We start from the raw sequence: 114,954 nt of genomic DNA on the forward strand, positions 1-114,954 counted from the left end.
AGAGCTTATCACTGAATTGACATCTTTTAAACTCTGAGAATTTGAAAATGCATAATAATTGTTTCAGAAGTAATATTTGGGTGTATATTTTTGGTTAGATTGAATGCTACCAGACTTTGATGTTTAAACCATTATACACTTTTAGTGCTCTTCACTCAAGACTTTAAAGGTGATGTGAGTGTTCAAACCTTATTAGAGTAATAAGACTCTTTATATTATTGTATCATTAATAAATTTTTATGATGGGCTTTGAGGTCCTCTCTTTCAAGCCTGAAACAAAATCTGAGAAGTATTATTCCTTAGCTAATCCACACAAGGACTCATAATATAGAGGAAAAATTATGTGAGTGAAAAACTAGACGAATGGCCATAGGTATTTCCCTTAAGATCAGTTTGGTTTTAATCCTGTTGCTCACCATCTGGGAATTTTCTCAAAGGTGTTAAAATTCAGCACATTGTGTGCAAGTAAGAGTCATTAAAGAACAATAAAGAATACCTTTGTCATTAGGCACATAGACTTTGAGAAAATTATCCAAGTTTTTTATTGTATCAACTCCTTTGCTCTCCCCCTGGAGCTACTTGGGATCCTGCAGGACACAGCAGAGGAAAGCAGTAAGAATGAGAGTTGTGTAATTAAAGTTTCATAGTGCTGAGACAGAAATAGTGGAGGAACCAGTGGGAAGATACCGGCATTCAAGTTCAGTGTGGGAACCAGTCCAAATGTCCACACAGTATGGGAAAAGATGTAGGTTTATTTTTTTCCCCCCCGAATGTTTTACACTTATGTTCTCTTTACTTAAGAATTACTTGCATACAAATTTTCTAGACGAGGGTAAAATATAGTTTAGAGATAAGATAGTATATGCCCCCTTTTAGGTTGTGGCTTGAGGCAGCAAAAAAGTATGAAAGATGGGAAATCCATAGGTATGAAACTGAGTAGAGTCTTTACTTAAATATTGGTTTCTATGAGCGTATTTTCTAAACAAATAATACAAAGGACTGCAATGCATGCACAAGCATATAGTGCCCTGTTGACAGAATTGGTATGACTGAAGTAATCAGTTATTCGCTCAGATCTATGAGGGATCACTGATTTCACTCTGATGTACATCAAAGAATGGCTTCATTCTTGGTGGCAGGAAGGCAACTTTCTATAATGCAAACGGACATGTAGCCTAAAGAGTACAGCAATGAATTTCAGGAGGATGAAATATCCCATTAAGTGGCCTATGTACAACAACAGCATGTCCTGAAAGGTACATTTTGTGTTGCTTGTTGTGAATGAAGAAGCTTGGAGAACTACTCTCTGCCATAAGCCCCTAAATCTAGGCTTGCTGATTTAAAAGAAGAAAAGCAAGCAGTGTCCTGGCACTAGCCATCTTCAGACAGCATGGCATCATGCTGTGTTTGTGCATGATGTTGAAGCCTTTACTAAATCATTAGCGTTAGAGCTCCTGAAGAATGTGAACATAAATTTGAAAGCCATGTTTGTACTTTAAGACTGAAGAAATTGGTACAATAACTATGCATATGGATGTTTATGAATGTATGAGACAATTGAGACATCCTTTTTTGCATGAGTTAGTTCCCACACATATTTTTGCAGTTGGAACCTTTTCTTGATAATGAAATTGTTTTGCTTTTGTTTTCCAGTCTGCGTTCAGCCTGGCATTGCATGAGAAGCATACTCTACCCATAAAAAAATCTTTCATCTTCACAAATTATGGGTACTTTTAATTTATGGTACTTTTATACTGACTGTGAGTGTCAACATGAAATTACTGCATGCTCAGTCTAATAAAGACTTTTTTCCAGCTCCTCAGCAATTTGTTAGCTTGTGGGTGTCTCAGGAGCACAATCTAAGATTACATTCAAGACATTTTCTAAAACTCTTTGTGTGCAATTTCCTGTCTGACCCACTTAAGAACAATTGCCGGTTAACTTGTTCACCATCTTTTAAAAAAATCTCTGAGGAGATCTCCAAGGAGGACTTCAAGCCTCTTGGATGAGTTCTTTGAGGCAGTCAGACTAATCTGGAGCTGAGCCATGGTCAGGAGACAGTTCAGGAGTCTTTTTGGAAATACTGCAGTGATCTCTGATGAGTTTGTTTTTAAAATACGAGGTACTATACCAGATAGAAGCTCTCATGTTAATAAAAGGAAGCAGAAGTGTTGAAAACTGTGGCTATTGTTACAAGTGTACAGGAAAATAAATTCCCCAGGTTGCCAGCAAGCACCTGATGCTACAGAAGAATTTGTATTTCAAAAATGTACATGTTTACATGTTTATGGGTTGGTAGCACTGTTTAGGTCTGGAAAGGAAGGGAAATACTTCAGAGTGTACATGGGTTCCTTTAGATAATTTTATTGAAGTATGAAAATCTGTGTAAAACTTTATAAAAGGCTGATTTTTATTTTTGTTTTTAAATTGTTCAAGGCTGGTTTCCATAGTCTGTTAAAATACAAATGGCTTCACTTTGTGAATGTATAAACCTATGTGTGGGCTTACAGATGGCAAAGAATGATCTTGGTTCAGAGGTTTTAGAGACATCCCATCGGGTGGATGATGAGGGCATTAAAACCTCGTTATATATCATGAACAGTTTGATAACTTAATTCTGTGAATCAGCACATTGTTAATGAAAATTGTGAAGGACTTTAATGCCTTTCTTCTTTAGGAAACTAAGACAAGAACTTTTGTTTCCCAGATCTCTATGAATCCTCATGCACACTATTTAATACCTCTTCTCCAAGGAGAAGTTCAAACCCTGCAGCTTGTACAGGAGAGAGACTGCACAGTGAAGTTAAAAAACATATTAAAATTTTGTATATATATTCCACTTACCCAATGAACTTCCATCAGTCTGCAGTGTAAATGAGGGAAGCAAGGGAAAAAAATACAATGGCAAATAGCCCTTTGTGTGGTTTTTTCCTCCAATGACTCCACACTTAAGCTTGTGCAAGGGCAATACCTCAAAATAGTTTAAAATCCGTGTGTTTCCTCAAGATGACGTGTGAAGTGCTATTCATGTTTGTGGTCTGAGATGGTACAGAAGGGAGTTACAGGTTCCCTTTGTAAAAGAACTGATAATTCACATTTCACTGTCCTTGTGTGCTAGCAGCTGTGCCTCAGCCTGTGTTACTGCAGTAGTAGTGTGCTACTATCCAAATCTGGTATGATAGAATACTTTTTTTTTTTTCTCAATTTCACAAAGGGCTGTAATTCTCTCTCATCAGATTCAGTAGGATTTCAGGTGTGCACATGCTCGGGTTTTTTTTGCAGGGCCTTCACAAAACACAGGAGTTCAGTCTAGATTGTTCTTATGCTTGGCTGGAATCACAACTTTGTAAACACTGGTGGAGACCGGAATTTACTAAGGATTTACACTCAAATTTTTAATAAAAGAACAACTTTGAATGATGAATTGTATATTGTATACATTCTTCTTAGTATTTTTCCTAATGACTAAAGTGAAACATACACTGGAGCATAAATTTTTTTGTGACTGAAAGGTGGCACTGAAATAAATTTGGTCCATAATACCAGAAGATGAGAGCAACTTGTATGACGGAATATGTCTGTCAGGAGATAAGGAAATCAAAACAAAGTAATAAACAGTGAGGAAAAGACATTTAATCAGTTGGAAGCATTTTGCATTCAGGACATACTCGTTGGTAAATAATTTCATGCACAAAGGATGTCTGTGGTCCTCAGGCCATCTGAGATGCAGTATAAAAGCTAACTCAACTCAAGGTCCTTCCTACCACTTCTCTTACCTTTTTCCTCTTTTGTGAACAAGGTTAGTTCGAATCTACTTCTCTTTTTCTATTTGCTGTATTCTTGCCTTCGTACAATTTGATTGCTGTTCTTTTTCCTCCACAGTGTTCTCTAGTTGCTGGATTGTTCTGGGGGAAGAATTTTTCTTTTTAAAAAGTAGATTTTTTGCTGTTAGAATTGCAGGTATTTCTGGAGTCCTGAGTTGGCTATATAGATCCTTGAAATGGTGATATAAATTTATTCAAATGTGGGCTTTCAGACATGCTAAGTGACTTAGCAAATCCTAATAACAATAAAGATTTACAAAGTGAATGAGTAGAATACCTGTGCAAGGGGGCTGGAACTAGGTGATTTTTAAAGGTCCCTTCTAACTCAAACCATTCTATGATTCTGTTATTAGAGATTTATGTGCTCAGTCATCTTTCAAGTAGCAATGTGCATTTTATATCTTTAAGGGTCTTATCCATCACCTGTAATGCCTGAAATTTCAGCTGGTTTGATATGAAAACAACAGTGTTTGTAAAGGATGTGGATGCATTTATCTTCAGAAATGTCATCTAGAAAAATTTCTTTGTTGTTTCTTTCATGGGAAGCTTCTCCAGTGTTCCCATTTTTGTTATGATGAATCTATTACTGGGCACAGTGGGGAAGAAAAGGGTAAAATGAACCAGATTCTAAAGAAACAGCTGGAGAGCAAGGAAGCTAGGAAGGTTCAAAGCAGAGGTTTGTGGGTTTTAAATATCAATTATGTCGTACCATAAGTTTATGAGCTCTAACTACCACATTCCAAACAAAGAGAAAACAAAGCTGAGCACTGAGTTTAGAAGGAATAGTCATACTGAGTTCAGCAAGGATATTGGCTCTAATCACTTATCCTCAACGTCCTTCTGCTATAGTAATCAATGTGGACTTCAATATGATAGACGTCATCAAAAAGTTCTGCTGGGTATCTAATAGTTGCTGAATTTTGAAATTATGTTATAGAGTGCAAGGATATCTCCTGCAGGTTTAGAGAAGTGGTTTCAGAGACTGAGGACAAGGGGAAAGAACACCAAAACCAGAGGAGAGCTGAGCGTCTATCCAACTGAGATGGGCATAGCAAACAGTGAACTTGGTTTTTATTGGTGTGTTGGAAGCAGACACAGGGAATATGCAGGGAACTCCTGGCTTTCTCATAGATGGCACATCTGTGGACAGCTTGTCTGGGAAAGATTTCCAAAGACCTCAACTTCAAGTATGCTTAATTGTATTGAAATTTGTACCTCTTCATAGGTGACCATGGTAGCTGGAAAATAATTAATTTCATTTTCCAGCTGTCTGTTGAACTCCATCCATAAGTACATTTGTGGCTATGTATTACTCATAATTACTACTTCTACAATGCTCTGAATACCTGGAACTGGATCTCAGTAGTGTTTTTCCAGACATACAGCCAATCAAAAGACTAAAATTAAAGGAATGATACAGGTATGCATCCTTTTGTTGTGCTGCCAGCTATTCCACTGGATAGCCAAACAGCCAAGAGAGGAGTATTTCAGCCTCCATTTTCTTGGAGCATGTTTCACATTTTGGTTTTCTGCTCAACTCCCTTCCCACTCAACTCCTAAAAGGACTCCTGGAAAGCTCCTGTTGTCCTGTTATCTGAGCTGCATAAATTTAGGTGCAATACAACTAGATTGCATTCACTTCTGATCCTGTATTTCAGACTTATCTCCATCCTGCAGACATGTCCTGCTATGAGCGGTGTCCACCCACCTCCTGTGGCCCAACCCCGCTTGCCAACAGCTGCAACGAGCCCTGCGTCAGGCAGTGCCAGGACTCCCGCGTGGTGATCCAGCCCTCTCCCGTGGTGGTGACCCTGCCCGGACCCATCCTCAGCTCCTTCCCCCAGAACACCGCCGTGGGATCCTCAGCATCTGCAGCTGTTGGGAGCGCTCTCAGTGCTGGAGGGGTCCCCATCTCCTCCGGCAGCTCCTTGGGGTTTGGGAGCTTTGGCTATCCAGGCCTGGGCAGTGGGTACAGCCGACCCTACCGTCGCTACAACACCTACCGCAGTGGCTTCTAGGGGCCATGTTAAAGCATGAGGAGCAAGCAGAAAGAAATGACCAGGAACACTGAAGCATGACCGCATGCAAGACTCAGCTCATGGCCGTGGTTTCCAGATGACACCCACAACTCCACCTGAAGTTAACGGAGCTGTGGGACTTAATGATTCCCTAAAATGAGGCCCCTACTCTTCTTACACTACTTTATATTTCTAATCAAGTATGTAGTTCTGCTGTGCATCACTGTATTTGATACTGCCTGGTGTAAAACTTATAACTTGAACTGTAGATGGGACTTGATTGTCAAGGTGCAATGCTACACTGAAAGATGAACTCTGTCTGGAATACATCACCATGAGATGTGCCATTCTTCCCATACTGAAACCTGTTGCTTTGCGGTATTTTAATCCACTCTTTGGTATTATTAAATATATGCTTTTATTGTGTCTGCAGTCTTCTGTTATTTTTCCTTCCCCTCCTACATCCCTTTGAAACTTGTTCTGGGTGAAATTCATCACTGCGTAGATCTCTACCAGGCAGAGACATGATATGAATACTACTGGGGCCACTAATAAGAGGAGACCACATGCTTATAGCTCAAGATCAAGAAAATATTTAATTTTGCAGCTGAAATGCATGTTGATTCCACACTGACTCATCATAACACTTGGCTTTCTGCATCTCTGCCAAGAAATTATTGTCAAGGCTGGGAGCATTTTATGATCTAACAGAATAACAGGGTATCTAATCTAGCATACAATGATATTTGTTTTAAGGAATCCTGTTGTGATTCGCACTCTCAATAACTTTGGCCTGGAGCTGCAGGGTGCAAAGAAAGATTTACATTCTTTTACCATCAACTCACTGCTTGAACACTTGGGTTTGTGAAGTAAAACATGAACAGCAGCAGAATTCTCGAAGGAGGTATACATAGCTTTTTGTCACAGGGAGCAAAACTGTTTAATCAATTTACTTGCTATTTACTGTATAAACACTGTGTTTTAGGACTCCTTATAAAAACCTAGCTGTCTTGACTGTTCTGGCTGCAGCCCTACAGAATTCCAACAAAAAGCTTATTTCAAAGAATGAAGTGTGCTAACATAAAATAAATGTAGGAAACTTTTAGGCCTTAAAGCCTTTAGAAATCCTTGCAATTGTTTCCCCTAAAGGTAAGGGCCTGAGATTTAAGCAAGATTTGCAACAGCCACTGAAGCTAGATTTTGGGGAAAAATTGAAGAGATTCTCATGTTGTGAAGGGCTGAGGCATTCAAATAATTCTAATTCCATAAATTCAGTTGCAGCTGGTTAAATTGTCCCCAATAGTTAAAGTGTTGCCAGTAGTTAAATTGCTTATGGTTTATGTACCAGTCTAGTCTCATCCTGGCATCAGATGAAAAGCCTTCCTCAAAGCTTCTTTCATCTCAAAGACCTGCGGATCATTTGAATGCCTTGCACTATTACACTCAAGCCTCTGAAGTCAACATAAAGACTATACAAATTTCAATTCACGTACATAATTTGTCAGCTCTTCGGCAATTTGGTAGTTCACCAGCCTGCCATGGGAACACTGTTGTTAGACAAAAGGTTTTAATTGAGTGCGTAGAATGTGAAATTCCATTACCAATCCAGAAGTGAGAGCTGTTACGTCCTGGTTCACCAGCCTTAACAATCCCAAAAAGCGAGATCCAAAGGCTCTCAACCTTTGGGGTGAACTCTAGGTGTTAATTAGACTAAACTGGCAGAATATCAATGAAAACATTTCCAGGCTGTTAATGAGTCTGTTTCTAAAACATGGTATACCCTCCAAGAAATGTTGTTTATATCCCTAGAGGGAAGTGAGGCAAAGCTAGCATTCCTTGGCTATCTTATTTTACAGATGAAAGGTAAGTGATAGCTTTCACCTACTATAAGGAAATAATTTAAAAAAATATATACAAAGACTACACGTAGTATGTTGGATAGTAGAAATTTTAAGGAAAAGGAAGAAAAAGACTCTCTCCGTAGAAAAAGAGAGGAGAATTTTCATGTGGAGAATCATTAAAATATATAGAGTTATAGGATTTTTGCAGAAGATTTGGCTTTATTTTTAAAAATCAATTATGCAAATTTTTAATTAAAAAAAATCCTGAATTCTTGAATTAGTTTGTGAAGTCCTTTGAGTGATCTTGACTCACATGCTTTGAAATTAGCTTATTAGCCCCGTGATGCGAGTGCTGAGATCTTGTCGCGTACCTTGAACATTAGGTAGCATGAAACTTTTCATATTTGAGCCATTAGTGAAAAGCTGTTCTGAACTTTGAAGTCCTTTGTTCTTCTGAAGACCAAGAGTAACCTATGTATAAAGACACTCTTCATTTAGAGTTAATTCATATCTCTTGCTGAGGGATGGTGGTGCTAAGAGGAGAGACCTGATCCCTGCTTTTTGTGTACTTTCCGCCTGTGCTAGTATTTCCAGCAAGCTGGAGTACACAAATCGTGTAATGATAAATATACTGGAGAACTGCTGGGTGTAATGTCTGCTGACGCCGTGGTTTAGCTCAGGCAGAGCGCTGCCTCTAAGAACCAGTGCTTGAAAGCAATCCTTAACATGTACATTCATACTTAATTTGATGCGAAAATTGCAGCACATCGTGGTGACTTACTGGGATTTCAGGTAGGAATAGTGGTGATGATAATCCTCAGATGAGAGACTGCATAGAACTCGTATTGAGAATTAGAGACAGTTAATAAACATTACAAAGTAATAAGATAATCAAGCCCTTTCCTTAAAACTGTGGTTATTTGACTTTGGCATGGAAAATGAAGTTAAAATTTATAATTGGGTAAAGAAATGCATTCTTATATGTGTTTGTATTAGCTGTATTCATACAAACTGGGAAAACTGGGTTAGCCCAAGCAGTTCAAGAACATGTTATATTGTCTCTGGTCAGCAGTTCTCACTGGTCCTAGTTTTCATTAACCTTTACAATACTCATGGAGATTTGGTGCTTTTCTCAGCTGTATGTTTGTGCAGGATTGAAACAGTGCAGAAGTGCAAAATTTGGGAATATCTATTATACATCTTGTCTTGTGGTAAAGCTGAGTCCTTGAAATGGAAATGCTTGTGAATTGAGCCCAGGCTGCCACCTCAGAGCTAAATGATTATTCACCTAAAGGAGTGAAGTCTTGAGTAAGGGCTGTGCATCACATACACTCCCCTTAAGCAGTGTCTTGATGACTAAAATGAAACATGAAATGTACATTGGCCTTAGGAGGCGACATAATTATTGGTGTCATTCAAACGAGTCACCACAGTCTTCCAAGCAATTAAGTGGGTGCACACTGGTGAAGATGAAAGCTTTGTCTGTACTGAAATATGAATGTAATAAGGGGAGGGGAAAAAAACAGAGCAATACTAAAAGAAATTTTGAAAGGAAAAAAAAAGGGGTGATCAGTTTGGTGGATTTTGCATACAAAAGTACAGATCATTAAATAATTTCATGCATAATATATGTCTCTGGTCTGCAGGCCGTCTGGAACATGGTATAAAAGCCTATAGAACACAAGACTCTTCCATCCACTTCTCGTGCCTTATTTGCCCAGGTGAACAGGTAAGTCTGAATCTACCCAGTGTCTTTTTAAATGCTAAACTGTTACTTTGATGACTGCTTTTTTTGTTGTTGTTTTTGTTATTCTTAGTTCTTTATAAATATTGCTAGCTTTTTTCCTTTTGGTAAGGAAAATTAGAAAGGCTTACTTCTATCAAAAAGAAAGACTACTTGCGAAGAAGGGTGTAACGAGACAGGACTCAGATGATACTGGCAATGTTGTCTCTCAAAACAACTTAATGCTCCATTTTAGAGACCAGCACTCAGGGAGTAGCTAGCCAGTGAACCTGGTTGGAAAGACAGTCTCATCTTAAGAAACTGGGACCAACAAAAAAAAAAAAAAAGAAACAAAAAAGAAAAAGAAAAAGAAGCGCTGAGTCCCAGGATCTATCCCCAAGTCCTGTTTTCAACAGGCAGAAAAGCAGGGATCCCAGCAGACTCAAAGACATTGAATTCAAATCAAGGCAGAAATCTCTGATTGAGAAGATAATCCTTCTTCAAACTCCAAGTTTGCCTGTTCTGCTCACATGACATTTGGGAGCAAGGGACACATCTCAAGCACTTTTCTATAGTTCTGCAAATGCTGCTGGCTGGGCTGTAACTGAGTTCTGGCACTAAGGCACTAAACCCAGCTATGCATCAGTGCTCAGCTGAGGGTCCCATTCCATGCCTGATGAGAGCAACTGGAGCTCTCATCTTCTGGTACCACCACAATTGCACCTTCTCTAGAGACACAGTGAAATGGAAACTGACAAAGAAAGGGTTAGGGCGAACTTCAATGTGACCAGCACCACAGCTCAGGGGCCAGCTGCAGAGCAGAGACATCCTCCAGCAGCTATATAAAATAAGAGAAACCTCGATGCTATTTTCAGATGGCTTACTGTGGCTTTTGATCCAATAAGTGATTCTCTCTCCAACCACCTTCCCTAGGAACTTTTGTCTATATTGTCTTAACTGACCTTTCTAAACTTAATACAGCCTTTATATTGTGTTCACTTCTGATCCTGTATTTCAGACTTCCCTCTGTCCTACAGACATGTCTTGCTACGACCTGTGTCCACCCACCTCCTGTGGCCCAACCCCGCTTGCCAACAGCTGCAACGAGCCCTGCGTCAGGCAGTGCCAGGACTCCCGCGTGGTGATCCAGCCCTCTCCCGTGGTGGTGACCCTGCCCGGACCCATCCTCAGCTCCTTCCCCCAGAACACCGCCGTGGGATCCAGCACCTCCGCTGCTGTGGGCAGCATCCTGAGTGAGGAGGGAGTGCCCATCTCCTCCGGCAGCTCCTTGGGGTTTGGGAGCTTTGGCAGTGGGTACAGTCGACCCTACCGTCGCTATAACACCTACCACAGTGGCTTCTAGGGGCCATGCTAAAGCATGAGGAGTGAGCAGAAAGAAATGACCAGGAACGCTGAAGCACGACCCCATGCAAGACTCAGCTCATGGACGTGGTTTCCAGATGTGATGTTAGATACCCACAACCTAGAGTTAACGGAGCTGTGGGAGCTTGGCATCTCCTAAAATCAGGCCTTTGCTTGTCTTATTCTTTGAATACTTCATATTCTGATGAAACTGTTGTTTTTTCTATAACCGTAAATGGGACTTTATTGTCTCGGTTCACATCAGCACTGAGAAAAGAAACCCAGGATCAAAACACATATTATCTGTTGTCTTATTAAATCCTAGAAATGCATACTTATACTTTGTACTTTTTTATTATGCTTTTTGCTCTCATTAAAGTTATGCAGCATCACATTCCAAGTCTCCTGGTGTTTGATTGAAAAACTTTTAGCAGCTCACTTTTTGTAAAATTTCTTACTTTTCCTCTGTTTTATTAATTGAAATTTACTTTTGCATGTTGACTAGGAGAAAGGATTTGGCTCATGACCTTTATGCCAAGAAATACTTTTGTAGCCAGGAAACTTCAGGAACAATTTATATGCCAGGTGGATAATTTGGAATAAAGTAGAAGCTTTTTTCTGGAAATAAATTAGATACATCGTAGCAAAGTGGATACTATATATGGAGTAGATACTTGGACTACAGGTACTATAGATTTCCTACATTTCCTTACCCAACTCTGTTTTGAGATGGCATAAGACCATGCACTTAAACTGCTCATTAAATTCCTCTTGTTCATCAGAAAGCATTTCTTATGGCCATGGTCTGAGCAAAGTGGGACCCCAAAGAGAAAAGATCGTAGGGATTTTGGAGGGGAATGTTCTAAAAGGAACCTGCTCCCTCTGCAAATAATTTTTGCATTCATTTTTATTATTAAATATATTTTTATTAATTATTAAATATAATTTATATTATGTATAATTTTAAAAAAATTGAGTATTTTTCGTAATTAATGCCAACCTCTCTAAGGCTACTTAAATGTAGATTTTTAATGCGTGTTTTAAACAAAGCTCCTGGTGCTTCTGTGGATCTTCATGTGCTGGTGCTAAATCATTTGGGTTTGGCAGAGCTGCTTGCGTGTGCTAACTGGTTGCAGGCATCTGTGGAGTTAAACAGAAGGCCGAATTTTCACCACATGTGAAAGCCTGTAATTTTGAAGTTTATTTTGAGCATTAAAACCTTACTTTTCTTGCTGGGATGGAAAGACTTCAAATGAAGCTGGGTTTCTAGCTCCAAACAAGTAGGCTGTGATCTTTTCCTTCCTAAATGATTAATGGAAATAAATGTAAAAATCAGGGATCTGGCACGTAATTGCAACAAAATGCAGGTGAGGGATATCTCATGCAAACCTTGGCAGAAAGAAACGATGCCTTGTGGAAAGGATTTATGCCAATGGTCGTGGAGCCATCCCTTGCTCTGAGGTGATGGATTGCAAATACACATTCATCAGTCTTGGTAGCACCGAGACATTGTTCTGCAAGGAAGGTGGATCTGACATATAGGGCCGTGGGTAGAGAAATACTAATTGCACTCCTACAATTTGAAGTATAATTAAAGTTTGTGCTTGAAAAGTTATTCAAACATATTTGAAAAATAACTAAAGCCCACCCATTTTGGGTGTGGTGTTTTGCAGAAGTTCTGGTGAGTAAATAATTTCTTCCCTCCAGCGTAAATTAATTTTTGTTGTTGTTCTCTTCTACTGTTCCCCATTGCATTCCAGCATAACGACAGCACTACACCCGGCTCTTTGCAGAAACACTCTGCAGATCTGTATGCAGCAGTTAGTTACATTTATTTTTTGACAAAAAGGGAAATGGTAACTTGAATTGTTTAAGCTTATGAGACCACAGAAAGATGCAAACCCAAACCTCAAACTGCAGTCATTTTAAAGTTCGTCGTAACAGTATTTGAATGGCATTAACAATGAAAATAGCTTTGTTCAGGGATGAACTTTGGGGACTACGTATCTACCTGTATTTGAACACCTTTGCCTTCAGGGGAGCTATTTGAGCAGCAGAAGTTGAAGTTGTGAAGCTCAAGACGGAGGCTCTGCCTACACCAAAAGGCACCCATATGGCAGGTACTAGTCAGCTGCCTGGGCCAAACGACAAATTACATCAGATAATGAGCAGTGGGTTGCAATAGGAACAGCAAGGCCATGCAGAGGCATCCACTCTGAACTAAAAAAACTTAATCCATAGATACGTCTGTTTTAAGCAATAAGCTAGAAATTGCTAATACTGTGAAGGCATTAGCAGAGTTCACTCTCAGTGGCCTGGGACCAGGTGCCCTAGATTATTGCATGAACTTCAGATGGCTGTGTAGGATGTGCAGGCTCTTGCTAATGCTGTCACTAAGCATCTGTATTAGTACAATTAGCTAAGACTGAAGGCTGAGATAAAAGCAAGAACTATAGGAGCTGTTGTGAGCAGTGAGAGAAGGGAATGGCATAGGAGGGCTCTGAGTTGCAAGAACTGTTAAACTGCTCGAAGCCTCTAAGGCATCCATTTCTTTATGATGAGCTAATTAGTTACAATTCAAAATTTATTGCAGATGGCACACTTCTTGCCAGGGAATCTTCCATTTTTCTGTGTGTCTGTTTCTCCATGCGCAGATTTTTTGGGTCACTTTTGTGTCTGAAGCCATTACGTGGGGATTACTGTGAGTAAGCTTCCAGTCCACTTTGATTAAGATTTTTTTTTTCCAGACATTTAGTCACTCACAGGTGTCTCAGGAGGATGTTCACACATTATGCAAGAAGTTTTAATTATAATCTGAATACATAAATCTGTCCTTGATTATAGAAAAAGAACTGTGAACTTCTGATTCATTCACTTTAATTCATCTAAAAGATCATGCCGTTCAGTCATTCTGACTGTACAACAAAGTGGCTGGAGTCAAACAATAATTATTGTAATTATTTTCAGGGAAGGCTGTAGACATCTCTGAAAATGTTGCTAGATCCTTTTTTTTTACGACTCATAGTCTTGTTTTTAAGGTATTTTGTGTTTTTCAAGCAGAGCTTAAATGAAGAAAGAATAAAAAAATTAAGAAAATGAATTATGGAAACTGTTTTGCAAATTAATTCCTCAAATATCTGTTAGATACCAGCTGCTATAGAGGAAATTATTGTTGAAAAAAGCCTGCTAATCCCTTAGAATATAGAGAATTACCGAGGAGTGGACAAGACTGATGAAGCTAAAAAAGGCTAGGGCAATTTATTTGAGAATCTCCTTGAAATATGAGATGCCTTCAATGAAACCTTGAGCTATTTTTTTAATTAAAAATAAAAGATCTGTAATTCCTGCATCCAGGAACAATGACATAAATTTTAAACCAAATGACTGACCTGCACTTCCAAATCTTAATAATGTATTGTTACAGAAGTGATATGAGAATTCAAATATGGGTCACATGTCTTACATTTGCACATAATATGATAATTTGCATGCGTAGCACTTTAATAAACGCTTCTGATAAACTTTGAAGTTCTCAGGAACCTATGACCAAGCCAAACAAGTTTCTGTTCCCAGGAGATCTTTACAAAGACACTCCTAATTTAGGGATGATTTGCATGTCTCAGTAGTTAGAGTGCTAGGAGAGCAAAAACCTCAGTACTAATCTCTGTCTCTAGGATTGCGTATGAGTTTTACCCCTTTACTACTTATCCTGTAAGCCACCCCCCCACCCCCTATAGAATAGGCTCAATTTCATTGTGCAATCCAAAGGCTGTTGTAATGTGACAGAAATATTGACTATGAGTGAAGAGATTATTGATGCTTTATATACTTCTGACACTTCTCCAGCTGGCTACCAGATGGTCTATAACACATCTGTAGCAGACACTGCAGGGACAGCTGGAGAAATGAATTCTGCAATAAGAAAGGAAGAATTCTTGTACATGACAACCTCTGCCTCCATGGTTGAGTTTTGCAAAGCCTCATCTTTTGCAAAACTCTTCCCTGAGAACAGATGTTAGCAAGCAATGCAACTTACTTGTGCATGTGGAAGTTAACCTAAATGCAGTTGCTGATATTTTGAGGTTCTGAGGTAAGAATAAAAGTGGATTTGTGGATTCTGCAGATAACAAATGTCAAAGAGATCAGGCCCAGAATCAGAGAAAGCCAGGAAAGACCTTGGATTAATAAGAATTGTCCTTCAGTGTCTTTCACAGAAGTGCTACCATTTGATATTAGACTGGGCTTCTAATACTCTTTTTTTGTTTCTTCTTCCATGTCAAAGAAGCATCAAAGAAGTGTTTTTCTAGTTACATCACAGCCTTTTTTCACAGCCATAACACTTTCCAGTTCCTTTCTCAGGGCTCTTCCGTGTCCTTCCCTTTTAACAACATTTGTGCTGCTTCTCTTATTTTGGAGGCTGGAGTTGGGTGAAAATTGCATATACATTCCTGGCCATTTTCTGAGAAAATCTGTTTCATTTCTCTTTTCCTTAAAAGCAGCTTGAATCCCCTACTACAGGTTTGAATCACACTACAAATGCTCATGGGTTGGCTCCCAAAAGCTGAAATTCTTAATGATTTCCAACAGTATTTACCTTGCAGAGGAGGGTACAAGGGACTGCATTATGTAAATTATGCTTAATCTCCTTTGATGACAGCATGCAGATCCAAAAGGGTTTTGAAGGCAGAATAAATTCTTCTGAATTAATCATTCTAGTGTTCCCAGAAATTAACTTGGCCCAGAATATTTTAAGATGAAAGAAACTTGTGGTCAGATATACATGCCACAAGATAAGGAAGTGAAGCAGTAATAAACACAAATACTGAGGCAAAAAACCATGTAATCAGTAGTGGCTCATAAATAACTTCATGCACAAAGAATGTCCCAAGTTGCTGGGCAACTTGGGGCTCAGTATAAAAACCTGAGCAACTCAAGGCTCTTCCATCCCTTTCTCTTGCCTTCTTTGCCTTGGAGAATAAGGTAAGTTGGAACCCGTTTGTTCTCTATATGTTGAACTGTTGCCTTGACGATTTTGTAGCTTTTCCCCACTAATGTTGTAGAACATTCAGCTTTTTTCTGAGGGAGGAAGGGGGTTTCATATGAGAGAGGGGTTCTGTTGGTAGTCAGTTATGAAAATCATGGAATGGGGCAGTTAGCCACAGGTTAGCCAGGTAGGACTATCCAACTTTGGTTTCCAACAAGTATTCAGGTCCTGCAGATGAACATAAAATATCTGTAGTGAATTCTTGGATCTGTTCAGAGTAGGGTGCTGGTCTGTGGAAAATTCAGCTAAGGCCAGCAGATCAGAAGAATGTGGGGATATTGGCCAGTACTTGCAGTCCTGGGTGACTAGGTCTCCACATAGAAAGCAATCATCAGTCCATGCCTGCCTTTGAAACTCAATTTGTGGTCCATCCACAGACAAGGAGCTTTAACCAGTTGCTTCTCCATCCTCCAGACAACTGTGGATAGATCTGCACTGTAGCTTCTGAGATCTGCTGATCATTTTAATATTAATAGCAATACACAAAACCAGAAATGTTCCTGAATTCAGCTGCCTGGCCTTCCTTTTTTTATTGAACATATTTTAAGTGCTTAAGCTTCTATTATCCATTTTCTAGAACTGGGAGAAGGGACCTCCAGGATGGAACATGCATGAGAGAAAGTGACAGGAATGAAATGGGAAAGGTTATTTACTGTATTAGCGTTAGGTGGGATTGTTTCTTGTCATCAACTGCTCAGTAAAGAGGCGAGCCTTGGAGCAGGAATAACAAGCCGAGTCTTACCCATTCCAGCAGAGCACCTTTGTCTGAAGGCTACAGTCACCCTCCATTTTTCTAGGACATGGAGAGCCCTAAGAGCTTTCCTGGTGTGCCGCCACAGCTGAAGGGGAAGTGCTGAAAGTGCTTTTCCCCAGGGTAACGTTATGGCCACATGGTTAGGGCACTCTCTGCCATGGGAATGAAGAGGCTTTCAGCACCAGCATGTACCCAGGTTTCTGGGTGAGTTGACAAACCAAGGCTTCAGGGTAAGTTCCTGATTGAGATGCACCTGTGCTACCTTCCTGAGCAATCTCCTTAAAGAAAATGCAAGCTCAATCCTGTTTTCAAAGTACTTCCTCTGGACCTGGTGGAAAATGTCATCTTGCTCCCCATGGAATCTGTTACTTTGTTATATACTCCCCTTACCAGAAAATTTCAGTTGTACAAGAAGAATTTTATTTAAATCCTTGCTTTTTTCTTTTTTCTTTTCTTTTTTTTTTCTTTTTTTTGGTGTTTCAGGTTTACCTCCACTGCACAGCCATGTCCTGCTACGACCTGTGTCCACCCACCTCCTGTGGCCCAACCCCGCTTGCCAACAGCTGCAACGAGCCCTGCGTCAGGCAGTGCCAGGACTCAACGGTGGTGATCCAGCCCTCTCCCGTGGTGGTGACCCTGCCCGGACCCATCCTCAGCTCCTTCCCCCAGAACACCGCCGTGGGATCCTCAGCATCTGCAGCTGTCGGGAGCGCTCTCAGTGCTGGAGGGGTCCCCATCTCCTCCGGCAGCTCCTTGGGGTTTGGGAGCTTTGGCTATCCAGGCCTGGGCAGTGGGTACAGCCGACCCTACCGTCGCTACAACACCTACCGCAGTGGCTTCTAGGGGCCATGTTAAAGCATGAGGAGCAAGCAGAAAGAAATGACCAGGAACGCTGAAGCACGACCCCATGCAAGACTCAGCTCATGGCCGTGGTTTCCAGATGTGATGTTAGATACCCACAACCTAGAGTTGACGGAGCTGTGGGAGCTTGGCATCTCCTAAAATCAGGCCTCTGCTTGTCTTACATTTGTTATGCTTTACTTTATATTTCTGATCAAATGTCTTGTTCTCTTATGCTATTTTGTATTTGACAACAACTAGGTAAAATATGTAATTATTACAAATTGTTCTGCATGGCTGATTTAGTACAGTCCACTTAAACAATGAAGAAGGAAGATCTCATTTTGCTGAGTGTGCCATTGTGAGAGGGATGAGTGCGTACCGTCCTTAGTGGACCATGGAAATGTATTCCTTACGCTTTACGTTGCTTCCTTCCATTCCTCAGCCTCATTAAATTTGTGCTGCATCATACTCAGAGTCTGCCTGTACTTCTTTCTTGTCCCAGCCCCTTTTCCAGCTTGTGTGTGGTGAAACAGATCCCTTTGCAAGTCATCAGTTCCAGAAAACACCATGACATAATTTCATGCCAATTGCCAAGGGAGAACAAGTCAGATTTCAGTTGTGGGAAAAGATTTTCTTTTGTTTATACATGGTAAATCATGCCTGAGACAATTTATCAAAGGCTAGAAAGAGACAATGTTCACCAGCAATGGCTGCGTCTCCTGCCATCGCGTAAGCAAGAAAACTGAAAGTAAAGGAGCTGCTTCTGTTTGGGTTGTAAAGACCCTTTACCTACTGTACCACAGAGATGCAAAAAGGCCCTTTCACTGTTTCAATATTTCTGTTTCATGAGAAAATGTTTTTGTTGAGATGGATGTCTTTGAAGAGGGGTGAGAATGGGACAATAAGCTGATTTGAGAAGGGGGACTTTCAGGGAAAAGCTCAGAAGGGAATACTGTTTCTCCTTATCCTTCCATAGATGTGGTAGACAGGGTTATCTATGTAGGAAAGAAGACAGAAGGATACAGCAGGAAAATCTACAGGGACATGAGGAATACTAGAAATTATAGGGATAAACCTTTTCCTGAAGCACTACATCTGCTCTCAGCTTGCAACCTGGAAGACTGTAGCTTTCTTCACCCTATCTGTGATACTTGGGAAGACCCCTTTAAAAGAAGGGAGAGATTATTCTTTTATTGAGCACAGCTGAGCTTGCTCAGAGCAGAGGCTGTAGGAGAGAGGCAGCAACCTTGGATCGCAGCACCTCTTGGCCGCTGAGATCAAACCCTGGTAAATATTGGAGGGGAGGAAGAGGAGGCTATGTGGTGTTTTTGCCAGGCAATTGGCCTTTGAAATTTGCTGGCCTGGGAAGCATGTCTGGGAGAAAGAGATTAAAAGGTTTGAAGTTCTAACCCTTTCTTACTGCGTCTTTATAAACTGACTCCTATCTGTTGTGTCTAGTAGATCTGATCTTTGTTGGGCATTGCCATTTTCTAGCTTGATTGTCTGTGTTGTAATAAAGGTGGTGATTAGGACTGGGAGCTTCGGTCCCTGAAGGAAGAAGGTTTGAAAAACTCAACCTGAAGGCTCTGGATGATTCAGTTTCCCATCAGCCCATACAGCTCACAGCCTGATATCTGTGAAATTTCTTGCTTGGAGTCTGTGTCTTTACAGAGTGATGTTGAACTGTAATTAAATCCAGGGAAAGATGCTGACAAAGTTATATTGACTACAGTCATTAGTGGAGCTAAATTAAAAGAGGTACATCAGTTCCATGAAAGAATTAATAATTTTAAGGAGTAGGTTTTCTTAACAAACAACAGAAGTGAATGGGAAGTTAATAGTTTGATATTATGATACAGCAGAAGTTTGGTCTGAATTAAATATGTGTTATATTTTTTGCCACCTCAGCTGAAGCTACTGCTTGATCAAAGAACATGCATTCCAAAGAAGTCACCATTCATTTGCAGTTTGTTGCAAAATAGCTTTCTTTTATGGAGGTCAAGCTGTATACGTAACACAGCAGAGAGGTTACAATCCCACAGTACCAATGTGGCTGGGAAAAGTTGTGGCTGAGCCACTACAGTGAAGGTATCTTTAATATATTCAGGTGGGCAGATAATGATGTTTCTTATGACAATGCACATTTTCCTACTCCTGCAATCCCCTTCTGCAATCCTGTTAAGCTTTCTTCTAATCAAGTGCACAAACCTCTCCTCAGAGGTAACTCCTGTGCCCATATGCTCTTTCCAAAGTTGGGATAATTCCTTCAAGCATGCAGAAACTGTAGCAGAAAAGTCTGGTATGCAGTTCACTTCTTCAAAACACGAAGCAAAAACCGTCCTCAAGCTTCGTTTCTCCTCTTCTTTCCTGTCCCAGACTGCCTTCTGTGGGTTAAAACTTATCATAGCAACAAGTATAGCACAGTCCCAAAGTAAAAGGTTTCTCTGGCTTTGTAGTTAATCAGAAAGTGTTCTGTTCACTGCTGAAGAATACGAGCTAGATTATTATGTTACAGAGAAAATTTTCGTGACAAGACAAGCTCAGGCACTACCTCTCAAGTTGTTATTGCATTTGTTTTGGAAACGTCCTGCTGTGTTAGAGTGGGGTCTACATGATCAGGCAATGTGTGTGCAATGACACCTTGTACTTGACAATAGCACAGCAGCATAAAACCCAGTGCATGCCAGAGTACATGTGCACGGAACTGAAGAACTGTCTGCATCTGCTCTTTCTCGGTTTATAAACTTGCGTCTGTTAACATCTATCACTGAATGGCTGGGACAAGTTGGTCCCATGGCCAAAAAGAGTAACATGAGCTGGTTTTGCAAGACACTAAGTATTTGCTAGCGCTGTCAGTGAAAATGTATTTCAATATTAAATTTTGTGAAGCTGAAACTTGAATTGTAGCTTGTACTGTGCATACAGGGATGAGGGAAGAGGCAGGAAGGCTCTGAGGACTAAGAGCTTTTATAGCTTTTTCAGGCTGCCTGAAGGATCTGAGATGTTCTTGCACATTTACTTACTAGTTTCTACTTTTTTCTTTTTTTTTTTCCTTTTTTTTTTTTTTTCATATGGCTGAGCTCCCACTAGTGAAATTGTTTTGTTTACTGTTTATGTTTATTGCCTGGACTTATCCCGGTGCTGAATGAAAAACACAATCCGTGGTCTCTTTCATCTTTTTGGTTTGCATCCATTAAATATGCCTGGCTCCATTATACTGACTCCACCTTCCCAAAATGTGGATGAGTCAAAATTCGGTTTGGTTAGGCATTTTGTCTGCTCTTTAGCATTTTGGTCACACTGGCCCATGGGAGTACCACCTGCTGTCACAGCAAGAGCTTTTAATTTAAGTCCGGAGTGTGCAATTTCATCCCTGATAAGTGACTCTGAGATTTAGGATCACTACTCTTTGTAATATTCCAATAAGCCATATCCCAAAGCTTTCAGCTCCTGGGATGAGACTGTCGAAACAACCTGACTGGCTCATATCATCACCTTCAGGAGAACATTGTGCTTCTTTATATCATCATTATACTTTCTGATGAATTTGTTTTCAAAACCCCATGCTTCTCTTAGAGTCAATAGATGGTTATTGCTATAAAGGAATCTGGTTTTTAACATTTTGATACTGCTGTAGTGTGTCTGCATGTGTGTGTTGGTAAGGTTATTGGAGAAAGACCAGTAAATCTCGGGGACAGGAGAGCTTCAGTCACTGGTGTCACTGATGGGGGTCATCACGTACCTAAGGACATCCAGTGACTGATGACTGGAATTAGGTTTTTAATGTGATTTTGTGCAAATACTGATTTGTATTTGAAGTGAAAAATGGAAGGACTCTGGTTTGCAACACCGTATAATGTGAGGAAGTTTGTGAAATTCATTAGTAATCCTGGTCACAAATTTTAAACACTGGTCATATATCTTCACATTTTCTGATAATGTGTTATTTACATGTCTGAGCTGTTGATGAAAATGTGTTGTGAACTTTGAAGACTTTTGTTCTTCAAAAGTGTACAATCAGCACTTATTTCCCAGGAGATCCTCATGAAGATACTCACAGTTCAGAGACAATTTGCATGTCTCTAGCTACATGATTTAAACATTAGGAGAGGAGAGATTGGAATACTGATCCCTGCCCTAAAGTCTGCTTATGCAGTGTATGCAATTACGTTTTAATCTAGAAATTGTCTTTGAAAAAGAAATTGAATTGTGGCACATTGCAATGTTCTTTAAGGCCATGCAAATCGAAGACAACATTATTTGCTTTCAAAAGAGGAAAAAAGTACAAGAATATTATAAAGTTCTGTAAGTAGCTACCATTAATTTGCAGTATAATTTTGTATAATAGTGCAAGACACAGTAGGGGAAAATAATAATTTGATGGCAAATGTTAAACTGTTTGGCGTCTCTAATGACCCTGTAGGTAAGCTTGTGCAAGACTTTGCGTGCCAGTGTCTCTGACTAGCCCAGAATTCACATGCATCCTCAATCTGATCTGAATTGTTTTCCTGGAGTTTTATGTAGGAAGAAAGTTAAAACTGCAGACTCCTTAGATTAAGGACTTTGGCACTCAGTTCCCAAATTGCAGAGCTGTGTCTCAAATTTCTTTATGGAAGTGCGGTAGTTTAATACTGAATAAATAGATGAGGCTGCTGATACTCTTTCATCCTGCCTCCTGAGTCAAGAAAGTAAAACAGTATGTTCCCTCAGATCATCTATTTCCCAGTAAGTACCTCTGAGACTGGTAATCAGCTCTGCTAAGTGCTTCCTGTAACAATTTTATTTTCTGAATTTGTGTGGCTGGCTGGCTGTTTGAGATGAATTTGGCAAACCTACAGTCCAATTCAGAGTGAGAAATAGTAACTTCTGGCCTTTTCAGAGTGAGATGTGTCAAAAACTTGTGCTCTCCATGAAGGGGGATTTCACAAGAGAGTTCACATGTGTCTTTCCTAATGTATTCATCTGTGTCAAATGACGTACACTGCATATATTTCCCTTAGAATGCAAAATAATTTCTTTAGTAACTCAGATGAATCACTTCTTCTGACCAGGAATTAACTAGGCTCATAAGATTTTAAGATAAAAGAAGCCTCTTTGGTGGAATACATACATTACGGTGAGGAAATTAAATCAAGGCAATAAATACAGTGAGGAAAAAGTAAATCATCAGCTGGGAATATTTTGCATACAAGAAGTCTTTAGCAATTGGCTGGTAAATACCTACATACACAAAGTATGTCTCGGGTCCTCAGGCACTCTAGGACACTATAAAAGCCAGCACGGTGCAAGTTGCTGCCATCCACTACTTCGGCTTTATTCTCCTTGGTGGAAAGGGTAAGTCTGAATCTGCCTGCTATCTTTCAATGTCCTGAATTGTTGCCTTCATCGTATTTTATTTTTACGCTCTCTTGTCTCTAGCAGTCTAAGATTTATGCTTTTCATCAGTGTGTGTGTGAGATCTGTGACTAGCTCTTTCTGTAAAAGACGGTAGCTGTTCTTTGAAGGGTGGCAAGTGCTGGACGCAGGACTCATTTTTCATTTGTTTCGCTGGATCATTCAGTTCCAAGATGCTCAAATCTCTGCATGGGAATTGCTCAGCAGCTAGAAGCAAATGTGAAGAATCTACACAGGGATTTTGGCTTTCTTAGAGCTTTTTCTGTAGATAGATAAGTGGGCTCAAATTTTCAAAAGTGTGGTAAATACTGAAAGTATATCACTTCTTGCACCAGGATACCACGTAAATAATCCTTCTCCATTCCTAAGCACTTTGGGACCAGAAATATTTGAATCATGTCCTCCTAAAATGATGTGAATACTTTGGCACTAGTAACCTGTAACTGAAATATCAATAGTAAAGCTTCTGCCTGTTCTATTTGCTTATCAGATCATTGTGGACCATCAACTTCTGTTTGACCCCCCTTCAGAAACAGGTTGAAAGTTGCTTTCTCTGTAAGACTGATGTAAGATGAAATAAGCACAAAGAGAAGGGGATGATTAAATAAGAATTAGGCAGAATACTTATTATTTGACTGTTTAAGAGACAAGCCCATCTGTGGGGTGGATAACAGCTCCCTTTCACAGGTGTCATGTTATCAGGTTGCGCTCCTCACTTCTACCTGCTGAGGAATTTTTTCTTCTCCCCTCTGTTGTACGGCAAAGTTTCTCCAAGCTGTATCACATAGGAGATCATAAGCCTTGTCCTTTGCTTCCCACCTATTACAGGGATGCATGCATCCTGGAAGAGTGTTGTGGGAAAGGAGCTGTTGTAGACTGCTCTGGAGCAGGTAGAGCTAACCCTTGAGCTGTCCTCTGTAGCACAGAGGAGCCTGGGTTTCACCAAAGTCTTTCAGCCTAATACTAATACATTATTCCATTTCCATATAGTATCTAGTTAGTTTCTTGCACCCTGCATCGTCTCAGCACCTTAATTACATGGCTGTAATTACAACTTCTTGCTTGTATTTACTTCCTTCCCTGTGTTTCAGACTTGGTTCCATCCTGCAGACATGTCCTGCTATGATTTGTGTCCTCCCACCACTTGTGGCCCAACCCCGCTTGCCAACAGCTGCAACGAGCCCTGCATCAGGCAGTGCCAGGACTCGACATATGTGATCCAGCCCTCTCCCGTGGTGGTGACCCTGCCTGGACCCATCCTCAGCTCCTTCCCCCAGAACACCACTGTGGGATCCTCAGCATCTGCAGCTGTAGGGGATGCTCTCAGTGCTGGAGGGGTTCCCATCTCCTCTGGCAGCTCCTCAGGACTTGGGAGCCTTGGATTTTCAGGTCTAGGTGGCCTTTATGGGAGGTCCTACCGTCGCTACAACCGGTGTGGGCCGTGAGAAATCCTGGGGGTAAAACCACAAATGAACCACCAGAAGCTTAAGAACGTGATCCAGATGCAGGACTGAGCTCATGACCATAGCCAAATGCTTGCTGACCACCCTCAGCTTTTCCCTAAGCTAATGGGACTGCAGGAGCTTGGCATTTCTGATTTAATGCCTTTCTCTGTTATCAGTGAGGTGACAAATGTAACTTTTATTGTTGCATGTAGGAGTTGGGTGTCCAGCTATAAAGCATTGCCTTGAAATGGATGATTAATTTTATCCATATTTAACCCTACTGCTTTCTTATGCTGTACATTTTTTTTAAATTCTACTTCTCACTCATTAAATTTATGTTGCATCATAATAATTGTCTTGCAACGTTCTTCCTCCCTTTTCCTCTTTGGGGACTTCTCTGGGAGAAATTTGCCTGTGCATAAATTGTGAGTAACAGACATCTTAATTTAAATCATACCATACCAATTAGTAAGGAGGTAATAACAGATAAATGTAAGCAATGAGTAATACCCCTTTTTTTACAGAGTATATTTTCCCTTAGTCATACTTCTTTAAGCACAATATAAAATAATCGCTGCAGGCTAACAATCAATGTGGGAAAAGAGGTGGGAAAGCTAACCCTGTCTTACAAGCAATATGTAATTTCACCTCCTGATATTCCAATTCCTTGAAGCTCGTAAAATCCCAACAATCTGTGCTATTAATATTTTTTTTAAGACTATGAAGAAGATTTTGCCATTAAGAATGGCAGTAAGTATCAGGAAGAACATTTAAAAATCAACAAATTAAAACAAATATGTATGATTCTTCCTTTTTTGACTTCCTAGTTTAGGAATGCTGCAATTATCTGGTAATTGGTTGCTAAATTGTGTGATGATTTGGGGGCCTTTGGGATGTCACCAGAAATCCTCAGAGCAATAACAATTACCCTGCCTGTTCTGAACCTTGGGGAAGATAATGACTGCTAAATTGCTAAACAAACATTCATTAACACAATGCAGTTGATGCCTTAAGGATCCAAATTAAACTTTCATTCCACATTTTAAAGAGAGATTGAGTAGGGCAGATTGTTTGATACGCTGAGCACACCCGGGAGTTTTGCTCCCAGAGGAGGCTGAAGGACAAAGGAAAACCAAGAGGCTCTTGTGCAACACCACGGGGTTTTAATGTCAAAGAGAAGCAGAGCAGCCAATTACAGAAGATCAAGGCAGTACAAGGGGAAAGGGGTAATGCAGGTAGCACGCCCTGGTACTGGTGCCCCGCTCAGGACACAGCGGACAGCCAAGGTGGTGGAGGGATGCAGGGGATACTGAGGCTCAGCCACGCAGCCAGGGCACACCGTGGCATAGGAGAGTGAGCTGCTGGCACACACAGCCTCCTCCTGTCCCCATGCCAGGGCAGCTGGCACATGCCGCTGGTCCCCGGGATCTTGTTCCACATCCTCATGCCACGGTCCATGTTTCAGGGCTGCTGCAGGCTCTGGGCACCATCCTGAGGGCTTTAGAAAGCCCCGCAGCTCCCACGGCGGGACCTGCCCCACCTCTGGGACCCAGGCAGGTAATACCCCGTGCCACAGGAGGAGAAGCCGGAGCTGTAGGACCTCCCACAACTGCCAAAGCTGCTGGACCCATGTTGGCCCCCATAGCCCACATCATCTCCATAGCCCAGGGAATGGCCGTACCCAAGGGAGCCCCCAGAGCCTCCCAAGCCAAAGGGGTTCCCATAGCCCCGCAAGCCCCCATAGCCAGAGGAGCCCCCCAAACCCAGGGAGCCCCCATAGCCTCCCAAACCAAAGGAGCCCCCGTAACTCCGCCACCTCCCATAGCTCAAGGAGCCCCCAGAGCCACCCAAGCCCAGGGAGCCCACAGAGCTTGGGGAACCAAAGGAACTCCCTAGCCAGGCTGGGCCTGATGATCCCACAATGCTCTCCTGGGGAAAAGAGCTGAGTATGGGGCCCGGCAAGGTCACCACAGCCGGCGGGGGGAAGATGACTGCTCTGGAGTCGGGGCATTGCTGCACACATGGCTCATTGTAGCTCTCGGCAATCGGCCGAGGGCACGTCACCCCACAGGGTCTGCAGGACTCGCTGTAGCCAGACATCCTTCTTGCAATGGCTGTGAGTCTGCAACACACAGCAGTTAGGAGATTTAGGGTAAATGAACTAATACCACAGCTGGAGGGGGAGGAGACGAACCAAGATTATTAAGCAGACATCTAATGTCATGTGTGGTGAATCCCACACTTGACATCACTGCTCTTACTTGGAGCGTGATTAATCTAATTTATTAAGACCAGCTGAAAGAGACTGAAGTTTGGTAATGTATTAACAGCAAGTTAAGAGAAGAGATGTCAGATGTAGCCAGCTATTTTAATAGTTTCATACTGCTTCCCCAGTAACACTCAGCTTCCAACAGGAATATTTGCCCTTATGGGGCAAATACTACCACAAGGTGGTAGATACTAAGAGCACTCTGGTATTTTGGAATTTTATAATGCATGTAGATCCTGAATTGGAACTAAAATGCCTGGGAAATGGTTATTCAGGTGGCATAGTGGAACTTCCCATTTTGTTCTAAGGAGAACACCTTCTGACACCTGCACTTCTCTAACCTGCCAATCTATAACATCATGCAGAATTTAGCATCAAAAGAATAAAGCTTGAGAAGGACAAAGTTTGAGCCAAATCAGACTTACCCTGTTCACCAAGGAGAATAAGCCAGGAGATGTGGATAGAGAGGCTCAGAGTGGAGACAGCTTTTATATCTTCCTCAAACTGCTTACAGATACGAAACACCCTTTAAGCCTCAGGTCCTACATGGTAACGTAACAGCCTTCACATTGATGGATTTAATTTTGCTTGCTTCGCATTGCCACTCCCCACCTTCAAAAAGAGGTGTGATACAATGTCAATACCGACTTGTGGGCATTGGTCTGGAGAATTATGAGATCTTTCAGATATCTAACACCCAACACCAGCACTGGGGCATCTACTCTTTTTATGGTAGATGAGTAAGAATCAGTTAGTTATCTATCTTTTAAGAATAGTGTAGTTTGAGTGAACATTGTGAAAATACATGCAAGCTGGGTAAAAAGTGGGAGAGATGTAATAGGAAAAGGGAGAATTTCAGGTATCTATACCCAGTTTAGAAACAGAGGGGTTTTAACATCCATATCTGCAGATCAAATACCAATAATTACTCATGAATTACAAGGTGGATTCCATTGTTATTTTTATTGCTGTCTTTGGAACGTCTTGGAGGCAGTGACACTTCAGAGACATTCCTGAGAATTATAAGAGGCTTTACACTCACTAAAAATTCATATTTGATGTGCTGTACCATTGCTATACACAAACATGCAACTATCAGCACACAAACCTTGTGCAAGAGCACCAATTTAGAGATGTGTGAATGAAGTGCTCTATGTCGTTAGGTACAGCTTCATGCATGAGAGAGGGGGTCATTTATAGGTGAGAACAAGTCGTCTGGAGAGCCTAAGAGTAGAGATTTTAGGACACCAATCTGAGACCCCTCATTTTTCAGAACATGGGCAGATAGCCTGAAAATTCAGATAGTTTGTAATAGGGCTCTTTTTTCCCTCCAAGAATTAAAGGCAATAGGCATTTCAGGCATATTAGCAAAAAACTGGCTTATAAAGGGACATGAGGCTACTATTAGTCTGTAGCATGGACATGTCATAGTCTCCCCAACATACCAATACATAGTAAAAAGAAGAAATTAACACCATGAATGAAAATCGAATCATTGCAAGCACTGAAATTACAAATCAAAGTCTGATTAGGGAATCAAAACAAGTGACATAGGCATATTTTAAAATGCTGCTGTTTCATAACAAGGGAGCTTCTAAATCCTGCCCTTCTTTTTTTAATATGATAATAACATAAATTGCAAGCAGTAAGTATTAACGAGTATTTGTGAAGCAGCTTAAAGTCATTATCTTCCAGGTGCCTCTCATTATTATCAGCAAATCCTGATGACACTTCAAAGGCACAGCTATCTTAAAATTTAGAGGTAATTTATAGCCTATCTTTTGCAATATTGTAAAATTAGAAAACAACACATTTGCACATAACTATGATGCCACAGGCTTATCCCATTAAAATAAATCCTTTTTAATACCATTTTATTAATTTCCTATTTTTTCTTAAGTAGTCAGTACTTCGGGGTGAAGGAAAAGAAAATTAGGATTATTTTTAAAGGTATTTCTAACTGAACTTCTAGATATAGAGATTTCAAATTAAATTTTGCAATGTTTGGTATTAGCTTTAGACAGAGACCTTGTCAACAGTTCTGGCTATATAAATTAAGCCTTTTCTGCCTCTTTGGAGGTGTCACTTAGCCTAGATACTCCTCTGTTAACCCAGAGTCATTTATTTGTCTCAGAAGACTTGATAGAAGGATGTTGGGAACGGTTTCAATGGATCAATGCTAGCTCCACGTGGGTTATAGTTAATCTCTGGTGATGATATAGTTAATCTCTGGTGATGATGGGCCTGTCGTTCCCCTGTAGCATTGACAGGTGCAGTAAATCAGACACAGATCTCCCCGCCTGGGTAAATGATAGGTAAAATGAAAAGCTTAAAGCACAAACTAAAGATTTGGCTAGGGCTTATTGCTTTCATGCTGTTGTTAGCAATAGTGATATCCCATCAGGAGCGAGCCTGCATCATGTCAGGTCTTTGCTCTGCTGTATAACAACATTTACAGGTCCCATGCCAACTGCAAGAACTTGTGTCCTGTCAAAGCCAAACTTCTATCTCTTGTTGGATGACCTTCACCTGGTTTGTGCACATGGCACCAAAAAGGGCTCCACACCGTGTAAGTACTACCTTGAATATTAAAATAGCACTGGTGTGACACACCAGTCTTATTCTGGCTTTCAGTTGATGACTGTATGGCAACCCTTCAGCTGCAAGTTCCTAAAATCCCCTAAACTGACAATCACAGATAATTGATTGTCAGCAGCAGCTGTATCACACCCACACTAACATTTGGGAGGGACAGTGCTGAGATGACAAAATTAAAGCTCCCACTATTGCATCTGTTTTGTAACATATTAGGACCAGAGGCACAAAGGGTGGCTTAAAGAAGCATATAAAAGCTCGTATCACCCACAGCCCTTCTATCTGCTTCTCTTGCCTCCATCTGTAGTGAACAAGGTAAGTGTGATTTCATTCATTTGTTCTGCTACTCTTAGTATGCACTTTAACAATGTTTTTGTCACAGAGGTGATTCCTGTAAGTGTTTTTACAGTCTTCTACCTTTTCTTTCCTTCTGAAAATGTTGTTTTGTATGTGTGCAGTATCAGGAGTCATTGCATTAGGATAGGAAGTAGATCTTCAGGCTGTAGAAATACTTGGGGCAACTTATACCTCATAAAGGGAATGAATACATATGTTCAATGAGCCTTTTGTCTTGTTCCTCTTGGATTCTTTTTCACTGGTTCTTACACTTTGTGAGTGCATCCTCACCAGTCCAAGTTCCTGCAAACAGACTTGTCTAATTTACCCAGTATTGAATTTCTGCTTCATGTAAAATTATTTCCAAAGGTGATCACGATGGGATGAAAGAAATGATAAAATTTGCATTGATACCAGAACGAGTTTTATTTGTTAGCATGTATAAATCTGCTTCCCTGTTAACTTCTGATATTTCAGACAGAGTCATTGCTTAATAATCTTGGTTCGTCTCCTCCCCCTCCAGCTGTGGTATTAGTTCATTTACCCTAAATCTCCTAACTGCTGTGTGTTGCAGACTCACAGCCACTGCAAGAAGGATGTCTGGCTACAGCGAGTCCTGCAGACCCTGTGGGGTGACGTGCCCTCGGCCGATTGCCGAGAGCTACAATGAGCCATGTGTGCAGCAATGCCCCGACTCCAGAGCAGTCATCTTCCCCCCGCCGGCTGTGGTGACCTTGCCGGGCCCCATACTCAGCTCTTTTCCCCAGGAGAGCATTGTGGGATCATCAGGCCCAGCCTGGCTAGGGAGTTCCTTTGGTTCCCCAAGCTCTGTGGGCTCCCTGGGCTTGGGTGGCTCTGGGGGCTCCTTGAGCTATGGGAGGTGGCGGAGTTACGGGGGCTCCTTTGGTTTGGGAGGCTATGGGGGCTCCCTGGGTTTGGGGGGCTCCTCTGGCTATGGGGGCTTGCGGGGCTATGGGAACCCCTTTGGCTTGGGAGGCTCTGGGGGCTCCCTTGGGTACGGCCGTTCCCTGGGCTATGGAGATGATGTGGGCTATGGGGGCCAACATGGGTCCAGCAGCTTTGGCAGTTGTGGGAGGTCCTACAGCTCCGGCTTCTCCTCCTGTGGCACGGGGTATTACCTGCCTGGGTCCCAGAGGTGGGGCAGGTCCCGCCGTGGGAGCTGCGGGGCTTTCTAAAGCCCTCAGGATGGTGCCCAGAGCCTGCAGCAGCCCTGAAACATGGACCGTGGCATGAGGATGTGGAACAAGATCCCGGGGACCAGCGGCATGTGCCAGCTGCCCTGGCATGGGGACAGGAGGAGGCTGTGTGTGCCAGCAGCTCACTCTCCTATGCCACGGTGTGCCCTGGCTGCGTGGCTGAGCCTCAGTATCCCCTGCATCCCTCCACCACCTTGGCTGTCCGCTGTGTCCTGAGCGGGGCACCAGTACCAGGGCGTGCTACCTGCATTACCCCTTTCCCCTTGTACTGCCTTGATCTTCTGTAATTGGCTGCTCTGCTTCTCTTTGACATTAAAACCCCGTGGTGTTGCACAAGAGCCTCTTGGTTTTCATTTGTCCTTCAGCCTCCTCTGGGAGCAATATTCACTCTTGTGTAGGGAAGAAGTGCCTGGAGTCTCTCAGCAGTCCAAGTGTCTTGACAAACATGGAGCTTTGTTTTAGTCCTTCGTGGATTTCTTAAGCGTGTCTGTTTAATTTTTTTTTTTTTTCCAGGGCTTTACTTAGTAAGTACTCTGCCGAAATTTTCTGTCACTGCAAAGTGATCTAAAATTGCTTCCTGTATTTGTGCCATTATGATTAAATACATCACAGGCACAGTTATGCTTGGATTTAAAAATCTACAAATAAATTAAAATATCAGAAGACTATTATGTGAAAAAGAAGTTGGGGTTCTTTTTTAGTGACAAGAAGGACTTTCTTTCCTCAGCATAAAATTTTGTCATAGTTGAAATTCATTCCTAGTTCTCATTAACATATTTTGTACATTTTTCTTGAAGGTGTGGTTTCCTGAACCACTGTTCATATATGCCATGACAGAACCTGTACTGTGCTAAGCTCAGATGAGTTCACAACCTCTGCTCTCCTTGCCAGAAGAGCTCAATTAAATGATGATGGAAATATGTTTTTTTCCTAGCTCTAAATGTTCTTGTACCATAAAACAACAGAAGCTCAGAGATGACAGGGAAAGCCCCATGGGAGGTAGGAGTGGGATTTCTGCAGGGTTTATGAACTGCTTTTGTCTGCCATTGATGTGGGTGGAAACCTGATGTCAAAAACTGACCTTCACAGCCTATAAAACTGTAAACAAAGCCACACTTGAAGGAGGGTGGGGAGGGGGGGGCACAGAAATCTCATTGTGTTATACAGCAGAACTTCAGTAAAAAAATAAGAGGAAAACAACCACAAGCCTCTCCTTCATTGACAGAGTTGAACTCTCCCCATATCTTAAATTACTCCATGACAAATATCCTCTATCAGCACAAAATGAGAACCAAGATGGGAAGAAAGTACGTAACTACTCCAAAGAAAAAGAATTTCAGGAGGCGACCAGGGAAACCCCTGCTACATTTAGTAAAGCCCAAAGCTGCTGCAGAGGACTCGGCTGAACTGGCATAAGAAATATGGGCTGCAGTACTTGCTGCTCAGTGTGGAGAGAGAGGAAATCATATAGTCAGGAGGGGCTATGAAGATGGACAAGAAACTGAAGGGGCCCCCAAACCAAGGAATCCTACAGGATTAAACGAGCAGCAGGACAAGGCGGAGCTGGTGCCGCTCCCAGGCTGAGAAGACCAGGCAAAGCAGCACTGCCAGTGCCTGTCCTGCTCTCTGCCTTTTGCCCTTTCCTCAGCTACTGCAAACACCACCAAAAGGCTTTCTCTCCCCTGACTGCTGCCTGCATCACCCCTGTCCCTACACTGCCCACACTCACCATTCCTGGGAAGCTCAGGACTAGAATTTGCTCTCCCACACCTGCCAGGCACCCACCCCAGGGTCTTCCCAACATGGAACAAGGATGGACGGAGACAAGATTTGGATGCAGGAAATCTTTATTGTGCCCAGAGGGGCAGGAGGGTCTCTCAGGGGGACAGTAGGCCAGACCCCGAGATGCTGGTTGTCATGTGTTGGGGGAGGCAGAGGCACCTTCTCTGGAGCATGGCTTCTCGCTCCAAATGTCGCCTTGGTGAGGCATTCCAGCTGCCCAGGAATTGGCCCGTCAGCCCTGCAGGGCTCTTTGGGTGTCCCTCCTGCCCCATCTGACAGCGAGGAAGAGAGTGGAGAGGAGGAGAGCAGAGGGTGGGAGAAGAGGTCAGGGAAGGGCCGAGGCTGTGCTGCACTGCCAGCTGCGCTGGTGTTGTGCGGCGCTGGGGATGCTCAGTACTCCTCAGTGGCCCGTGCCCACCAGCTCAGCGCGGCATGGTTGGTGGTGGCGTTGGGCTGCGGCTGGGCTGGGTCTAGCAGGGCCCACAGGTGTCCCAGAGCTTCTTGCCGTAGCGGGGCCAGGCGCAGGGGGTGCAGGCCGCAGAGGTGTAGGGTCTGCCAAAGGTGCAGAGGCCGCCCGAGCCCTGTGTGGCCCCAGCGCCGTAGAGGCCCCCCAGCCCCAGGGAGCCCCCAAAGGCGGGTGCTCCGGAGGAGCCCACCACGGCTTGCTGGGGGAAGGAGCTGAGGATGGGGCCGGGGAAGGTGACGACCACGGGGGGCGGCTGGATGAAGGCCGTTGAGTCGGGGCACTGGCGGGCGCACAGCTCGTTGCAGCTCTCAGCGATGGGCTGGGGGACGGCAACGCTGGTTTTTGGTGGGCACAGGTCGTAGCAAGACATCGTGGCGAGGGATCGGACGGTGCTCTGCAAGAGGGCAGAGGTTGAAAGAGAGCAGCAGACGTAAGCACCCGAATTGGAGGGGCTGGGGCATGAGCAGGGGGCCAGGAGGGGAAGCGCTCACAGACTTACCCTGTTCCCAGAGGAGAAGGCGACCAGAGCAGTTGTGTGGAGAGCCGGGCAGAGGCAGAGCTTTTATACCGGCCGCGCCATTGCTCAGCACCACCTGGGCCAATCTGCAGAGGCGGCACTCCCTCCTGCCGATGACAACGGGGCTGTCCGGCTCCTGTCCCTCCCTGAGTCAGCATCCCCTGCACCGACCAGCACCTGCCGCTTCCCAGCCTTCCTCCCGGTCCTGCCGCGTGGGCTAAATGAGAGCAGGAACCTCCCTGCTGGGGGCTGCGCACGGTGCCGGCCTTGTGCTCTGCCCTGGCAGGACATCTCTGCCCTGTGCCCGCAGCCAGGCCCTGCCGGGACCAGGGCCGGCACCGAGCACCAGCCGGGCCAGCCCAGCGGGGGCTGCTGCAGCTGCGCATTCAGACGGGGCTCCCAGCTCCCCAGCACCCCGAGGGCAGCCCCTGCCCACCACCATCCCCCAGACATGGGGCTCCCGGGACACCCGTGAGGACCTGGTCGCGTTGGGGGTCAGCTGACATGACCCTGTGACAAAGTGGCTGCAGTTGGGCATCGGTGCTCCTTGCCCCATGCACCTTGGGGAAGAGCACAAGGGGTCTGTCTTGCCCCCCGACGTGCAGAAGTCGATGGCCAGTGCCTGGAGGGGAATGGCACCCAGTTCCCTTGGGCTGGCGAGTGACGCATCGTGCTGAGCAGGCAGTGCCCGAGAGGAGTGCCTTTGATTTTTCGTTTCGTAACCTCGTGCCTCTGTAGATAATAGCCACGCGGCGTACGTCATGCGGTGGCTGGTGTGCGGGAGGCCCTTGCAAGGCTGCCTTCCTGGCCAGCGGCAGGACCATGCTCTGCCGTGTGGCTCTGCGATGAAGGCATGAGGCCAGCCTGAGACCAAGCCCTTGGAGAAGAGCTATGGCACGCAGGGCGCTACCAGTCAGCCTTTGTCACGCTGCGTGCCCTCTTACACAGCGAGATAATGAAAAGACAGTGGGGCTAATTGGTGGCATTAGGTGGCAGCTGGCAAGCGTCCGAGTGGGGTGATTGCAGGGGCTGATAGAGCGGGTTGGGGCTGGCCAGGAAACGGCATCAGCACAACAGCCCCGTGCCACACGGGGAGGATGCAGGGGCTTGGCACCATGAGCCACGTGTCCCCAGCACGGCCAGCTCCTCCCCACGCTCGCCACCCCAGCATAAAAGGGCTGCTGTCGGCGAGTGCCAGCATCCACCACTCTTGCCTCGCTCTGCTCAGGACAAGGGTAGGTGGGGGCTTGGGGGTCTCGGCCTCCTGTGGCAGGGGCTGGTGTGGGGCCTCCATGGCCAGGAGAGCTGTGCTGGCGGCGGGCTGCAGTGGCCAGGGTGGGCGGAGGCACGGCAAGAGGAGGAGGGAGCCCCATGGCTGGGACCCGCAGAGCCAGGCCCTGCACGGGCTCTCGGGGAGGCTTTGTGTGCCTGGCGTGTGGGGAGAGTAGGGCACCCGGTGGGCTGGCTGGGCAAAGGGCAAGCAGCAGGCAGTGCGGGCAAGGAGCTGGCTCTGGCTCCTCCAGCTCCAGCACAGGCCTGGGAACAGGGCACGGCTTGGCCGGGCGATCTCCTTCACTCATGACACCTGTCTTTGGGCCGCGTCTTTCAGGATCCGCTCTCCCACCCTCGCCACGATGTCTTGCTACGACCTGTGCCCACCAAAAACCAGCGTTGCCGTCCCCCAGCCCATCGCTGAGAGCTGCAACGAGCTGTGCGCCCGCCAGTGCCCCGACTCAACGGCCTTCATCCAGCCGCCCCCCGTGGTCGTCACCTTCCCCGGCCCCATCCTCAGCTCCTTCCCCCAGCAAGCCGTGGTGGGCTCCTCCGGAGCACCCGCCTTTGGGGGCTCCCTGGGGCTGGGGGGCCTCTACGGCGCTGGGGCCACACAGGGCTCGGGCGGCCTCTGCACCTTTGGCAGACCCTACACCTCTGCGGCCTGCACCCCCTGCGCCTGGCCCCGCTACGGCAAGAAGCTCTGGGACACCTGTGGGCCCTGCTAGACCCAGCCCCAGAGCTTCCACAGTCCCTGGGCCATCTCAGGCTCACGCCTCCTCTCATTTCTCCCCTCTTTCCCCTTTCTTTGTGAGGCCCCATCTCCTTGCTCTTGCCTGTGCCCAGATGTGTGACTCCACCAGTGTCCCACAGGGCAACTGGCTTGTCTCTATAACAGCCACCACCTGGGAGAAGCCTGCAGCAACATCGCTCTTGAGGGCCCGCTTGTCAGCTTACCTGCCTCTGAGTTGTATGTCTTTCTGCACTGCAATAAAACACACCTGCATGCAACGCCTGCCTCTCTAACATTGCTTTCAATGCCCAGCCTCGGCTGTGGGGTTCCCTTGCCCTGCATGTGGCCCCTGCCAACCACACCAGGGCAGTGTCCCAAGCCCAGCAGAGCCAGAAGGAGACGTCTTTTGGGGAGACCTCACAGCTCTGGTGCCTCTGGCCATACATGGTCCCACGCCCGACGTCCAAGGGCCCTGCCTGAAGGCAGGCTGCCCCCCTGCCAGCAGGACATGCAGCCTGGGGCCCTTTGCAGGCCTCCAGCCTCCTTACAGAGGAGCGTGGATGCCCCAGGGGCTGGAAGCCAGCCAGAGGCAATACCTGGCATGGCTGCCACACTTTGTGCCTCCTTGGGTCTGCTTGAGAGCCTTGGGGAGGAAGGAAAGGGAAGGCGTACACGTCCTGTTCCCTATGGTAGCATCATCAAATCATTGAAGTATTTAGGGATGAAGAGACCTTTGACATCAGTGGCTCAAACCCTACACTTTCCTCTTCTTTCCTCTTTGTTCCTTCTTCTTTACACATTTCCCCTTCCCTTCCCTTCCCTTCCCTTCCCTTCCCTTCCCTTCCCTTCCCTTCCCTTCCCTTCCCTTCCCTTCCCTTCCCTTCCCTTCCCTTCCCTTCCCTCTTCTTTTCCTTCTTCTCTCCTTCCCTGTGCTCACACCACGCACTGACCAACACACTTGGTGCTCATAGCTTCTCTGCCGCAGAGACAAAATCACAGAAATCACAGCCTGACCATTGTGGGAGGAGTCCTTGCAGGGCATCTTCTCATGCTGCCACCTCCAGCCAGTGCAGCCAGCGCCATGCCCAGACACTTGGTGCATGTCTCCAGGGACAGAGACACCACAACCTCCCGGGCCAAGCAGGGGCTTGGGGGTGCTTGCTCACCCTCACAGTGAAAAAGAGGATTGGGATGTTGAGGCAGAGCCTCTGGTGTTTCAGCTGGAGCCCATCACCACTTGTCCTACCAAGGGACACCTCCAAAAGGAGCCTGGCTCCATCTTCTTGAAAGCCTCCCATCAGACGTGTATGCACATTGGGGAGACTGCCCTGAGCATCCCCGATGCCAGCAGGAACAGTGCCGTCTCTCTGAGGCTCTCCGCAGCAGAGGCATGCTCCCTGCCCCTTCATCATTTGTGTGGCTTGACCCCAGCTAGCGAGTTAACACCCCAGAGCTGCTCGCTTGCTTGCTCCCCAACGCTGGGATGGAGGAGGCAACTGGAAGGGTAAAAGCGAGGAAACTGTCAGGCTAGAGAATATCACAACCGGTGGTAAGGTATATCCCTTGGGTCACGCGGGGCAGCCGTCCCAGCTGTGTCCCCTCTCAGCTCGATGTGCACCACCAGGCTACTTGTTGGTGGGGCAGCGTGACAAGGAGAAAAGGCCTTGGCTCTGTGTAGTCACTGCTCAGCTCTAAAGAACACATCCCGGTATTAGCAACACTGTTGTCGGTATAAATCAAAAGTATAGACCAAGACTTGCCAGTAAGGCCAAAATTGCCGCCACCCCAGTCCAAACCAGCACAATTGTCTGCGTGGCCCCATGCTGGACTCTCTCCAAGTAGCCCCACATGTCTCCTGTGCTGGGGCGGCCTCGCCAGTGCTGAGTGGAGGGCAAGGATTTCCTCATTCCACCTCTTCCACATGCATCCCAGACTTCTGCTCCCTGCTTTTGCTCCAAGGCATGTGGACATTCATGCTCACCTTGGTGGCCACAGCACCCCCACGGCCTTTCCCGACAAGCTGCTCTCCATCAGTCGGGCGTCATTTCTCAGCCCAGGGGTTGAACACTGGCTCTGGTCTGGCCACCTCTGTGCAGGTGCACAGACACATTGCCGTGCTTTTGCGGGGCAGTGGGACACGGTGGATCTGGTGCCGCTCCCAGGCTGAGAAGACCAGGCAAAGCAGCACTGCCAGTGCCTGTCCTGCTCTCTGCCTTTTGCCCTTTCCTCAGCTACTGCAAACACCACCAAAAGGCTTTCTCTCCCCTGACTGCTGCCTGCATCACCCCTGTCCCTACACTGCCCACACTCACCATTCCTGGGAAGCTCAGGACTAGAATTTGCTCTCCCACACCTGCCAGGCACCCACCCCAGGGTCTTCCCAACATGGAACAAGGATGGACGGAGACAAGATTTGGATGCAGGAAATCTTTATTGTGCCCAGAGGGGCAGGAGGGTCTCTCAGGGGGACAGTAGGCCAGACCCCGAGATGCTGGTTGTCATGTGCTGGGGGAGGCAGAGGCACCTTCTCTGGAGCATGGCTTCTCGCTCCAAATGTCGCCTTGGTGAGGCATTCCAGCTGCCCAGGAATTGGCCCGTCAGCCCTGCAGGGCTCTTTGGGTGTCCCTCCTGCCCCATCTGACAGCGAGGAAGAGAGTGGAGAGGAGGAGAGCAGAGGGCGGGAGAAGAGGTCAGGGAAGGGCCGAGGCTGTGCTGCACTGCCAGCTGCGCTGGTGTTGTGCGGCGCTGGGGATGCTCAGTACTCCTCAGTGGCCCGTGCCCACCAGCTCAGCGCGGCATGGTTGGTGGTGGCGTTGGGCTGCGGCTGGGCTGGGTCTAGCAGGGCCCACAGGTGTCCCAGAGCTTCTTGCCGTAGCGGGGCCAGGCGCAGGGGGTGCAGGCCGCAGAGGTGTAGGGTCTGCCAAAGGTGCAGAGGGCCGCCCGAGCCCTGTGTGGCCCCAGCGCCGTAGAGGCCCCCCAGCCCCAGGGAGCCCCCAAAGGCGGGTGCTCCGGAGGAGCCCACCACGGCTTGCTGGGGGAAGGAGCTGAGGATGGGGCCGGGGAAGGTGACGACCACGGGGGGCGGCTGGATGAAGGCCGTTGAGTCGGGGCACTGGCGGGCGCACAGCTCGTTGCAGCTCTCAGCGATGGGCTGGGGGACGGCAACGCTGGTTTTTGGTGGGCACAGGTCGTAGCAAGACATCGTGGCGAGGGATCGGACGGTGCTCTGCAAGAGGGCAGAGGTTGAAAGAGAGCAGCAGACGTAAGCACCCGAATTGGAGGGGCTGGGGCATGAGCAGGGGGCCAGGAGGGGAAGCGCTCACAGACTTACCCTGTTCCCAGAGGAGAAGGCGACCAGAGCAGTTGTGTGGAGAGCCGGGCAGAGGCAGAGCTTTTATACCGGCCGCGCCATTGCTCAGCACCACCTGGGCCAATCTGCAGAGGTGGCACTCCCTCCTGCCGATGACAACGGGGCTGTCCGGCTCCTGTCCCTCCCTGAGTCAGCATCCCCTGCACCGACCAGCACCTGCCGCTTCCCAGCCTTCCTCCCGGTCCTACCGCGTGGGCTAAATGAGAGCAGGAACCTCCCTGCTGGGGGCTGCGCACGGTGCCGGCCTTGTGCTCTGCCCTGGCAGGACATTTCTGCCCTGTGCCCGCAGCCAGGCCCTGCCGGGACCAGGGCCGGCACCGAGCACCAGCCGGGCCAGCCCAGCGGGGGCTGCTGCAGCTGCGCGTTCAGACGGGCTCCCAGCTCCCCAGCACCCGAGGGCAGCCCCTGCCCACCACCATCCCCCAGACATGGGGCTCCCGGGACACCCGTGAGGACCTGGTCGCATTGGGGGTCAGCTGACATGACCCTGTGACAAAGTGGCTGCAGTTGGGCATCGGTGCCCCTTGCCCCATGCACCTTGGGGAAGAGCACAAGGGGTCTGTCTTGCCCCCCGACGTGCAGAAGTCGATGGCCAGTGCCTGGAGGGGAATGGCACCCAGTTCCCTTGGGCTGGCGAGTGATGCATCGTGCTGAGCAGGCAGTGCCCGAGAGGAGTGCCTTTGATTTTTCGTTTCGTAACCTCGTGCCTCTGTAGATAATAGCCATGCGGCGTACGTCATGCGGTGGCTGGTGTGCGGGAGGCCCTTGCAAGGCTGCCTTCCTGGCCAGCGGCAGGACCATGCTCTGCCGTGTGGCTCTGCGATGAAGGCATGAGGCCAGCCTGAGACCAAGCCCTTGGAGAAGAGCTATGGCACGCAGGGCGCTACCAGTCAGCCTTTGTCACGCTGCGTGCCCTCTTACACAGCGAGATAATGAAAAGACAGTGGGGCTAATTGGTGGCATTAGGTGGCAGCTGGCAAGCGTCCGAGTGGGGTGATTGCAGGGGCTGATAGAGCGGGTTGGGGCTGGCCAGGAAACGGCATCAGCACAACAGCCCCGTGCCACACGGGGAGGATGCAGGGGGCTTGGCACCATGAGCCACGTGTCCCCCAGCACGGCCAGCTCCTCCCCACGCTCGCCACCCCAGCATAAAAGGGCTGCTGTCGGCGAGTGCCAGCATCCACCACTCTTGCCTCGCTCTGCTCAGGACAAGGGTAGGTGGGGGCTTGGGGGTCTCGGCCTCCTGTGGCAGGGGCTGGTGTGGGCCTCCATGGCCAGGAGAGCTGTGCTGGCGGCGGGCTGCAGTGGCCAGGGTGGGCGGAGGCACGGCAAGAGGAGGAGGGAGCCCATGGCTGGGACCCGCAGAGCCAGGCCCTGCACGGGCTCTCGGGGAGGCTTTGTGTGCCTGGCGTGTGGGGAGAGCAGGGCACCCGGTGGGCTGGCTGGGCAAGGGCAAGCAGCAGGCAGTGCGGGCAAGGAGCTGGCTCTGGCTCCTCCAGCTCCAGCACAGGCCTGGGAACAGGGCACGGCTTGGCCGGGCGATCTCCTTCACTCATGACACCTGTCTTTGGGCCGCGTCTTTCAGGATCCGCTCTCCCACCCTCGCCACGATGTCTTGCTACGACCTGTGCCCACCAAAAACCAGCGTTGCCGTCCCCCAGCCCATCGCTGAGAGCTGCAACGAGCTGTGCGCCCGCCAGTGCCCCGACTCAACGGCCTTCATCCAGCCGCCCCCGTGGTCGTCACCTTCCCCGGCCCCATCCTCAGCTCCTTCCCCCAGCAAGCCGTGGTGGGCTCCTCCGGAGCACCCGCCTTTGGGGGCTCCCTGGGGCTGGGGGGCCTCTACGGCGCTGGGGCCACACAGGGCTCGGGCGGCCTCTGCACCTTTGGCAGACCCTACACCTCTGCGGCCTGCACCCCCTGCGCCTGGCCCCGCTACGGCAAGAAGCTCTGGGACACCTGTGGGCCCTGCTAGACCCAGCCCCAGAGCTTCCACAGTCCCTGGGCCATCTCAGGCTCACGCCTCCTCTCATTTCTCCCCTCTTTCCCCTTTCTTTGTGAGGCCCCATCTCCTTGCTCTTGCCTGTGCCCAGATGTGTGACTCCACCAGTGTCCCACAGGGCAACGGCTTGTCTCTATAACAGCCACCACCTGGGAGAAGCCTGCAGCAACATCGCTCTTGAGGGCCCGCTTGTCAGCTTACCTGCCTCTGAGTTGTATGTCTTTCTGCACTGCAATAAAACACACCTGCATGCAACGCCTGCCTCTCTAACATTGCTTTCAATGCCCAGCCTCGGCTGTGGGGTTCCCTTGCCCTGCATGTGGCCCCTGCAACCACACCAGGGCAGTGTCCCAAGCCCAGCAGAGCCAGAAGGAGACCGTCTTTTGGGGAGACCTCACAGCTCTGGTGCCTCTGGCCATACATGGTCCCACGCCCGACGTCCAAGGGCCCTGCCTGAAGGCAGGCTGCCCCCCTGCCAGCAGGACATGCAGCCTGGGGCCCTTTGCAGGCCTCCAGCCTCCTTACAGAGGAGCGTGGACGCCCCAGGGGCTGGAAGCCAGCCAGAGGCAATACCTGGCATGGCTGCCACACTTTGTGCCTCCTTGGGTCTGCTTGAGAGCCTTGGGGAGGAAGGAAAGGGAAGGGCGTACACGTCCTGTTCCCTATGGTAGCATCATCAAATCATTGAAGTATTTAGGGATGAAGAGACCTTTGGACATCAGTGGCGCAAACCCTACCTTTCCTCTTCTTTCCGCTTTGTTCCTTCTTCTTTACACATTCCCATTCCCTTCCCTTCCCTTCCCTTCCCTTTCCCTCCCTTCCCTTCCCTTCCCTCTCTGTTCCTTCTTCTCTCCTTCCCTGTGCTCACACCACGCACTGACCAACACACTTGGTGCTCATAGCTTCTCTGCCGCAGAGACAAATCACAGAAATCACAGCCTGACCATTGTGGGAGGAGTCCTTGCAGGGCATCTTCTCATGCTGCCACCTCCAGCCAGTGCAGCCAGCGCCATGCCCAGACACTTGGTGCATGTCTCCAGGGACAGAGACACCACAACCTCCCGGGCCAAGCAGGGGCTGGGTGCTTGCTCACCCTCACAGTGAAAAAGAGGATTGGGATGTTTGAGGCAGAGCCTCTGGTGTTTCAGCTGGAGCCCATCACCACTTGTCCTACCAAGGGACACCTCCAAAAGGAGCCTGGCTCCATCTTCTTGAAAGCCTCCCATCAGACGTGTATGCACATTGGGGAGACTGCCCTGAGCATCCCCGATGCCAGCAGGAACAGTGCCGTCTCTCTGAGGCTCTCCGCAGCAGAGGCATGCTCCCTGCCCCTTCATCATTTGTGTGGCTTGACCCCAGCTAGCGAGTTAACACCCCAGAGCTGCTCGCTTGCTTGGCTCCCCAACGCTGGGATGGAGGAGGCAACTGGAAGGGTAAAAGCGATAGGAAACGTCAGGCTGAGAGAATATCACAACCGGTGGGTAAGGTATATCCCTTGGGTCACGCGGGGCAGCCGTCCCAGCTGTGTCCCTCTCAGCTCGATGTGCACCACAGGCTACTTGTTGGTGGGGCAGCGTGACAAGGAAGAAAAGGCCTTGGCTCTGTGTAGTCAGCTCAGCTCTAAAGAACACATCCCGTATTAGCAACTGTTGTCGGTATAAATCAAAGTATAGACCAAGACTTGCCAGTAAGGCCAAAATTGCCGCCACCCCAGTCCAAACCAGCACAATTGTCTGCGTGGCCCCATGCTGGACTCTCTCCAAGTAGCCCCACATGTCTCCTGTGCTGGGGTGGCCTCGCCAGTGCTGAGTGGAGGGCAAGGATTTCCTCATTCCACCTCTTCCACATGCATCCCAGACTTCTGCTCCTGCTTTTGCTCCAAGGCATGTGGACATTCATGCTCACCTTGGTGGCCACAGCCCCCACGGCCTTTCCCGACAAGCTGCTCTCCATCAGGGGCGTCATTTCTCAGCCCAGGGTTGACACTGGCTCTGGTCTGGCCACCTCTGTGCAGGTGCACAGACACATTGCCGTGCTTTTGCGGGCAGTGGGACAACGGTGGCTAGAGGTGCCGCTCCAGGCTGAGAAGACCAGGCAAGCAAGCACTGCCAGCGTGCCCTGTCCTGCTCTCTGCCTTGCCCTTTTCTCCAGTACTGCAAACACCACCAAAAGGCTTTCTTCCCCTACTGCTGCTGCAGCTCACCCCTGTCCCTACACTGCCCACACTCACAGTGGGAAGCTCAGGACTGAATTTGCTCTCCCACACCTGCCAGGCACCCACCCCAGGGTCTTCCCAACTGGAACAAGGATGGACGGAGACAAGATTTGGATGCAGGAAATCTTATTGTGCCCAGGGGGCGAGGGTCTCTCAGGGGGACAGAGGCCAGACCCCGAAGCGATGCTGGTTGTCAGTGCTGGGGGAGGCAGAGGCACCTTCTCTGGAGACATGGCTTCTCGCTCCAAATGTCGCCTTGGTGAGGCATTCCAGCTGCCCAGGAATTGGCCCGTCAGCCCTGCAGGGCTCTTTGGGTGTCCCTCCTGCCCCATCTGACAGCGAGGAAGAGAGTGGAGCGGAGGGAGCAGAGGGCGGGAGAAAGAGGTCAGGGAAGGGCCGAGGCTGTGCGCACTGCCAGCTGCGTGGTGTTGTGGGCGGCGCTCGGGTTTCGGCTGGGAGATGCTCAGTACTCCTCAGTGGCCCGTGCCCACCAGCTCAGCGCGGCATGGTTGGTGGTGGCGTTGGGCTGCGGCTGGGCGGGTCTAGCAGGGCCCACAGGTGTCCCAGAGCTTCTTGCCGTAGCGGGGCCAGGCGCAGGGGGTGCAGGCCGCAGAGGTGTAGGGTCTGCCAAGGTGCAGAGGCGCCCGAGCCCTGTGTGGCCCCAGCGCCGTAGAGGCCCCCCAGCCCCAGGGAGCCCCAAAGGCGGGTGCTCCGGAGGAGCCCACCACGGCTTGCTGGGGAAGGAGCTGAGGATGGGGCCGGGGAAGGTGACGACCACGGGGGGCGGCTGGATGAAGGCCGTTGAGTCGGGGCACTGGCGGGCGCACAGCTCGTTGCAGCTCTCAGCGATGGGCTGGGGGACGGCAACGCTGGTTTTGGTGGGCACAGGTCGTAGCAAGACATCGTGGCGAGGGATCGGACGGTGCTCTGCAAGAGGGCAGAGGTTGAAAGAGAGCAGCAGACGTAAGCACCCGAATTGGAGGGGCTGGGGCATGAGCAGGGGGCCAGGAGGGGAAGCGCTCACAGACTTACCCTGTTCCCAGAGGAGAAGGCGACCAGAGCAGTTGTGTGGAGAGCCGGGCAGAGGCAGAGCTTTTATACCGGCCGCGCCATTGCTCAGCACCTGGGCCAATCTGCAGAGGCGGCACTCCCTCCTGCCGATGACAACGGGGCTGTCCGGCTCCTGTCCCTCCCTGAGTCGCATCCCCTGCACCGACCAGCACCTGCCGCTTCCCAGCCTTCCTCCCGGTCCTGCCGCGTGGGCTAAATGAGAGCAGGAACCTCCCTGCTGGGGGTGCGCACGGTGCCGGCCTTGTGCTCTGCCCTGGCAGGACATCTCTGCCCTGTGCCCGCAGCCAGGCCCTGCCGGGACCAGGGCCGGCACGAGCACCAGCCGGGCCAGCCCAGCGGGGGCTGCTGCAGCTGCGCGTTCAGACGGGCTCCCAGTCCCCAGCACCCCGAGGGCAGCCCTGCCCACCACCATCCCCCAGACATGGGGCTCCCGGGACACCCGTGAGGACCTGGTCGCATTGGGGGTCAGCTGACATGACCCTGTGACAAAGTGGCTGCAGTTGGGCATCGGTGCTCCTTGCCCCATGCACCTTGGGGAAGAGCACAAGGGGTCTGTCTTGCCCCCCGACGTGCAGAAGTCGATGGCCAGTGCCTGGAGGGGAATGGCACCAGTTCCCTTGGGCTGGCGAGTGATGCATCGTGCTGAGCAGGCAGTGCCCGAGAGGAGTGCCTTTGATTTTTCGTTTCGTAACCTCGTGCCTCTGTAGATAATAGCCACGCGGCGTACGTCATGCGGTGGCTGGTGTGCGGGAGGCCCTTGCAAGGCTGCCTTCCTGGCCAGCGGCAGGACCATGCTCTGCCGTGTGGCTCTGCGATGAAGGCATGAGGCACAGCCTGAGACCAAGCCCTTGGAGAAGAGCTATGGCACGCAGGGCGCTACCAGTCAGCCTTTGTCACGCTGCGTGCCCTCTTACAGCGAGATAATGAAAAGACAGTGGGGCTAATTGGTGGCATTAGGTGGCAGCTGGCAAGCGTCCGAGTGGGGTGATTGCAGGGGCTGATAGAGCGGGTTGGGGCTGGCCAGGAAACGGCATCAGCACAACAGCCCCGTGCCACAGGGGAGGATGCAGGGGCTTGGCACCATGAGCCACGTGTCCCCAGCACGGCCAGCTCTCCCCACGCTCGCCACCCAGCATAAAAGGGCTGCTGTCGGCGAGTGCCAGCATCCACCACTCTTGCCTCGCTCTGCTCAGGACAAGGGTAGGTGGGGGCTTGGGGGTCTCGGCCTCCTGTGGCAGGGGCTGGTGTGGGGCCTCCATGGCCAGGAGAGCTGTGCTGGCGGCGGGCTGCAGTGGCCAGGGTGGGCGGAGGCACGGCGAGGAGGAGGGAGCCCCATGGCTGGGACCCGCAGAGCCAGGCCCTGCACGGGCTCTCGGGGAGGCTTTGTGTGCCTGGCGTGTGGGGAGAGCAGGGCACCCGGTGGGCGGGGCAAAGGGCAAGCAGCAGGCAGTGCGGGCAAGGAGCTGGCTCTGGCTCCTCCAGCTCCAGCACAGGCCTGGGAACAGGGCACGGCTTGGCCGGCGATCTCCTTCACTCATGACACCTGTCTTTGGGCCGCGTCTTTCAGGATCCGCTCTCCCACCCTCGCCACGATGTCTTGCTACGACCTGTGCCCACCAAAAACCAGCGTTGCCGTCCCCCAGCCCATCGCTGAGAGCTGCAACGAGCTGTGCGCCCGCCAGTGCCCCGACTCAACGGCCTTCATCCAGCCGCCCCCGTGGTCGTCACCTTCCCCGGCCCATCCTCAGCTCCTTCCCCAGCAGCCGGGTGGGCTCCTCCGGAGCACCCGCCTTTGGGGGCTCCCTGGGGCTGGGGGGCCTCTACGGCGCTGGGGCCCACACAGGGCTCGGGCGGCCTCTGCACCTTTGGCAGACCCTACACCTCTGCGGCCTGCCCCCCTGCGCCTGGCCCCGCTACGGCAAGAAGCTCTGGGGACACCTGTGGGCCCTGCTAGACCCAGCCCCAGAGCTTCCACAGTCCCTGGGCCATCTCAGGCTCACGCCTCCTCTCATTCTCCCCTCTTTCCCCTTTCTTTGTGAGGCCCCATCTCCTTGCTCTTGCCTGTGCCCAGATGTGTGACTCCACCAGTGTCCCACAGGGCAACGGCTTGTCTCTATAACAGCCACCACCTGGGAGAAGCCTGCAGCAACATCGCTCTTGAGGGCCCGCTTGTCAGCTTACCTGCCTCTGAGTTGTATGTCTTTCTGCACTGCAATAAAACACCTGCATGCAACGCCTGCCTCTCTAACATTGCTTTCAATGCCCAGCCTCGGCTGTGGGGTTCCCTTGCCCTGCATGTGGCCCCTGCCAACCACACCAGGGCAGTGTCCCAAGCCCAGCAGAGCCAGAAGGAGACGTCTTTTGGGGAGACCTCACAGCTCTGGTGCCTCTGGCCATACATGGTCCCACCCCGACGTCCAAGGGCCCTGCCTGAAGGCAGGCTGCCCCCCTGCCAGCAGGACATGCAGCCTGGGGCCCTTTGCAGGCCTCCAGCCTCCTTACAGAGGAGCGTGGACGCCCCAGGGGCTGGAAGCCAGCCAGAGGCAATACCTGGCATGGCTGCCACACTTTGTGCCTCCTTGGGTCTGCTTGAGAGCCTTGGGGAGGAAGGAAAGGGAAGGCGTACACGTCCTGTTCCCTATGGTAGCATCATCAAATCATTGAAGTATTTAGGGATGAAGAGACCTTTGACATCAGTGGCTCAAACCCTACACTTTCCTCTTCTTTTCTGTTCCTTCTTTTACACATTTCCCTTCCCTTCCCTTCCCTTCCTTCCCTTCCCTTCCCTTCCCTTCCCTTCCCTTCCCTTCCCTCTTCTTTTCCTTCTTCTCTCCTTCCCTGTGCTCACACCACGCACTGACCAACACACTTGGTGCTCATAGCTTCTCTGCCGCAGAGACAAAATCACAGAAATCACAGCCTGACCATTGTGGGAGGAGTCCTTGCAGGGCATCTTCTCATGCTGCCACCTCCAGCCAGTGCAGCCAGCGCCATGCCCAGACACTTGGTGCATGTCTCCAGGGACAGAGACACCACAACCTCCCGGGCCAAGCAGGGGCGGTGCTTGCTCACCCTCACAGTGAAAAAGAGGATTGGGATGTTGAGGCAGAGCCTCTGGTGTTTCAGCTGGAGCCCATCACCACTTGTCCTACCAAGGGACACCTCCAAAAGGAGCCTGGCTCCATCTTCTTGAAAGCCTCCCATCAGACGTGTATGCACATTGGGGAGACTGCCCTGAGCATCCCCGATGCCAGCAGGAACAGTGCCGTCTCTCTGAGGCTCTCCGCAGCAGAGGCATGCTCCCTGCCCCTTCATCATTTGTGTGGCTTGACCCCAGCTAGCGAGTTAACACCCCAGAGCTGCTCGCTTGCTTGCTCCCCAACGCGGGATGGAGGAGGCAACTGGAAGGGTAAAAGCGAGGAAACTGTCAGGCTAGAGAATATCACAACCGGTGGTAAGGTTATCCCTTGGGTCACGCGGGGCAGCCGTCCCAGCTGTGTCCCCTCTCAGCTCGATGTGCACCACCAGGCTACTTGTTGGTGGGGCAGCGTGACAAGGAGAAAAGGCCTTGGCTCTGTGTAGTCACTGCTCAGCTCTAAAGAACACATCCCGGTATTAGCAACACTGTTGTCGGTATAAATCAAAAGTATAGACCAAGACTTGCCAGTAAGGCCAAAATTGCCGCCACCCCAGTCCAAACCAGCACAATTGTCTGCTGCGTGGCCCCATGCTGGACTCTCTCCAAGTAGCCCCACATGTCTCCTGTGCTGGGGGGTGGCCTCGCCAGTGCTGAGTGGAGGGCAAGGATTTTCTCATTCCACCTCTTCCACATGCTGTTCTCCCCTGCTTTGCTCCAAGCTGCTTTGGACCAAAGGCCACAGCACCCCACGGCCTTTCCCGACAAGCTGCTCTCCATCGGGCGTCATTTCTCAGCCCAGGGGTTGAACACTGGCTCTGGTCTGGCCACCTCTGTGCAGGTGCACAGACATTGGGCCGGTGGATCTGGTTTGCGGGGCATGGGACACGGGGGGGGCTGCCGTGAGGCTGTCAGGCTGCTGCCCTGTGCAGCTACTGCAAACACCACCAAAAGGCTTTCTCTCCCTGACTGCTGCCTGCATCACCCCTGTCCCTACACTGCCCACACTCACCATTCCTGGGAAGCTCAGGACTAGAATTTGCTCTCCCACACCTGCCAGGCACCCACCCCAGGGTCTTCCAACATGGAACAAGGATGGACGGAGACAAGATTGGATGCAGGAAATCTTTATTGTGCCCAGAGGGGCAGGAGGGTCTCTCAGGGGGACAGTAGGCCAGACCCCGAGATGCTGGTTGTCATGTGCTGGGGGAGGCAGAGGCACCTTCTCTGGAGCATGGCTTCTCGCTCCAAATGTCGCCTTGGTGAGGCATTCCAGCTGCCCAGGAATTGGCCCGTCAGCCCTGCAGGGCTCTTTGGGTGTCCCTCCTGCCCCATCTGACAGCGAGGAAGAGAGTGGAGAGGAGGAGAGCAGAGGGCGGGAGAAGAGGTCAGGGAAGGGCCGAGGCTGTGCTGCACTGCCAGCTGCGCTGGTGTTGTGCGGCGCTGGGGATGCTCAGTACTCCTCAGTGGCCCGTGCCCACCAGCTCAGCGCGGCATGGTTGGTGGTGGCGTTGGGCTGCGGCTGGGCTGGGTCTAGCAGGGCCCACAGGTGTCCCAGAGCTTCTTGCCGTAGCGGGGCCAGGCGCAGGGGGTGCAGGCCGCAGAGGTGTAGGGTCTGCCAAAGGTGCAGAGGCCGCCCGAGCCCTGTGTGGCCCCAGCGCCGTAGAGGCCCCCCAGCCCCAGGGAGCCCCCAAAGGCGGGTGCTCCGGAGGAGCCCACCACGGCTTGCTGGGGGAAGGAGCTGAGGATGGGGCCGGGGAAGGTGACGACCACGGGGGGCGGCTGGATGAAGGCCGTTGAGTCGGGGCACTGGCGGGCGCACAGCTCGTTGCAGCTCTCAGCGATGGGCTGGGGGACGGCAACGCTGGTTTTTGGTGGGCACAGGTCGTAGCAAGACATCGTGGCGAGGGATCGGACGGTGCTCTGCAAGAGGGCAGAGGTTGAAAGAGAGCAGCAGACGTAAGCACCCGAATTGGAGGGGCTGGGGCATGAGCAGGGGGCCAGGAGGGGAAGCGCTCACAGACTTACCCTGTTCCCAGAGGAGAAGGCGACCAGAGCAGTTGTGTGGAGAGCCGGGCAGAGGCAGAGCTTTTATACCGGCCGCGCCATTGCTCAGCACCACCTGGGCCAATCTGCAGAGGCGGCACTCCCTCCTGCCGATGACAACGGGGCTGTCCGGCTCCTGTCCCTCCCTGAGTCAGCATCCCCTGCACCGACCAGCACCTGCCGCTTCCCAGCCTTCCTCCCGGTCCTGCCGCGTGGGCTAAATGAGAGCAGGAACCTCCCTGCTGGGGGCTGCGCACGGTGCCGGCCTTGTGCTCTGCCCTGGCAGGACATCTCTGCCCTGTGCCCGCAGCCAGGCCCTGCCGGGACCAGGGCCGGCACCGAGCACCAGCCGGGCCAGCCCAGCGGGGCTGCTGCAGCTGCGCGTTCAGACGGGGCTCCCAGCTCCCCAGCACCCCGAGGGCAGCCCCTGCCCACCACCATCCCCCAGACATGGGGCCCGGGACACCCGTGAGGACCTGGTCGCATTGGGGGTCAGCTGACATGACCCTGTGACAAAGTGGCTGCAGTTGGGCATCGGTGCTCCTTGCCCCATGCACCTTGGGGAAGAGCACAAGGGGTCTGTCTTGCCCCCCGACGTGCAGAAGTCGATGGCCAGTGCCTGGAGGGGAATGGCACCCAGTTCCCTTGGGCTGGCGAGTGATGCATCGTGCTGAGCAGGCAGTGCCCGAGAGGAGTGCCTTTGATTTTTCGTTTCGTAACCTCGTGCCTCTGTAGATAATAGCCACGCGGCGTACGTCATGCGGTGGCTGGTGTGCGGGAGGCCCTTGCAAGGCTGCCTTCCTGGCCAGCGGCAGGACCATGCTCTGCCGTGTGGCTCTGCGATGAAGGCATGAGGCCAGCCTGAGACCAAGCCCTTGGAGAAGAGCTATGGCACGCAGGGCGCTACCAGTCAGCCTTTGTCACGCTGCGTGCCCTCTTACACAGCGAGATAATGAAAAGACAGTGGGGCTAATTGGTGGCATTAGGTGGCAGCTGGCAAGCGTCCGAGTGGGGTGATTGCAGGGGCTGATAGAGCGGGTTGGGGCTGCCAGGAAACGGCATCACACAACAGCCCCGTGCCACACGGGGAGGAGGATTGCAGGGGCTTGGCACCATGAGCCACGTGTCCCCAGCACGGCCAGCTCCTCCCCACGCTCGCCCACCCCAGCATAAAAGGGGCTGCTGCGGCGAGTGCCAGCATCCACCACTCTTGCCTCGCTCTGCTCAGGAAAAGTTAGGTGGGGGCTTGGGGGTCTCGGCCTCTGTGGCAGGGGCTGGTGTGGGGCCCTCCATGGCCGGAGAGCTGTGCTGGCGGCGGGCTGTCTAGTGGCCAGGGTGGCGGAAGGCACGGCAAGAGGAGGAGGGAGCCCCATGGCTGGGACCCCGCAGAGCCAGGCCCTGCACGGCTCTCGGGGAGGCTTTGTGTGCCTGGCGTGTGGGGGAGAGCAGGGCACCCGGTGGGCTGGCTGGGCAACAGGGCAAGCAGCAGGCAGTGCGGGCAAGGAGCTGGCTCTGGCTCCTCCAGCTCCAGCACAGGCCTGGGAACAGGGCACGGCTTGGCCAGGCGATCTCCTTCACTCATGACACCTGTCTTTGGGGCCGCGTCTTTCAGGATCCGCTCTCCCACCCCTCGCCACGATGTCTTGCTACGACCTGTGCCCACCAAAAACCAGCGGTTGCCGTCCCCAGCCCATCGCTGAGAGCTGCAACGAGCTGTGCGCCCGCCAGTGCACCGACTCAACGGCCTTCATCCAGCCGCCCCCCGTGGTCGTCACCTTCCCCGGCCCCCATCCTCAGCTCCTCCCCCAGCAAGCCGTGGTGGGCTCCTCCGGAGCACACCGCCTTTGGGGGCTCCCTGGGGCTGGGGGGCCTCTACGGCGCTGGGGCCACACAGGGCTCGGGCGGCCTCTGCACCTTTGCAGACCCTACACCTCTGCGGCCTGCACCCCTGCGCCTGGCCCCGCTACGGCAAGAAGCTCTGGGACACCTGTGGGCCTGCTAGACCCAGCCCCAGAGCTTCCACAGTCCCTGGGCCATCTCAGGCTCACGCCTCCTCTCATTTCTCCCTCTTTCCCCTTTCTTTGTGAGGCCCCATCTCCTTGCTCTTGCCTGTGCCCAGATGTGTGACTCCACCAGTGTCCCACAGGGCAACGGCTTGTCTCTATAACAGCCACCACCTGGGAGAAGCCTGCAGCAACATCGCTCTTGAGGGCCCGCTTGTCAGCTTACCTGCCTCTGAGTTGTATGTCTTCTGCACTGCAAAAAACACACCTGCATGCAACGCCTGCCTCTCTAACATTGCTTTCAATGCCCAGCCTCGGCTGTGGGGTTTGCATGTGGCCAACCACACCAGGGCAGTGTCCCAAGCCCAGCAGAGCCAGAAGGAGACGTCTTTTGGGGAGACCTCACAGCTCTGGTGCCTCTGGCCATACATGGTCCCACGCCCGACGCCAAGGGCCCTGCCTGAAGGCAGGCTGCCCCCCTGCCAGCAGGACATGCAGCCTGGGGCCCTTTGCAGGCCTCCGCCTCCTTACAGAGGAGCGTGGACGCCCCAGGGGCTGGAAGCCAGCCAGAGGCAATACCTGGCATGGCTGCCACACTTTGTGCCTCCTTGGGTCTGCTTGAGAGCCTGGGGAGGAAGGAAAGGGAAGGCGTACACGTCCTGTTCCCTATGGTAGCATCATCAAATCATTGAAGTTTTAGGGATGAAGAGACCTTTGACATCAGTGGCTCAAACCCTACACTTTCCTCTTCTTTCCTCTTTGTTCCCTTCTTCTTTACACATTTCCCCTTCCCTTCCCGTTCCCTTCCCTTCCCTTCCCTTCCCTTCCCTTCTTCCTCTTTCCCTTCTCTCTCCTTCCCTGTGCTCACACCACGCACTGACCAACACACTTGGTGCTCATAGCTTCTCTGCCGCAGAGACAAAATCACAGAAATCACAGCCTGACCATTGTGGGGAGGAGTCCTTGCAGGGCATCTTCTCATGCGGCCACCTCCAGCCAGTGCAGCCAGCGCCATGCCCAGACACTGGTGCATGTCTCCAGGGACAGAGACACCACAACCTCCCGGGCCAGCAGGGCTGGTGCTTGCTCACCCTCACAGTGAAAAAGAGGATTGGGATGTTGAGGCAGAGCCTCTGGTGTTTCAGCTGGAGCCATCACCACTGTCCTACCAAGGGACACCTCCAAAAGGAGCCGGCTCCATCTTCTTGAAAGCCTCCCATCAGACGTGTATGCACATTGGGGAGACTGCCCTGAGCATCCCCGATGCCAGCAGGAACAGTGCCGTCTCTCTGAGGCTCTCCGCAGCAGAGGCATGCTCCCTGCCCCTTCATCATTTGTGTGGCTTGACCCCAGCTAGCGAGTTAACACCCCAGAGCTGCTCGCTTGCTTGCTCCCCAACGCTGGGATGGAGGAGGCAACTGGAAGGGTAAAAGCGAGGAAACTGTCAGGCTAGAGAATATCACAACCGGTGGTAAGGTATATCCCTTGGGTCACGCGGGGCAGCCGTCCCAGCTGTGTCCCCTCTCAGCTCGATGTGCACCACCAGGCTACTTGTTGGTGGGGCAGCGTGACAAGGAGAAAAGGCCTTGGCTCTGTGTAGTCACTGCTCAGCTCTAAAGAACACATCCCGGTATTAGCAACACTGTTGTCGGTATAAATCAAAAGTATAGACCAAGACTTGCCAGTAAGGCCAAAATTGCCGCCACCCCAGTCCAAACCAGCACAATTGTCTGCGTGGCCCCATGCTGGACTCTCTCCAAGTAGCCCCACATGTCTCCTGTGCTGGGGTGGCCTCGCCAGTGCTGAGTGGAGGGCAAGGATTTTCTCATTCCACCTCTTCCACATGCATCCCAGACTTCTGCTCCCTGCTTTTGCTCCAAGGCATGTGGACATTCATGCTCACCTTGGTGGCCACAGCACCCCCACGGCCTTTCCCGACAAGCTGCTCTCCATCAGTCGGGCGTCATTTCTCAGCCCAGGGGTTGAACACTGGCTCTGGTCTGGCCACCTCTGTGCAGGTGCACAGACACATTGCCGTGCTTTTGCGGGGCAGTGGGACACGGTGGATCTGGTGCCGCTCCCAGGCTGAGAAGACCAGGCAAAGCAGCACTGCCAGTGCCTGTCCTGCTCTCTGCCTTTTGCCCTTTCCTCAGCTACTGCAAACACCACCAAAAGGCTTTCTCTCCCCTGACTGCTGCCTGCATCACCCCTGTCCCTACACTGCCCACACTCACCATTCCTGGGAAGCTCAGGACTAGAATTTGCTCTCCCACACCTGCCAGGCACCCACCCCAGGGTCTTCCCAACATGGAACAAGGATGGACGGAGACAAGATTTGGATGCAGGAAATCTTTATTGTGCCCAGAGGGGCAGGAGGTCTCTCAGGGGGACAGTAGGCCAGACCCCGAGATGCTGGTTGTCATGTGTTGGGGGAGGCAGAGGCACCTTCTCTGGAGCATGGCTTCTCGCTCCAAATGTCGCCTTGGTGAGGCATTCCAGCTGCCCAGGAATTGGCCCGTCAGCCCTGCAGGGCTCTTTGGGTGTCCCTCCTGCCCCATCTGACAGCGAGGAAGAGAGTGGAGAGGAGGAGAGCAGAGGGCGGGAGAAGAGGTCAGGGAAGGGCCGAGGCTGTGCTGCACTGCCAGCTGCGCTGGTGTTGTGCGGCGCTGGGGATGCTCAGTACTCCTCAGTGGCCCGTGCCCACCAGCTCAGCGCGGCATGGTTGGTGGTGGCGTTGGGCTGCGGCTGGGCTGGGTCTAGCAGGGCCCACAGGTGTCCCAGAGCTTCTTGCCGTAGCGGGGCCAGGCGCAGGGGGTGCAGGCCGCAGAGGTGTAGGGTCTGCCAAAGGTGCAGAGGCCGCCCGAGCCCTGTGTGGCCCCAGCGCCGTAGAGGCCCCCCAGCCCCAGGGAGCCCCCAAAGGCGGGTGCTCCGGAGGAGCCCACCACGGCTTGCTGGGGGAAGGAGCTGAGGATGGGGCCGGGGAAGGTGACGACCACGGGGGGCGGCTGGATGAAGGCCGTTGAGTCGGGGCACTGGCGGGCGCACAGCTCGTTGCAGCTCTCAGCGATGGGCTGGGGGACGGCAACGCTGGTTTTTGGTGGGCACAGGTCGTAGCAAGACATCGTGGCGAGGGATCGGACGGTGCTCTGCAAGAGGGCAGAGGTTGAAAGAGAGCAGCAGACGTAAGCACCCGAATTGGAGGGGCTGGGGCATGAGCAGGGGGCCAGGAGGGGAAGCGCTCACAGACTTACCCTGTTCCCAGAGGAGAAGGCGACCAGAGCAGTTGTGTGGAGAGCCGGGCAGAGGCAGAGCTTTTATACCGGCCGCGCCATTGCTCAGCACCACCTGGGCCAATCTGCAGAGGCGGCACTCCCTCCTGCCGATGACAACGGGGCTGTCCGGCTCCTGTCCCTCCCTGAGTCAGCATCCCCTGCACCGACCAGCACCTGCCGCTTCCCAGCCTTCCTCCCGGTCCTGCCGCGTGGGCTAAATGAGAGCAGGAACCTCCCTGCTGGGGGCTGCGCACGGTGCCGGCCTTGTGCTCTGCCCTGGCAGGACATCTCTGCCCTGTGCCCGCAGCCAGGCCCTGCCGGGACCAGGGCCGGCACCGAGCACCAGCCGGGCCAGCCCAGCGGGGGCTGCTGCAGCTGCGCGTTCAGACGGGGCTCCCAGCTCCCCAGCACCCCGAGGGCAGCCCCTGCCCACCACCATCCCCCAGACATGGGGCTCCCGGGACACCCGTGAGGACCTGGTCGCATTGGGGGTCAGCTGACATGACCCTGTGACAAAGTGGCTGCAGTTGGGCATCGGTGCTCCTTGCCCCATGCACCTTGGGGAAGAGCACAAGGGGTCTGTCTTGCCCCCCGACGTGCAGAAGTCGATGGCCAGTGCCTGGAGGGGAATGGCACCCAGTTCCCTTGGGCTGGCGAGTGATGCATCGTGCTGAGCAGGCAGTGCCCGAGAGGAGTGCCTTTGATTTTTCGTTTCGTAACCTCGTGCCTCTGTAGATAATAGCCACGCGGCGTACGTCATGCGGTGGCTGGTGTGCGGGAGGCCCTTGCAAGGCTGCCTTCCTGGCCAGCGGCAGGACCATGCTCTGCCGTGTGGCTCTGCGATGAAGGCATGAGGCCAGCCTGAGACCAAGCCCTTGGAGAAGAGCTATGGCACGCAGGGCGCTACCAGTCAGCCTTTGTCACGCTGCGTGCCCTCTTACACAGCGAGATAATGAAAAGACAGTGGGGCTAATTGGTGGCATTAGGTGGCAGCTGGCAAGCGTCCGAGTGGGGTGATTGCAGGGGCTGATAGAGCGGGTTGGGGCTGGCCAGGAAACGGCATCAGCACAACAGCCCCGTGCCACACGGGGAGGATGCAGGGGCTTGGCACCATGAGCCACGTGTCCCCAGCACGGCCAGCTCCTCCCCACGCTCGCCACCCCAGCATAAAAGGGCTGCTGTCGGCGAGTGCCAGCATCCACCACTCTTGCCTCGCTCTGCTCAGGACAAGGGTAGGTGGGGGCTTGGGGGTCTCGGCCTCCTGTGGCAGGGGCTGGTGTGGGGCCTCCATGGCCAGGAGAGCTGTGCTGGCGGCGGGCTGCAGTGGCCAGGGTGGGCGGAGGCACGGCAAGAGGAGGAGGGAGCCCCATGGCTGGGACCCGCAGAGCCAGGCCCTGCACGGGCTCTCGGGGAGGCTTTGTGTGCCTGGCGTGTGGGGAGAGCAGGGCACCCGGTGGGCTGGCTGGGCAAAGGGCAAGCAGCAGGCAGTGCGGGCAAGGAGCTGGCTCTGGCTCCTCCAGCTCCAGCACAGGCCTGGGAACAGGGCACGGCTTGGCCAGGCGATCTCCTTCACTCATGACACCTGTCTTTGGGCCGCGTCTTTCAGGATCCGCTCTCCCACCCTCGCCACGATGTCTTGCTACGACCTGTGCCCACCAAAAACCAGCGTTGCCGTCCCCCAGCCCATCGCTGAGAGCTGCAACGAGCTGTGCGCCCGCCAGTGCCCCGACTCAACGGCCTTCATCCAGCCGCCCCCCGTGGTCGTCACCTTCCCCGGCCCCATCCTCAGCTCCTTCCCCCAGCAAGCCGTGGTGGGCTCCTCCGGAGCACCCGCCTTTGGGGGCTCCCTGGGGCTGGGGGGCCTCTACGGCGCTGGGGCCACACAGGGCTCGGGCGGCCTCTGCACCTTTGGCAGACCCTACACCTCTGCGGCCTGCACCCCCTGCGCCTGGCCCCGCTACGGCAAGAAGCTCTGGGACACCTGTGGGCCCTGCTAGACCCAGCCCCAGAGCTTCCACAGTCCCTGGGCCATCTCAGGCTCACGCCTCCTCTCATTTCTCCCCTCTTTCCCCTTTCTTTGTGAGGCCCCATCTCCTTGCTCTTGCCTGTGCCCAGATGTGTGACTCCACCAGTGTCCCACAGGGCAACGGCTTGTCTCTATAACAGCCACCACCTGGGAGAAGCCTGCAGCAACATCGCTCTTGAGGGCCCGCTTGTCAGCTTACCTGCCTCTGAGTTGTATGTCTTTCTGCACTGCAATAAAACACACCTGCATGCAACGCCTGCCTCTCTAACATTGCTTTCAATGCCCAGCCTCGGCTGTGGGGTTCCCTTGCCCTGCATGTGGCCCCTGCCAACCACACCAGGGCAGTGTCCCAAGCCCAGCAGAGCCAGAAGGAGACGTCTTTTGGGGAGACCTCACAGCTCTGGTGCCTCTGGCCATACATGGTCCCACGCCCGACGTCCAAGGGCCCTGCCTGAAGGCAGGCTGCCCCCCTGCCAGCAGGACATGCAGCCTGGGGCCCTTTGCAGGCCTCCAGCCTCCTTACAGAGGAGCGTGGACGCCCCAGGGGCTGGAAGCCAGCCAGAGGCAATACCTGGCATGGCTGCCACACTTTGTGCCTCCTTGGGTCTGCTTGAGAGCCTTGGGGAGGAAGGAAAGGGAAGGCGTACACGTCCTGTTCCCTATGGTAGCATCATCAAATCATTGAAGTATTTAGGGATGAAGAGACCTTTGACATCAGTGGCTCAAACCCTACACTTTCCTCTTCTTTCCTCTTTGTTCCTTCTTCTTTACACATTTCCCCTTCCCTTCCCTTCCCTTCCCTTCCCTTCCCTTCCCTTCCCTTCCCTTCCCTCTTCTTTTCCTTCTTCTCTCCTTCCCTGTGCTCACACCACGCACTGACCAACACACTTGGTGCTCATAGCTTCTCTGCCGCAGAGACAAAATCACAGAAATCACAGCCTGACCATTGTGGGAGGAGTCCTTGCAGGGCATCTTCTCATGCTGCCACCTCCAGCCAGTGCAGCCAGCGCCATGCCCAGACACTTGGTGCATGTCTCCAGGGACAGAGACACCACAACCTCCCGGGCCAAGCAGGGGCTGTGCTTGCTCACCCTCACAGTGAAAAAGAGGATTGGGATGTTGAGGCAGAGCCTCTGGTGTTTCAGCTGGAGCCCATCACCACTTGTCCTACCAAGGGACACCTCCAAAAGGAGCCTGGCTCCATCTTCTTGAAAGCCTCCCATCAGACGTGTATGCACATTGGGGAGACTGCCCTGAGCATCCCCGATGCCAGCAGGAACAGTGCCGTCTCTCTGAGGCTCTCCGCAGCAGAGGCATGCTCCCTGCCCCTTCATCATTTGTGTGGCTTGACCCCAGCTAGCGAGTTAACACCCCAGAGCTGCTCGCTTGCTTGCTCCCCAACGCTGGGATGGAGGAGGCAACTGGAAGGGTAAAAGCGAGGAAACTGTCAGGCTAGAGAATATCACAACCGGTGGTAAGGTATATCCCTTGGGTCACGCGGGGCAGCCGTCCCAGCTGTGTCCCCTCTCAGCTCGATGTGCACCACCAGGCTACTTGTTGGTGGGGCAGCGTGACAAGGAGAAAAGGCCTTGGCTCTGTGTAGTCACTGCTCAGCTCTAAAGAACACATCCCGGTATTAGCAACACTGTTGTCGGTATAAATCAAAAGTATAGACCAAGACTTGCCAGTAAGGCCAAAATTGCCGCCACCCCAGTCCAAACCAGCACAATTGTCTGCGTGGCCCCATGCTGGACTCTCTCCAAGTAGCCCCACATGTCTCCTGTGCTGGGGCGGCCTCGCCAGTGCTGAGTGGAGGGCAAGGATTTCCTCATTCCACCTCTTCCACATGCATCCCAGACTTCTGCTCCCTGCTTTTGCTCCAAGGCATGTGGACATTCATGCTCACCTTGGTGGCCACAGCACCCCCACGGCCTTTCCCGACAAGCTGCTCTCCATCAGTCGGGCGTCATTTCTCAGCCCAGGGGTTGAACACTGGCTCTGGTCTGGCCACCTCTGTGCAGGTGCACAGACACATTGCCGTGCTTTTGCGGGGCAGTGGGACACGGTGGATCTGGTGCCGCTCCCAGGCTGAGAAGACCAGGCAAAGCAGCACTGCCAGTGCCTGTCCTGCTCTCTGCCTTTTGCCCTTTCCTCAGCTACTGCAAACACCACCAAAAGGCTTTCTCTCCCCTGACTGCTGCCTGCATCACCCCTGTCCCTACACTGCCCACACTCACCATTCCTGGGAAGCTCAGGACTAGAATTTGCTCTCCCACACCTGCCAGGCACCCACCCCAGGGTCTTCCCAACATGGAACAAGGATGGACGGAGACAAGATTTGGATGCAGGAAATCTTTATTGTGCCCAGAGGGGCAGGAGGGTCTCTCAGGGGGACAGTAGGCCAGACCCCGAGATGCTGGTTGTCATGTGCTGGGGGAGGCAGAGGCACCTTCTCTGGAGCATGGCTTCTCGCTCCAAATGTCGCCTTGGTGAGGCATTCCAGCTGCCCAGGAATTGGCCCGTCAGCCCTGCAGGGCTCTTTGGGTGTCCCTCCTGCCCCATCTGACAGCGAGGAAGAGAGTGGAGAGGAGGAGAGCAGAGGGCGGGAGAAGAGGTCAGGGAAGGGCCGAGGCTGTGCTGCACTGCCAGCTGCGCTGGTGTTGTGCGGCGCTGGGGATGCTCAGTACTCCTCAGTGGCCCGTGCCCACCAGCTCAGCGCGGCATGGTTGGTGGTGGCGTTGGGCTGCGGCTGGGCTGGGTCTAGCAGGGCCCACAGGTGTCCCAGAGCTTCTTGCCGTAGCGGGGCCAGGCGCAGGGGGTGCAGGCCGCAGAGGTGTAGGGTCTGCCAAAGGTGCAGAGGCCGCCCGAGCCCTGTGTGGCCCCAGCGCCGTAGAGGCCCCCCAGCCCCAGGGAGCCCCCAAAGGCGGGTGCTCCGGAGGAGCCCACCACGGCTTGCTGGGGGAAGGAGCTGAGGATGGGGCCGGGGAAGGTGACGACCACGGGGGGCGGCTGGATGAAGGCCGTTGAGTCGGGGCACTGGCGGGCGCACAGCTCGTTGCAGCTCTCAGCGATGGGCTGGGGGACGGCAACGCTGGTTTTTGGTGGGCACAGGTCGTAGCAAGACATCGTGGCGAGGGATCGGACGGTGCTCTGCAAGAGGGCAGAGGTTGAAAGAGAGCAGCAGACGTAAGCACCCGAATTGGAGGGGCTGGGGCATGAGCAGGGGGCCAGGAGGGGAAGCGCTCACAGACTTACCCTGTTCCCAGAGGAGAAGGCGACCAGAGCAGTTGTGTGGAGAGCCGGGCAGAGGCAGAGCTTTTATACCGGCCGCGCCATTGCTCAGCACCACCTGGGCCAATCTGCAGAGGCGGCACTCCCTCCTGCCGATGACAACGGGGCTGTCCGGCTCCTGTCCCTCCCTGAGTCAGCATCCCCTGCACCGACCAGCACCTGCCGCTTCCCAGCCTTCCTCCCGGTCCTGCCGCGTGGGCTAAATGAGAGCAGGAACCTCCCTGCTGGGGGCTGCGCACGGTGCCGGCCTTGTGCTCTGCCCTGGCAGGACATCTCTGCCCTGTGCCCGCAGCCAGGCCCTGCCGGGACCAGGGCCGGCACCGAGCACCAGCCGGGCCAGCCCAGCGGGGGCTGCTGCAGCTGCGCGTTCAGACAGGGCTCCCAGCTCCCCAGCACCCCGAGGGCAGCCCCTGCCCACCACCATCCCCCAGACATGGGGCTCCCGGGACACCCGTGAGGACCTGGTCGCGTTGGGGGTCAGCTGACATGACCCTGTGACAAAGTGGCTGCAGTTGGGCATCGGTGCCCCTTGCCCCATGCACCTTGGGGAAGAGCACAAGGGGTCTGTCTTGCCCCCCGACGTGCAGAAGTCGATGGCCAGTGCCTGGAGGGGAATGGCACCCAGTTCCCTTGGGCTGGCGAGTGATGCATCGTGCTGAGCAGGCAGTGCCCGAGAGGAGTGCCTTTGATTTTTCGTTTCGTAACCTCGTGCCTCTGTAGATAATAGCCATGCGGCGTACGTCATGCGGTGGCTGGTGTGCGGGAGGCCCTTGCAAGGCTGCCTTCCTGGCCAGCGGCAGGACCATGCTCTGCCGTGTGGCTCTGCGATGAAGGCATGAGGCCAGCCTGAGACCAAGCCCTTGGAGAAGAGCTATGGCACGCAGGGCGCTACCAGTCAGCCTTTGTCACGCTGCGTGCCCTCTTACACAGCGAGATAATGAAAAGACAGTGGGGCTAATTGGTGGCATTAGGTGGCAGCTGGCAAGCGTCCGAGTGGGGTGATTGCAGGGGCTGATAGAGCGGGTTGGGGCTGGCCAGGAAACGGCATCAGCACAACAGCCCCGTGCCACACGGGGAGGATGCAGGGGCTTGGCACCATGAGCCACGTGTCCCCAGCACGGCCAGCTCCTCCCCACGCTCGCCACCCCAGCATAAAAGGGCTGCTGTCGGCGAGTGCCAGCATCCACCACTCTTGCCTCGCTCTGCTCAGGACAAGGGTAGGTGGGGGCTTGGGGGTCTCGGCCTCCTGTGGCAGGGGCTGGTGTGGGGCCTCCATGGCCAGGAGAGCTGTGCTGGCGGCGGGCTGCAGTGGCCAGGGTGGGCGGAGGCACGGCAAGAGGAGGAGGGAGCCCCATGGCTGGGACCCGCAGAGCCAGGCCCTGCACGGGCTCTCGGGGAGGCTTTGTGTGCCTGGCGTGTGGGGAGAGCAGGGCACCCGGTGGGCTGGCTGGGCAAAGGGCAAGCAGCAGGCAGTGCGGGCAAGGAGCTGGCTCTGGCTCCTCCAGCTCCAGCACAGGCCTGGGAACAGGGCACGGCTTGGCCAGGCGATCTCCTTCACTCATGACACCTGTCTTTGGGCCGCGTCTTTCAGGATCCGCTCTCCCACCCTCGCCACGATGTCTTGCTACGACCTGTGCCCACCAAAAACCAGCGTTGCCGTCCCCCAGCCCATCGCTGAGAGCTGCAACGAGCTGTGCGCCCGCCAGTGCCCCGACTCAACGGCCTTCATCCAGCCGCCCCCCGTGGTCGTCACCTTCCCCGGCCCCATCCTCAGCTCCTTCCCCCAGCAAGCCGTGGTGGGCTCCTCCGGAGCACCCGCCTTTGGGGGCTCCCTGGGGCTGGGGGGCCTCTACGGCGCTGGGGCCACACAGGGCTCGGGCGGCCTCTGCACCTTTGGCAGACCCTACACCTCTGCGGCCTGCACCCCCTGCGCCTGGCCCCGCTACGGCAAGAAGCTCTGGGACACCTGTGGGCCCTGCTAGACCCAGCCCCAGAGCTTCCACAGTCCCTGGGCCATCTCAGGCTCACGCCTCCTCTCATTTCTCCCCTCTTTCCCCTTTCTTTGTGAGGCCCCATCTCCTTGCTCTTGCCTGTGCCCAGATGTGTGACTCCACCAGTGTCCCACAGGGCAACGGCTTGTCTCTATAACAGCCACCACCTGGGAGAAGCCTGCAGCAACATCGCTCTTGAGGGCCCGCTTGTCAGCTTACCTGCCTCTGAGTTGTATGTCTTTCTGCACTGCAATAAAACACACCTGCATGCAACGCCTGCCTCTCTAACATTGCTTTCAATGCCCAGCCTCGGCTGTGGGGTTCCCTTGCCCTGCATGTGGCCCCTGCCAACCACACCAGGGCAGTGTCCCAAGCCCAGCAGAGCCAGAAGGAGACGTCTTTTGGGGAGACCTCACAGCTCTGGTGCCTCTGGCCATACATGGTCCCACGCCCGACGTCCAAGGGCCCTGCCTGAAGGCAGGCTGCCCCCCTGCCAGCAGGACATGCAGCCTGGGGCCCTTTGCAGGCCTCCAGCCTCCTTACAGAGGAGCGTGGACGCCCCAGGGGCTGGAAGCCAGCCAGAGGCAATACCTGGCATGGCTGCCACACTTTGTGCCTCCTTGGGTCTGCTTGAGAGCCTTGGGGAGGAAGGAAAGGGAAGGCGTACACGTCCTGTTCCCTATGGTAGCATCATCAAATCATTGAAGTATTTAGGGATGAAGAGACCTTTGACATCAGTGGCTCAAACCCTACACTTTCCTCTTCTTTCCTCTTTGTTCCTTCTTCTTTACACATTTCCCCTTCCCTTCCCTTCCCTTCCCTTCCCTTCCCTTCCCTTCCCTTCCCTTCCCTCTTCTTTTCCTTCTTCTCTCCTTCCCTGTGCTCACACCACGCACTGACCAACACACTTGGTGCTCATAGCTTCTCTGCCGCAGAGACAAAATCACAGAAATCACAGCCTGACCATTGTGGGAGGAGTCCTTGCAGGGCATCTTCTCATGCTGCCACCTCCAGCCAGTGCAGCCAGCGCCATGCCCAGACACTTGGTGCATGTCTCCAGGGACAGAGACACCACAACCTCCCGGGCCAAGCAGGGGCTGTGCTTGCTCACCCTCACAGTGAAAAAGAGGATTGGGATGTTGAGGCAGAGCCTCTGGTGTTTCAGCTGGAGCCCATCACCACTTGTCCTACCAAGGGACACCTCCAAAAGGAGCCTGGCTCCATCTTCTTGAAAGCCTCCCATCAGACGTGTATGCACATTGGGGAGACTGCCCTGAGCATCCCCGATGCCAGCAGGAACAGTGCCGTCTCTCTGAGGCTCTCCGCAGCAGAGGCATGCTCCCTGCCCCTTCATCATTTGTGTGGCTTGACCCCAGCTAGCGAGTTAACACCCCAGAGCTGCTCGCTTGCTTGCTCCCCAACGCTGGGATGGAGGAGGCAACTGGAAGGGTAAAAGCGAGGAAACTGTCAGGCTAGAGAATATCACAACCGGTGGTAAGGTATATCCCTTGGGTCACGCGGGGCAGCCGTCCCAGCTGTGTCCCCTCTCAGCTCGATGTGCACCACCAGGCTACTTGTTGGTGGGGCAGCGTGACAAGGAGAAAAGGCCTTGGCTCTGTGTAGTCACTGCTCAGCTCTAAAGAACACATCCCGGTATTAGCAACACTGTTGTCGGTATAAATCAAAAGTATAGACCAAGACTTGCCAGTAAGGCCAAAATTGCCGCCACCCCAGTCCAAACCAGCACAATTGTCTGCGTGGCCCCATGCTGGACTCTCTCCAAGTAGCCCCACATGTCTCCTGTGCTGGGGCGGCCTCGCCAGTGCTGAGTGGAGGGCAAGGATTTCCTCATTCCACCTCTTCCACATGCATCCCAGACTTCTGCTCCCTGCTTTTGCTCCAAGGCATGTGGACATTCATGCTCACCTTGGTGGCCACAGCACCCCCACGGCCTTTCCCGACAAGCTGCTCTCCATCAGTCGGGCGTCATTTCTCAGCCCAGGGGTTGAACACTGGCTCTGGTCTGGCCACCTCTGTGCAGGTGCTCAGACACATTGCCGTGCTTTTGCGGGGCAGTGGGACACGGTGGATCTGGTGCCGCTCCCAGGCTGAGAAGACCAGGCAAAGCAGCACTGCCAGTGCCTGTCCTGCTCTCTGCCTTTTGCCCTTTCCTCAGCTACTGCAAACACCACCAAAAGGCTTTCTCTCCCCTGACTGCTGCCTGCATCACCCCTGTCCCTACACTGCCCACACTCACCATTCCTGGGAAGCTCAGGACTAGAATTTGCTCTCCCACACCTGCCAGGCACCCACCCCAGGGTCTTCCCAACATGGAACAAGGATGGACGGAGACAAGATTTGGATGCAGGAAATCTTTATTGTGCCCAGAGGGGCAGGAGGGTCTCTCAGGGGGACAGTAGGCCAGACCCCGAGATGCTGGTTGTCATGTGCTGGGGGAGGCAGAGGCACCTTCTCTGGAGCATGGCTTCTCGCTCCAAATGTCGCCTTGGTGAGGCATTCCAGCTGCCCAGGAATTGGCCCGTCAGCCCTGCAGGGCTCTTTGGGTGTCCCTCCTGCCCCATCTGACAGCGAGGAAGAGAGTGGAGAGGAGGAGAGCAGAGGGCGGGAGAAGAGGTCAGGGAAGGGCCGAGGCTGTGCTGCACTGCCAGCTGCGCTGGTGTTGTGCGGCGCTGGGGATGCTCAGTACTCCTCAGTGGCCCGTGCCCACCAGCTCAGCGCGGCATGGTTGGTGGTGGCGTTGGGCTGCGGCTGGGCTGGGTCTAGCAGGGCCCACAGGTGTCCCAGAGCTTCTTGCCGTAGCGGGGCCAGGCGCAGGGGGTGCAGGCCGCAGAGGTGTAGGGTCTGCCAAAGGTGCAGAGGCCGCCCGAGCCCTGTGTGGCCCCAGCGCCGTAGAGGCCCCCCAGCCCCAGGGAGCCCCCAAAGGCGGGTGCTCCGGAGGAGCCCACCACGGCTTGCTGGGGGAAGGAGCTGAGGATGGGGCCGGGGAAGGTGACGACCACGGGGGGCGGCTGGATGAAGGCCGTTGAGTCGGGGCACTGGCGGGCGCACAGCTCGTTGCAGCTCTCAGCGATGGGCTGGGGGACGGCAACGCTGGTTTTTGGTGGGCACAGGTCGTAGCAAGACATCGTGGCGAGGGATCGGACGGTGCTCTGCAAGAGGGCAGAGGTTGAAAGAGAGCAGCAGACGTAAGCACCCGAATTGGAGGGGCTGGGGCATGAGCAGGGGGCCAGGAGGGGAAGCGCTCACAGACTTACCCTGTTCCCAGAGGAGAAGGCGACCAGAGCAGTTGTGTGGAGAGCCGGGCAGAGGCAGAGCTTTTATACCGGCCGCGCCATTGCTCAGCACCACCTGGGCCAATCTGCAGAGGCGGCACTCCCTCCTGCCGATGACAACGGGGCTGTCCGGCTCCTGTCCCTCCCTGAGTCAGCATCCCCTGCACCGACCAGCACCTGCCGCTTCCCAGCCTTCCTCCCGGTCCTGCCGCGTGGGCTAAATGAGAGCAGGAACCTCCCTGCTGGGGGCTGCGCACGGTGCCGGCCTTGTGCTCTGCCCTGGCAGGACATCTCTGCCCTGTGCCCGCAGCCAGGCCCTGCCGGGACCAGGGCCGGCACCGAGCACCAGCCGGGCCAGCCCAGCGGGGGCTGCTGCAGCTGCGCGTTCAGACGGGGCTCCCAGCTCCCCAGCACCCCGAGGGCAGCCCCTGCCCACCACCATCCCCCAGACATGGGGCTCCCGGGACACCCGTGAGGACCTGGTCGCATTGGGGGTCAGCTGACATGACCCTGTGACAAAGTGGCTGCAGTTGGGCATCGGTGCTCCTTGCCCCATGCACCTTGGGGAAGAGCACAAGGGGTCTGTCTTGCCCCCCGACGTGCAGAAGTCGATGGCCAGTGCCTGGAGGGGAATGGCACCCAGTTCCCTTGGGCTGGCGAGTGATGCATCGTGCTGAGCAGGCAGTGCCCGAGAGGAGTGCCTTTGATTTTTCGTTTCGTAACCTCGTGCCTCTGTAGATAATAGCCACGCGGCGTACGTCATGCGGTGGCTGGTGTGCGGGAGGCCCTTGCAAGGCTGCCTTCCTGGCCAGCGGCAGGACCATGCTCTGCCGTGTGGCTCTGCGATGAAGGCATGAGGCCAGCCTGAGACCAAGCCCTTGGAGAAGAGCTATGGCACGCAGGGCGCTACCAGTCAGCCTTTGTCACGCTGCGTGCCCTCTTACACAGCGAGATAATGAAAAGACAGTGGGGCTAATTGGTGGCATTAGGTGGCAGCTGGCAAGCGTCCGAGTGGGGTGATTGCAGGGGCTGATAGAGCGGGTTGGGGCTGGCCAGGAAACGGCATCAGCACAACAGCCCCGTGCCACACGGGGAGGATGCAGGGGCTTGGCACCATGAGCCACGTGTCCCCAGCACGGCCAGCTCCTCCCCACGCTCGCCACCCCAGCATAAAAGGGCTGCTGTCGGCGAGTGCCAGCATCCACCACTCTTGCCTCGCTCTGCTCAGGACAAGGGTAGGTGGGGGCTTGGGGGTCTCGGCCTCCTGTGGCAGGGGCTGGTGTGGGGCCTCCATGGCCAGGAGAGCTGTGCTGGCGGCGGGCTGCAGTGGCCAGGGTGGGCGGAGGCATGGCAAGAGGAGGAGGGAGCCCCATGGCTGGGACCCGCAGAGCCAGGCCCTGCACGGGCTCTCGGGGAGGCTTTGTGTGCCTGGCGTGTGGGGAGAGCAGGGCACCCGGTGGGCGGGCTGGGCAAAGGGCAAGCAGCAGGCAGTGCGGGCAAGGAGCTGGCTCTGGCTCCTCCAGCTCCAGCACAGGCCTGGGAACAGGGCACGGCTTGGCCGGGCGATCTCCTTCACTCATGACACCTGTCTTTGGGCCGCGTCTTTCAGGATCCGCTCTCCCACCCTCGCCACGATGTCTTGCTACGACCTGTGCCCACCAAAAACCAGCGTTGCCGTCCCCCAGCCCATCGCTGAGAGCTGCAACGAGCTGTGCGCCCGCCAGTGCCCCGACTCAACGGCCTTCATCCAGCCGCCCCCCGTGGTCGTCACCTTCCCCGGCCCCATCCTCAGCTCCTTCCCCCAGCAAGCCGTGGTGGGCTCCTCCGGAGCACCCGCCTTTGGGGGCTCCCTGGGGCTGGGGGGCCTCTACGGCGCTGGGGCCACACAGGGCTCGGGCGGCCTCTGCACCTTTGGCAGACCCTACACCTCTGCGGCCTGCACCCCCTGCGCCTGGCCCCGCTACGGCAAGAAGCTCTGGGACACCTGTGGGCCCTGCTAGACCCAGCCCCAGAGCTTCCACAGTCCCTGGGCCATCTCAGGCTCACGCCTCCTCTCATTTCTCCCCTCTTTCCCCTTTCTTTGTGAGGCCCCATCTCCTTGCTCTTGCCTGTGCCCAGATGTGTGACTCCACCAGTGTCCCACAGGGCAACGGCTTGTCTCTATAACAGCCACCACCTGGGAGAAGCCTGCAGCAACATCGCTCTTGAGGGCCCGCTTGTCAGCTTACCTGCCTCTGAGTTGTATGTCTTTCTGCACTGCAATAAAACACACCTGCATGCAACGCCTGCCTCTCTAACATTGCTTTCAATGCCCAGCCTCGGCTGTGGGGTTCCCTTGCCCTGCATGTGGCCCCTGCCAACCACACCAGGGCAGTGTCCCAAGCCCAGCAGAGCCAGAAGGAGACGTCTTTTGGGGAGACCTCACAGCTCTGGTGCCTCTGGCCATACATGGTCCCACGCCCGACGTCCAAGGGCCCTGCCTGAAGGCAGGCTGCCCCCCTGCCAGCAGGACATGCAGCCTGGGGCCCTTTGCAGGCCTCCAGCCTCCTTACAGAGGAGCGTGGACGCCCCAGGGGCTGGAAGCCAGCCAGAGGCAATACCTGGCATGGCTGCCACACTTTGTGCCTCCTTGGGTCTGCTTGAGAGCCTTGGGGAGGAAGGAAAGGGAAGGCGTACACGTCCTGTTCCCTATGGTAGCATCATCAAATCATTGAAGTATTTAGGGATGAAGAGACCTTTGACATCAGTGGCTCAAACCCTACACTTTCCTCTTCTTTCCTCTTTGTTCCTTCTTCTTTACACATTTCCCCTTCCCTTCCCTTCCCTTCCCTTCCCTTCCCTTCCCTTCCCTTCCCTTCCCTTCCCTTCCCTCTTCTTTTCCTTCTTCTCTCCTTCCCTGTGCTCACACCACGCACTGACCAACACACTTGGTGCTCATAGCTTCTCTGCCGCAGAGACAAAATCACAGAAATCACAGCCTGACCATTGTGGGAGGAGTCCTTGCAGGGCATCTTCTCATGCTGCCACCTCCAGCCAGTGCAGCCAGCGCCATGCCCAGACACTTGGTGCATGTCTCCAGGGACAGAGACACCACAACCTCCCGGGCCAAGCAGGGGCTGTGCTTGCTCACCCTCACAGTGAAAAAGAGGATTGGGATGTTGAGGCAGAGCCTCTGGTGTTTCAGCTGGAGCCCATCACCACTTGTCCTACCAAGGGACACCTCCAAAAGGAGCCTGGCTCCATCTTCTTGAAAGCCTCCCATCAGACGTGTATGCACATTGGGGAGACTGCCCTGAGCATCCCCGATGCCAGCAGGAACAGTGCCGTCTCTCTGAGGCTCTCCGCAGCAGAGGCATGCTCCCTGCCCCTTCATCATTTGTGTGGCTTGACCCCAGCTAGCGAGTTAACACCCCAGAGCTGCTCGCTTGCTTGCTCCCCAACGCTGGGATGGAGGAGGCAACTGGAAGGGTAAAAGCGAGGAAACTGTCAGGCTAGAGAATATCACAACCGGTGGTAAGGTATATCCCTTGGGTCACGCGGGGCAGCCGTCCCAGCTGTGTCCCCTCTCAGCTCGATGTGCACCACCAGGCTACTTGTTGGTGGGGCAGCGTGACAAGGAGAAAAGGCCTTGGCTCTGTGTAGTCACTGCTCAGCTCTAAAGAACACATCCCGGTATTAGCAACACTGTTGTCGGTATAAATCAAAAGTATAGACCAAGACTTGCCAGTAAGGCCAAAATTGCCGCCACCCCCAGTCCAAACCAGCACAATTGTCTGCGTGGCCCCATGCTGGACTCTCTCCAAGTAGCCCCACATGTCTCCTGTGCTGGGGCGGCCTCGCCAGTGCTGAGTGGAGGGCAAGGATTTCCTCATTCCACCTCTTCCACATGCATCCCAGACTTCTGCTCCCTGCTTTTGCTCCAAGGCATGTGGACATTCATGCTCACCTTGGTGGCCACAGCACCCCCACGGCCTTTCCCGACAAGCTGCTCTCCATCAGTCGGGCGTCATTTCTCAGCCCAGGGGTTGAAGACTGGCTCTGGTCTGGCCACCTCTGTGCAGGTGCACAGACACATTGCCGTGCTTTTGCGGGGCAGTGGGACACGGTGGATCTGGTGCCGCTCCCAGGCTGAGAAGACCAGGCAAAGCAGCACTGCCAGTGCCTGTCCTGCTCTCTGCCTTTTGCCCTTTCCTCAGCTACTGCAAACACCACCAAAAGGCTTTCTCTCCCCTGACTGCTGCCTGCATCACCCCTGTCCCTGCACTGCCCACACTCACCATTCCTGGGAAGCTCAGGACTAGAATTTGCTCTCCCACACCTGCCAGGCACCCACCCCAGGGTCTTCCCAACATGGAACAAGGATGGACGGAGACAAGATTTGGATGCAGGAAATCTTTATTGTGCCCAGAGGGGCAGGAGGGTCTCTCAGGGGGACAGTAGGCCAGACCCCGAGATGCTGGTTGTCATGTGCTGGGGGAGGCAGAGGCACCTTCTCTGGAGCATGGCTTCTCGCTCCAAATGTCGCCTTGGTGAGGCATTCCAGCTGCCCAGGAATTGGCCCGTCAGCCCTGCAGGGCTCTTTGGGTGTCCCTCCTGCCCCATCTGACAGCGAGGAAGAGAGTGGAGAGGAGGAGAGCAGAGGGCGGGAGAAGAGGTCAGGGAAGGGCCGAGGCTGTGCTGCACTGCCAGCTGCGCTGGTGTTGTGCGGCGCTGGGGATGCTCAGTACTCCTCAGTGGCCCGTGCCCACCAGCTCAGCGCGGCATGGTTGGTGGTGGCGTTGGGCTGCGGCTGGGCTGGGTCTAGCAGGGCCCACAGGTGTCCCAGAGCTTCTTGCCGTAGCGGGGCCAGGCGCAGGGGGTGCAGGCCGCAGAGGTGTAGGGTCTGCCAAAGGTGCAGAGGCCGCCCGAGCCCTGTGTGGCCCCAGCGCCGTAGAGGCCCCCCAGCCCCAGGGAGCCCCCAAAGGCGGGTGCTCCGGAGGAGCCCACCACGGCTTGCTGGGGGAAGGAGCTGAGGATGGGGCCGGGGAAGGTGACGACCACGGGGGGCGGCTGGATGAAGGCCGTTGAGTCGGGGCACTGGCGGGCGCACAGCTCGTTGCAGCTCTCAGCGATGGGCTGGGGGACGGCAACGCTGGTTTTTGGTGGGCACAGGTCGTAGCAAGACATCGTGGCGAGGGATCGGACGGTGCTCTGCAAGAGGGCAGAGGTTGAAAGAGAGCAGCAGACGTAAGCACCCGAATTGGAGGGGCTGGGGCATGAGCAGGGGGCCAGGAGGGGAAGCGCTCACAGACTTACCCTGTTCCCAGAGGAGAAGGCGACCAGAGCAGTTGTGTGGAGAGCCGGGCAGAGGCAGAGCTTTTATACCGGCCGCGCCATTGCTCAGCACCACCTGGGCCAATCTGCAGAGGCGGCACTCCCTCCTGCCGATGACAACGGGGCTGTCCGGCTCCTGTCCCTCCCTGAGTCAGCATCCCCTGCACCGACCAGCACCTGCCGCTTCCCAGCCTTCCTCCCGGTCCTGCCGCGTGGGCTAAATGAGAGCAGGAACCTCCCTGCTGGGGGCTGCGCACGGTGCCGGCCTTGTGCTCTGCCCTGGCAGGACATCTCTGCCCTGTGCCCGCAGCCAGGCCCTGCCGGGACCAGGGCCGGCACCGAGCACCAGCCGGGCCAGCCCAGCGGGGGCTGCTGCAGCTGCGCATTCAGACGGGGCTCCCAGCTCCCCAGCACCCCGAGGGCAGCCCCTGCCCACCACCATCCCCCAGACATGGGGCTCCCGGGACACCCGTGAGGACCTGGTCGCATTGGGGGTCAGCTGACATGACCCTGTGACAAAGTGGCTGCAGTTGGGCATCGGTGCTCCTTGCCCCATGCACCTTGGGGAAGAGCACAAGGGGTCTGTCTTGCCCCCCGACGTGCAGAAGTCGATGGCCAGTGCCTGGAGGGGAATGGCACCCAGTTCCCTTGGGCTGGCGAGTGATGCATCGTGCTGAGCAGGCAGTGCCCGAGAGGAGTGCCTTTGATTTTTCGTTTCGTAACCTCGTGCCTCTGTAGATAATAGCCATGCGGCGTACGTCATGCGGTGGCTGGTGTGCGGGAGGCCCTTGCAAGGCTGCCTTCCTGGCCAGCGGCAGGACCATGCTCTGCCGTGTGGCTCTGCGATGAAGGCATGAGGCCAGCCTGAGACCAAGCCCTTGGAGAAGAGCTATGGCACGCAGGGCGCTACCAGTCAGCCTTTGTCACGCTGCGTGCCCTCTTACACAGCGAGATAATGAAAAGACAGTGGGGCTAATTGGTGGCATTAGGTGGCAGCTGGCAAGCGTCCGAGTGGGGTGATTGCAGGGGCTGATAGAGCGGGTTGGGGCTGGCCAGGAAACGGCATCAGCACAACAGCCCCGTGCCACACGGGGAGGATGCAGGGGCTTGGCACCATGAGCCACGTGTCCCCAGCACGGCCAGCTCCTCCCCACGCTCGCCACCCCAGCATAAAAGGGCTGCTGTCGGCGAGTGCCAGCATCCACCACTCTTGCCTCGCTCTGCTCAGGACAAGGGTAGGTGGGGGCTTGGGGGTCTCGGCCTCCTGTGGCAGGGGCTGGTGTGGGGCCTCCATGGCCAGGAGAGCTGTGCTGGCGGCGGGCTGCAGTGGCCAGGGTGGGCGGAGGCACGGCAAGAGGAGGAGGGAGCCCCATGGCTGGGACCCGCAGAGCCAGGCCCTGCACGGGCTCTCGGGGAGGCTTTGTGTGCCTGGCGTGTGGGGAGAGCAGGGCACCCGGTGGGCTGGCTGGGCAAAGGGCAAGCAGCAGGCAGTGCGGGCAAGGAGCTGGCTCTGGCTCCTCCAGCTCCAGCACAGGCCTGGGAACAGGGCACGGCTTGGCCGGGCGATCTCCTTCACTCATGACACCTGTCTTTGGGCCGCGTCTTTCAGGATCCGCTCTCCCACCCTCGCCACGATGTCTTGCTACGACCTGTGCCCACCAAAAACCAGCGTTGCCGTCCCCCAGCCCATCGCTGAGAGCTGCAACGAGCTGTGCGCCCGCCAGTGCCCCGACTCAACGGCCTTCATCCAGCCGCCCCCCGTGGTCGTCACCTTCCCCGGCCCCATCCTCAGCTCCTTCCCCCAGCAAGCCGTGGTGGGCTCCTCCGGAGCACCCGCCTTTGGGGGCTCCCTGGGGCTGGGGGGCCTCTACGGCGCTGGGGCCACACAGGGCTCGGGCGGCCTCTGCACCTTTGGCAGACCCTACACCTCTGCGGCCTGCACCCCCTGCGCCTGGCCCCGCTACGGCAAGAAGCTCTGGGACACCTGTGGGCCCTGCTAGACCCAGCCCAGCCGCAGCCCAACGCCACCACCAACCATGCCGCGCTGAGCTGGTGGGCACGGGCCACTGAGGAGTACTGAGCATCCCCAGCGCCGCACAACACCAGCGCAGCTGGCAGTGCAGCACAGCCTCGGCCCTTCCCTGACCTCTTCTCCCGCCCTCTGCTCTCCTCCTCTCCACTCTCTTCCTCGCTGTCAGATGGGGCAGGAGGGACACCCAAAGAGCCCTGCAGGGCTGACGGGCCAATTCCTGGGCAGCTGGAATGCCTCACCAAGGCGACATTTGGAGCGAGAAGCCATGCTCCAGAGAAGGTGCCTCTGCCTCCTCCATCACATGGCAGCCAGAATCTTTGCATCTTGTCTACTCTCTCCTGACAGCCCCTGGTGCCGCTCTGGGCATAATAAATGTTTCCTGCATCCAAGTTATGTCTCCCTCTTTTTGTGTCAAATGATTCATGCTCACAGTTTCCACAGCACTTACGCGTTTCTCTCCAGACTTCACCAGGGGATATCGTACATTTTGTGGTACGTATGAAAGGAGAGGCCTCTTTTGGTTTCTTCTTATCCAGGTGCCAATGAATAGTTCTTGAATTCAGGGAAAATGTTTTCACTGTCTAGGAAAGAAGAATGAGGTAATGCAGAATTGCAGGAATTATCTGGGAGCAGGAGGATGGTCTGCAGCTGCCTCTTCAAGAAATATGTGCATACTTATTTATATATTTATGTATTAATATATTTGGGCGATAATATTCATATTAGAGTGTGGATTCTTAGCTACTGTTCATGGTCTTCTGGAAGAAGGAGTGATTGTGTCCTGTCACTCTCCAAAACACTGTAATTGTACAAATCTGCTACTGTATCATATTCAAGTAATTGTAACCCCCTTTAGGTCAAAAGCAAACACAGAGCATCTTTTTCCTAGTTTTACTCTAGGATGACCCATCCCACAGCATTCTTTTTCCCCTTACTGTTGTATGTGGGAAATTAATTAGTTTAAGATTATTTCTCAGACTCACCCTGTCTTGTGGAGAAGTACTGTTGTGTTGGCAGTAAAAGGGAAACCAGGTGTACTCTTCCCCTTGTTTTTACCGGTTCTGCTTGTATTACCACTACTCTCTGGTTTTCTGTATTTCCAATGGATTCACTCAAGAGCATGTAGTCTCCCTATACCTCACCATCACCTATTTGGGGTTACTCAGAAAATTTTTCTGCTTCTGTCACTTCTTTCTTATGACAGCCTGTTTTATACCAGATCTTTCCTCTGTAGTCAGCAGGTGCATGGCTTTTCCCTGTGTTGCTAAATATACCGTTACTGTTACTCCCATCAGTTAAGCCATCTCGTTTTTCCAGTCTTAAACTCTGATTCCTTGCTGTTTAATGCCATTCAGCTTCATGTTACTAGCACATAAAACAGAATGCTCCCAAATTATGTGCCAATGCCACTAATGCAAACACATAAATAGAGGTTTTGAGACTGATCCTTGACTAACCAATGTAGTAAACTCCCTCCATTCCTATAACTCCCATATAACATTAGACACTGACAGAAAGGGTATGTCTGTGTAGTATTTTGCAATCAGACATGAGCTCACCCTGAACAGGTATCCAGCCCGAACAGAAGCTACGTAATCATGTCAGCTGGGTCCTGTTAGCTCTCACCAGTCTTGTTTTCTTGGGCTAGGCACTTGCTGCTGATACAATACACATCTAATTGGGTGCTGGCTGGTACCTGCCTGATACTGCCTCAGTGAGAGAATCAGTAGAAAACTTGGCAGTTGGAGCTCAGGTGTTCAGTGGTGATCACGTATGATTTGCACCGAAGTAGCTCTTAGAGGCTGTGCATGAGAGCAAAGATCATGCTGTCAAGCTGAAGAGAAAAAGAGGAAACCAGGCATGTATGTTCTGTAAAGCTGTCCCAGGAACTGTCCTGGGCTGAGCTAGCTGGGAGGAAAGAGGGCTTTGCTCAGCACAAAGGAGGCACCTGAGCCAAGGGGATGCAGGGCTGGTGCAGCACAAACCAGGAGGTGGGCTGCTGAGCTCCTTGGGATTCATGGCAGCAGTGTCCTTGCCTGAAGCCATGTAAGGATGGAGAGCAGCAGCAGGGACAGAGTGCCATTTCCCTGTGCCCAAAAGGCAGGAGCCTTTCCTCTCCACTTAAGCTGCCTGGGCTCTTCACACATCCCAGGCACTCACGGGGCAGGAGTGAAGCTCTCAGCTGGGCCCTGCAAGCTCCAGTCCCTTCTGAGACCTTTCCCAAAAATCCCAGGGCCATGAGGGCAGCTGGTGTTGGGACAGGGAGGATGAAGCAGGCAGAGAGTGGAGAATCTTTCAGTGAAGGGCTTTTTTTGATCAAAATATTCTCAGTATTCGTTAATCAGTAAAAATAAAATAGTGTTTCCTTAAAATAAAAGTGAGATTCATTAGTACCATAGGCTAATTGTCATTTCAACTTGCTCCTGCTTATAGCACACAGCCATCTGACGTGTGCAGTTACACTGGTGGGGGACACACGCTGAAATTACCTGTTAAAATCAGACTTGCTATTCCATGACACTGACAGAGGGTTGAGATCAAGAAATTGTACATTCACGCATGGAGCTTTTCTTTGAAAGAGTCTCAGTGAAGTAAGTGGTAAATCCTCTGTAACGCATTTGTTCATATTCTTTTTATTTCACCCAGATGACTTACAGACTCAGCCAAAACTTCCCTGAGGCAACTGTTATCATAGCAGTGATTAACAGAAAAAGGCAGTGCGTGATTGTTGCTCATCAGATACCTATCTAAAAAATTGTTTCCCATTGTTTACCTTCCTCCCATTTTTCCTTTTCGGAATAGGCTTTGACAGAACTTCAGGCCACCTTTTTTTTAATTTGTCTTTGAGCATGGTTTGATGATTTCTAGCATACCATCTGGGAATGTGGAAAATTAAAAGGAATTTCAGCACTAAATTAAATGGGGTGGGGGGGATGTGGGGGGGAATTGGACTAACTACCAGAAGTTTGACGGCTAGAATAATTAGGGGGAGGGAAACAATAATTTCAGCTTAGTAACAGTGAAAGACTAGGCAGATAGGTTTCTTAGTAGCAGGGCTATGTGTGGCCAGAGCTGTGAGGTCTCCCCAAAAGATGTCTCCTTCTGGCTCTGCTGGGGTTGGGACACTGCCCTGGTGTGGTTGGCAGGGGCCATGCGCAGGACGAGGGAACCCCACAGCCAAGGCTGGGCATTGAAAGGAAAGGTCGAGAGGCAGGCGTTGGATGCAGGTGTGTTTTATTGCAGTGGAGAAAGACACATAAGGCAGAGGCAGGCAGGTTGTCACCCAGGGCTTCAAGAAATGTGTTCCTGCAGGCTTCTCCCAGAAGGTGGCAGTTTCAGGGACAAGTGTCCTCTGGGGTGGTGGTGGAGTCACACATTTGGCCACTGGCAGGGGCAAGGAAGAGGAGATGAACCAAACGAAGAAGGAAATGAGAAGTGTAATTTATGGAGATACACTGATGCTATTGTATTAAGTGGAAGTCTTGGATGCTCTGCTCCTTCCTCAGGAGCTCAGTTGAGGATCAAGATTGTATCATGCACTTGCTGGTCATTCTTTAATCAAGGGATATTTCTATAGGATTTAGCAGGGCCCACAGCTGCCACGGCTGTACCTGTTGTACCGGTAGGAGTAAGGGCTGCAAGAGCCAAACCCATACGATCTACCATAGCCATACAGACCTCTGTAACCCAGGGAGCCCCCACAGCCATACAGACCCCCATAGCCCAGGGAGCCATAGCCCCTGTAGCCATACAGACCCCCGTAGCCCAGCGAGGAGCCCCCATGGCCATACAGACCCCCATAGCCCAGGGAGCCGTAGCCCCCATAGCCAAGGGAGCCCCCGTAGCCCCCAAGGACGGGTGCTCCAGAGGATCCCACAACTGAATCCTGCGGGAAGGAGCTGAGGATGGGGCCGGGGAAGGTGACGACGACTGGAGGTGGCTGGATCAGGGTGGTGGAGTCAGGGCACTGACGGACGCATGGCTCATTCCCGCTGTCAGTGAGGGGCTGGGGGCGGTAGATGCCACCAACGGCAGTGGGGCACAGGTCGTAGCAAGACATCTTGCAGGGATGGAAGTCAATCTACAAGAGTTGATTTTACAAAGTACAAGACATTATTTACACACATAAAAGCACTGTAATGTTCACTGCCTTTCCTCAGACAAGACTGCTTTGAAGTACACCAATTTACTAATGTCTATTAGAAAGGAAAATTGAAGCAGAACAACAAAATTGCTTGCTAAGATGCTTTGGTGAGTCAGCGGGTCTGCAAGGACAGGGACTCCAAAAATGGAGTTTATTCTTATGCATGATTTCATGACTAACTCTTCATTCCCACTGATCTTTGTGCTCAGCCTTGTCAGAGCAGGGATTATAAGTCATTGTCTGTGCAGATTTGCTCAGTAACTTGTTTGATGAGACCATTACAAGGGAATTCAAAGATCATTGTCTCCATTTTCCAAATTGAGTCAGGGTACTGAGATATTTACGACTAGCTTAACAACACAGTGTTTTGATTCTGGGCTCTAAACTATTTTGAAAAAGTCTTACCCCAAACAACTTGCCCCCATTAACATGAAAACCCCAGCCCTTCATCCGTCAGCTCCTTAAATTCTCTCCATAACCTCTTCATGAAATACATTTATTACAGAACATTTTCAACAGCTCTCAATTCCTCTCTGTGTCCTACTCTATCTAAGCCAGTGCCTGGTCTTTGGTAGTATTCATGCTTTGAACTAATGTAAAAGAATTTTGAGTGATCTGTAGTAGAATAAACTGGAGACAATGGAAAGCCTGCTTCTAAGCTCAGCATTTCCCTGTAAGCCATGAAGATTTAAGCTTTTTCAAATAATTTCCAGTTATGCATATGAAAAAATAGAGAAAAGGAATGCATATTGAACTAGTTACGTCATTCCTTCAGCTCTTGGAAGTGACCTAATAATGAACTTAATTTTCTTCCATATCAAGAAATTTTCAGTTGGCTTTGAAATTAAATGCCAATCCTGAATGCAGAGCACAGCTGTACATAACACTTCTAATCATTTTTGTAAGCTTTATCTTTTCACCTAAAATTTTACCTACTAGTTCTCCATGGAAGAGACCATCCTAGATTAAACTGTAGAGCAAAGAGCTATTCTAGTAGTCTTAAAGAGCCAATTCAGACTTACCCAATTTGCCGAGAGGAGCGAGGGAAGAAAAGAGGTTGGAAGAACCCTGAGTGGAGAGAGCTTTTATACTGTTCAGACTGCCTGAGGGATGAGAAGCTGGTTTTGTGAACGTGGATCTAATTAGTTGACACGGCACATTTTTTGTACTGATGGCTCCAAAGTGATGAAATTGTTTCGTTTTCTGTTTTTGTTTATTAATTGATTTCAATTATCATGTAACATAACACACATATTACATCACACAAAGTTCTTTCACCTAAAAGAGTGATGGGTGAAATTAATGTATCTTTCATCCTAAAACATGATTCATGAAATGAATATCAGTTTTCTGTTCTTTGGAGTTGCACCATGTAGTAAGCTACTTATACACAGATATTCTTCTTTTGCTGTCCTATATGACAATGATGCTCAGACATTTATCAGAAATAACCTGCTGTCAGGTGTTTCTTTTGAAATCCCTTACGTAAGTGTTCTCTCTTCTTAAAGTTAAAATACAACCTGTTAAATTCTCAGGCAGGTGAGCAATACTTTTTGTGTACTTAGGTTTATTTCAGATGTGATACAATTCATAGTGTAATCCATGGAGGATTCTCAGTACTCTCTAAATCAAATTATATTGTGAACTTTCCCAAACACACAGTGGCAGATGTCTAAAACAGCCTTCAGTTTTATCTGACCCTCAAACTACAGCTTAAAGCTGGATTTAGTTCTGAAAGGAGAGATATTTATATTTTTAATGCTCAGGATGGAAAGCTCAAAATAATCAAAGTGTACTTTGAATTAATATCTAAATTTGTGTTTTACTGTGTGTTTTTGTAGGTGTATTGGAGAAACCCCAGATTTCACTGTATTAGAAAAAACGTGTTTACTTCGGAAGAAGAGCACTTTGAAGTGAGATTTCAGACTAAGCCACAGTCTAATAGCATTGTCAACTCACTGGATTCATCCCAGAATAAGCAACCCTTACTGGTGTCCCATTTACTCATCTTCTATGTTTTATCTCTGCCCTTCTTCTGACCTGGTTGCAGATACATCAAACAGGATCCTTTTTGGCTTTTGAAAACTTGCTGAGACCTCCTGCTTGAATCAAAGGCTGTTCACAGGTGTTAAAGGACTTCTGTAGCTCTTATTTCACTTGCATATCTAATCGAGAAAAGCAATCTTTTAGACATCAGAGTGTGTAAAGTGTCATCAAAGTGACATCAAAACGTGGACGGATTCCCAGTATCTGAAATCATAAGCAGTCAGGGATATACCAAAACTTTCAGCTCAGTTTGATCCACAAGTTTGAGAGGGTACATTTTCCTCAAGTTTCCTTTATTTTCTAGCTTAGCCTTCAGGGCTCCTTGATCCTGATCTTGCAGCTAACCCCATCATTGATGGCACCTTTCAGTAGAGAGCAATTATGGGGTGGGAATCCACTGGGAAAGGCAAATGCTGGCTTTTGCTGAGGCTTCTTTCTTTGTTTATGCCATTATTGTAATACTATATCATTATAATTGTTATCATAATTGTTAACATAATTATCTTCATATTGTTTCTAAACTACGAGCTTTTCCAAATCTGGGGATACATATGATGATTTCCAGAGCTATAATACCGAAAACAAAAGCCATCTCAAAGTTTTACAAGGACATTCCAAGGGATTTTCAAATACCTCATGAACACCCATTGCTAACTTGCAGATACTGTGTCATAATTATATAAAAAGTATGCCTGGATTCATACACCCCACTATTACAAGAGATTATCACACTAAAGTAGGTAAGTTAAGGTCACTTGGGTTTTTCCTGTAACCAGTTCATGGTTTATAACACTTTTTGGACTGTCCTTTCTTTGACTTTAAAAATAAAATCTATGTTCTTTTCTATTACACATTGATCCAGAAACAGAAATCTGTTTATGTTAACTGAACTGTTAACGAAAACCACCCCAACAATATAGGGTACAATGAGGTCCATCTTCACTGTGTGAGGCTAGAATCCCTTTTTCAGTGGTCATGTCTTATTGCCTGATTTACTTGCTTCTTTAATCCCATGTTCCGTGGTACATCTCTCTAACATGTAACAGGAGAAGAATACATGATAAAATATAAAGGAAAACAAAGCTCAATGGAACAACTCAGAAAAACCAGCTTCAATTGTGACTTGTGACTGCCGGCTGAAATATTTCTCTGTCCCCAGGACTGAAAGACAACTAGCGGAGAACCATCCAAAACCCATTAAAAGATGCTCCTGATGATGGTGTTTGCCTTGTACTGAGTAGCTGGAGGTAGAACTGCTAAGCCTTGCAGAAAGAATGTTTTTACCCTTGTTGCTTGTCTCTAGCCTTCGTTTGCAATCCCAAAAGAAATTTCATTTTGTCTCCAGGTATATTGTTGATTACACTAAAAGACCTGTAATTGAACAAAAGAAATGACTGCCCTCCTGTCATCTTAATTAAGTAGGACTCTTAAATAAATCAAGTCAGCTCTACTTCCTCCCCTAATGCTAAAAAGAGCAATGGAAAAATAAAAAACAATTCCACACATAAAGCCTGGAGATAATAGAGAGGTCTGTGGTGGATGTCACGCTATGCGTGGGTTTGAAGTGCCTACAACGCACAAGGAATAAGCAAAAACAATTTCAGCACTTTGAGGAACTACGTGTCCTACAATTTGGGGTTGGTACCTAATTATGAACTCACGCAAAGGATGCCTAATATCCTCCAGGCAATCTATGGAGCTGTATAAAAGCTTTCTGCATTAAGCCTTTCATTCCACTTCTCTCACCTTACTCGCCTTCGTGAATTTGGTAAGTCAGATTTCTCTCAGACTTTACTAAACTTATTAACTCCAGACCAAGCCTTCTTCAGTTGCTGCAAGGCTGCCAGTGATATGTAGATCATTTGCTACTGGAAATAATATTTGGTTTCTCATTCATTACTAGGGTCTGTAAAGATACGCTTCAGCAGAGGGGCATATCAAGCAATTTTGAATTGCAAACTTGTAACGTTTTAGCACTTCAGAGAATTCCTTGTCTATTTTAGAAGATAAAAACCAGTTCATATACGTGGTTGTATACGGCTGCATTTAGCAGAGCTCTGCTGAGTTTATAACAGGAAAGATGAAACTTATTAAGTTGAAGCCATCAACTAACAGTAATGTAATACTATCAAATCAGTTCAACTGGAAATACCAAAGATACAACAGAAAAGTACATGACTTTGTCACACTAAAGTCAAAATAAGCCTCCAGATTACAGTGCTAGGAAGAATAGTAATAGGAAATATGCTGAATTCCCAAATTTATTACTGACACCCTGTAGCATTGCTTCATCATAACCTCCTGTTTGTTATTTCTTCAGTGTTAACATAAAAGACCGTCCATCCCTACGAGATGTCTTGCTACGACCTGTGCTCCACCTCTGCCTGTGGCGTCAACCGTCCCCAGCCCCTCGCTGACAGCGGGAATGAGCCATGCGTTCGTCAGTGCCCTGACTCCACCACCCTGATCCAGCCACCTCCAGTCGTCGTCACCTTCCCCGGCCCCATCCTCAGCTCCTTCCCGCAGGATTCAGTTGTGGGATCCTCTGGAGCACCCGTCCTTGGGGGCTACGGGGGCTCCCTTGGCTATGGGGGCTACGGCTCCCTGGGCTATGGGGGTCTGTATGGCCATGGGGGCTCCTCGCTGGGCTACGGGGGTCTGTATGGCTACAGGGGCTATGGCTCCCTGGGTTATGGGGGTCTGTATGGCTGTGGGGGCTCCCTGGGTTACAGAGGTCTGTATGGCTATGGTAGATCGTATGGGTTTGGCTCTTGCAGCCCTTACTCCTACTGGTCCAACAGGTACAGCCGCGGCAGCTGTGGTCCCTGCTAAATCCTATAGAAATATCCCAAGTGAGGTATAACTGATAAATGAGATCTGATGGTTTCACAGCTAAAGAGGTCTGCACCTCCACTGCTCTGTTCCAAGACCACAGAGCTGTGTCCCTTCAGCCCCTTTTGAATTTTTCTTCTCAACTCCTGCCTTTATTTTCTGCCTTAATGCTTCTCCTGTCACATTTCCATATTTCTTGGGGCAATATGTTGCTCAAAATGTTCCTGTTTGTTCAAATCAACAGCTAAAAAACCCAGATCAATCATATGTGAACGTATCCCTGAGTGGAGAACAGTTTCCTACTTCTTGGAGACTCTGAAAATGTATTCCTTCTCTCACTGTTATTAAAAGTTTATTGCATCGAAGTTTACATGTTCTGGTGTTCTTTTCTCATGGCTTTGCCCTTGTTACTTGTTTTAGAAGTTTAACCTGTGCTTTCATCAGTCTAAACTATGTAGAGGAATGTCCTGCCCCCAAAAAACCCAGGGATTTCAATTGTACAAAAGCATTGTGAAGCCTCAGCAGAGAAGGAGCTATTGCCCTGGCCTCCCCATTTTCAGCTAAAGATTCTTGAGATTTTTGAAGAATTTGGCTTCTTGGTTGTACATCCACTGGTTCCACATTACTGCTGGTAGAGAAATGAAACAGTAGGTCACTAATTTTAAACTCTTTCCTAAAAGTGTTAATTTTAGTAAGACTTACTTCCAGGTAAATCTTTGAGTAATCTCTTTGAACCTCAGGTTCTAACTCAAATACTTATACTCTGTCCTCAGTAATACTCTCTGCAGCAAGCTGAATTAATTTCCTGTCAAATCCTTGAAGAAATTTTCCTGGGGCATACAATAAAACTTTTAAATCTGAATGGTCTTTCTGTATAATCACAAAATCTGATGATGTTGGATGATTTTTGACAGAAAAGTCAAAGTAGCTACTCCAGACAGCTACCCCAAAGGCTAATTCTTATATACCAGTGAGAATGGCTGGAACGGGTAGAACATAGTTATGGTGCCTGAAAAGCTTAAAAGGTAGAAAAAGTCACAACGCAGCATACATAACCTCAACACTGTTGTTGTGTTTCCCAGTTCCTTCTACGTGTGAAGTTCTCACAACATAAACCCCCATTTTCAGCAGCTCTAACTTGCAGCCTCTCCCATGATATTCCTCATCTAAAACGTCCATTAGATGGTCTACCCACCTGTGAAGAGCTGTTTTCCTTGTTGCAGCTCCTCCTACCCTCTCCCTCTCAACTGCTCTGTGCAAATAACCTTCACCATTCTCTCCCTAAATCCCTCCTGCCTGAGGGCACCATCCACCACCCTTTTCTTCATAATCTGCTTTGAATCCAGCCTCAGCTGAGGCACCAGCTCTGCTTCTGCTGTGATCAGCAAAGATGTTCAAGTGGCTCATTAGGGAATGGAGGTTTAGTGTGGTTTCTTTCTAAACTAATGTTATTATCGTAACCCAGGACAGCTGGGGAGGGAGGATTCCTGCTCCCAAATGTCTGCAACACAGGGTGACTGAATTCACTGATAGCTGAACCATTTCAGCTGTGTTTTTGAAGTCTGAGCCTCACTCTATGTAAAGATGTGAGTTTCCCGCATTTACAGAGAGGAGAGCTGCATATCCATAGCAGAAAAAATGAAAACCAAAAGTTGATTTGTTTGATGCAGAGTAGAATCACTTTAATGAGAAAAAAATGTTCACAGAAAAGCATTGTAGAATTTTCAAGAATATGCATCAGAGTACAAGTAGTTCCTTCCATAATTATTCTTGTTAGACAGTGAAGTGCCATTTTATAAGAATATAATATATTTGGTTTATCCCACTCATTATACACATAGTTGGAAAAAAAGCCCAAATGACCATGAGTAGAAAGTGAAGAAATTAAGGATGTGTGGTGTGCTCTCAGCTCCACTGCAGTGGCTGGCAGCGATCAGGATTTCACAACATCTCCTTCGGGACCACTACTGTGGATCAAGATTCTGTCTCTCCATTGCCGGTTATTCCTTACTCAGTGGATATTTCTGCTGTGTTTACCAGAACCCGCAGCTGCCACGGCTGTACCTGTTGGACCAGTAGGAGTAAGGGCTGCAAGAGCCAAACCCATACGATCTACCATAGCCATACAGACCTCTGTAACCCAGGGAGCCCCCACAGCCATACAGACCCCCATAGCCCAGGGAGCCATAGCCCCTGTAGCCATACAGACCCCCGTAGCCCAGCGAGGAGCCCCCATGGCCATACAGACCCCCATAGCCCAGGGAGCCGTAGCCCCCATAGCCAAGGGAGCCCCTGTAGCCCCCAAGGACGGGTGCTCCAGAGGATCCCACAACTGAATCCTGCGGGAAGGAGCTGAGGATGGGGCCGGGGAAGGTGACGACGACTGGAGGTGGCTGGATCAGGGTGGTGGAGTCAGGGCACTGACGGACGCATGGCTCATTCCCGCTGTCAGCGAGGGGCTGGGGGCGGTAGACGCCACAGGCAGAGGTGGAGCACAGGTCGTAGCAAGACATCTCGTAGAGATGGAAGTCAGTCTGTAAGACACGGTAATTTATGTTAACATTGAAGAAATATCAAACATTAGGGTTGATGCTACTAACAACAGGGGAGCACAGGTCATAGCAAGACGTCTTGAAGGATGGAAGTAAGCTGCAACAAACACTGATGATTAGACTAAGTAGAAGAAGACTTCAAAATTCATCAGTTTAATGAATCAAGTACAGGATTTTGTATAAATAAATTGATTTCACAGTTTGCAATCATAATCCTCTTTTTTCAAAGAGTAGATTTTCAAAAAGTGTCCAAAAGATGTCTACACATACAAAAGCATATGGGAAATGTTATACCTAGCTGTGAAAGTGTTGTCACTCACAATTATCCCGTGAAGAACTTATATAGATTTCTACACATTAAACTGGAAACTGAGAAGCAAAAGCTGAAAGAGCATGACTTTGTTCAAGGTCATTTGATGAGTCAGGAGGAAAACTTGGATTTGGGTTCAGCAGGTTTACATGAGATGTAGTTTATATATGACTTAATTACAGTAGCTTCTTCTTCCCACTCATCCCAATTTTACTGAGAGTTGTAGGAACAACAGATTATAGGATTGTGACTGGCCAGATTGCTCAGAAAGCTGGTTGACAAGACAGTAAAGGACAGATGGAAACGTTATTATCCCAGTTCCCATCTATGCAGCCACTGTATGGATAGTATCTAGAGAGTTTCAATATAAACAGCCTTTTAGTCCCTAACGTCTTTCCAAAAGCTCATTATTATTCCCAGGACAAACTTTGGAATACATTAAATGCACTGAAGTAAGAATCATAAAATCATAGCATATCTCAAATTGGAAGGGACCCATCACGATCATTGAATCCAACTCCCTGTTCCTTGCAGGACTACCTAAAACTGAAATAGATGACTAAGAGTGTCTTCCAATTACTCCAAGGTCCAGTGTTTCTGACACAGAACTCCACAGAGACCCACGCACCAAACAGGTGTATCTGCCACCCCAGAGCCAGCATTAGAATCCGTGTCTCAAGGCAACACAGATACATCCACAGTATGGATGATGGACATCAACTGAAGTTGAAAACAGCCACAAAAAGAGACATTGATAGCAATAGAGAAGAATCAGACTTACCCAAGTCACCAAGAAGTCAAGGGAATTGTTTGGAAGAGCTATGAGAGGGAACAGCTTTTATATCGGAGCAGCTGGAGGTACAAGATCAACGTTGGTTGCCCGCCCCAATTTCAAACACGTGTAACCCATCAAGATGATGAAATTGCTGTGTTCATTATTGGAGTTTATGAGTCCTTTCAAATTTGTTTGTAATAAGGACCTAAACATTACTTCAGATTATAGAGAATTCTTTCATCTTGTGACAACTTGGGGAAAATTAGTACCTGACATTATTCCAGTCACTTCCTTAAAATGACAACAGAAATTATTAAGCTAGCTCCTCTCATATTAACACCTGGAGACTGTCTCATGGGTTTATCAGAATTAGAAACTGCTGTCATGGACAGGAATTTTGTTTAAGTACATATAATTCACATTACAACCTGCCAGAAAAGAAGTTAAAGACTGTCAATGAGATATGCAGGAAGGCTGGGGGTGGTTCCTACATGTTTAGCATCCCTACCTACAGCTGGGGGACAAGGCACCATTGAGACCTGATGATGTTCTCCAGTAGTATTGGACACTGGCGGTAATGGGGACAATTCAGCTCAGAAGAGCAGCAGCAGCCCCAGGGACCTGCAACGCGTGCTTCACTCTCTAAATAGGGCTTATGTGGAAACTAAAATTTACTTTTGAGCAGAAAAAAATGGTGAAACCCCTCATTTTGGGGTGCTGGGAACTCTTTTCATGTGGATATGAGTGGAATTGATTTCTCCATCCATCAGTCACTCGAACAGTTGTATTCTCTTACAAAAAATGTGTAGGGTTAAGTCTGCAGGGTTTTGCGTAGGAGACAGAGAGCAAGCCTTTGTATCCCTGAGGCTTGCAATTGTTTTTTGAGAGATAAACAAGGAATGAGTTTCTGAATTTATCTAAAACTACAAAGAAATTGGTGATCCCAAAGAGACTTTCCCCAGGTATTGTGGGTTTGATGTTGTCAATACAAAGGTTGTGCTTGAGAATGTTTAATATGCCTGAGGAAACCTAAGCTTTCTCAGTACAAATGGATCCTCTGGTGCAAAAATTGAAATGTGACAGAAGTGCTATGAATTATTGACTTTGATTCTCGAGAATTCATGATGTCCTGTAATACATTTTTGTTGCTGCAAACTTAAGTCCAGGACAGGGCTGAGCTGGCAGTTTCTGTGACCAGGGAACAATTGGGAACTTGGAGTGCACCATGCAAAACAAAGGCTGGGTCTTCCCTTGTTTACAGATGTGCTATTTTAATACTGCAGACTCTACCTCATAAGTTAGCTCTAAATTATGAGGTGGGTTTCTCAGCCTTTGAGGTGGTTAGAAGTTTTTTTGGACAATAATATTTTCAAGCTTCCAGGGAGCAAGTCTTTTCAAATGCCACAAACTATCCACTAATGGTTTGTGAATGTGTTCTTACAATTAGATGAAAGGTATGTACCTGGAATTAGGCGCCTAGCAATTGTGGAATGACACCGCATTTAAATGTGTAAGTCAAGATACTTGTGTCCTTGGTATAATCAGTTCATGGCTAAATACTGGGGATTTGTGTATCTTCAGGTTTTTTCGGTGTAGAAGTCTAGAATGAAATATAAACTTTTAAACACAATAAAACATTTCATAAGGTGTTTAATCAGTGTATCTTTATAATTTTCAGCTGCACATCAGACCACAGAAAGAGAGGATTTTATTATTTGCTCAAGATGTTACAGTTCTACCAATGGTCAGACTTTATCCACACAAATTATTTATCTGTCTCTATCTTGGTGTATCTCTGGATAGCTTTAGCAAGTTCCCACCAGTCATGTTTCGTTTAACTCCATTTCTCAGTAGGCTTCAGTATTGCCTGATTTGAAGATGGACCTAAAAATGATTCCTGAAGGCTTTGTATCAGGGGACAGCGAACTGGGAAATGTGGGTGGTTTGAAAGGATGTTCTATCTCAGCCTTCTGCTTTAAATGGTCCAAAAGACTTGCCAGTATTTGAGGAAAGGACAGGGAGAGTAACCCACAGCTGAATGCACTCAAAAGAAAGCAAGGGGTATTTCACCAAGTCCCTTGTTCATTAGATGAGGCCATCATCGTGTTCAGGAGCAAAAGCCAGACACTAGAAAAGCATTTGAGGACCACAGGATGTTTTCTGTGTCTTCCTTTGGGTCCAGTATTGGTCTCACGTTAAGTAGCTGAGAGCACAGATAAAGATAAAAATGGTGACATCAAAGTTGCTCTAATGGAACTCCATTTTACCGACCGGTATCTCTACAGTCTGGATTTAATGGAAAAATCTGTGCACATCAGATGACCGCAGTCACGCAACGAGCAGCCAGGTTTTGCCATTATTAATGGAGAAGCTAAGGAAAAGCATTAGTATAATGCTTGTTGTAACACCAAGGATGTGAATGGAATGATAACAGGAATGAATATGACATGTAACCATTTGAGATGAAAGAGGCTTCTGTGATGAAATGCATCTACCGTATTTCATGAGACTTCGAACCATAAATAGTCAGCAAAACTTTGAGGACCTGCGTGTCATATTAGTTTTGGGTTTGCCCCAATTAGGCACATGCACAAATTGCAGCTTACATGATCCCCATGATCCAGGGAACTGTATAAAAGCTCTTCCAACGCAGGGCTCTTCATTCCACCTTGCCTGCTTTATCCACCTCGGTGAAAAGGGTAAGTGTCATTCTGTGTGATCTCTTTCCTAAAATTCGAGTATCTCTTTTCTGCCAATTTTAGTTAAGGTCGGAATCATCTGTAAGCATTCTAAGATTCTTAAACACGTTGGATTATTTCATGATGCTTATTTTTCTTATTTGATGTTGAACATCCGTGTATTCAGGTTTAAAATGGTAAAACCTGTTTTTTCAAAAATTACTGTTTCCTGTTCATACAAATTTGAGCTATCAAAGCAGCTTCCAAAACATCAACAGAAGACTTTTTCAAGCACTAGGGATTTTTTAAGGCTTTTTCATCTACGTTTCTTATGTGTCTATGTAAATGTATGCATTTCTTGAGAGGACAAGCTTAACCAGAAAGAACAAGTATTGGAAAATGGAGAAGAAACTAGGAAATCCCAACCTACCCTTTACAATGTCCTTGCTTTGAACAGGGAGTTCGACTAGGTGAGCTCTGGAACTCTCTTCTAATCTAATATTTTATTGGTTCTAATGACGAAAAAAATTGTTCACAGGTGATATTCCTAGTCCTGCCACAGGTTTTCTTTTAGATTGGATCAGATCCTATGATGAAAGTCTTCTTGAAGAGCTCAGATCCCGACATACTTACCTGCAGTAGAAACCTGGCCCTAGTTATCTGAGTGTACTAGTTTCCCATCTGGGAAATCAAGACAATCTTTTCACCCACTCTGTGACTCTCAAGCTACTTTGCAAGCACTTCAGGGCAGGGAATGCCTTATTTAATCCATGTTTATAGCAAGTTCAGCATACCGGCAGCATGATTCTAGCTGTTGCTTCTGGAAGCACATTACAGGTCAATATGGCAGAGTTGTTCTTCAAGCTACCCATTAATTTACTATATCAACTTTGCTGGTTGTCAGGTTACACCGCTTTGGTTTTGCTAGTACAAAACAAACATGAAATGACCTTTCAGACACAGGCATTGTAAGAGTGGCTGCAAAGTATAGTGGAAGCCATTTGCAAAATAAAGGGCTGCGTAAAAATTTTGCAGTGTTTGGCAGTGGGGTAGAACAAAGAACTACTTCACAGAATCATAGAACCATAGAATGGTTTGGGTTGGAAAGGAACTTAATGATCATCTAGCTCCAACCCACTGCCACGGGTAGGGACACCTTCCACTAGACCAGGCTGCTGAAAGCACCATCTGACCTGACCTTGAGCACTTCCAGGGATGGGGCATCCACAGCTTCTCTGGCCAAACTGTGCCAGTGCCTCGCCACCCTCACAGTGAAGGATTTCTTTCTGGTACCTAATCTAAATCTCCCTTCTTTGAGTTTAAAGCCATTACGCTTCTTAAAGGGAACCAAGCATCAGAAATTAGGGACGAGACCATAGAAGAGATGACTGCTCAGTGTGCAATCTGGGCAATGCTGATTTACAAGAGGGAGAGGTGTCTCATGAAAAATACTGAAGAGAAAGAAGAACAACCAAGACCTGAAAGATAAAGCCATTATTCTAGTCCATATGTCCAACTTCCAAACTCTTTTTCCCATTGATTTTGTGCTTTGTTTACTCATCAGTGTGTGTTGCAGATTACCTCCATCCCTGCAAGATGTCTTGCTACGACCTGTGCCCCACTGCCATTGGTGGCATCTACCGCCCCCAGCCCCTCGCTGACAGCGGGAATGAGCCATGCGTCCGTCAGTGCCCTGACTCCACCACCCTGATCCAGCCACCTCCAGTCGTCATCACCTTCCCCGGCCCCATCCTCAGCTCCTTCCCGCAGGATTCAGTTGTGGGATCCTCTGGAGCACCCGTCCTTGGGGGCTACGGGGGCTCCCTTGGCTATGGGGGCTACGGCTCCCTGGGCTATGGGGGTCTGTATGGCCATGGGGGCTCCTCGCTGGGCTACGGGGGTCTGTATGGCTACAGGGGCTATGGCTCCCTGGGCTATGGGGGTCTGTATGGCTGTGGGGGCTCCCTGGGTTACAGAGGTCTGTATGGCTATGGTAGATCGTATGGGTTTGGCTCTTGCAGCCCTTACTCCTACTGGTCCAACAGGTACAGCCGTGGCAGCTGCGGGTTCTGGTAAACACAGCAGAAATATCCACTGAATAATGCAAAAGTGAAAAACGAAATGCAGATTCACCAGTGAGCAGATGAGTGACGGCTTTGTGAAAGCACTCACAAATCCTGTTCAGCGCGGAGCCTTCTGCATGCTACTCACCTTTCCTTTTTTTCCTTTGAATGTTTTCCTGATCTCTTCAGGGGTCCAATTCCTTGTTATCTTCTGCTTCATCACAGTTGTCGGAATGCAGTGAGACATTTAACAGCGTCTTTCAAAATGCATTTGACTCTGACATCTTGGATATACATCCTTGCTATTGCAAAGTATTTTTATTCTTTTCGTTCTCATTAAAATTGTGTTGCATCATTTAAAATAAGTGTGTTGTGATTTTGTGTCCTCATCCATTCTGAATTTGCCAACTTTTCTGGATAAAGCTGCCTGTCGTACATATGGCTGCAATAACATTGTGCAAACCCTGCCCACATAGTGAAAGTCTCCATGAGGAGTCCTTGCCAGGCCTGTTTCACCACTGAATTGCAACAACATGGTCCCAGCAGGCTGGCCATGGATGAAGAGCAGCCTTCTCTACACATTACTTTATTAGACTCCCCATTCATGAGTTTGTGAGATAATTCTTTGAACTACAAGTGACTGTTGGCACCCTGAAAGTTAAGTTCTTGCTTATTCCACTGCAGACTTCTAATCCAAAGTCATACAAATAATTTCACCGCCACCGCTCTTCACGGAAGATCGGTGGCTGATATAATAAATGAATTTCAGATTCTGTGTCTCTCTAGCACAGAGTAGCCTAGATCCATGCTCTTGAATTGTCTCACTCTCCAAAATGTTGTCTGTGTGCAGATGATAATTCTTCAAAACCACAATAAGGACCATGTGCGTAATTTCACAGTACATCTGACTGGTTCCTGGGTTTGGGTTTCTTTGGTTTGAGTTATGTATATATTAAATATCAATAGAATCTGTGTAAATATTATATAGGTAGCCTAAACCCAAGGAATAATACTGCACCCCACGTGGCATATCTTTTTAAGTTATGAGGAAAGCATGTCACCATCTCCTGATTCAAGATGCTTATCTCACAAGATGGTTTTCTTTTTGTGGTTCAGCTGCCAAAAGATCTTAGGCTATATATTTTGCTACATTAAAAAGTATGGTGAAGCATAATGCAGCAGTGTTCAGAGAACATCTGACCAGAAACTGAAGGCTGAAGATGCAGAAACAAGGACAAGAGCTGCTGGGCATGCCCAACTTTACTCCATAACGCAGCAGTGCACACAGCACATTTCTCAGCACTCATTGCCCAACAAAGCCAACTATAAATCTGCCTTTTATTTCATTTAATTGTCTCTGGTAAATTGAATTGCTCTTCCAGCAAGACCCACAGCTTCCACAGTGGTATCCGGTATCAAAACAACAGCCTGAAGGGATGTTCTGCTTGCTGTCAGGACCTGGAAAATCTGTAAGCAAATCTGTTGTGGTAAAGATGACCAGAACAAAAGCTCCCATAGCAAAAGAAGCCCTTAAGTATGGGTGTTAAGATATCCTGCTAAGCTGTCCTGAAGGAAGGAGCTAAGTATCTGGGCTGACAAAGTGATGACAATGGCTGGTGTCTGAGCCACTGCCCTCAGGTCAGGGCAATCAGCTCCCTGCAGCTACTGAGGCTGGTGCTGGCCGTGAACTGGTCAGCTGGCAACATGACTAAGTGTAAGAGTACCACCGCACAGATTCCCTTGGAACAAAAGGAAAAGTTTAGATCCCACGGAAATGGGAAAGGCAGAGCAGCCGGGATCCTCTGCAGCACTCATTTAGTTCCAGATCCATCCCATCTAATCGTAGCTACCCCACCAAGATCTGCTTGCTGTTGTGGATGTAATTCCTCAAGTTTTTTAAACTTTGTAAGAAAAACTATTTTTAAGTGATGGTTAGTGAGTGGAAACACAGGAATATAGAAAGTCACATGCTTCCTCAGACCAATGGTTGCTCTTACCCTATACCTTGTCTCTGCTAAAAGTCAGTTCCACGTGGTCTGAAGTTTACTGTAAAACTCCTGATGCTTTATTGAATGAACTGTCCAAACTTCATTCAAATTCAAATAAATTATTGAATTTATTGAATGAACTGTCCAAAGGCTCACCTGATTCCCAGCACCCTGGAGGTCTTTTGTTTGCTATAAGGAGGCTTTGCTTACATACATTTCAAGCTTTGGCTTTCTTCCATACAAACTAATTTGAAAGAGCAGCTGGAAGACCAAGTCTTTAACTATCAAGAGGACATAGCATCGGTTAAATGTGGCAGCGACTGAGTCCTTTGTGGTGTGGTTTGTAGGACTACAACCCATGGGATTTTTTTGTCTTTTAGTGTCAGTTCAGCAGATTATAACTCTGACATTTGAACCAGTGGAGAGCTGACATCTCCTATTTAATCCATTGTGGAAAATACCAGTTTTCCTGGTATAATAGCTGTTAAAACCTGTATATAACATTACCTCCTCATAAATGACAAAAGAGTAATTTGAATTTACAGAAAAAGAACAGTCTGATATCTAAAAAACAGCTGGCTCTGGGAAGAAGGTGGCAAGAGAAGTAAATACAAGAAACTTTTGAGGAGGGACTATATATGTTTTCTCAAACTGCCTGAAGAACCTGAAACTCCCATTAACACCAGCCCACATTTATCACACATGGTTCACCTCAAAATGATGAAACAGCTTTGCTCAATATTTATGTTTATTACTTGATTCAAATTCTCACGCTGCATGAAATGCAAATTACAAAACAAATATTTCTTTCATCTTAGCACTTAATTGGCAAGATTCATTCCTGGTAACGTTCCATTAAATACAGTAGAATGACAGGAGGAATTATGCTGGCTTCATTTATTTACCTCTTCTTTTATTGGCTGACATAATGATGGTGGCTCAAATGTTAATCGTAATTGCCATCTGCTTGAATATGCAGGGGTTTTTCCCTTCTTTGTTACCTATGCTAGATGAAGTATAACAGATGCAAAACACAGCCTCTTTCTTGCAGAATCAGCAACCAACCTGTATATGAAATCAAAGTTCAGAGTTGGACAGGCCCATTCTGTGCTTTTTAGAAGGAAAAATCAAAAGATATATTGCAAAATACTTTTAAAAATCAGCCAGGCCCATGCCTTCTCTCCCAGACTACCCAGTTGTTCCATTTCTTCACATTTGAGAAGTAAATTCATTGGTCACAACAAAGGTAAACAGTTTCTTAACCAGATTACAGGCAACATGTTCACTATATATATAAATGCACAAATATAAAAATATATCATATTATGTATTCAGCTTCCTAGAGAAGCTGAGCATCTGTTTAAAACACGAAAGAAAGGTAGACCACTCTCAGACTAGGAAAGTCCTGGGAAAAACTTTCAAAACATGGGAACAAAGGCAGATTTTGCAGCAATTTTTGCTACAAACAGTGAAGGGGATGTGAATTAATACATCAGCACTGAAGGAGCCGGTACACAAACTTAAACAAATACAGAAAAACCTAAATTATAAAATTAAATCAACTGAAATCCTAAGGTTAGAAATCATGAGGTGGTAAAGGGAAGAGGAAGAATGTGCTTGACCAGTGCAATGTAATAAATAAATAAATAAATAAATAAATAAATAAAAATGCTGGGCTGTTTGAATCCAACCACACACTTATATTACAATGATGACACATGACTTCATGCGTAAACTACTAAGGAGGGTTTGGGAAGCGCTTAAAAACACACAAAAAGTATTTGAACACCCTTTGTGGGTATTACTGCTCTTGTAATCCCCTAGGGCCACCTCAAAGTCTGGAGGAAAGAACCTCATAATTTAAGTATAACTTCTGGTAGAAATGTTGCAGTGTTTATTACCAAACAACTGATCCACAGGCAAATGAGGATTTATGAGGCTGGTCCAGGCACCGTTCATTGCACACACTTTCAGAAGGTGGGAATATGGGTGGGACACATCTCATCAAACCTTCCCTGCTTAAAAGCTGGGTGTTTCGGTTGAGCTTGTTGTGTGTCTCCGTAGCCAATGAAAGCAAAATTGGTATGTTTTGAGGATGATACCAATTCTGGTAAGGTAAGCACCTGAGATGGGATGAGTTGCCTTGCAGTAATACTCGTCCCACCCCAATAAGTATTGGGGAAGCCTGAGTAATTTCAAGTGACAAGTCACTTGTAACCTGGGCAGTCGAAACTGGTCTCTGCAACAGTATGCACTCTGCAGGCAAAGCCCTGCTAGCCCAGAAAGAAAGAAGAGGGGGGGTTGAGGGGTGGGGGGTGAAATATCTATCATTGCAATAACTATTCCTTGGATAATTCTATTGCTTTTTCTGCCACTTATTCTGGGAAGGAAGCACTCAAAAATTGTTTCTGTGACATCCTTCAGCAAAACTTTGGTTCAATTCCTTTGTAAGATGGAAGAGTAGATCTAAGGGCAAACTAGATCTTCATCATATGAACAAAAAGAAGGAAAAGATAAAGACTAACTGAATGCAGTGGTGGACAGAAATGTATAATGCCAAAAAGAAACCAAGAAATTTGCACCTTTTTCACCACTGCCTTGTGTTACTTTCTCCTTCAGAGCTGTGTAGTGTTGACACAGAGCAGCTATTCCCTGCTAATCCCTTTGCATTTGCAGCCCTTCTGCATTGCTGAACCTGCCAGATAATCTCTGTGATTTGCAGATTGGATTTGCAGATTCCAGGTGAAAAATAAGGAAAAAAAAATACATATAACCCTTCAGAGGAAACTTCAGCTTTTAGTTTAAACACCATTTCAGATACTAAAATACTTTTTCTTTTTTTGCTGGTCTTGCCAAGCAGCAAGGAAAATCCAGAATTTCTAAATCAAAGACCATTAAACAATGGCCATGATTGTCACAGGTCCAGCACCTCTCTCATGTTTTGTGGTTGTGGGTGGAAAAAGCATCCGAAGGTGTCTTCCACCTCACTGAACATTTCATTGCAAAATGTGTGAGTAGATTAGATTACAGCCTAGATCTAAAGCACTTAAATACAAACCTGTGTATGCCAGCAGGTTATAGCTCTGATTAAAATCATTATGGGAAGTTAATAAAGGAAGTGCTAAATAAATAGAACCAGTTTAATTCCTCCTGCGATGCCAATGAGGAGGGTGGAATGATACCAGCAATGAAGCTGGTCAATTAAGCTTCAAGATGAAAGAGAACTGGGAGCTGGAATGTGCATGTCATGCTCTTCAGAGATTTAGGGTGATTTTGCAAACTTCAAGCAAAACCAGTTTCATCACTTTGGGAAGTTATATGTGCTTCAAATTTGGGCTGGTTGGTGATTATGACTTCATGTGTACCATGTGCCACAGATCCCCCAGGCAATCTGCAGGATGGTATAAAAGGAGCAGGTACGCAGACCTGTTCCAGCTCCTGAGCACTCTCTTCTACATCAGGTAAGTCTGATGCCATTTCATCTCTTTCCTAATGCCAAAATGCCTTTGCACTGCAGCTTAGAATACTGCTCACTATTACATTTGGGGGTTTAGGACTTTTTTTTGATTTGTTCTCTTTTTCTCTCTTTTTTTTTTTCAGTATGTTGGCAAGTATGGTAGTCTTTAGAAGTCAAGATCAGGGCTTGAGGCATTTATATCACTACAATTCATATTTGGGCATTCTTGTACTGTTAGCAGAGTGAAAATGTAGGAAGCCGTTAAATTTAAAATGCAGAATTCTCCTGCACCATTTCAGTAAATGATTGAATTGGAGAGACATGGCCATATCCTAAGCTGTTTGATAACCCAGCTGAAGAAAGAGCATTATCTACATAGGAATATTATTGCAAAATAATCCTAGCTTGTATTTAGTTCTTATGGATAGGTAAAAATTAAATCCTGCTTATTTTAAAGCCTGGTTATTTTCACCAGGCACAATAATAAGGGAAGTAGACCGGTGGCCTGATCAAGTGAACAAAATAATATTCCCTATTTTTACTGGGAAAAGTGCTAAGCCACAAGCTTTTGGGACCAGACGTAGCTGAAATGGTAGTTTGAAAACTGAATTTTTATCTGATGAAGGAAATCAGCTCCTTACATTTTACCAATCTGCTCCACGCTCCATATGAAATTACACTGCTATGCCAAGAAATATTTGGATATAAATATTTTATAGGGAATATTTACTTATTACATCAGGTATCTGAATCTATATGAAGGCTCAAATGCTTTGGGGGTTTTACCAGAGGGATTACAGAGATTAAGAGAGCCTAGAACTGAAAGGGGACAAACTCAAAGTATAGTACCTCAAAGAGCCTGAAAAGAAACAAGGACCAGGAAAAGCTGCAGAAATGTGTGGCTAAAGCAGTGCTGGGTTCTTGACTCCATCCCATTGCTCCCAGTACAAAATCTGCTTCTGTCCCATTCAATGTAATGAGAAGGTCAACTCTGGTGTAGCCTCCTGCAGCTCCTGGCTTTCTACCCACATTCACCAGGAAGGAGTGCTGGTGTTTTAGTAAAAAATGTGCCACCAACACTCTGTGAAGGCAAATTAAAAGAAGAAAAAAAGCAGAAGCAATTTCAGAAGGCTTGGTGGATGTCACAAGTGCAGGGATTGCTGGATGGGGAAGATCAGAGCAATGCTGATTGACAGGAAAGTTTGTGAATAGGGTCAACATTTTTGCTCATGCATCTGGTGATCATTGTGCCTGTTCCCCAACAACCCATCACCAAACCTTGACCTGTTGCTCCAGTCAATCTTGTGCTTTGTATTTATGCAGCTCTGTGGTCTCTGTTTCAGGATCACCTTCATCCTCACAAAGAAATGTCTTGCTACGACCTGTGCCCCACCACCAGCAGCATCGCCTGCCCCCAGCCCATTGCTAACAGCTGCAACGAGCCATGTGTCCGCCAGTGCCCGGACTCTACGGCCTTGATCCAGCCGCCCCCCGTGGTCGTCACCTTCCCCGGCCCCATCCTCAGCTCCTTCCCCCAGCAAGCCGTGGTGGGCTCCTCCGGAGCACCCGCCTTTGGGGGCTCCCTGGGGCTGGGGGGCCTCTACGGCACTGGGAGCCCCTACAGTTATGGGGGCTCTCTGGGATATGGGGCCCAGTATGGCTATGGGAGTTCAGCCCTCTCCACACTCAGCAGCGGGTACTGCAGCCCATACTCCTCCCGCCAGTACAGCCGGTTCCTCCGCAGCACCTGTGGGCCTTGCTAAAGGCAGCAGAGAGGTCCCAGAAGAGCCACATGAAGATCCATATGCAGAGCAATGAGGACAGGGGTTCAGTGTTCCTGCAGCCCTGCGATGGAGCTACTGCCACTTACCCTTCCCAGTCTTTTTTCTGATTTTTGTTTGCCCTTCAATTTCTAATTTTTTTTTTGCTATTGTTGCCTGTTCCAGCTTTCCCATTTTTTTTAACCAACGTGGGGCGGCCTGTTGTGTATGGACATCGCTCATAATGACAAGTGTCTTCTTCAGTAGTTGCACAGCAGACAGAAGAAATCCAGCTGAGCAATATCTCTGGACAGGACATTTATTGAACATCCTCTGAAATTGTTTGGAAACAGATTTTTCGTACTCTGTGAAGTCTCGCTTTGCAAACACGGGCATTTCTTGCTCATTAAAATTTTGTTGCATCTCACAGCAGCCTTCTGGTTTCCCTTCCTCCCTTCATCCACAGCCCATCCTGGGCAATATCTTCCCACGGGCAGGACCAAGCTGCTAACTGAGCAGTAATACTGCAGAACATTTGAGCACAGACTGAATTTACAGCGTCACAACTCTTTCTGTAATGACGCTCCTGAGTAGCAGCTTTCCACCTTTTGAAGATATGAAAAGTTTAAAATAACATAGCATTTTAACTCCTGTTATTTAGACATGACTTCAGTGGGGCCTTTCTATGAGCAGCCAGAGAATTGTGGGTTTCCATGTTGAGCTCAGCATGGCCACAGATGCCACCAAAGTGGGTGCCCAGCAGAGTACTTTCCAGATGTAAATTTGCACCTATAGATGCTCAACTTACAGCATCAACTTGCTCAGTGGTACTTAAACTCCAGACATCCCAAGCAGCTAATAGTTATTCCTCCTTGCAGCTGTCAGCTTTTCCACCCCAACAAGAAGGAGGACTAATCCCTGTTTCCTCCAAGAAATAGCTGTAGTGCAGTATCAGGAGCAGCAACAACGCAAATTGTAATGAAGCTACAGGTGCAGCATGTTCAGTGCTGTGCAAAGAATAAACCCAATCCCTGTCCTCAAGTGCTTCCAGAGTAAATAGACAAGCAAAGCATGAACATCATTGCTCTTTTCCCCTTTTTTGCAGATAGGCATCTTTTATACAGTTTAGAGGCCATGTTTTCCATACTGATAAAAACATTAGTAAATATCTTCCCCAGGTGACAAAATAATCTCTTGGCAAAGCCTAGAACTGAACTCTCCAATATCCCCATTTAACCACTGACATATGGTCTCTGTTCCTGGTTTTCTATTCCAGCAGTTAGCTTCAGGTTTGCTTTTCATTGTTACGCTCATCTCCTTCAGGAAAAGAGGAAAATAACTCCAGATAAGGAGCACAGCATGGAATATTCCTGTCTGTCTCTTTGCTGTGGCATCAAGAGCACTGGCATATATTGGAACAGGGAGAATTTCAATGATGTCAATCTCCATATTAATATTCAAATTTGCCTGTAATCTAGGTCAGTACTCTGACTGCTTTGAGTGAGTCAATAATGCTGAAAATGAAAATGTCCTGAATACTTTTAAGATAGAACTCTGAAAATGAGATAATCCATCCAACTGACATGTTTTCATTGAATTCTGCTTGTTTTGGCTGAAAGATGGTATGTGGCATGGCCGGTAGTACACAGGGCAAAGGAAATTTAACAGAATTTAAATAAAACAAAATAAATAAAATCATAGAATAGTGGAATCAAGGAATGATTTGGCTTGGAAAAGACCTTTAAAGATCATCTATCCCAATCCCTTTGCCATGGGCAGGGACATCTTTCACTAGATCAGGTTGCTCAAAGCCCCCTCAAACCTGGCTTTGAACATTTCCAAATGTAACCTAAGGATTCAAGACATGGCTTATTATATAATGTCTTTCTAAAAGAGGAGAATGAACAAAAACAAAAAAAAAAGTTTCCTTTCCTCGGGTTTCTCTGATAGAGTATTTTATTCAAAACATCCGAAACATTCAAGTTCAGATTCTCCAATTACAAAAGTGATAAAAGGTAGAGTGCAAGTAGTGACTTTACTAATTCCTCCAGAATCAAGCCCTGGAAGGAAGCTGGAATTCATCAGGGCTTATTTCTGGTTCTGTTATGTTGAGCCATGTGCCTGCAGGCTATTTACCAGTGGTGTGAGTCTGAACCACATAAAAAACCATTAGGCTTTAGCAGTGACTACATATTTAGCAAATCCACCTATTTAAATCAAACATGAAAGGCTTAACACCCACACATATCTGTCTCAAACTGTGATTTAGTGCGTGGGGAGGACATACACTTCAGGCTGTGTTTACATCACTTTTATGAATCAGCTTCTGATTGCATCTCATTTAACAATAGTGTTACCTTGTACTAGGATTTAAAAACATGCTCAGAGCACATTTAGACAAGACAGAGGAGAGTGTAGTGACCTCTGTAGTTCAAGATGAGACAGCGTGATTTCATTTATTGTTGCTTCCTATTGTGGGTAATTACTTGTTTCATGGCAGGAGGAACAGGAGTCTGAGTTGCTGGTGCTGTCAACAGGTTGGACATCCCATGGCTGACCCCGAACTGCAGAGACCTCACAGCCAGATGTGGTCCCCACGATGCCATGCCCAGGAAAATGTCAAGAAGCACCGCTTCCAAATTATCATGATAAACAGCAGTTGGTGTTCCTCCCATCTCATATCTGCACGTGAAGTGACCCGAGAGGCACTGGGGCTGCCAGTGAAACTGGTTCTCTTCTACCGTGCTCATCCATGAAAACGCTTGCATGACAGTGTAACCCAGTGCCTTTGGGAAGTGGCAGGCTGCTGGTGGTCCGCCTCAGTACAGAGCAATGGGAGGCAGTTAAAGGACAGTCCTTTGGCGTTTGCTCTGGTCTATAGCCATAACATGCAAACTCAGGCTGGCAGCTGAGAATCGGCAATGCAAATTTTGCCCTTCCCTGCTCTCCAAGGGACGCCTCTGCAGGTTACTTTACAAAATAATGGAGCGCTACGCCTTCAAACACCATTCAAAGTCAGTAGCATCCATCAATCAATCACAACATGCTATTGTGATCTATTTATAGTCCGGGCTCTAACTTCTAGCTCCCACGTGTGCCTTTTTTGTAGTAGAACAAATACGTAGGCAGAGCAGCTTCATCCAGGTATGCTGACAGCATCCACACCAAAGGATGCCTGGCCGCACCTTTTCCCCCCACAGTGAGAAACTGGCTGCTATTGCAAGTCCAGTGCAGAGGTGCTGCAAGACAGGCTGAGAAAAGGATTGGTGTAATTCTGTTTTTCTGTGTGGGATAAAATCAAAGATCTTGAAATGAGGACTTCTGTAGTGATCGACACCAGAGTGACACGTCTTGAAAATACCTGATCTGGTTGCTTTAGTACTCTACATACCTGCACAAATCAGTACAGGGTTTTTTTGCCAGCATCCTAGCGACTCCAAAAATAATGACACAGTGCATTGCAGACCGAGAAAGCATGAAAATAAGACAAAGACTTCAGACACATCCTGACAAGAAAGAGGTGTTGGCTGCCTACCTCACTGTAGCCTCACCTCATTTCAGATAGTTTTACAAGCGAAGCCACACCTCCCAACCCTTTAAAGTTATTACCACATACTTGCTCCTGTCCAAACAAATTTCTGCAGCGTGAGACAGGGGTTTGCCTGGAATTAGCCTGCCAAGTGTTGCGGAGCTTGTCAGTGTATTGCTGGTACTCCTTGGAACAGCACCTTCACGCAGGGAAGAGCAGAAGTGCTGAGCGGTGTCTGACGTCTGCTCTATCAGAGTCCTGGTTGGCATTGCAAACACAGGATGGGGTGAATGCCACTTAATAGCTGTACTAATTGTATGCAAATTGCATCACTAGAAAAACAGCTCTACAGGACATGCTGAGAAGCCCGGAACCTTGTTGCTGTTGAACAAAGATGTGCTGAACATGTCCAGTACCCCCAATCACCTGTGAGTAGCCTGAAATTTGGGTGTAAAATTCATGACATGGAAATATTATTTTGTCTGAATTATATGTGATGCTCTGCAGGGAAGACTTAAGCATTATTCTTTTCTTTATTTTAACTGGGATTTACTAGAATTTAGAGGTATTAATGGGAAAGTTTAACAATCTCACAGAATTTCAGCAAAGATTTGCCATTCAGTTGAGAATTCCTGTTGGCTACTCAAAGGAAAGTTCTACCCACAGATTTTTACATGCTATTTTTAAACAATGAAGAATATTATAAAACCAGTATACAGGGATGTAATTAAGTTGGAGCCTCAGGCAAGTAGTGAGACTCAGGGAAGCTCTTCAAAGTTACTCGGGTGTTTAACTTTCTTTGCTAGCATGTAGCAAATACACATTGTAACCACACCTGTCCTGGAGGAAATTTCAAATTTAGTTGTAAGGGTTACAAAACATGTTTATCCAGCATAAAATTACTTTTGTGAAAAAAGGCAGTCATGATGCTTACTCCTGCTTAATGGTCCTGGTCACCTTTCAACCTTAGGCATTGAGAAAGCAAACGCTGTCGTGTTTCGCTACAGAGATTGATGTTCACCCAGAATTGTATTTAAACAAATTTGTTGGTGGACAATAAAGACAAAAAAGCTCAGGATTTTGATGCACAGTAATTTAATGAGAAAGTAAGAAGCCAAAGATCTTATTGAGAATGAAAAACATGGGAAAATGTTGCCAGGGTCTCAAGGCTGCAAGCAAAGAACTGCTCCAGGGCTATGCATTCCACATACATTACTCTTGCTTTTTCATGGCATGGGAAGACTTACACAATCTTGTCCCACTTTCCTCCAGCCAAAGATCATTGATATAACTAATTTGAGGCCAGTATTACCAGGAGCCACTGGAAAGAACTGTCAGAAAACTAAATTAAACCATTAGCTTGAGAATTATATGCAAGAGATGCACAATTCACGCTCCAGGGAAGAGGTGTCAGCAACAGGGTTTGTGGAGGTACATCTTCCTCCATGTTGGGTGATTGCTCCTTATTCATTGCATGTTTAACATGGTCTGCAGCTCCCAAAACCATAACCACTGGATCCATAGGAAGAATATGACCTCCCATAACTGTACAAGCTCCTGGAACCATAGGAGCCCCTGGTACCCAGAGAGCTCATGGATCCAAACAAGCTCCCAATGCTGGATGGTGCTGAGCTGCCCACTATGCTCTCCTGAGGGCAGGAGCTGAGAATGGGTCCTGGGAAGGTCATGACCACAGGTGGTGGGTAGATTACGGCCCTCGAATCACCGCAGGACGTAACACAGGGCTGGCTCCAGGCATTCGCCACTGGCTGCATACAGGTCACCTCGCAGGGCACAAGGCAGCGGGAGCTGATCATCCCTCGGTAGGAAGACATCTTCTGGGAATGGAGGGAAATCTGGAACACACAGCACCGAGGCAACACAAGGGTGAAAGCTCAGATACTAATATAATGGAGATTGAGCTTGGCAGAGAAAGAATAAAAGACAGCAAGACCAGAAGAAGGCTGAAGGTTTCTGATTTGTCTCAGCAGCCATGTGTCTTTTCTCAGCTTCTCATGCCCTCCTCCTCCTCTTCCCTGGAACAAACTCTGTTTCTTTTGACTCCTAATTACGGAGCCAATTTGATACACAAAATCATCATTAACAATAAAAGAAATCGCATATTTGAACTCAAGCTATGCCCCATCCTTTACCATTTCTCTTTTCTACCATTTGCTTTTTGAATCTGACTTAACTGTGACACTCAACCATTTCTCTTATAAACAATGGCAAAAAAGAACAGAAACACTGGCTAGCACTTACATAGTAGCACCCTGTGCTGGTTCTGAACCACCTGTAATCAATACAACTGTATGAGGCAAGTCATTGTTATTCCAGCTTTAAGGAAGAGGTAACTGAGGCTGAGAAGTGAACGTCTTGCCCAGAGCCATTTCATGAGGCAAAATTCAGACAAGCCTGGTGGTTAATGACAGTGTTATTCCCCAGGCTTTCAGATGCCACAGCTGGCACCAAGGTTCCCTTGCACGTGCTTTACACAGATAAAATGAGCAGCAGCCACATCCCTGAAGAGCTCATAAAAAGTTTGCTTGGCAGGATATCCCACCTTGGGGTGGGAATGCAGTATCAGTGAGGTTTCCAGTATATTTAGGACCCCTGTGAATGTGGTCCCAGCTGTCCTGCCAAAGATGGCTGAGTTGACAGATGAGTGTGGCAGAACTAGGAGCTGTGTGAAACATAAGATCACTTGTTCACTCATAAAATCAATTTGCAGCTCCTCTTGATCTCTGTCCTGCCTTACTAAAACCCATAAAATGAAAGCCTGGGAATAAAAAAAAGGAATAAAGTCCTGACAATAACAAGTACTAATGCATGACAGTCCCCAAATTAATGCAGAAATAATTGCAAAGAACAGGACAAAACATTATTGCTAATGGTGGCTTCCTAGTTCACTCTGAGACTCAGAGTTAGTTTTCTTGGTAGTCACCTCTGCAAGTCAACGCGAACAAAATAAGGCAAATTCATAAAGGCAAGATGGTTAGGTTGGAGGAAATCGCGATTCACTAAATCCTACTCTCAATAAGTTTGCATGTCCCAATTACAGCAACATCCTAATAGCAACAGTGTCAAGCTCAGACTTACCCCTTCACAGCAAAAGCAAGTCAGGAGAAATGGTTAGAGCAGCCCAGAACCGTGAGTGCTTTTATGCCTTTTCTTGGGCAATCAGGAGGATGTGAAACATTCTTCATGTATGATGTCCTAATGCATTATCAAACAAAAATCCACTCCACCTGCAACTGCCCCAGATAATGCAATTATTTTGCTCAGTGATGGTGATTACTATTGCGTTCTTCTCATTACTCTGGCAGAGTAATATTTTTTTTTATTGCTTTTTCCTATTTCTCTGATTGCCTCATGGAACAAAGATTGCTCAGAAGTTTATCCATAAACACAATATGCTGACATGCCTGAGATACTACCCCACTTTTCCAAGTCATGCTCCAGGAAGGGGGCGTTGTGCAATTTATCCCATCGTGCCCACGCGCGTTCATTCCTATGACTCTGATATGAGGCACATTAGACTCCACAGACACCTTCCTACTGAGTCTGGAAATGGGAAGCATTTGTTCCCATCCTCCTGGCTAAGAAACAAACACGAAACACATGTCCCACTTCAAGCTTTAAAAGTACAGGTGGAGGAACCTATTAGCAGGGAGCTGCTGTTTTCCAGCCCTGGCATGGGGGGACAGGAACCTCAGACAATGAGAAGTTCATGCCCAGATTTCATTGTCAGGCACCCCATGGGATCATTGCTGAAGACCTCAGTGCTCCTGAGTGATGAACGATTCATGGTTTGGGATGAAACAGGTCAGGGAGTGAAGCCATGCATCACCCTAGGAAAACCTTGGGCTGGCATCTTATAGTGCAGTTTCAGCTGATGCAGAAGATGGGCTGCTTATTTCAGCAGATTTCTCCCTCAGATCCAACACCCTGTCCTCAGTTCTTCAGCTATTTAATGATAAAACTATTTCCAATGATGTTTATCCATTCCACGTACCCAGGTTGACACAACTTACAAACCCTTTTTTAACCTCTAGAAGATGAGTCCCTCCCCTCTAAAATCCAGCCCTTTCTATAGAATTTAAAGTCGAATGCCTGGTTTTGAGCAACCTTGAGACTTCTGTTCTAAAATCTTAAATTTGTTTAAGTTTGGTCATCTAGCGTTTGGTAACTGTTGCCAGTACTGCAGTGTAATGCCGTACAGGTGACCCATCGAGAAGGTAGAGGAAGCCTTTTTTTCTGGGGCCACGTTGGGATTTCCCTCAGTGTTGTTTCCTAGCAATGCCTCCCTTTAAAGCCACTGATAGTCTACGGTAGAGGATTCACATAAACTCAAAACAGGAATAGAAACAAAGGGAAGAAGGTGTTGTGGGGAAACAACCCATACGGTCTGCTCCTCCTGCCCAAACCACACCTGGTTTCACTTTGTATGGAAGGGATGACAGTGATGACAGATACCTACAGATACTTACCAATGAATCACATAATTCTTGGAGATGCATCCCTCTTCAAACCATCCTGCCCTCCTGAAAGGGCAAATGGAGCTACATACTAGCGTCGGTTCTGCTGACGCCCCAAACTGCTTCTTTTGGCCAATGATGTTCACTCAGGGTTACAGCCACGTGTTGGCTTTTGTAACTTTGCGGACCCACGAAGTGGCACCTGCGTTACATCTTAATGGTTTTTTCCCATATAATGGAAGCTTTGTGTGCTTTACCGACTTAAACCATTCACAGCCATCTTTGCCAGTGCAAATACGGTGTAGTGAAATACTCAGAGACACATAGCTCTATGAAAATAAAAGTTAGTGTGCAATGTGGACTACCTTTGCATGGATTCCTTGTATGATAAATCACACGCTGTGGCACATATGGATCCATTGTACAAGAACAATCATCACACCCATTTACTAAACTAGCACAGAATATTTTACCTATATCAAGTACATAATTTTATTGTAACACCAACAAAAAAGACTTTGAAATGTATCTGCAAAACCTTCTATAAATCGATTTTGGATTATTTCTTTACAAGCATGCCTAAAAACTCTTCCTGGCTAGCTTGGATGAACATCACAAGAATAGCAAAGGGACATCCTTTGTTTCAGTTTGTAATTGAAATCCAGGCTCTGCTCAGGATGCCCAGATGTTTCTGTGCAGTTCTTCCAAGTCCATGGCGGACGGCTTTGGAGTCATCCATCCAAGAGTGCATCTCATACAGTGTGGGTGGAATTTGTCTTGTCTGGTAACACAGCACACGCAGGTTGCACTGGCATGTCTGCTACACCCTAGGAGGAGTCAAACGACAACACAGGAGTGGATGAGACGTCGGGGAGAGGGAGAATGCCATGAAAAAGGAGTAACTGCCAACAAGGAGGCGTCGAGCAGCACTTTCTGTTTGAAGACCAGTATTTCTAGGTACTTGAAAAGTAATGTTTATGTCCTGGTTTGACTAGTTCAAGCCAAAAAGCGTGGCTGCTGCTGATGTGGACACATTAAACTCTGTTGCTGCAATGGCCATAAAACCTAACTGGGACCATGAAATAAATATTCATAGGGATAATGCAAGACTCAGCACTGCGCTCTTGTGGCTTAGCTGAGAGTGTGACTCAAGCTGAGTAAATCAGTTATCTCGGACACCTCTAGACGAGGTGAATTCATGTCTCTGAGCTGAAGTGTTGGCATATCCTCAACTTGCCTTGAAACTGTGGTGTCATTTTCAGATTAGAATTACTGGCGCCCATCTGGGACCTCCTGAGATAACATTGCTGTCAAGATTCAAGCATCTTTTTTTGGAGGGGGCTGATTTTTTTCTGAGATGACACCAAACTGTCCCCTGCTTCCTTGGGAGCAAAGAGGTTCTCCGGTTTCCAGCAGTTCCTTTCTTAGAGGCTTTGATTTTAAAAAAAATCTTCCTTAAATATCAGAGCTGCTTGTATAATTCTGATTATATGACTGTGTAAAAACAGCCTCTTCTGTCGAAGTAGAATGCAACCCTAAAAGGCCCACCAGGCACAGGATGCCACCTTAATGCAGTCTGCTATTAAAGTACTTCTAGGCAATATTCCCATATGTCTCGTGTGTCCATGATTTTGGTGTTTTCTTCAAAACACAGCACGCAAAGTTCAGCCAGCTCCTTGAGCACAGTGATGACAAGGATATAAAGTGAGGGCAAAAGTAAAATGCACATATTTACCTGAATATAAAAATCTATCTACACTAAATATTGGCATATTCTAACCTTAATAACAACACTCTGCACATGTATTCTTTGACCGAGTCCTGAAGTGCACGTACCTCCTGATGCAAAGGCTTTTTTATGATGGCATTTACCATGTAAGATGCTGATTCTGGTTCCAGATGCTGGGAAGAAGGAATTATGCATTGCATGGGACATATCCTGGCCCTATGCACATAAGTGCATCTATAATCATCAGCTAATAAAGGGATGTAAGGGAGAGAGGTGTGAAGAGACACTGGATTAAAACAAAAAGAGAATGCTAATAGTAGAATGCAGCATGATTTTTATTAGGAACAAGAAATGGCATTTACTAACAATCAAAAAAAAATATTGAAGGCATGTTTCCAGTTTCTCAGACCTGATTACAAGAAATTCTCCAACAAGGAATGAATGTTTCACAAAAGGTGCTCTTTCTACCCCATGGCAAAACTAACTTTGTCAACCACGATCTGCTTTGGAGAATGCAGGAAGGTTTTGTTGAGCACAAAAGCTTAACCCCGTGGGAGAGCAAAGCAACTACCCTGGTAGAAGTTTTGTTACATCTTCTTGGCTGAACATAAAACCAGAAAACCAGTACATGTCTTCACAGAGAGGCTAAAGCACAAAATGACCAAATTTCTCACCCGTACTGTCAGAATGGAACACACACATTTTGAGAAACCAGTGCGGGTTTACAGCAACAATATTAAAGCAAATAGAACGTAAAAAGACAAGCAGAAGAGCGGTTCCCATGGGTGCTGAGCAGCACCCATAGGTCCCAACGCATTAGCCAGGAGTAATGGGTGCCCAAGGCTATGGAGAGCTCCTCAGCTCAGCTGCACATCCAGGTCTTGCCGTCAGTTCCCCCGCTGTTTCTCCTGCCATCCACACCTTCTGCCGCGCTTAGCATGGCCCACAGCCCCCGTAGCGCTGCCTCCAGAGCTGGCTGGTGGAGGAGGAGGAGAAGGAGCTCCCATAGATAAGAGAGCCCTGCAGACCCCTGGGGCGGCCCAGCTCCACTGGGGCTGAGGTGCCCACGAAGCTCTCCTGTGGGCAGGAGCTGAGGATGGGGCCTGGGAAGGTGATGACCACGGGCGGCGGGTAGACCACGGCACGGGAGTCCCCGCAGGAGGTGACGCAGGGCTGGCTGCAGGCGCTGGCGAGGGGCTGTGGGCAGGCTATCTCGCAGGGTAGGGAGCAGCGGGAGCTGAGCTGCTGGCTGCAGGAGGACATCCTTCAGGCACGGAGGGGAACCTGCAATGCACCGGGCAGCCTGCGTCAACCCACTGCTCATGAGCCGCTGTGCAGAGACCACCCTGCTCTGCCTCGCCAGCAGCAGGGAGGGCTCAGCACATGCTGGATGCAGGTGCTCTGCCAAGGCTCGGCTGCTTTTCCTCTCTCTTCCCCTTCCCTGCCCTCCTGCCTCCCTCCCAGGCAGCTCCTCTGCACTTTCCCAGGCTCTCCTGCTAAGCATTGCCCAAGCTGGCCATCCCCAAAGTGACCTGGAGCAATCAAGCTGGAGACCACCCATCACCAGGTTTTGCATCAAAACCCACCTCACGTACCAAAGCCTGCAAAAGGTGTGCATTTTCAAGGAAAAAGAGGCATAAGCAAGACAAGCAGAGTATTTCTAAAGAATCAGTTAAACCTACTCAAGCACGATGCTTTAAGTCAGAGTTTAAGTCAAACTTACTCAAGACACCAAAAGAGGAGAAGTAAATAGCAGCTCTCTGAGGCTGTCGGCTCTGCGAGCCCTTTTTATACCCTTTCTTGGGCTGCCTGCTGGTCTATGACACCTCATGAACAAGATCTTAATTAGCTCCCAAACACACAGATTACGCATCACTCCTCAACTCCTCATTCATGCAAACAGTTTCCTCATAACAGTGAGCAAGTGTTACCCAGCCCAGCTTTTCCTCAGTGTCTCCCAGGTTCTTCCTTCTTAGAAATCACGCAGGTGACCTCCCCAGGTGGTGCAGTATGTTGATTTACTTTATTTTTCTTGCAGATTGGGAAGTTTCTGAAGTTGTTTTCGTACTCTGTGTTCATTACAGTGTTTTAACTCCAGATAAATTGTTACCTTCTTGGGGCCCATTATTAAATTTTCTCTGGGAATATCAAGGAATATGCAAGACAATCCCTTCCCTGTCCTTGTGCAGGTCAGTGTTGAGATGCTGAATCACTGAGGACACTGCAAACACCCAAGCGAGGCGCGGCGTTGCAGCCCTCTCCTGTATGAGTTAGGGGGTTTGTGTTCAGCTCCCTCTGCTCTCAACCACAGCCCCAAGGGTCCCTGCTTGGGGATAAAAGGAAACACACGGGGCTGGACCCCAGCCTCAGATGTCCCATAACACAGGATAAAACATCCCGCTCCCCTGTGTGGCTTTAAAGGATTTTCTTGCTTGATTCTATTCACATCCGAGTAAAAAACCCACCTGATTATTTTAATAGTAATTGAAGGATTTTGCTCACAGCAGACAGAGGGTCATAAAATCTCTGCAACCGGATGAATGTGCTAGCTGGTATAAATCAGGGCCGTGGTGTGAAGGCTTCAGGGAACACGGGAGAGAATGTGTAGTCGTGTTTTCTGTTCAGAGTCAAAATAAAAATACAGAAGATCTGCAAGAGTTCACAAAACAAATCGCCTCTATGCTTTACTGTGCTGTATCAGACCTGCAGCACGCAGCTGGGACAGGCAACAGGGCAGACAGAGTAAATCTCCCACCCTTATTCCAAGTATAAAGCCCTACAGTGCTTCAGCTCAACATCAGCAGGGATTTAGTAAAGAAATTCAGCACACAGTGCATTGCACCACTTGTGACATGGAGGAGTGCTCGAAAAATCCTTGCTATGTGGAGCAATTGCATAAATAAGGCAGTTTTCCAACATTTTTGTCACATGGGTAAAATCAGCAAAATGCTGCAGGAAGCGAAACTGCTTCTAAAAGTTTAAGGAAGCAAGAAGAGGGTGTTGGAAGAAACTGATAATCATCCAAAGATGAATAAAATAATCACAGGAGGCTGGGGAGTGATGTGCAGTCGTGTTTTGTTACAAAATAAACCTGAAACACAAAGTGTGTCTCAACACCCCCAGGCAATCCAGGAGATGGTATATAAGGGCCTCTGGCTCAGAAGTATTCACATCCCAGGTCCTTGCTTCTCCTCTTCATTGATCCGAGTAAGTCTGACCCCTTTGTTATCCCTTTTGGTCTTAGGTACAAGGCGGTGTGTTATTTTTAACGACCTGCACGCACAGTCTGAACCGCAAAGGGACCTGCACGCGCAGTCTGAACCGCAATGGTGTCAGTACATAGCGTTGCATGCAGACCTTTCTCCTGGCTACTCTGAACTGGCAGCTGCCTGGCTGTCCGAGCTGCACGGCAGCGGTCAGCGGGGCTCAGCCACGGCGGGGCTCAGTCCAGGAGCTTTTACCCGTGAGATCAGGGTGAACGGGCTGGTGAGCCTGGGCAGAGCGTCCCAGCTGCCTTTGGCAGTGCTTAGCCTGTGGAGAGCCTGGGAGGGAGGCAGGAGGGCAGGGAAGGGGAAGAGAGAGGAAAAGCAGCCGAGCCTTGGCAGAGCACCTGCATCCAGCATGTGCTGAGCCCTCCCTGCTGCTGGCGAGGCAGAGCAGGGTGGTCTCTGCACAGCGGCTCATGAGCAGTGGGTTGACGCAGGCTGCCCGGTGCATTGCAGGTTCCCCTCCGTGCCTGAAGGATGTCCTCCTGCAGCCAGCAGCTCAGCTCCCGCTGCTCCCCACCCTGCGAGATAGCCTGCCCACAGCCCCTCGCCAGTGCCTGCAGCCAGCCCTGCGTCACCTCCTGCGGGGACTCCCGTGCCGTGGTCTACCCGCCGCCCGTGGTCATCACCTTCCCAGGCCCCATCCTCAGCTCCTGCCCACAGGAGAGCTTCGTGGGCACCTCAGCCCCAGTGGAGCTGGGCCGCCCCAGGGGTCTGCAGGGCTCTCTTATCTATGGGAGCTCCTTCTCCTCCTCCTCCACCAGCCAGCTCTGGAGGCAGCGCTACGGGGGCTGTGGGCCATGCTAAGTGCGGCAGAAGGTGTGGATGGCAGGAGAAACAGCGGCGGAACTGACGGCAAGACCTGGATGTGCAGCTGAGCTGAGGAGCTCTCTGAAGCAGTGGGGACCTATGGGTGCTGATCAACACCCATGGGCGCTGCTCTTCTGCTTTTCCTTCTTATGCTCTATTTGCTTTTAATGTCAGTTTTCTCAAAATGTCTCTTTTCCATTCTTAGAAACCGAATTACTGATTATGCAAAATCTGTTTCTCACTGTTACAGCACAAAAGCACTAGTATCACTGGAAACTGGTCCATGTATGTTTTTAGTTCTTTGGGACCGTGCTTTTTTTTCTTTGGTAATTCTTCTTTGATGTCTGTATGTCTAATAGGAAAGATCCGTCGATGTCACCTTGCACTGCAATTTTTCCAGTCCACTGGAAACTTGAACCAAGACAGATGAGCGAAATGTCAAAAATGAGTTTGATGCACACTGTTATGCTGGCCCTGTTTCAAAACACTGAAGTCCATCTTGTATTTTTGCTTTACTTTGCTTAAGATGTGTACTTTCTGGTCCAAATAAAATCTTATGATTGCATCTATATAAGATTCATCTGTTTGCTTCCTTCTCAGTGTTGGGGTAACACAGCCTCTGCAAACCGATTGAACTAAACCACCCCCTTATCTTAGAGATCTGTAGGGGAGTGTTATGCTCTCACAGACAGTGTTTATATAATGCCTATGGATTCATTCGTCAGGGAACTCTGCTTTCAACACGCAGAGCTTGCCTGTGTGCCAGATTTAATCTGTACAAGGAACCAGGTGTGAGAGAACTGCCCAACCCTTAGATAAAATTTTCAAGGCCAGTGTGAAGTGCTAAATAGCCACTCCAGAAGCATTTCAATAGCTCATCCCTACTTCCCCTACTTTTCCAATGGTTTTTATCAGAACTATTGTAATTCTGTACACCATAAGAAAATTAAAAGGGGAATATTAGATTATACTGTAATTTTATATAACATAAAGAAGTAAAGAGAGAATATTGGACAGTGCATAGCAGCACAGGGAACTTCCCAGAAATGTTTAGAGACAGAAAACTGGCTGTCTCCAGTGATGCAAAGAAGAACTGATGCAACCCCAGTCTCAGATATAGGAAATTTTAATTTGCTTCCCTACTCTGTACTTTCATATCTAGCTTTCTGAGATCATCAAATTGCCTCAGCTGGGAGCACAAATGCCCAAGATTAGGGATCTTTTGCTACCTTCACTTCTTATTACTGTGCAAATTAAGGGAGCCTACTGGCAGAATCAAAGAAACAGAGGGGCAGAAATGGGATCCCAGAGAAGGTCAGCAGAGGGATGTTTCAAAAAGCAACTTAGATGACCAAAAGAAGACTGCAATAAAATAAAGTAGGTAGCCCCTGATAAACAGGGAGCAGTGATACAGCCACACTCAGGGAACAGCTGGAAGCAATAAAAGTGGCTTTGAGGTAAATAGAGCAATTATCCAGGTAGCCCCTCAGCTGTTGCTGACTTACATTAACCCTATTCAATAAAGTATTGCATGGCACCTACGTTTTTTTCTCAGCATCTCACTGGAATTTCAGGTTGGGACTATTGAATGGTGTTTTATGAATAAGGAAAGGGAGAAGACTGAATTTGCGGTGAAGATGTAGCCAGCTATGTTTCCCTATAGACAGCTAAATGTTACTTGTCCCATGTGCTGCGGCCGGTGGGCTTGACTGGCTGCGACTTCCCAGTGAGTGTCCTACGCTCTTGTTACGCTTCCTGCACGTGTGTGTCTGGGCACAAAAATAATGGTAAGCCTCCCTTCTGATCTTTGTATCGTTTTTTTGTTTCCAGTCATTTCCTAGCAATGCAAACTGGTGCAGTATGAGGTCTAAAGCAGGCATGCAACATGGGAAAGCTCATTGCTGAGCAGAGAGCTAATGGGGTGGGGTGATCAGGTGAGGTCTTCACCCCCCCTCTCACTACAGAGCTTAACTAGGATGGAAGCACCAACATTCCACACAAGAGATTCTCTCAGTTGTGTTATTTCATAACAAGCAGAAAGCAAAACCAGAATACTAAAACTATGATGCAGCATGCTTATGTTTTTTAATGGGTGATAGACAAGGAAAGTTTACAGAAGTAAAACACGATCATACAGAAAATGAGGATTTTGAGGCTTTTACAAATGAGGTTTCTTGTTGCATGAAGCTTTGCTTCACAGTGTTCTTTTCTTCTTTTGTAGCTGTAAGTTTGACAGTGCAGTCCAGTTCTCATCCATCAACGTAATTCTTGATTGGCATCAGGCAATTATCAAGTGGGAGAAATCACAGTATACAAACTTTCCCACTATGCTTCTAGTATAAAGTTATCAGGTTGAACATAGAAGGAGTATTAATGCATCTGAAAATTTGGACCATGAGAAGAATAGAAGAACACAGTTATAGCTAAGAAAGGAAAATTACTTAAGTAGGTACAAGCACAAATCCATGGTTAAGTGTGAGCAAGAATCTGGTTGTTGTTGTTTTTTTATATCAGCATCTTAAAAACCCATCTCACTCCTGAGTTTGGATCTTGCATTCAGAATCCTGACTGGTCTTGGTGCAAGTGTATTCCTGCTGGGTTTGGCAGGGCTCACACCTTCTGGAGCGATAACCACTGAACCTCTGAGAATAATAAGGGTATGAGAACTTGCTTTCCTGTGATGCCCCATAAACAAAAGAGCCTCTGTAGCCATAAGACCCCCCATAGCCAAGGGAAATGCCGATGGCAGCTGGTGCTGAGGATCCCACCACACTTTCCTGAGGGCAGGAGCTGAGAATTGGCCCAGGAAAAGTGATGACAACAGGGGGTGGGTAGACCACAGCGCGGGAGTCACCACATGATGTGACACAGGGCTCATTCCAGGCGTTGGCGATGGGCTGTGGGCAGGCCACCTCACATGGCGTGGAGTACTGGTAGCTGCAGAGCTGTCTGTAGGACATTGTTCTGTAGTGGAAGTGGATCTGAAAGGCAGAAGACTACATGTAAAGCAATTCAATGGTAGATCAGAGGTTTATGTTCAGGCACTCGAGCACGTTTGATGAGGAAGCCACCCGCTTGAGTAGCTTCCTGAATAGAGATGATGTGGCTTCATCGGTCCTTGCTCTCTCTTCCACCTTTTAGTCACACTACTTGAGTTCCATCTATCTTCTGTCCTTGCCAGACTCTCAGCTCTTCCTAACCTTCCTGTGTACATCAAACAACCTACGCTTTTTGACATATCTGTACATAAGGTGTCAGCACATATCCCAAAGGGCTACATCCATAAGCAGTGCTTGATTCAGTTGTGTTCTTTTGTACAGGAGCACTGACATTTCTGTACTTCATGAGACCCATGGCCATCTCACCCAGCCCCCTTTGCGCAGCAGTCACCCTACAGGACAGGATTTACAGGACCACCTGCTCCACAGGGCTTCAAAACTGAGCTTCACCTTCTAGTAAAGCCAAGATAAGGCTGGAGCTCATTTCTATACCAGCTTTAGGAACTAAAAGTTGCAAAACCTTGAAGCACTTAGCAAGGACAGCAGAATTCCCTCAGGAAGCTGGATAATGCCAGCTCCAAGCTCTCTGAGGAGCAATGCAGTTGCTTTTGCAGCAAGGCTAGCCTTGACACTGTCATAGCAGACACTTCTGTAGGATTCAGCTAGAGTTATCATTAAAAGAGCATATGAAAGAGGCACAAAGAATTAAAAACTTACCCAAGTCCCGGAGGAGAAGTCAGGAGAAGCTGTTGGGAGATACGTGAGCAGCGTGTGCTTTTATACTCTGCTCAGGTAGTCTGGAGGATCTGAGACACCCTTTGCACATGATGTTTGATTAGATCCGAAACAGAAGCGATTACACATCGTGCCTCACAGCATATAATCATTTTGCTCACTGTTTGCAGTTATTAGGCAATTCCTAGCTTTCCTTTACACCTTACTACGTCATCCCTCTCTAAACTATTTGATCACATTCACGTTCATCAGATTTCAGCCTCTCTGAAACAATCCCCAGGCTTTACCCTTCTGAAGTAATGAGAGG

General features: G+C 49.6%; 23 protein-coding genes and 5 pseudogenes across 25 annotated transcripts; 16 read left to right on the plus strand and 12 right to left on the minus strand.

Annotated features, from left to right (window-relative positions):
- Positions 1–5,503: 5,503 nt before the first annotated feature.
- Positions 5,504–5,842, plus strand: LOC119159328 (feather keratin 4-like). The gene has a single exon (XM_037412037.1). The coding sequence runs from the start codon at positions 5,504–5,506 to the stop codon at positions 5,840–5,842; it is 339 nt and encodes a 112-aa protein (XP_037267934.1).
- A 4,603-nt stretch (positions 5,843–10,445) lies between these two features.
- LOC119159331 (feather keratin 4-like) lies at positions 10,446–10,769 on the plus strand. The gene has a single exon (XM_037412041.1). It carries the CDS (start codon positions 10,446–10,448, stop codon positions 10,767–10,769), a length of 324 nt encoding a protein of 107 aa, XP_037267938.1.
- A 6,301-nt stretch (positions 10,770–17,070) lies between these two features.
- LOC119159329 (feather keratin 4) lies at positions 17,071–17,409 on the plus strand. The gene has a single exon (XM_037412038.1). The coding sequence runs from the start codon at positions 17,071–17,073 to the stop codon at positions 17,407–17,409; it is 339 nt and encodes a 112-aa protein (XP_037267935.1).
- Positions 17,410–25,748: 8,339 nt separating this feature from the next.
- Positions 25,749–26,348, minus strand: LOC119159291 (scale keratin-like). Its single transcript, XM_037412004.1, has one exon. The coding sequence runs from the start codon at positions 26,346–26,348 to the stop codon at positions 25,749–25,751; it is 600 nt and encodes a 199-aa protein (XP_037267901.1).
- A 3,696-nt stretch (positions 26,349–30,044) lies between these two features.
- LOC119159292 (scale keratin-like) lies at positions 30,045–30,644 on the plus strand. The gene has a single exon (XM_037412005.1). It carries the CDS (start codon positions 30,045–30,047, stop codon positions 30,642–30,644), a length of 600 nt encoding a protein of 199 aa, XP_037267902.1.
- A 2,273-nt stretch (positions 30,645–32,917) lies between these two features.
- On the minus strand, positions 32,918–34,193 carry LOC119140154 (scale keratin-like). The gene is made up of 3 exons (XM_037371242.1): positions 34,189–34,193; positions 33,409–33,576; positions 32,918–33,305 (listed from the first exon to the last, which is right to left on the minus strand). The coding sequence occupies exons 1-3, from the start codon at positions 34,191–34,193 to the stop codon at positions 32,918–32,920; spliced, it is 561 nt and encodes a 186-aa protein (XP_037227139.1).
- Positions 34,194–34,604: 411 nt separating this feature from the next.
- Positions 34,605–35,430, plus strand: LOC119159334 (scale keratin-like). The gene is made up of 2 exons (XM_037412044.1): positions 34,605–34,669; positions 35,040–35,430. The coding sequence occupies exon 2, from the start codon at positions 35,065–35,067 to the stop codon at positions 35,428–35,430; it is 366 nt and encodes a 121-aa protein (XP_037267941.1). The 5' UTR covers positions 34,605–34,669; positions 35,040–35,064.
- A 2,840-nt stretch (positions 35,431–38,270) lies between these two features.
- Positions 38,271–39,545, minus strand: LOC119140155 (annotated as a pseudogene).
- Positions 39,546–39,958: 413 nt separating this feature from the next.
- Positions 39,959–40,780, plus strand: LOC119159338 (annotated as a pseudogene).
- A 2,784-nt stretch (positions 40,781–43,564) lies between these two features.
- Positions 43,565–43,925, minus strand: LOC119159319 (annotated as a pseudogene).
- A 1,250-nt stretch (positions 43,926–45,175) lies between these two features.
- On the plus strand, positions 45,176–46,047 carry LOC119140156 (annotated as a pseudogene).
- Positions 46,048–48,762: 2,715 nt separating this feature from the next.
- LOC119140157 (scale keratin-like) lies at positions 48,763–50,035 on the minus strand. Its single transcript, XM_037371243.1, has 3 exons — positions 50,031–50,035; positions 49,254–49,421; positions 48,763–49,150 (listed from the first exon to the last, which is right to left on the minus strand). Exons 1-3 carry the CDS (start codon positions 50,033–50,035, stop codon positions 48,763–48,765), a joined length of 561 nt encoding a protein of 186 aa, XP_037227140.1.
- An 878-nt stretch (positions 50,036–50,913) lies between these two features.
- Positions 50,914–51,362, plus strand: LOC119140158 (annotated as a pseudogene).
- Positions 51,363–54,034: 2,672 nt separating this feature from the next.
- Positions 54,035–55,310, minus strand: LOC119140159 (scale keratin-like). Its single transcript, XM_037371244.1, has 3 exons — positions 55,306–55,310; positions 54,526–54,693; positions 54,035–54,422 (listed from the first exon to the last, which is right to left on the minus strand). The coding sequence occupies exons 1-3, from the start codon at positions 55,308–55,310 to the stop codon at positions 54,035–54,037; spliced, it is 561 nt and encodes a 186-aa protein (XP_037227141.1).
- A 411-nt stretch (positions 55,311–55,721) lies between these two features.
- LOC119159335 (scale keratin-like) lies at positions 55,722–56,547 on the plus strand. Its single transcript, XM_037412046.1, has 2 exons — positions 55,722–55,786; positions 56,157–56,547. Exon 2 carries the CDS (start codon positions 56,182–56,184, stop codon positions 56,545–56,547), a length of 366 nt encoding a protein of 121 aa, XP_037267943.1. The 5' UTR covers positions 55,722–55,786; positions 56,157–56,181.
- A 2,789-nt stretch (positions 56,548–59,336) lies between these two features.
- LOC119140160 (scale keratin-like) lies at positions 59,337–60,612 on the minus strand. Its single transcript, XM_037371246.1, has 3 exons — positions 60,608–60,612; positions 59,828–59,995; positions 59,337–59,724 (listed from the first exon to the last, which is right to left on the minus strand). The coding sequence occupies exons 1-3, from the start codon at positions 60,610–60,612 to the stop codon at positions 59,337–59,339; spliced, it is 561 nt and encodes a 186-aa protein (XP_037227143.1).
- A 411-nt stretch (positions 60,613–61,023) lies between these two features.
- On the plus strand, positions 61,024–61,849 carry LOC119159336 (scale keratin-like). The gene is made up of 2 exons (XM_037412047.1): positions 61,024–61,088; positions 61,459–61,849. Exon 2 carries the CDS (start codon positions 61,484–61,486, stop codon positions 61,847–61,849), a length of 366 nt encoding a protein of 121 aa, XP_037267944.1. The 5' UTR covers positions 61,024–61,088; positions 61,459–61,483.
- Positions 61,850–64,638: 2,789 nt separating this feature from the next.
- Positions 64,639–65,914, minus strand: LOC119140161 (scale keratin-like). Its single transcript, XM_037371247.1, has 3 exons — positions 65,910–65,914; positions 65,130–65,297; positions 64,639–65,026 (listed from the first exon to the last, which is right to left on the minus strand). The coding sequence occupies exons 1-3, from the start codon at positions 65,912–65,914 to the stop codon at positions 64,639–64,641; spliced, it is 561 nt and encodes a 186-aa protein (XP_037227144.1).
- Positions 65,915–66,325: 411 nt separating this feature from the next.
- LOC119159337 (scale keratin-like) lies at positions 66,326–67,151 on the plus strand. Its single transcript, XM_037412048.1, has 2 exons — positions 66,326–66,390; positions 66,761–67,151. Exon 2 carries the CDS (start codon positions 66,786–66,788, stop codon positions 67,149–67,151), a length of 366 nt encoding a protein of 121 aa, XP_037267945.1. The 5' UTR covers positions 66,326–66,390; positions 66,761–66,785.
- Positions 67,152–69,947: 2,796 nt separating this feature from the next.
- On the minus strand, positions 69,948–71,227 carry LOC119140162 (scale keratin-like). The gene is made up of 3 exons (XM_037371248.1): positions 71,223–71,227; positions 70,443–70,610; positions 69,948–70,339 (listed from the first exon to the last, which is right to left on the minus strand). The coding sequence occupies exons 1-3, from the start codon at positions 71,225–71,227 to the stop codon at positions 69,952–69,954; spliced, it is 561 nt and encodes a 186-aa protein (XP_037227145.1). The 3' UTR covers positions 69,948–69,951.
- A 411-nt stretch (positions 71,228–71,638) lies between these two features.
- On the plus strand, positions 71,639–72,464 carry LOC119159339 (scale keratin-like). Its single transcript, XM_037412049.1, has 2 exons — positions 71,639–71,703; positions 72,074–72,464. The coding sequence occupies exon 2, from the start codon at positions 72,099–72,101 to the stop codon at positions 72,462–72,464; it is 366 nt and encodes a 121-aa protein (XP_037267946.1). The 5' UTR covers positions 71,639–71,703; positions 72,074–72,098.
- A 3,612-nt stretch (positions 72,465–76,076) lies between these two features.
- On the minus strand, positions 76,077–76,556 carry LOC119159293 (scale keratin-like). 2 transcript variants are annotated; one of them, XM_037412007.1, is made up of 2 exons: positions 76,253–76,556; positions 76,077–76,174 (listed from the first exon to the last, which is right to left on the minus strand). In XM_037412007.1, the coding sequence occupies exons 1-2, from the start codon at positions 76,554–76,556 to the stop codon at positions 76,077–76,079; spliced, it is 402 nt and encodes a 133-aa protein (XP_037267904.1). The 2 variants fall into 2 exon arrangements, with proteins under 2 accessions (XP_037267904.1, XP_037267903.1); XM_037412006.1 differs by having other exon boundaries at positions 76,077–76,556.
- Positions 76,557–81,038: 4,482 nt separating this feature from the next.
- Positions 81,039–81,518, plus strand: LOC119159294 (scale keratin-like). Of its 2 annotated transcripts, XM_037412009.1 has the most exons (2): positions 81,039–81,342; positions 81,421–81,518. In XM_037412009.1, exons 1-2 carry the CDS (start codon positions 81,039–81,041, stop codon positions 81,516–81,518), a joined length of 402 nt encoding a protein of 133 aa, XP_037267906.1. The 2 variants fall into 2 exon arrangements, with proteins under 2 accessions (XP_037267906.1, XP_037267905.1); XM_037412008.1 differs by having other exon boundaries at positions 81,039–81,518.
- Positions 81,519–83,551: 2,033 nt separating this feature from the next.
- LOC119140163 (scale keratin-like) lies at positions 83,552–84,031 on the minus strand. Its single transcript, XM_037371249.1, has one exon. The coding sequence runs from the start codon at positions 84,029–84,031 to the stop codon at positions 83,552–83,554; it is 480 nt and encodes a 159-aa protein (XP_037227146.1).
- Positions 84,032–89,429: 5,398 nt separating this feature from the next.
- On the plus strand, positions 89,430–89,909 carry LOC119140164 (scale keratin-like). Its single transcript, XM_037371250.1, has one exon. The coding sequence runs from the start codon at positions 89,430–89,432 to the stop codon at positions 89,907–89,909; it is 480 nt and encodes a 159-aa protein (XP_037227147.1).
- Positions 89,910–96,708: 6,799 nt separating this feature from the next.
- On the plus strand, positions 96,709–97,104 carry LOC119159316 (scale keratin-like). The gene has a single exon (XM_037412026.1). It carries the CDS (start codon positions 96,709–96,711, stop codon positions 97,102–97,104), a length of 396 nt encoding a protein of 131 aa, XP_037267923.1.
- Positions 97,105–102,108: 5,004 nt separating this feature from the next.
- On the minus strand, positions 102,109–102,465 carry LOC119159320 (feather keratin 4-like). The gene has a single exon (XM_037412030.1). It carries the CDS (start codon positions 102,463–102,465, stop codon positions 102,109–102,111), a length of 357 nt encoding a protein of 118 aa, XP_037267927.1.
- Positions 102,466–110,565: 8,100 nt separating this feature from the next.
- LOC119140165 (feather keratin 4-like) lies at positions 110,566–110,910 on the plus strand. The gene has a single exon (XM_037371251.1). It carries the CDS (start codon positions 110,581–110,583, stop codon positions 110,908–110,910), a length of 330 nt encoding a protein of 109 aa, XP_037227148.1. The 5' UTR covers positions 110,566–110,580.
- The last annotated feature ends 4,044 nt before the right edge of the window (positions 110,911–114,954 follow it).

Source organism: Falco rusticolus, chromosome 19, assembly GCF_015220075.1.
Source record: "Falco rusticolus isolate bFalRus1 chromosome 19, bFalRus1.pri, whole genome shotgun sequence".
Lineage (NCBI taxonomy): Eukaryota > Metazoa > Chordata > Aves > Falconiformes > Falconidae > Falco > Falco rusticolus.

Excerpts from the sequence above, each read along its gene's own strand:
- LOC119159335 (XM_037412046.1), top strand. The coding sequence starts at position 56,182 with ATGTCTTGCTACGACCTGTGCCCACCAAAAACCAGCGTTGCCGTCCCC.
- LOC119140159 (XM_037371244.1), bottom strand. Across the intron at positions 54,423-54,525 it reads CTCCTCTGGGAACAGGGTAA|CACCGTCCGATCCCTCGCCA; the intron begins GTCTGTGAGCGC and ends CCTCTTGCAGAG.
- LOC119159316 (XM_037412026.1), top strand. The coding sequence starts at position 96,709 with ATGTCTTGCTACGACCTGTGCCCCACCACCAGCAGCATCGCCTGCCCC.
- LOC119159293 (XM_037412006.1), bottom strand. The coding sequence starts at position 76,556 with ATGTCTTGCTACGACCTGTGCCCCACTGCCGTTGGTGGCATCTACCGC.
- LOC119140165 (XM_037371251.1), top strand. The coding sequence starts at position 110,581 with ATGTCCTCCTGCAGCCAGCAGCTCAGCTCCCGCTGCTCCCCACCCTGC.
- LOC119159292 (XM_037412005.1), top strand. The coding sequence starts at position 30,045 with ATGTCTGGCTACAGCGAGTCCTGCAGACCCTGTGGGGTGACGTGCCCT.
- LOC119159320 (XM_037412030.1), bottom strand. The coding sequence starts at position 102,465 with ATGTCTTCCTACCGAGGGATGATCAGCTCCCGCTGCCTTGTGCCCTGC.
- LOC119140161 (XM_037371247.1), bottom strand. Across the intron at positions 65,027-65,129 it reads CTCCTCTGGGAACAGGGTAA|CACCGTCCGATCCCTCGCCA; the intron begins GTCTGTGAGCGC and ends CCTCTTGCAGAG.
- LOC119159294 (XM_037412008.1), top strand. The coding sequence starts at position 81,039 with ATGTCTTGCTACGACCTGTGCTCCACCTCTGCCTGTGGCGTCAACCGT.
- LOC119159336 (XM_037412047.1), top strand. The coding sequence starts at position 61,484 with ATGTCTTGCTACGACCTGTGCCCACCAAAAACCAGCGTTGCCGTCCCC.
- LOC119159337 (XM_037412048.1), top strand. The coding sequence starts at position 66,786 with ATGTCTTGCTACGACCTGTGCCCACCAAAAACCAGCGTTGCCGTCCCC.
- LOC119140162 (XM_037371248.1), bottom strand. Across the intron at positions 70,340-70,442 it reads CTCCTCTGGGAACAGGGTAA|CACCGTCCGATCCCTCGCCA; the intron begins GTCTGTGAGCGC and ends CCTCTTGCAGAG.
- LOC119159328 (XM_037412037.1), top strand. The coding sequence starts at position 5,504 with ATGTCCTGCTATGAGCGGTGTCCACCCACCTCCTGTGGCCCAACCCCG.
- LOC119140154 (XM_037371242.1), bottom strand. Across the intron at positions 33,306-33,408 it reads CTCCTCTGGGAACAGGGTAA|CACCGTCCGATCCCTCGCCA; the intron begins GTCTGTGAGCGC and ends CCTCTTGCAGAG.
- LOC119140160 (XM_037371246.1), bottom strand. Across the intron at positions 59,725-59,827 it reads CTCCTCTGGGAACAGGGTAA|CACCGTCCGATCCCTCGCCA; the intron begins GTCTGTGAGCGC and ends CCTCTTGCAGAG.
- LOC119140157 (XM_037371243.1), bottom strand. Across the intron at positions 49,151-49,253 it reads CTCCTCTGGGAACAGGGTAA|CACCGTCCGATCCCTCGCCA; the intron begins GTCTGTGAGCGC and ends CCTCTTGCAGAG.
- LOC119159291 (XM_037412004.1), bottom strand. The coding sequence starts at position 26,348 with ATGTCTGGCTACAGCGAGTCCTGCAGACCCTGTGGGGTGACGTGCCCT.
- LOC119140163 (XM_037371249.1), bottom strand. The coding sequence starts at position 84,031 with ATGTCTTGCTACGACCTGTGCTCCACCTCTGCCTGTGGCGTCTACCGC.
- LOC119140164 (XM_037371250.1), top strand. The coding sequence starts at position 89,430 with ATGTCTTGCTACGACCTGTGCCCCACTGCCATTGGTGGCATCTACCGC.
- LOC119159331 (XM_037412041.1), top strand. The coding sequence starts at position 10,446 with ATGTCTTGCTACGACCTGTGTCCACCCACCTCCTGTGGCCCAACCCCG.
- LOC119159329 (XM_037412038.1), top strand. The coding sequence starts at position 17,071 with ATGTCCTGCTACGACCTGTGTCCACCCACCTCCTGTGGCCCAACCCCG.
- LOC119159339 (XM_037412049.1), top strand. The coding sequence starts at position 72,099 with ATGTCTTGCTACGACCTGTGCCCACCAAAAACCAGCGTTGCCGTCCCC.
- LOC119159334 (XM_037412044.1), top strand. The coding sequence starts at position 35,065 with ATGTCTTGCTACGACCTGTGCCCACCAAAAACCAGCGTTGCCGTCCCC.